General features: G+C 43.0%; 8 protein-coding genes and 2 long non-coding RNA genes across 15 annotated transcripts in view; 3 read left to right on the plus strand and 7 right to left on the minus strand.

Annotated features, from left to right (window-relative positions):
• Positions 1 to 6,339: 6,339 nt before the first annotated feature.
• On the minus strand, positions 6,340 to 8,870 carry LOC121662768. Its single transcript, XR_006015402.1, has 6 exons — positions 7,977 to 8,870; positions 7,751 to 7,872; positions 7,587 to 7,628; positions 7,182 to 7,492; positions 7,054 to 7,104; positions 6,340 to 6,468 (listed from the first exon to the last, which is right to left on the minus strand). It is a non-coding gene; the product is annotated as an uncharacterized LOC121662768 (long non-coding RNA).
• Positions 8,871 to 11,277: 2,407 nt separating this feature from the next.
• LOC121662769 lies at positions 11,278 to 11,984 on the minus strand. The gene is made up of 2 exons (XR_006015403.1): positions 11,626 to 11,984; positions 11,278 to 11,487 (listed from the first exon to the last, which is right to left on the minus strand). It is a non-coding gene; the product is annotated as an uncharacterized LOC121662769 (long non-coding RNA).
• Positions 11,985 to 12,077: 93 nt separating this feature from the next.
• On the plus strand, positions 12,078 to 25,105 carry LOC121662766 (calcium homeostasis endoplasmic reticulum protein). 3 transcript variants are annotated; one of them, XM_042024317.1, is made up of 18 exons: positions 12,078 to 12,187; positions 12,287 to 12,460; positions 13,081 to 13,262; positions 14,025 to 14,162; positions 14,389 to 14,540; positions 14,905 to 15,016; positions 15,365 to 15,454; positions 16,054 to 16,297; positions 16,649 to 16,827; positions 17,241 to 17,637; positions 19,493 to 19,731; positions 20,542 to 20,675; positions 20,946 to 21,032; positions 21,509 to 21,658; positions 21,774 to 21,890; positions 22,384 to 22,478; positions 23,014 to 23,199; positions 23,974 to 25,105. In XM_042024317.1, the coding sequence occupies exons 1-18, from the start codon at positions 12,163 to 12,165 to the stop codon at positions 24,009 to 24,011; spliced, it is 2,739 nt and encodes a 912-aa protein (XP_041880251.1). In that variant the 5' UTR covers positions 12,078 to 12,162; the 3' UTR covers positions 24,012 to 25,105. The 3 variants fall into 3 exon arrangements, with proteins under 3 accessions (XP_041880251.1, XP_041880253.1, XP_041880252.1); XM_042024319.1 differs by having other exon boundaries at positions 24,393 to 25,105; XM_042024318.1 differs by having other exon boundaries at positions 21,777 to 21,890.
• Positions 25,106 to 25,183: 78 nt separating this feature from the next.
• CUNH19orf44 (chromosome unknown C19orf44 homolog) lies at positions 25,184 to 30,370 on the minus strand. Its single transcript, XM_042024311.1, has 8 exons — positions 30,140 to 30,370; positions 29,137 to 29,721; positions 28,493 to 28,847; positions 27,861 to 27,937; positions 27,315 to 27,774; positions 26,399 to 26,494; positions 26,110 to 26,276; positions 25,184 to 25,754 (listed from the first exon to the last, which is right to left on the minus strand). The coding sequence occupies exons 1-8, from the start codon at positions 30,368 to 30,370 to the stop codon at positions 25,677 to 25,679; spliced, it is 2,049 nt and encodes a 682-aa protein (XP_041880245.1). The 3' UTR covers positions 25,184 to 25,676.
• A 3,558-nt stretch (positions 30,371 to 33,928) lies between these two features.
• EPS15L1 (epidermal growth factor receptor pathway substrate 15 like 1) lies at positions 33,929 to 82,689 on the plus strand. Of its 3 annotated transcripts, XM_042024320.1 has the most exons (25): positions 33,929 to 33,997; positions 39,065 to 39,106; positions 39,325 to 39,414; positions 39,658 to 39,705; positions 40,365 to 40,460; positions 41,084 to 41,146; positions 41,951 to 42,076; positions 43,590 to 43,649; positions 43,988 to 44,224; positions 44,791 to 44,948; positions 45,398 to 45,554; positions 46,294 to 46,356; positions 47,874 to 47,959; positions 48,328 to 48,400; positions 48,934 to 49,095; positions 50,022 to 50,219; positions 50,493 to 50,657; positions 52,581 to 52,707; positions 52,829 to 52,879; positions 53,273 to 53,409; positions 54,430 to 54,490; positions 54,863 to 54,945; positions 56,422 to 56,554; positions 72,473 to 72,678; positions 77,326 to 82,689. In XM_042024320.1, exons 1-25 carry the CDS (start codon positions 33,968 to 33,970, stop codon positions 77,470 to 77,472), a joined length of 2,799 nt encoding a protein of 932 aa, XP_041880254.1. In that variant the 5' UTR covers positions 33,929 to 33,967; the 3' UTR covers positions 77,473 to 82,689. The 3 variants fall into 3 exon arrangements, with proteins under 3 accessions (XP_041880254.1, XP_041880255.1, XP_041880256.1); XM_042024321.1 differs by lacking the exon at positions 46,294 to 46,356; XM_042024322.1 differs by lacking the exon at positions 72,473 to 72,678 and having other exon boundaries at positions 77,326 to 77,415.
• Positions 82,690 to 89,354: 6,665 nt separating this feature from the next.
• KLF2 (Kruppel like factor 2) lies at positions 89,355 to 91,803 on the minus strand. Its single transcript, XM_042024323.1, has 3 exons — positions 91,693 to 91,803; positions 90,655 to 91,546; positions 89,355 to 90,267 (listed from the first exon to the last, which is right to left on the minus strand). The coding sequence occupies exons 1-3, from the start codon at positions 91,765 to 91,767 to the stop codon at positions 90,092 to 90,094; spliced, it is 1,143 nt and encodes a 380-aa protein (XP_041880257.1). The 5' UTR covers positions 91,768 to 91,803; the 3' UTR covers positions 89,355 to 90,091.
• Positions 91,804 to 118,464: 26,661 nt separating this feature from the next.
• On the minus strand, positions 118,465 to 127,274 carry AP1M1 (adaptor related protein complex 1 subunit mu 1). The gene is made up of 12 exons (XM_042024324.1): positions 127,170 to 127,274; positions 126,484 to 126,640; positions 126,039 to 126,106; positions 125,368 to 125,498; positions 125,070 to 125,217; positions 124,609 to 124,735; positions 123,751 to 123,893; positions 122,997 to 123,068; positions 122,558 to 122,716; positions 121,816 to 121,941; positions 121,534 to 121,609; positions 118,465 to 120,577 (listed from the first exon to the last, which is right to left on the minus strand). Exons 1-12 carry the CDS (start codon positions 127,209 to 127,211, stop codon positions 120,555 to 120,557), a joined length of 1,272 nt encoding a protein of 423 aa, XP_041880258.1. The 5' UTR covers positions 127,212 to 127,274; the 3' UTR covers positions 118,465 to 120,554.
• Positions 127,275 to 127,802: 528 nt separating this feature from the next.
• Positions 127,803 to 129,213, minus strand: FAM32A (family with sequence similarity 32 member A). The gene is made up of 4 exons (XM_042024333.1): positions 129,094 to 129,213; positions 128,830 to 128,970; positions 128,683 to 128,736; positions 127,803 to 128,523 (listed from the first exon to the last, which is right to left on the minus strand). The coding sequence occupies exons 1-4, from the start codon at positions 129,166 to 129,168 to the stop codon at positions 128,455 to 128,457; spliced, it is 339 nt and encodes a 112-aa protein (XP_041880267.1). The 5' UTR covers positions 129,169 to 129,213; the 3' UTR covers positions 127,803 to 128,454.
• Positions 129,214 to 129,243: 30 nt separating this feature from the next.
• On the plus strand, positions 129,244 to 138,602 carry CIB3 (calcium and integrin binding family member 3). The gene is made up of 6 exons (XM_042024331.1): positions 129,244 to 131,363; positions 131,680 to 131,714; positions 132,573 to 132,684; positions 133,043 to 133,190; positions 133,928 to 134,123; positions 134,617 to 138,602. The coding sequence occupies exons 1-6, from the start codon at positions 131,313 to 131,315 to the stop codon at positions 134,636 to 134,638; spliced, it is 564 nt and encodes a 187-aa protein (XP_041880265.1). The 5' UTR covers positions 129,244 to 131,312; the 3' UTR covers positions 134,639 to 138,602.
• The window catches only part of RAB8A (RAB8A, member RAS oncogene family), a 7,941-nt gene continuing 3,031 nt past the window's right edge, over positions 135,258 to 140,167 (minus strand). The window contains exons 7-8 of one of the 2 annotated variants that reach the window (XM_042024329.1): positions 140,154 to 140,167; positions 135,258 to 139,237 (exon numbers count right to left, since the gene is read on the minus strand). The exon at positions 140,154 to 140,167 is cut by the window's right edge and continues 37 nt beyond it. In XM_042024329.1, coding sequence (XP_041880263.1) covers positions 139,145 to 139,237; positions 140,154 to 140,167 — 107 coding nt within the window. In that variant the 3' untranslated portion in view covers positions 135,258 to 139,144. The remainder of the gene's footprint in view (positions 139,238 to 140,153) is intronic. The other variant, XM_042024330.1, reaches the window with a different exon arrangement.

The raw sequence follows: 140,167 nt of genomic DNA on the forward strand, positions 1-140,167 counted from the left end.
GAAAATAAACCTAGAGAGAAACATAATTGGAGAGAGTGAGAAGAAGAGAAACTGAGAGACAGGTAGAAACAGTGAGAAAAAGAAAGACACAGAAGTAACGATAGACAGGGAAAAGTAAAGTGAGGAATAGACTAAAAAGTAAAGCAAAGCAAGAAATACAGTGAAAAAATGACTAAACCACACCAAAGAAAGACAGGCGCCGGGGGGGAGGGGGCTGGGTATCTTTATTAGGGTTTTAGGGTTTATTCAACTTTAGTGAATGGATTGTTGTATTTACACTCTAGCACAATATACAGAAACAACAATGTATACAACTACAATCCATATACACACTGGTAAAAGTCCAATTTGCATACAGAGCAATACATGGAAATGCAGCAGCAAACACAAATACAGACCAATATGGAGCAACACAAGCCAAATACATATCAATACAATAGAACAATTTTTCTATTTCTGGAAAACTTGCTACATTTTGTTTTATTGTTAGCGGAAACCCAAAACAACAGCACCACAGGGAGAACATAACAGTCATCCACCACACACACCTCTTTCAGGTTCTGCAGAACCCCACCATCATTCTCATCTCAACCACTGTCCTCACCCAGGCCCCTCAGGAACAGGGTTCCCAGGAGCCTCCAAATCGTCCTGCCTGACAAAACCCCGGCCCCGGCACGGTCCACACCCAAACCTTGGTGATGAACATCACCTCGCAGACTGGCTGGGACCAAGGAAAAAAAACCACTGAGCCGGGGGGGGGGCCGCGGGGGGGTGTATGTGTGTGAAACAACCCCAGCTGGGTTTTTTTATTCTAAATTTAAAAATGTGTTGAAAAACCTCAAAGGCAAAAACCAAACACACAAGGTTAGAACCATTCCACACACACACTCTCACAGGCAGACACAACCACATCGGCAGACACCACCTCTCACACACAGCTACAGACAGTCACACGCTCTTCAGCTTACACGCTGACTGCAGCCATTCATCAAAATACTCCACTGATGGAGATACTTTGGCACATCTTCCCCAGCTGCCGCTCCTCGACGTCAAACTGTAGATTCCAGGAAAAAATCGGTAGCATCAGTGACCGTGGAGATCCAAAGCTGCCTCGGGACCTGCAAGAAAATGTGAAGCGGTCAGAGAGTGGCCCGTGGCTAGGAGTTATCCCCACACCAGGCCCATAAATTTTCTGCCCAAAACCCCATAGAAAATAGATGAACCCTTAAGTTTTATGACTGTTCTACCTAACTGCGGCTCCGACCCTAAGTGGCACACAGACAGGCGGCACCCCAAATTAAGGAAAGATGATGCGAGGGCTCGAGATGAGTCTCCAGAAGATGAATTCTCGAGTGCAATACACTTAGAGGCGATGGAACCTACTGAAATACTGCGGTCACGGAGGGAGGGTTCAATACCCTCCCTAGAGAAGTCCAAGGGAATGGCATGTGAAAAGAAGCCAGTACCAAAACTGAGAAGGAAGATGGATGAGAACATCTTGCATACTTCCTCCGGTCTCAAGAAGTAAGAAGGTAAAGATGCCAGAATAAGCCCCATCCGGGCAAGTAGGCAAGTAGAGTACAGCCAATATGGCCAAGAACAATGCAAAAAAAAAAAAAATCACTGACATGCAACAAAGCCCTGTGACACAGAGGACAATGGACAGTACATAACAAAGACACAACCTACAGAACATAGACAGAAGTTGAAACTGCCCAGCAGTTTCACCTGATGGACCCAAGATTCCTACAGCAAGATGAGCCAGAGGCCGATGATACCGAAGGAAAGAAAGCTCTACAGCAATAGCACATGATGGCAAAACACAAGTCCTTACAAGAAGTTAGTACCAGAGCTGTTAAGAGGATGCTCAAGAAGCTCAGTAGGCCTAGAGAAGAAGGCAACAATGGCTAGGGGACCGGGGCGATCGCTCCGGACCCAAAGGCGAGCTCCTCAGGCGAAAAGATCCGCGATGACGTCGAGACTCGGAGAAGGCCGATGACGTGAAGCTCATGAGAACACAGAGACGGGTCGGAACCGTCCTGCCCGGCAAAGGGTCGGGCGATGTTGAGGAGAAACCCTCTCCCTTTACTTCCAAGGGGCCTATCCCACTACGGCCCTCTCCTCTAAGCTAACTTCAAATTGCCTCCTGCAATTCTAAAGGGTTTTCTCTTGTCTCCACCACTGGTCCCAACACTTAGCTTTTGGAAGACGAGCCGACAAAATCCATCCTCGATGGAAATGAACACACGGGCGCCGTGGATGTTGATACAGTCCCCAGGGTCTGTTTCGGTGGCTGCAAAAATTCAGAAAAAAAATTCAGACCGCGAGGAGACGTCCCAAAAGTGACCCCTTCTGCAAGGCCTCCCTCCCTCCTAAGGGCCGAGGCTCATCGCTTACCTGCCGCTTCCAAACTTTGGCTCCTCGGCTGCTCACGGTACCTAAGACAACAAAACAGAAAACATCACTGTGGCCCTCGAGAATATTAATCCCCGGGGGTCCTCCACACCGGTACCCCGGCTCACCTCAAATCTTCATCCGATTCCAGAGGCAGCCCAGAAAATACCTGCAAAGCAAAAAGGTACATGCTTAGCGCACCGCCACATACCGCTCACCTATTACTTGCCCCACTTAAAGGCCAACTCACCTGATTGTCTCTATTTCTTGGCATGTCCAAGGCAGCAGCAGCACCTGCAAAGAAACAAAGCAAAAAACATCCTGAAAGACTCTGAAATCACAACCTCCCCCCTCCAATTAAAGTACACTGCACCTATACCTTAAGCTTGCACCCACCTGGCTGCCAGCATCCCAGACCAGGACATCGTGCCAGTGGACCACCTAAAATGCACAAAAAATAACAGATGCTTAGAGCTGCACCAGAAATTGATAACTGAGCAAGAAAAACTAGTTCAGTCCACCAGTCACCACTTACCTCGCTCACTTCACCTTGACAGCTGAGATCCGGCTTGACCTCCTAAAAATAAAGACAAAGAACAATGCTGGAACACAACCACCATTTGCACTTGCCCCACAAACACAAATGGTGACTGACCTTCCTGTGGGAACCCCCCCACCCGGTCCAGGGTGCTCTGCCATGGATTTAATCCCTCCACATCTGAAAGAAAGTGATGACAAAAGTCAAAGGGGTGCATGAGAACTTAACAGCTCCAGCCATCTTGTGTCAATCTAGGAATACCATCTAGAGGCCAAACTACAGCCTACATCACAAATTACAAGTCCCCAGGCCTTGTCCTATTACACCCATGTGCCAGACCGTGCAGCAGGGCAGAGCAGCTCTGGGCCAAATTCATGCAAACACCTGTGACACAGGAAAGGACAAAGGAGGGGATGCGATGAAGAGAGAAAACCCTCGGCAAGAAGAACGATCGCAAGGACCGAGAGAACGAGGAATGAGACGATCTAGGCGAGACCGACGGTGAGCCGACGAGGATCGAAGAACCCTGGCAGAAGAAGGACTTATTCTGAGAACCACAAAGATAGATGCCCGAGAATCGTACAGTCAGAATCCTCTACCGCTCTTCACATTCTGACAAGTCCTAATCCGCTATAATGGATCGTTGCGGCATACAGCTGTGAATACAGCTCAGAACAAGACCGTAAAAGACATCCGACTCGACGCTTCTAAAGAGATATGCGATTCTGATGCGCCTCCAAGCTCTCGAGTCAAAGGATCGATGGTATCGGCACCGGGCCGAGGAGCACCGAGAGCAGAGATGCTAAGAATAACACCCAGCGTTTCCAACAAGAATCTCAAAGGGCTAAGGCAAAGGACCTGCAACAGAAGATGCCCAAAAGACACAGAACATACAATAGAAAAGTGACACACACCAGGACTGCTCTGCTCTGCACACCTTGGCATTGTGATCAAAAGTGAGACTTGCCCTTTATGTGGCCTAAGGGGCCCCTTCCTGGACATCCCCACCTCCAAAGCTGACTCAAAAATCCCTCCCGGCAAGCCCTGACCCAACACCTCACATTCATTCCCTCAGTGGATTGTAGCCCTCAACTTATCTCTCAGACATCTGGAGATGGGAATCCTCCTCAGGCACAACAGAAGGCTGGCTCGCCCTCTGGGAAGCTCCTGTCGTCACTGGGCTGTCGTCTCCTAGTCAGCCACAATGAAGAAAACCAAAGATCACTACAGGAACTTAGTGGCACGTCGGCCAAAGCCCCGACAATTCCACTACTCACCATCTCCTAAGAAGGCCGGGGTCCTCGGACCGCACGCTTCAGCCACGCTCCAAGGCCGATGCCGTCATCACAGGGTATGCCCGGGTTAAGAGGAGACAAGGTGTTATGGCATTGCTGAAACTTAAGCGGACCCTCCCTCCTCCTCCCTCCCTCCCCGACTCATCACAACTCCTCGGCCATGGATGTACTGGAAGGTACCTCAGAACAGAAAATGTAAAGGCTTCATTGCAGAGTCCCGTAATACTTCCAGAGCGCTCATGACAGTGGCGAAGCAGGTCCGTCGGCCGGTCGGCGAGGGGGTTTCGGCGTAATACAAGCAGACCGCTTAAAACACACAAATGACAATGGATGCTTAGAACTGCACCGGAAATTGATAACTGAGCAATTACAACTCATTCTGTCACTGCTTACCTCACTCCATCGACCTTGACTGCTGCTATCTGGCTTTAGCTCCTGAAAGCAAAGACAAAGAACAATGCTGTAACATAGCCACCATTTACAGTTGCCCCACAAACACAAATGGTGACTGACCTTCTTGTGGGAACCCCCTCACCCGGTCTGGGGCACCCTGCCACAGATTTCATCTGTCTGCATCTGAAAGAAAGCGATGACAAAAGTCAGAGTCCTGCATGATAACTTAACAGCTCCAGGCATCCTGTGTCAATCTAGGAATACCGGCTAGAGGCCAAACTACACCCTACATTACAGATTTCAAGGCCTTGGGACTTGTCCTACTACACCCATACACCAGACTACATAGCAGGGCAGAGCAGCTCCAGGCCAAACCCATGCAGGCACCTGTGACACAGGAAATGACAAACGAGGAGATGCAATGAAGAGAGAAAACTCCAGCAAGAGGAATGACGGCAAGGACCAAGAGAATGCGGAGCAAGATGATCTCAGCGAGACCGACGAGGCTCGAAGAAGATGCTAACGGAAGGGCTTATTCTGAGAACCGCAAAGACGGATGCCCGAGAATCGTACGGTCAGAATCCTCTACTGCTCCTTGCATTCTGACAAGTCCTAATCCTCTGTAATGGATCGCTGCGGTGCACAGCTGTGAATATAGCTCAGAACAAGACCATAAAAGACCTGTAACAATGCTTCTAAAGGGAGATGTGATTCCGATGTGCATCGGTGCTCATCAGTCAAAGGTCTGACGGTATCAGCACCCAGCCGAAGACGCTAAGGATGATGCCCAGCCTTTCCGATAAGCTGGCCCCTCGAAGGGTTAAGGAAAAAGACCTAAGACATGAGATGCCCAAAAGACACAGAACATACAATAGACAAGTGACACGACACACACCGGGACTGCTCTGCCCGCCTCAGCACTGTGATCAAAAGTGAGACTTGTCCTTTAGGTGGGCTAAGGGGCCCCTTCTTGGACATCCCTGTCTCCAAAGGTGACTCAAAAATCCCTCCTGGCAAGTCCTGACCCAGCACCCGGCTTTCATCCCTTCTGTGGGTCGTAACCCTCAACTTATCTCTCGGACGTCCGGGATGGGAATCTGCCTCGGGTGCAAAATAAGGCCGCCTCGCTGTCTGGGAAGTTCCTGCTGCCTCTTCATCGGCTACAATAAAGAAAATCAAACATCAAGGCATGAACTTAGTGGCACATCAGCCAAAACCCGACAACTCCGCTACTCGCCGTCTCCTAAGAAGGCCACGGTCCTCGGGCCACACGCTTTGGTTACGGTCAGAGGCCGACGCCGTCATCACAGGGCATACCTGGGTTAAGAGGAAACGAGGTGATGCAGCATCGCTGAAACTTGAGAGGACCCTCGCTCCTCCTCCCTCCCTCCCCGACTCACCACAACTCCTCGGCCACTGCCAAAGGTTACCCAGATGTCACCTTTGAAAGGCAAAAGTAAAGGGTTCGTCGCAGAGCACCGTAACGCTTCAGGAGGGCTCATGAGGGCGGCGAGCCGGGTCTGTCGGCCAGTCAGTGAGGGGGTTTGGCATAATACAAGTGGACCACCTAAAACACACAAATGACGATTTAAGCTTAAAGCTTAAGCTACCAGAACTTGGCATCCAAGCAGTAACAACTGGTTCAGTCCACCGGTCACCGCTTACCTTGCTCACTTGACCTTGCCTGCTGATATCTGGCTTTACCTCCTAGGAATAAGGACAAGGAACAATGCTGTAACATAGCCACCATTTACCCTTGCCCTGCAAACACAAATGGTGACTGACCTTCCTGCCGGAACCCCCTCACCCGGTATGGGGCGCTCTGCCACGGATTTAATCCATCTGCATCTGAAAGAAAGTGATGACAAAAGTCAAAGAGCTGCATGAGAACTTAACAGGTCCAGCTATCTTGTGTCAATCTCGGAATATTATCTAGAGGCCAAACTACACCCTACATTACAAATTTCAAGTCCCCGGGCCTTATTCTATAGGCCAGAGTGTGCAGCAGGGCAGAGCAGCTCTGGGCCAAACCCGTGCAGGCACCCATGACATGGGAGATGACAAACGAGGAGATGCAAAGGGGAGAAAAAACTCTCAGCAAGAAGAATGACCACAAGCACATCGAAGGGCTAAGACTAAAGACATGAGACACGAGATGCCCAAAACATACAGAATGCACGACAGACAGGTGATACAATGTGAACCGGGACTGCTTTGCCCCGCACACCTTGGCATTGAGATCAGACGTGAGACTTTCCCTTTATATGGGCTAAGGGGCCCCTCCCTGGACATCCCCGCCTCCAAAGCGGACTCAAAAATCCCTCCTGCTGAGCCCCAACATCCTGTTTTCATTCCCTCTGTGGATCGTATCCCTCAACTTATCTCTCAGACATCTGGGGATGCAAATCCTCCTCGGGTGCAACAGAATGCCACCTTGCCATCCGGGAAGTTCCTGCCATCGCCGGGCCATTGTCTCTCAGTCAGCTACAATAAAGAGAACTGAGCATCAGTACAGGAACTTAGTGGCACGTCGGCCAAAACCCAACAATTCTGCCACTCACTGTCTCCTAAGAAGGCTGTGGTCCTCGGGCCACACACTTCAGCCGCGCTTTGCAGGGTACACCTGGGTTAAGAGGAGACGAGGTGATGTGGCATTGCTGAAACTTGAGAGGACCCTCGCTCCTCCTCCCTCCCTCCCCAACTCGCCGCAACTCCTCTGCCGTTGCCCAAGGCTACCCGGACGGCACCTTCGAATGGAAAAGGTACAGGCTTCATCACAGAGTCCCATAATACTTCCGGAGGGCTCATGAGGGCGGTGAACCGGGTCCGTCAGCCTGTCGGTGAGGGGGCTCGGCCTAATAAAGAGAACTCCCTAAAAAGGACAAATGACAATGGATGCTTAGAGCTTTACCAGAATTTGGCACCCAAGGAATAACAAGTGGTTCAGTCCACCGGTCACTGCTCACCTCGCTCCATCCACCTTGACTGCTGATATCCAGCTTTACTTCCTAAAAATATAGACAAGGAACAATGCTATAACATGGCCACCATTTACACCTCCCCTGAAAAGCCAAGCGATGACCAACCTTCCTGGGGGAGAAGGGGCAAAACAAAAAGGAAAGGCACATACCCACGCAGGGTCCAAAAGCATCACGTTAGCGTGGCAGTTTCTGTCTGAAACCGCTTGACCGTGACCTCTTTCCGCAGGGGTCTCTGTCATATTGGAATAGTGATTTGAATGCTGCGGACCACCTGTAAAATACAAAAAAACCCAAGTATGCTTACAGTTTTATCACTAATACAACAACTCTGGTAGCATCTAGTTCTGTGCTGGAATCAATAGTTATCTCGGTCACCGGTTCTCGGCTAGCTCACGGTCTCCCCAGTGCCGACAGCCGGCCGTGCCGAGCGCTTCGTGTGTTCAAAATGAAACGAAGAGCCAAACAACGAGGTGAATGTAGAGCCAAAAGTCAGGCCGTCGCTCGGAGGTCGGGTGCCGACCCGCCTCGTCGCCGTGCTCCTCTGGCCTCCTCTGTTCGTTATCGGGTTTCCATCCTATCCCTCCGCCTCTGCAAAAAGATTATTTGTCAAAGTTACTCAGACACACAGGGAAAGCTTAACCTTTCCCAAGTTGTCATTTCTCAAAGCAAACCGCCTAGGATCCAACAACAGCATGCATTAAGACGAACGGCTAGAAAACTGCGAGACGCTGCCGTACCGCTCCCGCCGAACCCCGCACAGACCGGCCACGGTCGCTCTGTCTGAGGTGTGACTCGGGTGGTTAAGCAAAGCTAAAGCTTACCTGTAAAGTCTTCTTTCTATTCCACCTATTCTATTCCACAGGGCAGAGCAGTTCCAGGCTAAACACAAGCAACATATTATGCTACAAACAGCATGACACAAGAATGATAAAAAAAAAGCCCTTGGGGAGAAGAATGATGGCAAGGACCGAGACGATGCCAAAAGAGACGACCGATGGCGTGGCAATGCTAGATGGAGGAGGCTCTAAGGAGGGGAAGACAAGAATGTAACAGAGTGGCCTGTTACAAGAACTGTCAGTCACGATGATCAAGATGGCTGTAAGATAATGCTGCGTTCAGAACACTCCCCATAGCCTTACAAGCCCCAGGACGTTACAATTCACGGCCAGAAAGGATGGATGGCAATATGGCCGGGGGCAAGGACACAAAAGACATCTGACTCAATGCTTCCGAGACGCGGCCAAGCCCGCCAGTAGAAGAACAAACTGACTGGAACTGCTCTGCACACCGTATGGCTGCAATCCAAAGTAGAGCCACTGCCTTTAGCAGTCCTAAGAGGCCCCTTAGAGGACATCCCTTACCCCTGCACTAATTATTAAATCTTTCTCAGGAATTTCCACCCTGCTATCATCCCATCTCTGAGTCAAAGCCCCTGACTTATCTTTCGGATGACTGGCAACGTGAAACCGCTTTGGAGGCAAAATGAGTCTTCCTCAGCTATCTCGAAGGCCCTGTGATAGCCAGGTTAGCCTCTTAGTCAGCTATGATAAAGAAAACCAAAATCAGTGCACAAGTTTAGCAGCATATGGGCCAAATCCCAGCAATTCAGCTACTCACCCTAAGTGTGCCCAGGTCCTTGAGTCTCCGGCTTTGTCCCGAGTCAAAAGCCGCGGCCCTTATTTCAATGGGCACCTGGGTTAGCGAGGGACAAAGTTACACTGTGCTTCTGTGAGTGCGATGGATGCATTTGGATGCTTTAAGACACGTAAATGCATCTGCTGCGCTTGAGGAAAAGCCTTAGGGAGCCCCAAATGGACAGTGTTTCCCACTGTGAGGCTTTCCAAACCCCTCCTGGCTCTTCCTAAACCAGTTGCCCTGCTCATGCTCCCTCTCCCGGACACAATACACAACTTACCTATCAGAAGCCTCAGTTTCAGATGTCATCTTTGACATGGGGCAGGTCTATTTTGTGACACAATGAATGTGCTGAGAAAATTTAAAGCATCATACTTAATACAAGCCAGAAATTACAAGGCTCCTAAAAAAAAACAAAAAAACAAAAAAACACAAGAACAAAAACCAAAATTACACAAGCACCTTATCACCCCTGAACACCCAACCCAAAATCACGAGCTTAAATACTCTCTATGTTCTATGCCATTTTCTTCATTGTGTCTTCAAAGCCTTTATTAAAAAGAAAAGCTGAGATGAGCTGAAAGACTCCCCCCTTATCAAAGTGAGACAAGACCTCTTACCCCCCTCAATCCCAGAGCAGGCATGAGCCACTCGGGTAAAGGCTGGGGTTGATATACCCCCGGCTGGGCCCGCCTCTCGTTCCCACAATGCCAGGAAAAGGGAGGGGGCAAATACCACAAGGTATAAAAGCTCTCAAAGGCGCCATGGCTGCTTGGCTCCTCTGTCTCAAATTCAAGATGAGTAAGGAGCTGCATAGAGAAAAATACTTGCTGTGCTTTCTTTTTTTTACTACATACTTTCTTTTTTACTGCAACTACATTGAGCAAAAGGGCAGAGACTGGGTAAGGAATAAAACTTTGTGTTTTGGCAGGGTAGTATAGATAAGTGGGATAATGAGTTGCTAATTTGCATAATTGTTCCTTAGTGATTACTAAGTATTCCACATGTGACTAAGTAGAGTGGAGAAAAATAGCAATGATACAAATAGTGAAACTCTCACTAGGACCTCCAATTAGTGCTATATACATTATAAAAAAAAATAATTGACCCCCCCGGGCAGCGTTAGGGCTGCCTACCTGCTGGGCTCCCTCCCGTGTGAGATATTTGTTACCGGGGTACAGGTAGAAGTGCCTTAAAATACAGATTTAAACCCTTAAAATGCTGAAAAAGGGAGAGCTTCCTTCAATTAAACTTTTTAAAATGAGGAAACAGAGGGTGCTTGCCTCCACTTAAACCAATACAATAGCAAATAAATGGCTTCTCTCCTTTAATGTAAACCCCTAAACTATTAGGAAAAGAGGGGTTTTTCCCACTTTAAATCTCTCGAGTGATGGAAAAAGGGGGATTTTTTTCCCCTCAGTTCAAACTCTTAAAAAGGAGGGACAACTGGGCTTCTCCCTCAATTTAAACATTAGGATGATGAAAACGTGGGAGTTACCCTTAATTCCAACCCATAAAATAGCCCGGTCGAGGTTTTTCCCTTTCCATTTAAACTAGACAACAATGGAAAATGGGGATTCTCTGTCAACTGATACCCCTAACAGCATAGAAAAGGCAGGGCTTCCTTCAAATGATACCATTAAAATCGCAGGGGAAGGGGATTCCCCCTCAATTTGAACACAGACAATTATGGAAAAGGAAGTTTTTCCCCCAGTTTAAACCCCTTTTCTGGGGCCACTGTGAAGGGACTAGGGGCTCTGGGAAGGGACTGACAAGATGAAAGCAGAAAGCCGAAACTTTTCCCCTGGCACCCCACACGCTGTCCCGCCTGCTCAGGTGCCCGGGTGCATCCAGCTGCTCCCCAGCTCCTGCCGGATGCTCCATCGTTCCTGGAGGGACGTTGGGGTGCCTCCATTGGCCCCTCGGGACTAGCAGCTCCCTGTGCAGGTGTGCCCGGGTAATTGACTGAAAGCAGCTGGTCGCAACTGGCTTTTGGTGCCAAGGGAAACTCCAAGTTAAGAATAATCAAAGTATGATCTAGTTCTCGTGAAACTCAGCTTTCCAAACCTTTATTTGGGGGGGGGGAAAAAAAAAAAAGCTGGGCGTGCCCTTGGCAGAAAGGCACCTGTGAAGCAAAGCAGGCTTAAAATGCTTGTCAGCAGGAAATCTGGGAGAAATGGGGTGCTGGCTCCCGGCGTCCCCGGCTTTCCAGGCAGTTTTCCCGCTTCTGGGGGACGGCACTTGCATCCCACTGGAAAGGGAAAATGTGGAGAGAGGGGCAAGTGGGAAAACAGTTGCTGACGCGTGTGCTTGGACTCCAGTTCCTCCCGGTGGGTCTGTGCCGCCGGAAGCGCAAAGGAAATCAGCCTTGGAGTATCTGTTTGTTCACCTGTGGGGCTTGGAAGAGACTCTAGACATTAAATTCCGGGGATGTTCCCCTCGCTGGAGTGAGCAGCAGTGGAAGCTGTTTGCTGTGTGCTTCTCCTTTCCCTTCACCTCGGTCCCCTGGGGCTCCAGGTAATCCCACCTCACCTTTGCTTTTCCAAGGGTCTCTAGATGAGGGCTTGAGCTTTGCTGTAGCTCCCGTTTACAGGGAGAATCTGTTCCAGGAAATACCTCGTGGCCTCGTGGTCTGGACTAATGCCATCACAGGGAGAGCAAAAAGTCCCACAGCTCCTGCGGCTCGCTCGTCTGAATTGCCCATGGTGAATTGTTTACGCCTTGTTTCCTCGTTCGTTATTCCCGTTATTCCCTCCCGCTACCGCCGGGCCAGCCCCGCGGCGGGAGGGGAAGGTGTGCCGAGCGACCCCACGTGACCGGCGCCGCGCGCCGTCTCCATAGCGACAGGACCGTAAAGCGCGGTCGCGCGGGTGTCGCAGCTCTTCCGTCCGTGCGGCGCGGCCCAGCGGCCCCGGGACCTGCGGCCATGGAGATTCCGCTGCCGCCCGAGGGTGAGGGGCGATCGGGGGGTTCAGGGGGAACGGGGGCAACCGCGGGAACGGGAAGGGAGCGGGGAGAGAGCGGGGGCTGACGGCGCTGCCTCCCCACAGACCAGGAGCTGCGGAATGTCATCGACAAGCTGGCGCAGTTTGTGGCGCGGAACGGGCCCGAGTTCGAGAAGATGACGATGGAGAAGCAGAAGGAGAACCCCAAATTCTCCTTCCTCTTCGGAGGCGACTTCTATGGCTACTACAAGTACAAGCTTTCCCTGGAGCAGCAGCAGCGTGAGTGGGGCCTGCGGCTCGGGCGGGGCCGGCTCGGGGCTCCCTCCCTCCCCCGGCCGCGGGGTCTCGGGGTCGGCCGACGGAGACACTTTTGTCCCTCCTGGCCTCACCCTGCCCCGCCGGGACCGGTTTGCAGCCTCTTCCTGCGCTCTGGGTTCCGGGTAGTTGGCTGAGCGCTGCCCACGGCTCCTCACGGCCCCGGTTGTGGGTTTGGAGGCGGGCAGGGGGGGCCGCAGGGACGGGCAGCGTGGTGAGACGGAGCTCAGCACCCGGAGAGCCGGGACTCAGCTTGTGCTGGAGTTGTCCCTGTGGAAGTGCACGGGGAGTTGCTGACTCTCCTCTTTGGTACTGCCCACGCGCGACTTTGCATTAACCGTAGAATCATAGAGTACGGTGAGTTGGAAGGGACCCATCAGGATCATCGAGTCCAACTCCTGGTCCTGCGCAGGACGCCCCAGGAATCCCACCGTGCGTCCGAGAGCGTTGTCCGAGCAGCTCTGGAGACCCCCCTGACCCTTCAGAGTGAGGGTCTGCTTGGAACCGGTGCCATTTTCACCCGTGGGCTGGCGGTAGCAGGTTTCTCTGGGAGGTTTACTTTCAAAGTTTACTCTGTCTGATAGTGTTGTGCAAGCAGAGCCAAGATATCGAGGCTTCCGCACAGATCCAGCCTCTGCCACAGCCATCACTCCCACCGGCTGCGCCCATCCCAGCCCCTCAGGGCACCCCTTCTGTGGAGGAACTCATCCAGCAGAGTCAGTGGAACCTGCAACAGCAGGAGCAGCATCTCCTCGCTATGAGACAGGTTGGTTTAAGATGAATGCTCACCTGGTGTATCCTGGCCTGTCAGCAGCTGTAGGAATTAGGAGTGAAAGGGGAGAGGATGGTTTGCTGCTGAGCAGTGACGGGGGTGAGAAGAGGTGAGAAGTTGCTTTCCTTATTTTTGTTGCGTGGCAAATGCCATCATTCCCCTGGAATGGACGTATCCGATGCGTAGGTTGTGCTGGCACGACTGATCTGTGATTAAAACCTTTGATTTACTCTTTGAAAAACCTTGTTAGTTTTAGAGTGGAATAAATTGTGACTGCTTTAAGCCCTGTTTAATGCTGCAGATTGCTGGGAACTGCAAGATGTTCCAGTTCGTAGCATTCCAACTTAGATGTGATCGGGGGTGGAAGGGAACCATGTGCTATGGACTAGCTGACTTTTGCAGGAGATGTTTAGCTGTTAAAGCCACTGAAAACCAAACTGAAGCATTCCTTGTGCCTTGGTTACGTTCCTTATATTGACAAGCTTCTCGCAATTATTTTTTATTGAGTGATAAATTTTAGAAGTAGAAGTAAACTGGACTTCTCCTGAAAAATGTGAAGAGTCCTTTCTTTTCAAAACCAAATAATTGAAACATTTTCGTGAGGTTACAGGGCTTGCAAAATATTTTGGTCCTTGAGATAGCTACTTATATCCAAGAGGATAAGGATAGAGCAGCTTCATTCTTTAAAAGAATATTGGCTATAATGTAATTCTTTCTTCTTTTTTTTGCTTCTGTCTTTTTGGATTTTTTTATCAGGAACAAGTCACATCAGCAGTAGCCCTTGCAATCGAGCAGCAAATGCAAAAGGTTTTGGAGGAAACCCAATTAGACATGAACGAATTTGACAACTTGTTGCAGCCAATAATTGACACTTGTACGAAAGATGCCATTTCGGTGAGTGGTCTGAGCCTGCGCGGGGATTCGGGGGAGCTGTGGGTTCATTTGTGTGTTGAGATTCTCTGTACGTTAGTAGCAGCTTTACAGCCGTGTTGTGAGGCACGTAAGATGAAAGCTGTTACCTGAAAGCTCCCCTTCCTGCGGTTATTTCAGAGCTATGGGAAGCCCGTATCGTGTGAACACATTAGACTGACTTAAAATATTTAACGTTTGCTTTTCTAAGGCTGGTAAGAACTGGATGTTTAGTAATGCCAAGTCTCCGGCACACTGTGAGTTGATGGCTGGGCACCTGCGGAACCGGATCACGGCGGAAGGAGCTCACTTTGAGCTGCGGCTGCACCTCATCTACTTAATCAACGATGTTTTGCATCACTGGTAAGAATTCAGTTACGGGTTTCAGTTTGCTGTTTTGATTACTTTGATGAAGTCTCTCTCCTAGATACAGTGTTAGTTTGACTAGTTGCTTCTTATTTTTAATGTATTAATTATTTTTAGCGGCTGTCCTAAGATGTCCACAGCTTTGATCTAGTGCTTTAGTAATCAAATTTAGGTAAAACCCTTTTATCTAATTTGTGTATTTTTCCTCCAGGTGAGACTTTACAATAAAATTGTTAAGGAGAGAACTCTCTTTTTCGCGATTCCACTATTTTTGGTATAGCTGAAGTTGAGATGAATTGAATATTCCAATGCACTTAGCATTATAGTGAAAAAGATAACTCTTCCCATTCCTTTCTCAAAGCCAGCGGAAGCAAGCACGAGATCTTCTGGCTGCTTTACAGAAGGTGGTTGTTCCTATTTATTGTACCAGTTTTCTAGCAGTGGAGGAGGATAAGCAACAGAAAATCGCCAGAGTGAGTATCTGGTCTTGGTTGAACGGTGACTTTTGCTTTGTTAGGTTGGTGCTATGTAAGCTCACAAATAGGCAGGTGGAAGAAGATCACTGAGACTTTTCTGGTCCGATCATCTTTGTAAAGTCTATTACGGGATGTGCTCTAGTTCGCATTTAAAATAGAACTTTCAAGTGCCTAGGTTTTATTTAAGAGTTATCATAATGACAAATGCATCTGAATCTTTAGCGGTTCAAAAATAAATGCCAAAATCCTAGGCCTTATGAAAAGCTGAAGATGCAAAAATGCTATGCCTCAGTTCTTCTTTGATTGTTCATAATTTCTAAAATCCTTTCACTCTTATTCATGCAGCTTCTTCAGCTATGGGAGAAAAATGGGTACTTTGATGAGTCCATTATTCAGCAGTTACAAAGCCCAGCTCTTGGACTTGGCCAGTACCAGGTTAGCCACAAAAGTATCAGTTTTCTTATTTGTGTAAATATTTTGAAAATTATTTTCCTTTTCAAAGGCTAATACTAATTTCTGGCCCCCCTCCCCTCCCTTGATGTTTACAAGGGATTACGAAAAATAATGTAAAATACAACCTTGTTATTCCAAACATTCAATAATCCAGCTGCTGTTGTCCTGGATGCGGGATACAGACTGATACGGTCCTGTACATGTTTGGCAGTGTCTCGTATAGCAGGGAGTGTTTGGTCAACAGGAAACGAGCAGCTGTGGCTTTAAATTGGATACATTGACTATAAAAATTGTTGTGGCTGTGGGAGCCTTTCCTTTTTATTATTAACAATGAGCGCTGTTGATTTGAGCTGTGTTGGAAAGACAGTACTAAGGACGGTTGGTTGCAGCCTGCAGAGAATATTTTGGAAATCTCCGCAAAGCTTCGTAGCGAGACTGGGCAGTTCTGCTGGCGTTATCCTGCATCCTCGTGCGTGTTTTGGGAGAGAGGGTGAAGAGCAATGTAGGGAATTCCGAACAAGAAGATAGGCTAGGTATTATAGGTACAGCGTTCACTTGTTCTCCTTCATTTATTTTATCAGGCAAATTTGATCACTGAATATGCAACGGTTGTACAGCCTGTGCAAGTGGCTTTTCAGCAGCAGATCCAGAACCTGAAAACTCAACATGAAGAGTTTGTGAACAGTTTAACGCAGCAGCAGCAGCAGCAGCAACAACAGATCCAAATACCCTCACTAGAGAACGAGGTGAAATCAACACCCCCACCTCAAGCTCCGACAGCAGCCCCAGCCTCAGCTCCACCGTCTGCTCCGGTCACACAAGCAGGTACTGAGCTGACCTGGGACCTGTGCAAAAATCAAAGGGTGACAGTGTTAGGACTTCCTTTTTCTTTTTTTTCTTTTTTTTTTTTCTTCCCCCTCCTTTTTTTTAACAGTGAGGCGCAATACGCTGGTGGTTTGGTTCAGGCAAAAGCTCGAATCTGTTCGGAGCCTTGCAGCAGGTTCAGGCTGATGCTTGAGTATAAAATGTACCAAAGAGATGGGCGTTAAATGGATTAGAAATCCTCTCTCCCAGTAATAGATTTCTGCAGAAGAAATTCATCTGGAGCCCGGTGTGCCGATGTTTTACTAATTGCACGTGACTTTGATGCTGACAATAGTCTCTAAATTGTTCCAGATGATGCTAAATCTCAGCTGCCTCTGGCTGGTTCTACAGAGTATGACACAACCGGGTCTGGAGTGCAGGATCCTGCCTCAGGTGGACCACGTGGGCCTGGATCTCATGATCAGATTCCCCCAAATAAACCACCCTGGTTCGACCAACCTCACCCCGTTGTGCCATGGGGTCAACAACAGGTATGAAATGGTTCCGAAAGCGGATGTGGCGGTTCGGAATGACCGTCTTGGTTGTGGAGGTTGAGAATGGCCATCTCGGTAGTGGAAGTGCAGTGAAAAGCTGTGGAAGTTGAAGTTAGAAATCCAGATTTCAATGCCAAGCTTTGTCATTCTGACCACAGTTAAAGGCAAAGTATTACTCATATCTCACTTTGTTAACCATCACGCCATTCCTATGAACGAGAGCTGTTTGGTTCGGGAACAGTTTGGTCTTTTCCCATCTTTTTTTGGAAGTTGCGGTTGTTCAGACTCTGTATTTGAAATGTTCTTTTGCTTGTGCGTGTTGCCCAAGGGCTGTATTTCCTTAAGAAGGTGTGTTATTGTGTTCTTTATTTTTGTAACCTAATTACCAGGCTTCTGTACTTCCCCGCCAGGGACCACCTCATTGTCCTCCCTGGAATAACAACCACGAAGGAATGTGGAACGAACAGAGAGATCAAGGCTGGAACAATCAGCGAGAGACGCCTTGGAACAACCAGCCTGATCCTTCTTGGAACAACCAGTTTGAAGCGCCGTGGAACAACCAGCATGAACAGCCTCCATGGGGTGGGGGTCAGAGGGAACCTCCATTTCGAATGCAGCGGCCACCTCACTTCAGAGGCCCATTTCCGCCACATCAGCAACATCCCCAATTCAACCAGCCCCCGCATCCGCATAATTTCAACCGCTTTCCACCTCGCTTCATGCAGGATGATTTTCCACCTCGCCATCCCTTTGAAAGGCCTCCTTATCCTCATCGTTTTGATTACCCCCAGGGGGATTTTCCTCAAGGTAAAGTGTGTACCAGGCCAGGTTTTCTTACGTTGTGATGCTGATTGCCATTACAAAATTTAGTGGTTTGGGGTGCCGGTTTATCCTCGGTGGACTGGTGTGATTTTCCTGAGAAATGTTTCATTTGGGAGTCTGGGAAGCTACTGCTAAGAGCTGAGTAGGAAACGCATGCAGAGTTGGATGCTTCCCTGCTTTTTGAGTCTTCCCTAATGGGTAAGAAATTGTAGTCCAAATTGAAGTCAGCATCTCTACAGGCACCTCTTTTGTGACCACTTTAGAAGTAGTAAGCTCAAAGGTGAGAAGCAGCATTTTCTCGTAAATTTACGTCTCCTGTGCATCAGCCTGTAGGTGAGGGCTGTGACCTGTGTAGATGGAGGAAGTTAAGAGGAAGGCTGGAAGGATTTGTTCCTGTGCATGCACTCGTTCATTCTTCCTTTTTATTTTGACTGCCAAGCTCTCTAATTTTTTGCCTTTAATGTTGTGTGGCCTGGTAGTGTGTGATGAAATGATCCCTGCCTCCAGTTCTTCCTTCTCATTGGGTCCGTTTTCTTGTCGGAACATGGGAATGTTTGGGAGCGTAACCAGGTGCCGCTTGCCTGGCCTGCGGCTCTATCGGGAAGTCTGCTATAGTTCTGCCCCGAGGTAGTTTCCATTGCACGTGCAGGAGTTATTGTTATTCTGGAATGATCCTTATCAGTGTAAAGGCCAAAGATCACCGTGATTCTGTGTGACAGGTCATTTGAAAGATACATTACGTTTCCGTGTAGGAGTTGCTACGTTAATCGTAAAAGTTTCTCAATTTTCCAAGTCCAGAAATGTTTGGAAACCAATGGATTTGAGTTTATATACTTAGGATTGAGTTTAACCTCTGTAGTAGAGATCGTCCCTTTTTTTTTTTCCCTTGGGCTTCATCGTTTGGTTGGGTTTTTTTTCAGAATTGTGGTAGCGAGCAGGGAGAAAGGGAGAACTCCCTCTTGTCCCAGGGAGTTTAGGTTTAAGCTCAGAACGAGATGCTCGGTTTTGGATTGTAGTGGTGATTTAAAACATCTTTCTTTGTTGTTGGAGGAAGGGATCTACTAAACCAGGTGGTTAAAATTAGGGAAGCAGTGAAGCAATGGCAGTACAGGCTCCGCTTGAGTTCTGACGACAGTGAGTCAAATTAGTACCAGCTTGAGATTAGGCGGCGGCTGTAATGGCTTTTCCTGGAAAAGGCGTGGATCCTGTTGCAAATGATGTTGATTTTCAGTCTTGCGGTTTTCTCCGTAGAGTGCACCGAGTTCAGCAGGGTCTCCTGGCGTTCGTGGCGTTTGTCCATCAGTGGTTGGATGAGCGTCACTCGCTTCCCTATTTTAACGGAATATTATCTCTGCCTCTTCTCCAAATTAATTTTTCACCAAAAGTATTTTCTTGTCACCCGCTGATGTGAGTTAATTGCTGCCGTATGCATTTCTTTACATATGTTGATTTGACACAGAGACAGAACTAATTACGGATCCAAGCTAAGTCGCGATTGTGTCCTTAGCTTCAGAAATAAATCCCACTGGTAGCTGCCCTGCTGCATTTGAAACATTTTGTTCTCGAGTGTGTCTTTCTTGAGGTCCTTTTGCCCGCAGTAGGTCCCAAAGGAAGCAGTGGCTTGGGGTTGAAGTATCCTGTTGTCTTGAGAGTGGTTGCTGTGGCCAAGGAGGTATTCGTGAGTGTGGACCTGTAGCCAGCCTCTGGTCCTTCGGCTCGGGTGCTCTGCTGGATCTGCCGAGATTGGGTTTTAGGATAAATGGAGTAACTGGAAGTACCTCTCTGATTGCCTTCCTTTCTTGATAGCTAAATAAAACATTTTAACCCTCCCACTCTGCAGAAATTGGACCTCCTCATCATCATCCTGGTCACAGATTGCCTCATCCTGGAATCAGCGAGCATCCTCCCTGGGGAGGGCCACAGCACCCTGATTTTGGGCCTCCACCACATGGATTTAACGGGCAGCCCCCTCACATGCGGCGCCAAGGGCCCCCTCACATGAACCACGATGATCCCAGTCTGGTGCCAAATGTTCCCTACTTCGATCTTCCCGCTGGACTGATGGCTCCGCTTGTCAAAGTAAGTGCTTGCTATGGGACTGAGTGGTGGGGTTAAAAGATCCAAAACCTGTTGTTGTTATTAGGGGCAGTTCAACGTGGACGTGTATAATTTCGAATCCTTCCATCCCACAACTGGTTGCGTAGGGTTTAAGAGCAGGAGTAGTTGCGGGGACTAGGTAGTGAAAATGGTGATGATTTTCAAGTGTTGTGTGCCAGAAGAAAGCTGGTTGAGCTCACAGCATGAAAGACTAATTTACACTTTAAAATCTGATCCCTGTTTGTAGGAAATGGAAATCCCCAGTGATTTTCAGACGGCTAGAGAGACCTCGTAGGTCTGATGGGGCCACTGTACTAGTTCTTCGTAATTGGAATTCTTGTGAAGATGTTTTACAATGTCAATGTTATATACGCAGAGAAGGATAGAGAACAGGAAACATACCTGCATCGGCATCTTCAGGGATATTTATATTTATGTACTCCGTATTTGAGATGAACAAATAAGCCTCTTCCATCTCTTTGTGTTATTCTCGTACACCAGTTTGTGCCAGGCTTCCATCCAGCCACATTAGCACAAAGGTGGATGAGATCTGCATTTTATCTACCTGGTGGCCCACTTAATACTGCGACCTGTGCAGTGCAGGCTTTTCTCAGAGACCTCAATAGTGATAGCACAAGGAAGCATCGGGTCATCTGCAGAATCCTTATTTTCAGGTCATCTTTTATCCAGTATTGAAATTTGAGGTCCCCACACAGCTAAATCTGTATTTATCTCTTCAGATAGCAACCCTGTGACACGTGACACGAATGTAATTTGTTTTGTTTCTGGCAGCTTGAAGATCACGAGTATAAACCTTTAGATCCTAAAGATATACGTCTTCCACCCCCAATGCCCCCCAGCGAGAGACTCCTGGCAGCGGTTGAGGCATTTTATAGTCCACCATCTCATGACAGGCCTAGAAACAGGTAAGAGTAGGTGTAGCAAATAAAATGGTAAGGAAAATGCTCTATAAGAAGGTGTCTCAAACCACAAAGTGCCTCCCTCTTTTTCGCCCATGTCTCGGTTCTCCTAACGCTCTTATATTGCGACTGCGCTTGCCATTTGAGCCTATGCTGAGATTTGCAAGACAATTTTGCCCAGACCCTTCATTCCATACAAAATCTGATGAAAATCCTTAAGGTTGCCACTGAAGTGGAATTTACGCCTGCGGGTTCTGTGTGGTTGATTTGTTGCAGCGAAGGATGGGAGCAGAATGGACTGTACGAATTCTTCAGAGCTAAAATGAGAGCAAGGCGGAGGAAAGGTCAAGAGAAGAGAAACAGGTGAGAGATCCTGTGCGCTGCCTTCTGCTGTGTGCCATTCCTGTGGAAGGTGCTTGGGCTAAATGCAGAGGGAAAGTCTGTTCAGCAACATGCTGATGGAATAAGTGAGTTCCAGTGTGCTGGAATTTCTGTCTAATCTGCAGAAAATGGAACCGGCACAAGTTGCCCAGAGAAGCTTTGGCTGCCCCATCCCTGCAAGTGTCCGAGGCCAGGTTAGACGGGGCTTGAAGCCACCCAGAGGTCTAGAGGAAGGAGTCTCTGCCCATTGGCAGGGGTTGGAACTGGATGAGCTTTAAGGTCCCTTCCAACTCGAACCGCTTTGCGATTCCGTGAAACGATTTTTGTCACGCTCGAGCTTTCGCTTTCACCGCAGAAGCGGTGCTTTTGTGTGTAATTTGAATTTGATCAGGAGTAGATTTGTGTTTCTGGCACTTCTCCGCGGAACCTCACTGGAGTTTCTCTGCTCATCCGTGCAGTGGGCCGTCTCGGTCTCGCAGTCGGTCTAAAAGCCGAGGTCGTTCATCTTCCCGGTCTAATTCACGATCTTCGAAATCATCTGGCTCCTACTCGAGATCACGCTCTCGCTCTTGCTCTCGATCGCGATCCTATTCTCGCTCACAGTCCAGGTAGGGCGCGGGGGGGCCAAACCTTGGGAGCTGGGGAGTGGGAAAAACCCAACCCTCGAGGCTGATCAAGGAGCTGTGGGCGTTGCTCTGGTAACTCGTGCGCTCTCCCTTTCAGAAGCCGGAGCAGGTCCCGCTCCTCTCACAGCCGGTCACGATCACGGTCCCGGTCAAGGTCCAAGTCGTACTCCCCAGGAAGGCGGCGCCGTTCCCGCTCTCGCAGCCCCACTCCTCCGTAAGCTTTGGTTTGGTCCCGTCTCCTTTTACCTGGGCTGTTTGAATGGAGCGCCTGCAGGGGCACTGCCTTGTTACTAGGGGATAGATAATAAGCATTTCAACAAAGAGCAGAAAAGATGATGGAAAGCAGATTTAGAAACAATTTATCTGCTATATGTGCTTATAGAGAGAATATTGTTCTATTGTGGTGGCTTTTTAGTTGAATGAAACAGCGTGCAACTGTGAAGTCTGTGTACGCCTTCCTTAGGAGCAGGAGTAATTCTCTGAGTGCTCCATTGGGAAGAGCAGAGCGTTTGATTTCCCTTGTGCTGAGAAGCGGGTGATGTGTTTCTGGCACCACCTGAACAACTGCATAATCTAATGGCTTTAATAGAGGATAGCTTAGTAGAGTGGATGGAGTTGTCTTGGATGTTAATGCTTAACAGAATAGGACTGTGCTTTGTGTCAGAACAGTATCACTGGTTCCTAATTTTTTGTTCTTATTTTGTTAGTTCTTCTGCTGGTTTGGGCTCCAGTTCTGGGCCTCCTATACCAGAATCGAGACTTGGGGAAGAAAATAAAGGCCATCAGATGCTAGTGAAAATGGGTAAGATGCTGTTCTAGAATCCTACACAAGCAAGGAAACAAAATTAGACACCGAAGTCTTAGATATAATTAATTAATGCACATCCATAAGGAATTATTCCTTGGCATTCCAAGGTCAGCATAAGGATATTCAGAGATATAAGTATATGGAGCAGTGATAGTTGCCTTTCTGGGAAAGATGCAGAAGACGGGGATGTGAGTTTGGCATCAGATAGAACTGACCTACCCGAGGGCATTTCATCTCCCTGCAGTGCAGGTCAGCAGGGCTGACCAGGCAGATTGGGCTTGCGCTGCCTTTCTTCCTATCCCCCTAACAGTTTTTGGGGATAGTGCTGCTGTCAGCTCCTGGAATGTCTGCATATTAATGCTTGTGAAATAAATGGGACAATTCATGTGTTCTTTCAGGCTGTCTGTTCCCATCCTGCTTTCTCAAACTGGTGCTGTCTTTGGTTGTTTCCAAAATGTCCGTGTTTGTCTTCACAGTTCTAGTAATAAGCAAACAATGAAAGGATTGCAATGTTGTGTCCTTGCTGCAGGATGGAGTGGATCCGGTGGATTGGGAGCCAAGGAACAAGGAATTCAGGATCCAATTAAAGGAGGTGATATCCGAGACAAATGGGATCAGTACAAAGGAGTGGGAGTTGCGTTGGATGACCCTTACGAAAACTACCGAAGAAATAAAAGTTACTCATTTATCGCACGTATGAAGGCCAGGGATGAATGTAAGTGAATGTTTCTCGGCAATTTAGAAACCTGTATGGACTTGAAAGTGATTTTTGTAAACCCAAATCAAAATATCAGTAACTCTTAATTCCTTCTGATGTAACTGATACAGTAAAACAACAGGTAAGTGGACATGTACTCTGATTAACTCAGCAGGTTTTCCTTTTTAGGCATTGTGTTGCATTCTAATTTCTGAAACATTATTTAATTAGCATGTTCTGTGTAAGCCACTTCCCGGCCGCAATACCGAGCACCCGCATCTTTGAATGCTGCCCCACAAAAACTCGGAGCAGTCGCAAAGTTCGTGGATGGGGAGCTGTGCCACAGAAGGGACGGCTGCCACAGCAGGGAGGTCCTTGCAGTTGGAATTATGTCAGACCACGCTTACTGTTTACCCCACCCTATTCAGAGTTTCCTACCGTTAGTACCACATTCTGCCAAAGCCAGAACTGCTAATAAGTTCCCTGTAGTGTAGGAAGGGTTCAGAAAAAGTGGAGGTGCTTATAAGAAGGTGAAAACAATAAACCCAAATGATGGATTTTTGCAGAGAGTCTGTGATACATTGAACATCGGCTCTTGCCAACAGCTAAGAGGAAAAAAACTGGCATGCTCAATGAAATGTCACTTCTGCCTCTAGATCTGTACAATCAAATGGGTTCAAATAAAGCCCGTAAGGAGAAATTCCTGATTAACAGAACCCTCATTCCACGAAACATTTCAGACAGCTTAGGTAACTGCGGAATGTGTAAGAACTCTTTTCCCTATTGTTTCAGTGAAGCGTGAAACACAAGACCCTCCACCACCCGAATAAGACTCTCTGAAGAAAGATGTCTTGCATCTTCTACAAAACATTAAACTTGTAGAAATCCGGATTAAAGTCTGGAGGAAGTGACAAATGAATTACTTTTAAAACTATGGTGAAAAATGGAAAGCTATGACATGTACTTCAACACTTGTCAATTAGTGCTTAAAAAAGGCCAGTTGTTACTATGACATGTCTAGCAAGTTTAAAAATTTCCATTTATCTTGCAAAACTTTTTTAACTAGTTCCCCATTTTATAGTAGAATTAAACCCCGGTCAAGCTGTTCCTGGTGGAGGATTGTGCCTCATTCATTCCTGTGGAATACAGACATTATCTGATGTGGTTGTATGTTCTCTAGTTCCATAATGTATGTTTATTTCTCTCAAAAGGTTAATTCTATTTGAAGTGGAGGGGTGCTGCCTTGGGATCAAGTCAGACTGATGCTGAGCAGTGTATCCTAATGTCTAAATGGGGAATGAAGCATCTAGTTCCAGTGCAGGTGACCTCTGAGCACTGTGCGAGCTTTTAGAACCTTCCACCCATCTCCAGGCCCCACCCAGCAGCTGCTGCAGCCGCCACTCGGGGCAGGACACGAGGGTCAGTTCTCTGGTAGCTTTCCCAGCGCTCTGAGGGATGGGCGATGCTTTGTAATGGAACGCAGTCTTTGAGCTTTTTATATTTTTGTATATACCCTTTAATAAAAGCTAATTAGTTCAATAGAAGAGAATCCATTTTCTCTGCTCTACACGTTTCTATCGACAAGATGTTATTGGAAACTTGCTGTAATCTAAATGAAAAAAGAAACAAACCTTTTGTATCTGTTTCCAGAGACCACCAGCTAGAGCTGTTAGGCCCTTACACTGCACTTCCAGCCCCCAGGTCTGCGTGGCTCCCTTTTCCAGTCGTTCGTTTGTATAGCAAAAACCCTCTTAAAACCATCCAGTTAATATGGTGGAACATCAGTTTGTTCTAGATCTACTGTAGTTGTGGAACTGTACCTGTCTGTGAATCAGCATACAACACCTGTATGTTGCCAACTTATGAATGTTATTGTTTTGCCTTCCAATAAACACTTTTTTTAAAAATAAAAAGGCAGCTCAGATTTCAGAGTAAGTGGATTCCTGTACCTTGCCTTATAAGCCTTCCTTGTTTCGAGTTCATCTTAATAAATACACCCAAGTGTGTGTTTGGGTTTGTTGTAATCTGACGAGGCTGATTATATAAAAATGCCCTTTGGATAATGGCACTGAAGTCAGGATGTGGTAATTTTCTGCTGTGGTCATATTTCTCGGGGGCTGCAGTACAGACTTCCACTTCTGCCACGATCACAGATGTGCTCGCAGATCTCACAATTCACGGGCTGGATGTGATGGCTCATCGCGGTCCCAGCAGAGAGGAGCGTTCTCTCCATTTCTTTTTTGCTGACAGAGTCTGGCTGAAGGCTTCTGCCTATCCCTGTATTGTGTACATCAGTAAAAAATTCAGGTATAGAAAAGCAAATGATATGTAACAATTAGCAATTTGTACTAACTAATTTATACTAACATAGCAGTTTGTACAAATCCTTCCAATAGTTTATAACCTTTTATCTGTGCAACTTGGAAGGTTTCTTGTTTCAGCCTTAGAGCTGTAAATATAAACATCACTTTGAAGTTCAGTAACTGTCCAAGCTGTTATTTGTCCTGGGCTCTCTGAATTTCTTCAAGTGCTTGCTCAATTGTTAGAGGTGGGGATTTGTGATTCTTGATGTACTGCAAAAAAAAAACCAACTTAATATGCTAATGTCTTTATGATGTAGATGATTATTTATTAAATAGTAGAAAGTAACTAATCTTCATGTCAAGACACCTGCACTTTTCTGTGCTAGCAACAGAAAGTGACCCTTCTGTTGCAGCATCTGCATGATCCTTGTTCATTTTAGGACAGCTAAATGGTACAGCAGAAACATTAATCTTCAAAAACTATGGCCTCCAGCAAGACATTAAGTCTTTTTTTTTAACTGTGTAAACTTATTAATTAATCATATGCAAAGGAACTGGGTTTGCTGCAAATACCACAAGCGTTTGGAAAGGAATATACGCTCAGTCTCTGGTTTGTCATAAATACCTCTTTAGCCTCTTCCAGGGTATGGTAGTGGAACTTCTCTTGCTCTAATGACTCCACGAGGGATGTGTGAAGGTGGTGAATGTTCTCAACAAACTGCTGCGTCAGCATCACGTGCTGCTTGCACATGGTATGTAAAACGAGAACCGAGGGACTGTACGCGGTCAGGGCTGCGAGAAAGGGACAGGGTACACTGCGGTAAGGCGCGGTCGGCAGCGAGGGCTCAACGAACCAAGCCGGGCTTAGGTGCAGAAAAGAGAGTAAAAACGAAGAATAAATGTGGTTTCGGTACCTTCTACTGCGTCCGTGCTGATGACGTGACTGGCAATTGGCACTGGATCGATGTAGCTGGTTCCAACAGGGGGGGAGAGCACTGCAGAGGGGTTTGCTGTGCGTAGGATAACATCAGAATTACTGGGTGGGGAGAGTGGAAAGGTTTAGTGCTGCTTACTTGGTGGTTCTTCAGCAGTTTCTTGGGACAGCAGCTGCCCTAAAACCACTGTAGAGCTCAACAGGAGAATTCTGTCAGCCAAAAAAAATGTTGACATAGCTATACAACCTCCACAGTTTCTTTATTCTTAGGCTCACACCACCGTTGCAGAAGACACCTTTTCTAACCCTAGGCAGACTCAAACACTTTTGTTCTCATTGCTTCTGTTTTCAAGCACACTCGAGTTTCTACTTTCTCCTTGAGTGTGGCAAGGAATGGTGGCTCTTAGCACTTTTTCTTTTAAGTAAAGAGGCGTAGGCAGGGAGCTACCCCTCAGGATGTGAAAGTTCCTCTCTGATCCTGTCATGGGGCCATAATGCTTTCCCAAGAGAGAACTACAATGCAAAACAACTCTATGATGAGCAATCACTTTAGTAACGCTACGGTGCTGTTATTTACGATAGTGAAGATATCAGAATATTGAATTTCATTAGAGAGTACTACTCGTGCTATTGTGAGCTCTGTCGCTAACGCTGGCTCATGCAGCCACTGGTCCTGTGGGGGGTATTTTTAAGCAAAAAACATTTCTTACTATGATATTCAATCCCAATCTTTTCTGTAGAGAGCAGATTAAAGTGTTGGGCTTTAGAAAATCTCTTATTTAGCACCAGTGAGGGGAAGCTGGCACTGAAGTGAAGAACTCTATCAAAGGCTGACTGGCCTGGCATATATAAAAGTGTAAAACTTGCCTGACTAGGGCAGCCATGACTGAACTCACCCTTTGCCCAGCAGTAGGTGAACGGAGGCCCTGCTGTCTGAACTGCAGTTTCTGTGACGGTCACTCGGTGTCCCCGGCTGTGCCGCTCCTGGGTGACCAACGGGGCCGATGCTGAAGATGGGTGTGCTCCGGAACACGCGCAGCTCGCAGCGTGTCCCTCTAGGGATTCCCTGTCTGTTGTAGACAGAGACCTTTCAAAGTCTTCAGAATATTCTGAATTAAGAGTTCTCTCGTTCTTATTAAGATAATCCTGTTTGTGTGGAGGGAGATCTGAGGAAACTCCACTTAATTGTTCAGAGATTTCATCTTCGGTGACGCTTTTTTCAACATCCTCTTCAGAAGAATCACTCACACCAGTTACTGCACTGGTCATTTTAAGAGCAGCTTGGTCCTCTTCCCCCACCAATGTATCTTTTTTCACATACTTGTTTGATTCTTGAGTAAACTGAATGTCTTTTCCCTGTAAAAGTATTTTTTTTAGAACCTCCACACTCCACCAAACAAAGGCAGAGTGGGAATAGGTGCTAGTGGGGAATTTCTACTTACTTTCTGCTGTAGTTCTGCTGCCTTACTGGTAGTATCAGGTGCCAAATCATCAAGGCTCAGGATATTCAGTCTGAAGTCTACAAACAAATGACACATCGACATGAGAATTTGCATGAAAGTTACAGTACGCTGTCCCGTAAGTGAGAAAAGTGGAAAAAAAAAAAATCGGTACTACCTTCCTAGTTTAGTACCCAAAAACTAATAGCCATCAGTCACTCAGATTCTTTAACATCGTAGAAACTCCTACAATTTCCTCCTTTGGTCTGCTGACTGAAGTTCAAGAGGTTTTTGCTGCCCCTCATTTACAGCTGTTCTCACTCTGACCCATTGGTACATTGTGCCATTGATACATGAAAACTATTTTAAATGTTCTAATTGTTTTGACATCATAACATCACCCAGGGCAGCATCATTAATCTGAACCTGTTAAGTAAAAAACCTAAGAAAAATACAAACCTATTACACTAGAAAAAAGAAACAGACCAAGATAATTACTTTGATAAGGCCTTGGTTTATGTGAAATTTTAGCAGTGAATCCTTTTGAAGTGACTATGTTTGATACGAGAATTTATCAGGAGATTATCAGTACAATTCATACCGAGTCTACTGAGACAGTATTTTAAAAAACTTACATTTTGAGCTGCTGCTGGTCAGATCTTCTGCATCAGTTCCTTTTGAAAACAATTCATCTAATGACTTTATTTCACTTCTGTCACTTTCAAGGGATTCTTGGCTTTGCTTGGTGTAGCCTGCTTTAGGCAGAGCAATCTTTACAGTGGCGTCTTTCACGGAAGACGACGGGAATCGAGATCTCATGGTACGTCCTGACAGGTTTCTGCTGGTGGGTGAAGGTGCTGGTGAATTAACTTTACCAAATGCACTTTTCTCCGAGTCTTTGTTGTGAAAAGCAGATGCTTTGGGTAACTCTAATGGTGAAACTTCCTTACGAGGTGGAGGAGGCCTTCCTGATGGAACCGGAGTCTTGCTCTTTTTGAAGAACATGAAAAAGAGATTTATGTGTTACTTCATTGTTATGTGCAGATTGCTAAAGGGAGAACAAATTGTTGTGGGTCAAACAGAGTAATTTTAAGATGTTAAGAAGTGAAAGTGAATCCTATCATGAGCAAGACACAAATGCACAGTTAAAATTTAGGTGTTGGTGTTACCTAAATAAAAAGCGACCAACCAATTAAAACAATTATATAAAAGCATTAATAAAAATACATAATCCAGCAAAGTTCATATTTACCTTTCTACTCCACTGAGCATCACTTACCAGAACCTTCTGATTCCCATTTCCACTGGAAAACCCCAAAGAGCTCTCCATCAATTCTCTCATTTCCTCTTCATCGCTATCCAAATCAAGCTGTTGTTTAACCGTAACATTCTTTTTAGGGCTTTGGATGCTTTCTTCTTCCTCAGAACAGGCATCCCTGCAGGTCCCATTCCCACTGGTAATACCATAATTCTTCCGGTACTTCGTGCCCCTGGCACCACGTCCATGCCCAGAGGCAGACGAGGGGCACTCCTCAGCCAAAGGCTTCAGGCCCGAGTCAGTGTTCTGCAATTCCAGGTGCTTTTTTTGACTCATGATCTTGCTTTCTAGTTGTGCCACTTTACTCAGAACTGAGCTTAACCGCGCGTGGGAGGCGCTGCCCAGAGTGCTCTGGGCTACGTGGCTGTTCCCTGCCCACACGGTGCTTCCTGGCATCTGGCACCGCTGGGCCCCGCGGGCGTTTCCATCGCACGCCTTCACGAACCTGCCACGGTGGGACCGAGTTCTCCCAGCGTTCTCCAGCTCTGTGTCCACCACGGTGAGTTCACCACGAGTGCTGGTCCTGTGGGGTACATGGCCGTGGCCCTGCCAAGAATCAGAGTCAATGACGTTGGAAAAGACCTCTGACATCATCGAGTCCAACCTGTGACTGATCCCCACCTTGTCAACCAGACCAAAGCACTGAGTGCCACGTCCAGTCTTCCCTTAAACATGTCCAGGGATGGTGGCTCCACGGGCAACCCCTTCCAATGTCTGACCACCCCTTCTGTGAAGAAATTCTTTCTGATGTCCAACCTAAACCTTCCCTGGCACAGCTTAAGACTGTCCTCTCGCCCTGTCGCTGGTTCCCTGGAAGCAGAGCTGGGTACTACATGGCTGCACCCTTCTGTCAGGGAGCTGTAGGAAGGGAAGGTTGCACACATTCCTCCCCACGCAGGACGCAAACGCCGGCCCGGGCCGCGGCTGCCCAGATACAGACTGACTTAGGGCGCCGATGCCTCACCTGCCCTCGGCCCGCGGGTGCCCGAGAGATCGCGGCCATCCGGGACAGGTCGAGACGGAGATGAACGGGGCAGGACGGACGGGACTGGCACGGGATGGGGCGGGACAGGGTGGGGGAGCACGGCGTCCGGTCCGCCCGGCCCGAGGCGGCGAAGGCTTCTCTGGGGCCGGGCCAGAGCAGGCGGTGCGCGGCCGTATCCGGGAATCCGCGATTCCCCAATATCCCGCCCATTCATTGGCTCCGCGCAGAGCGCTTCCGCGCCGCCAGCCAATCCCAAGCAGGCTTACAGCCGCCGGCACCGGGCGCCCCGACTACAAACCCCAGCATGCACCGGGGTCAAGAAATGCGGATTTGTACAAACCCACCGATTTGGAAATTATCGGACCGAGTTGGGAATTAATCCAGTTGTTCAGCAGGATTTGTGTTAAGACCCCCTCACTGAAACAACATGTTGTAGGCTATTACCTGCCTTTTGTACTTGTGCGTCATTTCCAGTGACTTGGTGAACCTTGTGCTTTGTGTGTCACAGTGAAATTCAGCATTAGCTATCTAACATCATTATATAGTTGTAATGCAATTATATAGTTATTGAGCTTATGCCATGGATCATTTTTATTTTGCCTAGTTTTTTGTTTTTCTGTGTTAGTTTTCTAGTACTTTCTAGTGTTATCATTCTGCTGCAAGGCAGTTCCTAAGACTTAGGTTTAAGGTTCTTAAAAACTTTCCCTTGCTTTCTTTAAAACCTCGGCTGACAGATATACACAGCTATATACTCTGATTATATATATTTTATTATAATGCCAGATCAAACATACAAAATAAAAATTGATGACAAAATGCATCTGGCAACACACAAGATTATTTAGATTGTTTACGACTGAGAAAAATTTATGACCAAAGAGGCCCACGGACTGGGATGATTAAATCCAAATTTATGACCCAAATGACACCAAACTGAGGTAATTTGATCTCCTTATTCTGTGTTAGTGGACTATTTCACTTCTATTTAGTATAGTTGAACTGTACACTGGTTTTGCTTTCTTAATTTTCCTGTGTCTTTTAAAGGATTGGGATGAACCTGAATCCATGGTGGACGCTAGTGCTGAGGACCTGAATTTTGGATGAAGAATAATAATACTGCAGAATGGTATTGTACTGCGGTCAAGACTCCTCTACACAGTTTATAAATAATCTCATAATCCCAGCTAGGGGAACACCTTGAGCCACTTTCTCTGCCTGACTGTATTCAGAACATGTAGTTCATCCTAGGGGGAACGGAAACCAAATCCGATGGGTAATCTGAGGATTCTTAAGAAAACAGACTTCCTGGGGTTTTTTTCTGTATTCCTTCCAAAGTGAAAGCTGGCACAATTTTTAAAAATTTCTTGATAACAGATGCTGAGGTTTATGCAAAAGACTTTGGAGATGGAACATGGGGAGAAATGAAGTGAACATGAAATTCCCATGTCTGTTTTCGTTCTTTATTTCCACATTTTAAAAATTCCTTTTTTAATCTGATTGAGAAGCTATTGGTGCATAAAAAAGAAATTGGAATTCCATGGTCCTGAGAAGGAAATTAATTTCAAGCAGGATGAGGAAGAGCAGGAGAGAGAAAGGACTACAAAGGAAAAATACTTTGAGCAACAGTTGAAGAAAAAAATTAGGGAGCAAAGAAGACCCTGGAAAGGACGGAGCAGTGGGGAATGATATTGAGACGGAAGAGCTTTAATTGTCATTTGAAAGAAAATAAGTTCACATTTTTTTTCACTTAAATCACTTAAGGATTGTGGTATTTTGTTAACAGCTTGTGGAAATCTGCTCCAATGGAGTTGTAGTAAAACAGGTGCTTTTTTTTGGGTTTTTTTGGTTTTTTAAATGCAACATTAGATTTCGTGACTAGTTGCAGTTATTTTTATGAAAAATACTGTGTCATAGTTAAATTCTCTATAGAAAAAGTTCGAGATTATTTATTAACTGTATCTTAACACTGATATAATGTATTGAAACCACCTGTAATAAAGTACGAGGTTTTGGAACCGTTCTACACTTTAATGTTTTAATATTAAATGTAAAATTAATGCTCATTTTTATTGAGGGAATATTGCGCAAGCTTTTTATGTTCCAATAAAGGGTTCGGTGTGTCAAATGGGCAAAGAATGCTTCACAGCGTACTTGGAACCAAGGAGGAGATGAGCTTTGCTAAACTCCTGTAGCCGCTGTGCACCTGTCAGAGTTTCAGAGCTTACTGAGTCAAGGCACCTTATCTCCAGCTCTGTCGTGGTGCGGGACCGACAGCGCTCTGTCCATCCACAAATCTGACCGTATCAGTTTAAATTCAGTTTAAAATTTTTAATTCAGACTGATTTTTTTCCCTTTCACAGTTCTGAAATAGACATACAGAGTGCCTGGACGCCGTCTTATTTTTTTTTTTTTTTCTAATGCGACGAGGGAAGTGAATTGGAAACAAGGAATGATGTGCCTGTTTTTCTGTCTGACCTGTTTTGTACCTCAATCTTGTAACTTTTTCGGTCATTTCCTTCAAACCCTTCTCAAGTCCTTCTGCTCTTCTGCATTTCCTTCCTTCCCCAAGAACTAATGCTATGAATTTATAAAAAACTGAAGGCAGACTTCAGAGCCCAGGGCTCTGCATTTGCCTCTGGACACTGGCTGAGAGGATTTTGTGTGGTGAGGAGAAAGGGAGTGAGAGAATCCCTGGAAGCCCCGACTTCAGCTGTGCCACTTTGTAGTCTGTGGACGGACTGAGGTAAAATTTTTCTGCTTCTGCTTGTCCAAGAGCTGTAAAACAATTCCAGTGATGCTCTGGGGTGAAGAACTTTTAAAGCTCTGAAGTACGACAGTTGCCCTGCACTTTTTTTTTTCCTAAACGGATTCCTGTTGATTCAGCTTTTATGTGGTCACAGTGATCGAGCCTCGGTCGGGCTGCTGCTCAGGATTTATACTCGGCAGTCAGGGGTGTATTAACTTTGGTGTATTTGATGCCGAAAATTTGATAATGGACCACAAGAAGCTTCATTGGGGTTGAAGGACCGACCTTCACTGGATGAAGGCTGCTTTGACAGGGTTTAGAGCTACAAAGCTGATCGAGGACCGGAGCGTCTCGCTGCCGAGGAAAGACTGAGGCAGCTGGGTCTGTTCGGCCTTGAGAGGAGACCTCACCCGTCTCTCAGTGTCTGCGGGGAGGGGTCAGAGCATGGCCCGGGGGCTGCTCCGTGGGGCCCAGCAATGGGACAAGAGGCAGCAGGCAGAAACTGGTGCCCACCAAGTTCCACCTGAATATGAGGAAGAACTTCTTTACTGTGCAGTGACCGAGCGCTGGAACAGATTGCAATCCCTCACCGGAGATATTCCAGAACTGTGTGGACACAATCCTGTGCCATGTGCTCTGGGATGGCCCTGCTGGAGCAGGGACGTGGGACCGGGTGGCACTGTGGTCCATTCAAACCTCTCTCTTTTTGGGATTATGTGACTGCCCAGGGAGGTGGTGGTGAGGTCCCCATCCCTGGAGGTGTTTAAGGAACACGTAGCACTCAGTGCTCTGGTTGACAAGGTGGTGATCGGTCAAAGGTTCGACTCAACGATCTAAGAGGTCTTTTCCGTTCTAAATGATTCAGCGACTCTGTGGAGCGCTGCGGGCAGCGGGCACTGTCGTCGAGGAGCGCCTGCCACGTCCTGACAGAGCCGCCGCCACTTGCCGGCGGATCCCGGGCACCTCCTCAGCCGCGCCGCGGCCGCCTCGGGCCCGCCCGGCCCGGCCGTGCCACCGCCCCTCGCCCCGCCCCGGCCGCGGCCCGACCCAGCGGGAGGAAGATGGCGGCGCTCATCCCCCTCAGCCAGCAGGTACCGGGCTGCGTGGGGACGCCCGACCCTCAGCATCGGCGACCGGGCGGGCGCGGGGAGCGGCAGCGGGGCTGCAACGTAGGCGGGTGCAGCCGGGCCGGGATTGGTGCTGAGTACAGGCCCTGTGCCGGGAGCGGCTCGGCCCGCGGGGAATGAGGGTCGGGGCGCGGCGGGGAGCAGGACCCGGGCGGGGCAAGGGCGGCGAGTGGCCCCCGCCGTGCCCCGGGGCCGGGGCGGCCGCTGCTGGGGGACCCCAAGCTGCGCCGGCGCCCTCCCCTCCTGGAGGCCCTGGAGCTGCGTCCTTGGGGAGGGGCTGAGGGTCTCCTGGCGCTTCCCCACCCCGAGCCGCCGGGATTACCGCGGGCCGGGGGTTTCAAGGCAAGGGCTGGGGCTCCGCACGTCACCCCGTTTTCCTGTTCTTACCGGGGGGGGTTGATGCCGCCTGGGGCTGCTGCACTGTTGTGACCGGGTGTCGTGACTGTGTGTGGTGTTTAGGACGTGCGTGAGGAGCGCGGCCGTAGCGCGGGGACACCGGGAAGGGGCTGAGGGATGAGCGGGAGGTGGTCGCCTGTCAGGAGGAGGATGGGCTTCTCTGCAGGGCAGGGGACACGGCACATATCCCTGACCCTTGGGAGAGGCTGTTTCCAGCTCTGGTTGAATGCTTGGGATCCCTGGGTTGATTTCTGTTGTTACAAGTTTTTTGATTGATTTCTCACCCGAATAATTCAAGCCTAAGCAGTGTGACCGCGGTTTATTTTTTTCCATAGCCCTGTGAAGAGAATCGGTTTACTTGTTTGCTTTAAAGCAAAAGAAAAGTAACACCACCCCACTACCCTCAATGCCTTGAAATTAAAACTATTTTCTACGCTGTGCCTAGGCCAGTCAAGAATTCAGAATGACTCCTATTATTATTTAAATATATCGATTTACTTTTGGTAATGATCTTTGAGATGCGATACTGTAAAAATTTCTCTCTCAGTGGAGTTACGTGGTGCTTGGATAACATAACTTGCTGTGTGTCTTACTAAGAACATGTATTGCTGTTTAGCTTCTGAATAGCAGGAGTCCTGATTAACATTGGTTTGATTAAGTGGACATATTCGGAAACATCTGAAAACATCCGTGTGCACACAAACTGTTATCAAAATTTTTCAAGTGACTAATGTGGTGCAAAATATGTAAGTCAAATAAACTCTGGATGTGAAATAGTTGTGAAACCTCTATAGTGCATTGGTAAAAATCAAATAATTATCAAATATTTACTCTAGAAATGCAGTTTCTCTGTTGTTTAAATTCCCGTTGCTATTTGAGAGACTGGAATCAATGGTATTCCTTTTGATAAAAAATGTTGTGTTTAGGGGATAAAGGACCACATTCTGTAAACATACCAGTTATTTTTATAGTATTTTCCAAGTAATTCAGTGGAAGCATTGTAGTTTGAAAGCTTGTTTTCCTATATTGAACTGTCAAGAGTAATCTAGCTGTAATCAGGGCAGTAAACAGAATTTCTCTTAAAGTAATAAACTTCCTCTTTTAATAGCCTCCGTTTTGTGATTACTAAGGAGATGTGTACTTAGAGTAAATGCCAGGAATGGAATTAGAATAGGAGAGGGTACACGTGCTATAATGTTGAGGCATGTCCATTCAGAAAGATATAAAATAAGAACATTGATACCAACATATTAAGAGCTGCAAACAGCATGGGTAATTCGAGCAGCTTAAAATGTTTGATCATATTTGATCATTAATCATTTATTATAATAATCATTTTAGGAAGAAATTCTTTCCTTTGAGGGTGATGAGGCCCTGGCACAGGTTGCCCAGAGCAGCTGTGGCTGCCCCATCCCTGGCAGTGTCCAAGGCCAGGTTGGATGGTGCTGGGAGCCACTTGGTCTAGTGGAAGGTGTCCCTGCCCATGGCAGGGGGTGGAGCAAAAGGATCTTTAAGGTCCCTTCCAACACAGACCCTTCTGGGATTCTGTGATTCTATGATTCTGTATTATTCGTATTTAACATTCGGCTGTCTTTGTTTCACCTGGCTATGTATAAACCTAGTTGAAGAGCAAGCCTGTGAAATCAGTTCTTGGAGTTCAATTTGGTTTCAGTTGTTTACCTTCAATAAGTTTATTTTCTTACATTTTATGTGGTCTTTCCGCTGTGCAAAGCCTGTTCATCCTACAGCTTCAACAGGTTCTGGAGAGTTATGTTAGAGGTATTGGGACAGTGCAGATCCTTTTGTAGCTCAATCTTCTAAGACAACTCAGGATACTTGTCAGGTAACGTAAGGGCAAAGGCACTCATTTTGGGGCAGCAGCAACCTTCTTTTGGCTCTTGTCTTTGTGAACATCTTTTTTTTTTCGTCTTTTACACTCCCTGTTTTCAGCTCTCCTATGGTATGGCTAGCACGGCTGAAAGAAAATTTTTAAAGAGAAGGGACACCAAGGAAAATAATGAATGTGATCCAGAGCTCTTTGTGACCCTGAGATGACCTCAGGAAAGAGAACTGGATGTATGAATTGTTCTGGCGGCAGGAGCTTACTCCTGCCTTTTTCCCAGGCCTGCAGTAAGGGACTCGGAGCGGTATCCGTGCGTGCGCACTGCGTACCACAAACGCAGAGTACGGATCTGCTGTCACTGTGCAGGCTCAAGACTTGAACTTCTGAACAGGAAATCAACTTGGGGATTAAACAGCAAGGCACTACGGCTCCAAAGGGTCTGTTTGGCAGGTGGTCTAAAATAATAGTCAGAGGTGATGTTTTGGGGAGTATAGAGCAGGCATAGGAACCATGAGGTGGGTAAACTGTTAATCAAACTGAACCTCTCTAACAGGTTATGCTTTGACATCATCAGCTGTGGGCTCTTCAAAATTTTTGTCTCTGCCAGTGTTGACAGTCTTGGGTAGGTCTTTCATCAGCAGGTGTCACCAAATTACAGAATCCTCTTGAATGATAGTGATGTCATGGCATGTGGTGACAGGTAGATAGAGAGCTGTGCTGTTTTTATCACTTGAACCCATTTTGTCTGGTCTGCTTCATCACAGAGGTGTAGTCATTTAGGTAAATCGGTCGGAGAGACTGAATCTTTGTAAAATTCCGCAAGTAAAGAATTGATCCTGAAGTGCTTTCCAGCAGCACTTGGGTGAATAATTTGCTGTAGAAGAAACTTCACAGCATTGAAGCACATCACCCTGGCTTCCTGCCGTGTCTGCCAGGTAAGTCAGCTCCACGTCATGGCTGACGATATCAAACGAGGGTGACAGGAATGTCTGGTGATGGGATGAGATCGTTCAGTCCTGCTGCTGGAGTGGTTTGCTCTGTATCTTGGTACGAATCCAGTCTCTACATGCTCTAGGTCGCTCACCGCGTCGGGAGAGCATTAGAGGAGCTCGTAGTTGGTGGTTGACTCTCTTGTCAGAGCTTTCTGATTAAACAAGGGGTGCATAGTTTGGTGATAGTTGGCTGAAAACATGCTGGGTTTTATTCAGAGTGGAACAGACTATTTCCTACTTCCACCTTTTCTCTGAATGATGTTTCCTGCTTGGACAGGAACGCAATGCTTATATGTGCTGATCATTTACATGCCAGCAAAAAGAATAGTCAGATTAATGAGTTACGGTTGCAGCATTCTTTGGAAATCCTGTCCGCCATCAGGAAGAGCGAGAGCTTCCAGAGGGGGCTGATGTTGGAAAATGCAGCAGCTTGTTTTGTTGATGGATATAAGTGAAGTACATTTAAGATGCTTAGGAAACTGTTCTGAAAATGCCGGATTTTTCTATTCAAATAGAGCTACAATCCTCAGAGAGTCAGTGTTTGCTTGTGCTTGGTTCAGAGAACTTAGTTATTATGGATCGCTCCTTAAATGAAGATTTGGCATGTTTATTGTAAACTCACGGGAAGGTTTTCTTGGCATAAACTAAAATTTTCATGTTCTTGATTGGTCTTTTCTTTCATCTTGTTCCTGCCTTCCTTCCTCTCAGAGTAGGCAGAACATCTGGAGATCCATGACGATGACAAGGAAGAAGATGACATTTGGGAGGGGACACAGTAGTGATGGAACTTAGTGTGAAATACTCCTTTTCGGGTGTCTGACTGCTGTCCTGGAGGTGGGGAGTGGTTATCCCAGGCAGGTTTTGTGACATCTCTGCATCTCGCTCTTAAACTGTTTATTGGGTTGTTTTGTTGCTTTCTGTTTAAGGCCTCTGAGTGGTCTAAGGACTGACCTGTTTTTGACTGGATTGGTTTTGCTGTTGGCATTGAGGCTGAGGAGAACAGTGTGGAGGATAACCTGCACAGGGCTAGAGCTCACGTGGCAATTGGAGGAGGCGAGTGAGAAGATGGGTTTTGGGGCTTCTGCATCTTTTGGCATTCCAGTTCCCATCTGCTTGGAATGTCAGCAGGAGGGACCAGGATCTGCTTGTTTAGTACACTGAAAAGTCAGGGCTTCCCTTGGGTCTGCAGCTTTCGTGCAATGCAGTGATTACACCAAGTTGAAATCCTCCAACGGTGCCATGAGGAAATTGTGAGAGTTGTTAATTTGCCGTTCATTCTTCTTTTTTTTTTTTTCTTTTTTTTCTTTTTAAAGTCTATTTCAGTTTAAGTTCCTAGTCCTGAAAATGTGTTAACACAGGCACAGGGCTCGGGGGGTGTGTGTGTGTATAATTGTCTGCTGAAAATACTCTGTAAGGATGTATACAGTGCAGGAGGTAGTCAGGTCAGCATTGTGTTGAAAGCTGGGCCTTTGTTATCAGTAGTTCTCATACTGATAACCTGAAATACTTGGGCAAATAATTTGAAGCTGTTCTTCAAAACCTTATTACTTTGTAGTGTCATTAAGTAAAAGTGTGAGGAGAGGTAGGAATCCTGATGAATGAGAAGTTCTAAGAGGTGACAATAGCCTGTGGTCTTGGTGGATCACTGTTATCCACACTTAAATTTCAAGTGTCCAGTTTGTAACACAGCAAATTAACACACTGTTTTAGGTGTTTGATAGAAGTAACACACAAAGTGCTACGTTTCTTTTCCTGTCAGTTCTGATTGTTGTTTATTCCGTTTTCTTACTTGTGTTTCAGTTTTCTACCGGGAATCCAATATATGAAACTTACTACAAACAGGTACGTTCTTAAAAAAAAGTAAAAATAAAGTGCAGTTTCTTCTTCCCCAAGATTCCCTTCTCTTTCTTTTCCCCATTGCAGTGCTAAACCTGTGTGAATTCTGAGTGGTGATGCAGTTTGTGTAACTCCTTTTGACCTAGGGGCGAGAGACATTGCATTTCTTAAATTTGCTTTCACAGCAGTTGTGTTTCAATTAAATGTTAATTTTTCTCCTTCAGGTAGATCCAGCATACACAGGGAGAGTTGGGGCAAGTGAAGCTGCGCTGTTTCTTAAAAAATCAGGTCTCTCTGATATTGTCCTTGGAAAAGTAAGTTGAAGGATTTGGATAATGCAGTAATTGTCTGTACACTTTTTTAAGTGAAAGGAAAAATTTAAAAAGAAAAATTGTCTTTTGTGTAACATTTTTGTTTTTAACTTGACAATTCAATAGCATTGTATGTCATAATTTGAAAGCTGAATGAACACTTTAAGAAGACATACAGTAGGAACTGTTGAGCCGAGTTAAATTTTATTTGAAATTCACAATGGCTTTTATTTTGTGTCTGCACAGATATGGGATTTGGCTGACCCAGAGGGTAAAGGATACTTAGATAAACAGGTAAATGAAATGTTCATGTAGACTTCCTATATTACCTTTCCTAGATTAGCCTTGTTTCAATCAAACCCTGGTACCACAAGTAGTTATTGTTAACTTTTTCTGGGTTGAGTTTTTGTTTACAAGATGAGTTTTTTTTCCCCAGCACTGCTCATATCCAAGTGTACTACTCAGTGAGGCTGCAGGAGAAGTTTGGTTCTAATTTTCTGTATCTCTTTTGTTTTGTAAATAATCAGTGTGTGTGCTATGCAGATACACAGTCATCGAGTCACAAATGCAAAGTATGATTGTGTTTTAGAAGACTCTCTTGGGTAAAAAACTCTAGCATTTTTATTAAAACTAGCTTGGAATATCAAATAGCAAGTTACTTGTAGATACAGATAAACTCTTTCAAAACATTACTAATTTTTAAGAAAAATTGTTAAATTGTTGAGGAGAGTCCTTCATAAAAACTAACTTCCAATTTTCTGCTCTTTGTTTCTTGTTACTGTAAAAATTTTCCTGACTCATCTTTAAAAGCAAAGGGGTAGTTGTCATTATGGGGCTGTACATCTTGGGGTTTTTTTTACTGAGCTGCACATGTACGGTGTTAGTAAAAATCGTAAGCAGGTTATTTTTTGTGATTTGAACTGGTTTTTAACAGCCAACGCAATTGTTTGTAGGGTTTCTATGTTGCGTTGCGCCTCGTAGCATGTGCACAGAATGGCCACGATGTCAACCTGAGCAGTCTGAATTTGACTGTGCCACCTCCTAAATTTGTAAGTAATATCCACTTAAATGCGGGTATGTGTTATATGAGAGCTAAGGCTTCAGTTGGAACATTGGAATTCCATTTCATAAATGTCATGGTTCTGGGGCTTCAGGCTGCTGTCAAACAGTTCCTTAGGACACAGCAGCCAGGGCTGCCACAGTCTTGTCATCCCGAGTGACAGGAAACTGGCCCCTTCCTGGACTGCAAAACCAGTGCAAGTTTAAGTCTGGTCAACTTGGTCAGGAAGCTGATGTGGCTAAACTCTGAATTTATGAAAAAAAAGGAAAGAAAAAAAGATTATTTTGGGGCTGGGTCAACAGGAGTGGGTAGTAAAAGTCGCAGCTGTGGCTTTGCCCTGCAGTAGCTGCTGCAGAACCTCTTTGGCTTGTGTTGGTTCTGTGTTTGGGTACAAACAGAATGTGCCTACTGAATGTCCTTACCCAAGTGCTGTAATGCTATAAAATGAGTGTGACTTCTATTTGGGTACACGTGCAGCCTGTTTTCCTCAGTGTAGTTAAGCTTCATGTCTATAACCATCTCTAAATTAATGCAGTTAGTAAGTATTAGAGACAGAAGTGTGTGTATTTATATATTTATATATATAAAAATAAAAAATTTTCTAATTTTTAGCATGACACTAGCAGTCCTTTGCTGATCACACCACCCTCAACAGAGACTCACTGGGCTGTTAGGGTAAGTGTAAAAGAGAACACATTCCATCCATATTTTAGAAGTAAATATTCTTCTTGTGTGTAATTTTCCCAGTGAGAGAATTTTGTATCAGATGTATTTCCCATTTCAGAAGTCATCCCTTTCTGTGCAAACTTGTGCACAACAGAGAACACAGAGGTGTAGTTTTACATGTGCAATGAGTATTAAACAACTGTTTGACAAGCACTGGTGTGATGTTTTTAAGACAGTGAATTTTAATCTTCTGCCTGGATTTCTTCCAGAGTTCTACAATTAGGCACTTTGTTTGTATAAAGGAACCCCACTGGGAACAGCAAAGTATTTCACCACATCCAGTCTAAAGTATTAATTTAAAGCTTGAGTTCCTATGTTCTAATTAGTATTCAATGATACAAGCAATATATATCGTTTGGAAAAAATAACTTTTGGTGCATATATGGGGATATTTATATTTAAGTAATTTTCAAATGCTAACATTTCCAAAATGTAGAAATTTAATAAAAATACTTGTAGTTACATGTACTTTAAAGTGGGAAGAATACATTTTAGTTCTGCAGAGTTTATCAAAATGCAGAAGCACACCTTGTCTGCTGCATGGTCAGCTGTCATAACCTTAGATTTAGGAGTTTAATTTCAAAGCTTTCTCTATGGGTTTGCATTTAAATACAGCACAGTGGCACTTGCAAGAAAGCTTGGAAATTTCGGATGAGTACGTTATGGACCAGTCTTAATTTCTTGCAAGATCTCATTTTCAGTACTCACACAGATACACTTTTTTACTTATTCAGACTATTTCTTACCAACTAGGTGGAAGAAAAAGCAAAGTTTGATGGTATTTTTGAAAGCCTTTTGCCAGTAAATGGTTTACTTTCAGGAGACAAAGTAAAACCAGTACTGATGAATTCAAAGCTACCTCTTGATATCCTAGGAAGGGTAAGTAAGCTGTTAAGATTTAGCTAGTCTCTGTTTAGCTTCTCATAGTTGCAATGTTAAAAATGTAATTTATCAACATACATCAGGTTTTGGCTGAGATTTTGCATTGTGTGCATGCTATAAAGCAGGAACATTAAGACTCTGAAGTTTTCCACTTAGAAATAAGAATAAATGTAGTAATTTCGGCCCTAGAGTAGATTGGCTTTATTTTCTCTATTCATTTAAGAGCTGGAAATTTGATTTTGGTTGTTTAAAACCAAGGAAAGGCTTTCCTAAACTGTAATAGCTGTTATAACATTAGATTCCTCTGTTTTGTCATTTTTACAAATATCAGTTATTAGACATACCATTAAATCCATCCCCTGTTTGTACAGGAGAATACCTTAAAACATCCGCCTTTTATTGTAGCTGCCAAATTGTCACGTTGGTTTTTTTCTTTCATTTCATAAATACTTCCAAGGTCTGAGTTTAGTGCATCCATTGCTTATTTGCAAGGGAAGCAGACCTTAAATATTTTTCTGCCTCCATTAAAAACACATTCTTTAATGCTTTGCATATTGATATTTCTGAGAATGAGTATACTCTGTGTAAGAGCTGTATCTGCGTTACCTACTTTTATCTCTTCAGGAAGAACTGCCTCTTGCTCTGTATTATCTAAAAAAAAATCTAAGTAAGATTTGTTTTAAATCTGTACTTGAGTATTGCGAAGTCTTTGAAAGACTTTGGATTTTATATTGTTCTTGCCACAATGGAAATTCAGGAGGCTTTTACCTCTTCCAAAAAAATTTGTGGACAAGGTAAGGGACTGAGGAAATGGGCAAAGGACTAATCGAGGAGCTTAAATTTGCCAAGGGTGCAGTGATAAAGCGGAGTTCTCACAACTGAGCCTCGAGTCTTGGCTTTTTGTGCACTCCATTATCTCCAAGTCATATTGATGGTTAAACAGTGCTGTGTTGGAGTTCACAAAGTTTTGTATCTCTCTAAATCTTCTGCAAGTTGCATTGGCTGTGCCTGGCCTAATAATGAACTAAAGTTGATAAATGCTTAAATTCTCTCCCACAGGAAATTCAGGGGGCCAGAGGAAGCTGCGCATAGTTTTAGTTGTTAGTAGAAAACACTCATCATATAGGAATGGAATAGGAGTTAGAAATGTATTGACTCTTTCTATTGAACTTTCTTATGAAGAATTTGAATGATCTGCTAGCCCACACCCTTGGGGCAGTTCTGAAAGCCACCTCTGAATGCTTTTAGTCAGCTTGATGACTCCATAATTGCATCATAGAAAGATGAAAAACCTGCCTGTGTTGCAGCCAGAATTTGTTAGAGCCAGTGTTGATTCATGTGGCCGGAAAACTCTAATCCAATCTCTTTCATCAGAGAATGTTTAGATAGGTAATATAACTAATATGATCTTCACCAAAATCTATTAGGAGTCTTCAGGGGGCATGTTAATATGATGAATACATAAAATGTAGCTTGCTCTGCAAATCATTTTTAATCTTGATTGCTGTAGGTCTGGGATCTCAGTGATATTGATAAAGATGGTCACCTGGACAAGGATGAATTTGCTGTGGTAGGTTGCTTTAAATTCTCAATTCACAGCCTAGTCTGTCTGCCAAAGCAAATAGCTCATTTTTTTCTCAAGAGCTTTGCAGCTTTCTGTGCTCCAGTCAACTATTCTAATCTAACCTGTTCACATGGAGCTGTTAAATGACCTTCCTCAAATCCATCCACTGACTCTTCTCCTTGTCAAGATTAAACTTGTTGGAATTACATTCAAAATTATTTGCTCTGGTTTACATCTCTAATCTAACTGTCTTTGTTTTACTAATATGTAAATGACTTACACGGGAAGATCTTGTTGCTTTTTCTAATAATTTTGAATGTTATCTGACCTTCTTGCCTTTGCAGGCAATGCATTTGGTTTATAGAGCTCTTGAGAAAGAGTCAGTTCCTTCACAATTGCCCCCTTCTCTCATACCACCTTCTAAAAGAAAGAAGACACCGGTCTTTCCTGGTGCAGTTCCTGTTCTCCCTGCAAGTCCTCCACCAAAAGACAGCCTCCGTTCCACCCCATCCCACGGCAGTGTCAACAGTCTGAACAGTACAGGGAGCTTGTCTCCCAAGCACAGCATCAAACAAGCGCAGGTACACGTCTTTCTTTCTTATTTTTGTAATTTTGTGTATTTGTAAGCTGTAGGAAAAATAAATCTGCTTTTTAATTTCTGCCTCATGAGCACTTGAATTTGGGTGATTTGAGTGGAGCGGGCGAAATGAGAGTGGTAAGACTTGGAAGAACGGAAGAACATCAAGTGAATTTTAATTGGTGACCACGAGGTAGCAAATCTTAAGGGGGAATTTTCACTTTATGTAGAAAGTGAAACCATAGGTTTTGTTTGTGTATCTGCTTTAAAACCGAAGAAATCATTAATCTACTTCTAAATCTCCTGTTATTAGTGTGAGGACTTTATATGCCTAGTTGGGTTTGTATTTCCAAAGAATTAATGCTTTTCAACTGATGAATAGCTGTTTATCAGTGTTTTTATTCAGATAAAAAGTGTGAAGTTAAAACATGCAGTGAAAATACTTATTTACCAGTCAGACTGGAGTATGCAAGATGTTCAGCACCTCCGGCTCCGGATAGTGTCGTATACACTCAGTGTGTTCATAAAGACTGTTTCTCTTCCTTTGAAATACTGAATTTTGTTTTGCAGCCAGCTGTGAATTGGGTGGTACCAATGTCTGAAAAAGTGCGGTACGATGAAATTTTCTTAAAAACAGACACAGACATGGATGGGTTTGTGAGTGGCCAAGAAGTAAAGGACATTTTTATGCATTCAGGTCTGTCTCAGAATCTCCTAGCACATATATGGTAAGAAATCCCTACTAGCTGTGTTTTTGTAACTTGCTGATCTGGGAACTCAGATTCAGAATGTGATCCTAACATGAAAAAAACCCAGAAACAAACAAAAAACCCCACCCTGTTTTACTTGTCCGCATACTGCAACATATGGGCTATGTAGAAAATTAAAGGAGACATAAATACTCCCTTTGCTTTTCTGGGAGGGAGGGCAATAGGTCAGTCTGTTAATTGTGATTGTGTTTTGAAGTTCTAGTGCTGTAAATATTTTCTCAGAGTAACACTATTCAATTAAATATGCGTAATAAAATACTGCACTGTTTAATAGAACCCCAACTAGAATAAGTAAACTCTGATGAGGATGAACCGAAAGGAAATGACCTGTATATGCGTATTTCAGGCTTTTTGGTAGAGCAGAAATAAGATTTTCTTGTTCGCAAGTATCATCTGTTTTTTATCAGGGCTTTGGCAGACACGAGACAGATTGGAAAGCTCAGCAAAGACCAGTTTGCACTCGCCATGTATCTCATTCAGCAGAAGGTCAGCAAAGGGATTGATCCTCCACAAGTGTTATCTCCAGATATGATCCCTCCCACAGAGAGGAACACGCCCATCCAGGTAAGTCAGTGATTTGTCGTAGATAACACTGAACTTATGTGCTTTAAAAGTGATGGGCTTTGAGGGTGAATTTTGTATGGGTTTTTTTTTAAGTGTTATGATAAAGAATTGCCAGTACTTTTTCTTATCTCCTCTTACAAAATTCTACTAACATTTGAAAATATAGCTAAATTTCTAACAACCAAGACAGTAAGTAAAGAAAAAAGCAGCAAAATATTCCATAAACCACGGAGTAATAATGCTGAAAAAAATCTAGCGTAAAAAATAATCCTTTGTCGTAGAGAAGGTTGAGTCAGGGAACTTGTAACAGCAAATATTAAAAGCTGGTCGAGCAGCCTATCCCTGACTGTGATCAGCACCAAATTCCTCCCATGAAAACAAAATCTTTTAATGGCTAAATGAGGAGTGATGACTTCCTAGTTTCTGGGACTCATCTTTTGTAGCATGCCTGTCCACACTCCTGTATCCATCACTGCTAATACCACTTTACTGTAGTATCTGATCTTTTGCTGACCCTGCTTTGTTCCTTTCCTTGATAGCATGTCAGTGCATTTCTGAAACTGAAAAAAGAAATACTTCTGTCTTGTCAATACATTCGCCTTTTTTATAAATTATATTGTATTTTTCTTTACTTTTTTTTTGCTTTCCCTAACCAGAAACCTTTGGAACTCTAAATATATTTTAATTATTGCTGTTGCTATGGTCCTCCTAAGGTTTTTCCTATATCCTTTTCCTATAGACTCTATCAGGTTACTTGACCCCTGTAGGAACTGAGATCTCAGCACTAACAGAAATGCGGCGTGTGAGTAATTGCGGTGTCCAAAGGAATGCACATTTCTGATGTATGCTTTTTGTAACTTCAAAAAAAGTGTTTCTTTCTACACCTTTGCCTGTCTCTGCTCTCGGGTTCTGTGCATGGTGATAATGTCACAGCAATGTGAAGTGCCCAGCACCAGCTGCCAACCTGGTGATGTTCCTTCCTTCAGCAACTGGAGATGTATTGATCTGGCAGGGAATTCCTGGGACAGGCAGCTCTGTGCTGTCAGAATTATTCCTGGACTAGTTCTCTGCATCTGTGAGCAGTAAATACATCTTGGTGTGAGAGCTTTAAGCTTCCCACTGTTTTCAGTTAATTGCAACTTTTTTTCCATGTGGTATGTATTCAGCTGAGCTAAGATAAAATAAACTATATGCTACTGTGAGCTTAGTTAAGTGACTCTTACCCTAACTGCTGCAGCAGCTCCTTTGATCTTATTTCGTAGTCATGTTGGGTGACACCTGGCTGTGATCCTGTCCTGCATTCAGTACAGGTCTCCCAGCAAATCTGTATCTGGCCTGAGAGTATAAACGTGATTTTTGATTTGCTACCTTGAAGAATTAGTCTGTATTGTTGTTGTTATTTGTGATTATTTAATGGCGTATTACCAAAAAAATGATCCCCCAAAAGTGAGGACTTAATTAAATTATTTAAATTGTGTATTCACCTATTGTTTCTACAAAAATGTCACATCTTACTCTGCTGGTCTTGGCTTGTTCGTTGGGTTCTTGTTTGTTTTTTAATATTTAATAAAGCCAAGCTTTCTGTGGTTATCACAGTGGTCTCAAAGTGAGCGACGCAAGCAAACTCTGCATTCTTCTTTTTAAAATGCTATATAAAAGTTTTAGGTTTCTTGGTTTGTCATACTAGCAGTGAGTTCAGTGCTGCAGTTTTTGCTCAGTTGCAGTGGTTTTATTTTTTTCGAAGAGCAATCCTTTTTGTAATAACAACCAATTTTGTACCTAATGCTACATCCTTTCTTAACTTCTGATAGTGATGGTCTTATCTAGAAGGCAAGGGATGCCCTCTGCATCTTCCCTGATCTACACCTGAATGAATGTAGGAACAACCTACAGGAAATGGGGTATAATTGCAGAAATTGCCATTAATTTGTGGCAGGGCTCAAGAAGACTGAAATTACAATCTGATTTTGTTAAGTCCCCTGGAAAATTTACTCTTGACTATAGCAGAACTGAGTGTTACGTTTTGAATTCTAATTCTGATGTAGTCTGCAATTTCCTTGTTGGCATTGTGCCTGTCCTTTCATTGCTGTGTGTTCAACTGTCCTGTCTATTAAACAGGCATGTTAAAAATTCTCCTGTCTCACAGGTAGAATTGTGTGGCATGTTCCCTGCTTGTTGCAGAATAATTTGATGCCTCTCATAGAATTTTGAAAACGCGAATAATGAGGATTTTGTATCCCACCTCTGTCCTCAGCCTTTGTTAAAGGAAGAGCTTCTGTTACAACTTGACATTTTAATAGATTGTTTCATTCTTAACAGGATAGTGCAAGTTCTGTTGGATCAGGAGAATTTACAGGAGTGAAGGAACTGGACGATATTAGTCAAGAAATTGCACAGCTGCAGAGGTAATAGTTGTGGACTTTAACAAAATCTTGGTGTAGAGTGACAAAATAAGTCTATAGTACAGATGTGTCAGTTACTTCTATTTTCTTCTAGCAATTTTGTCATTATTTGTTGCTGTAATCGGTCATGAATTTCCGAGTGATACCCTACAGGTCTGTCAGGTGACTTCAGAAGATTGATGATGGGCACAAGATGGTATTTTTCAAAGCGTAATTGATAAATATGCACCTTTTCTCCTTTACAGAATACATGAGAATACAGGCTGGCGTTTTTGGCTGCGTGGTGTTTCCGGAATAATATTTAATTGATTGTTGCACATGTGTTATATTATTTAACTAATCACAGATACATTTTCTTTTTTGTCTGACAGAGAAAAATATTCTCTGGAGCAGGACATTAGGGAAAAGGAAGAATCAATCAGACAGAAAACCAATGAAGTTCAGGTAAAAACTCTGTTTATCATTAGTGGTTTTCATTTTCATCTAGGTAATATATGGCAATTTAGCATTTTTTCTGTCTTTCTGTTGTTCTATCATTCTTTCTGTTGTTCTTTCTTTCTTGAGATTTTCCTCTAACTTACAGAAAGAATTTTATTTTAGTGTTCTCCATCAGAAATGTTTTCATCTGATGCTGGCTAATACGAGCCTAGTATATGTGAACAGTTTGAAATGTCTTTTTTGTTAGTGTTTAACTAACACCGTAATTTAGGAAATCATTGTTTGGAGAGTACTGGTTTTGATAATGAGGATAACTCGATGCCGTGTGCTCTGTGTCACAGTCCCTTTTCCTTCTTGTGAGCAGTGATTTATTTCCTGATGTCTTGCACAAGTTCCTGCAGAAACAAAACAGGCCAGTGCAGGGTGTAGCATATATGATGTAGAAAATCTTCTGAATTTTGCTACGTTCTTTGTCTGTGGCTGATCCTTCCTTAAGACAACAGCTAAATGTGACTTCCAAACTGTGGAATTTTCTTCAGGAACTGCAAAATGATTTAGATAGGGAAACAAGTAACTTGCAAGAGCTGGAGGCTCAAAAACAAGATGCTCAAGACCGCCTGGACGAGATGGACCAGCAGAAAGCCAAACTGAAGGATATGCTGAATGACGTAAGGCAGAAATGCCAGGAAGAAACACAGGTGGTGAGTGTGTGTTAATTCTGGACGTGCTCAGGAGTGTTACTTCTTCTGTTCAGGGAAAGTCTATTTATGTAATGAATAAGCTTGCTTGCTTTCCTTCTTTCTTTCCTTCTTTCTTTCCTTCTTTCTTTCCTTCTTTCTTTCCTTCTTTCTTTCCTTCTTTCTTTCCTTCTTTCTTTCCTTCTTTCTTTCCTTCTTTCTTTTCATTTCCACACAAATACAGAGGTCCAAGAAAGGATTCTGCTGTCCTAAATACCTTTCATAATGGTCATAAATGAAAGGTTGAACCCGATGATCTCCAAGGGTCCCTTTCTACAGGAATTGTTGCTGTTCTGAGAATATATGAAGCATTTATTCAGCCTAATACAGCAGTTGAAAATCAGTAGTCCTAACCCATGAGACAGTCCATGGCAGTGGTTCTGGTTTTGATCACTCTGAATGTCATCAGTATTGAGTTTTCAGGTTGATACAATTGCTAATGGAAATAGGATGTTACCTTGAGGTAGAAACTTACTGTGTAAGGAAGTCACCTAAGAAAGTGTATAAGGAAGGTTATCTGCAACTCTGTAATTTTAACTCTTACTGGAGTTAAAAATGCACTTTAAACTATTTAATAAATGTTTGAATGGAACCAAGTTCTGAATGGAACCGAGGTGTGAAGGTGAACATCCAGGAAACAGCTTTTGATTACCTTTTTAATTAGTGGGGTACTTCTCTGATTTAAAATAGTATTTCTTGGTTTTATTGAGTGTGCTTTTATCAAGGATTGTAGCAGAAGCAGCATGCATTTCTTCATATTAAGTTCTAAATATTTTCCTTAGTAGTTGATAGGTTGGTTTACCACTTTCTATTACTTATTATAAATTCACACTTTAACAAGTCCCATTTATTCCAAATTTCACTCTGATTTTTCTACTGTGTTGTTTCAGATTTCATCACTAAAAATGCAGATTCAGTCTCAGGAATCAGATTTAAAGTTACAGGAAGATGACCTTAATAGAGCAAAAGCAGAGCTGAATCGCCTCCAGCAAGAAGAGACTCAGCTAGAGCAGAGCATCCAGGCTGGAAAAGTGCAGCTTGAAACAATAATCAAATCTTTAAAATCAACCCAGGAAGAAATAAACCAGGTATTCACTGTACTTCATACAATTTTTCGCTTCTTGAAATGCTGAGTTGAACATTGCCTAGAAGAATTATTTTTCAGAGGAGAAAAGAAGTCCTGGTTCATGAAATAAGCCTTTTTGACTGGTGTTTGGTTCGGTTAATTCCCAGTTTGAGTCAGGAAGCATTCAGTTCTGGTGGGGATGAAATGCAGCTGGCTGGCACCACTGTTTTAAGGAGACTGTGAGAATGATAGTGTTGTCGAGTGCGTAACATGCTAAAACATTTTTCCTTCTCAGGCGAGAAGTAAACTCTCTCAGCTGCAAGAGAACCATCAGGAAGTGAATAAGAGTATTGAAGAGTACAATGAAGCTCTCAATGGGATTCATGGTGGGAGTCTGACAAATTTAGCAGACATGAGTGAAGGCCTTGGGCAGACAGAAAGAAGCAATTACGGAGCTATGGTAAAAACAAAATACTGTTGTTCAGTATATTTTACACTAATTAAGCTTCTGACTTGCACCTAATCTGAAATAGTTGTTTAGTTGGTAGTTGGCTCGTTGGTCTTGTGGATTTGTAACCTGTCACACGTTCAGTCTCAGGACAGAGATGGGGCTTTATTTCCAGGTCAAGTGTTTTGTGTTTTCTTGCATGCTGTCCAGTTTACTAAGGCAAAACCTTCTCTTGCTGTAAACTTCCCTTGATCATGTATTTCCTTCTTATTTCCAAAAGAAGCTCTACAAATTTCTGCTTTACACTGAGCTATATTTATTACATATCTCAGTAAAAAACATGTTCCCTTTCCAAAAGGATGTTTCTCTTTTGCTTAAATAATTCCAGCATCATCTTTCTCATTTATTAAGTTTTTATTTAATCAGCATTTTTTCCCAAATCATAAAATCTTTCAAGTTCTTAAACATTTTTTGAGTCAATTTCTTTTGGGTATCTATTGCTGATTTGGGTATTAAATAATCCTCTAAATCACAAGAATTTTCTTTTTTTTTTAAGCCTATTTCTTGTCTTAAGGCAAGATAAAAGTTGCATACTTGCTTGATTCTGCTTGCATGTCTGTGGCCCTTCATCATTATGGAAACATGCTTACCCTTGTAAGCACAGTATTTGCTATGGGTTTAGTATGAGGTTAAATATATAATGTGTTAGTAAATATTCACCAGGCATTGCTGCCTTTAATGCCATACTTTACACTTGCTCTGTAAAAACAAACTGCTCGAAGGAAGAAAAGTGTAGATAAAAAAGAGCAGTACATTGAGAAACATGGACTTAAAGGTCTTAAAACACTTTAGTGCTTAGTTTCTGTGCTTGCATGGCTTGCATAAATATATTTAATTTCCAGTGAAATCTTCCAGATGTTTTGCTTACTTGCAAAACCTAGGAGCCACTTACTGGCAGAAAACAGCAGTCTATGTTCATAGCAATTTTTTTAAACCATTGTGCCACTTTCCTGTTTCTCAATTCTTCCTTCCTCTTCCTTCTCTCCCCACCTCCCTCCCCCTGTTCTGAGAAGTATTAATTAAGATGTTTGCATTTGCATCTTGTGAAGGGATGAAAGAAATCCTGTCTCTTTCTGGTGTTGGGGGCAGTGTGAGTGGGTAGCTGTTTCTGGATATTCCTTACATTGGTGTGGCACGGCTCTCATTGCCCCTGGAATTCTGCTGTGCAGGTGCTGTCTGCGCCTGGGCCTTCATCAGAGACCTCCAAATCAGACCCAAGCCAGGGGTATCATGCAAATGAATGTCATGAAGAGGTTTCATAACTTCAGTTTGCTGCTTGTTCATGCAGGGTATTTTCTGCAACTTGACAAACTTAGATTTGGCCTCTGCTGAGAAACCTTGTCATCAAAATGTTGGGGTGACTCTTCCTGCATGAAGTGCTTTATCATGGGAAATCAGTATTTGGAGTTTTAAACTCAAAGATGAGTTAAAAAGAAGCAATCTAGTATTTGACTACTCAGTAGTAATTTGTTGTATTTCTAGTCCACGGATTATTTATGTATCCTTTCCTTTTAAGTAAGTGTCTTACCTGAAGCTGAGCTGTTAATGGGGGGGAAGAATTTTTTGATAGTGTGATGTTTGAGGTTGGCTTGCTTTTGTTATTTGAGATTTGAATATATTAATACAGGCAACAGTTTAACATTTAATTGCTATATGTACTGTTATCTTTTGATGTTCTGTGTAGCCTTGGGGTACACATTCCCATCTGCTCTGTAATTACTTCTACTTAGAAGTCACATATTGAGAAAGTTCTTTAGAAAGCAATTTTTAAGATTGTTAAACAGGAACCAAGATAGCATTCAATTTCTGCTAAATATGTAACTGAGCATTTTTATCATGACCAGCTGCTGTGATGTTTCTCCTCTTAATTTTTAGGATGATCCATTTAAGAATAAAGCCTTGATGTTTACCAATAATACACAAGAATTGCATACAGACCCATTCCAGTCAGAAGATCCTTTCAAATCTGATCCATTTAAGGGAGCAGACCCCTTCAAAGGCAGTAAGTGACAAGTGCTTACCTAAGACCTTGAAGACCAATTCTTGAGTAAATTATGTTTTCACAAGCTTTTATCATCCTGCTAAATAGTAGATAAAACAAATTACTTTTCTCTTCTGCATAGGTGACCCATTCCAGCATGATCCTTTTGCAGAGCAACCACCTGCTCCAGCAGGTAATAGCCCTTTTTAATGGCAGGACAGGTGTGGTATAAACGATTTGTAGCCAAACACAAAGATTTACAAACACAGAGAAAGCATAAAGGTTTCCCTAGCTTCGGATTTTTGGTTTGCGTGTGGGAACATAGAAACCTGACAAGGTGTGCATTCAGAATCAATATGTTTAATGAGAAGTGTGTAACTATTAAGTCTGAAAGCTTCATATAAACATGTACTTGCTCAAACTTAGGAAATACCCTCTGTAGAGAGGTCTCTGGAAGTTTATCGGATTTACCAAAACACTGTGTACTTGTGTAGGAAAAATTACCTCAGTGAGTGTGAGGTCAAATGTAGCATGTTTATAGACACACTAGTGCTACATTCTATTTACCTTTTCATGCTCCTTCTAGATCCCTTTGGAGGAGATCCGTTTAAGGAAAGTGACCCATTTCGTAGTTCTGCCCCTGAGGATTTCTTCAAGAAACAGGTGAAGAGTGACCCGTTTACCTCAGATCCATTCACAAAAACCCCCACTTTACCCTCAAAGGTCAGTAATTTTTAAATCTACACTTAATAGATTTCTTTACTGTTGACAGGCTTATTGTCTGAAAGCTAAAAGGAGTGAAATAACACAAAATACTTTTTTCCTAACTGATGAAATATAATTAATTGTATTCTTAAAATGTAAGTATGGATTGTTAAGGCAATCTGCAGTGTTCTCTCTGGTTCCATGATAATGAGGTACATCCACCATGAAGGTACTGTTAGGTGGATATTTTTCTCTCTGTTGGGAATTTCAAACCAGCAACACCCACTCATTCCCACCATTCCCTCCATCCCATAGATTTGTGCAGTCACACAGTGAGTGAGAAGGAGGAACTGCTCTGGCTAAAGGATTCCTGAGCCCTGAGCACACACTGGAGCCAGCACAGTGGGGGGACCGTGCAGAAAGTGCTTGTTAGATCCCTAGTCACAGTTCTGAGCTTTTCTGATGTACATGTGTGTGCTTCTTTGGGGGGGAGTATGAATTTTTTGGTTTTGTTTTTGTTAGTGTTTTCCTCACTCTTATGCAATTCATTGAGAGTTTGCCACCCAAGACCAGTTTCAGTCGGTGGGAGCTTAGTTTGTCTTGCAGTATAGGATTGTACTTAAATAAAAGCAGACTTGTCAAACTGAAGAGCAACTGTAAATACCATCTGTATTTACATATACAGATTCTCTGAATTAATAATAATATAAATGCATGACCCAAATATTCAGTCTCTGTTGCTTAAAGACTAAACACTTCTGGGTGTATTTTCATATGTTGCCCTGGTAACTAATGTTGCTTGTATTTCAGTGGGATCTCACTTGTAGGTACCTGGTGTTGTGTTCAAGGCTATCCATAGCTAAATGCACTAATAATGTAAATTTCATACAATCAGTTGATTTTATCCTACTCTGTCCGCTGAATAGAGTGGTCTGAAATCGGAAATAATTTGTCTTAAAGCAAGAGATTTTGATAGGCATAAAAAGCTAAGTGCACAGTCCAGCAGCAAAATAATTATGCCTATCTGTTCTTATTTAGCCTGACCCTTTTGAAAGCACTGATCCTTTTACGTCTTCCAGTATCTCTTCGAAAGGTCCAGGTAAGAAGTAAACATTTTCACATGAAGATATATAAGGAGGTATCTTTTTATGAAAGAAGAATCAAATATAAGAGTTAAGAATAAAGAGTCTTGTGAACTGTTGGCAAAAAGCATCACGGTCTTGTTCCAGTTCATGAAGACCATCTGTGGCACTATATATGCCTTTTTTTTTCTTCCTGTATTTTCCCTCCAAACAAGTGGTAGAAAACCTATTGTTTTGTGGAGTTCTCTTGTAACATCTCATGGCAGGTCAAAATGCAGGTGTCTTTTAATCACCTGCCTAGTTTTGTGCTTCATTGGCACCACCAAGCATTCTTTGTAATTCTTAAGTATTACTCAAAATAACTTTTTTTCCCCCCGTGTCTGTTCCAGATCCATTTGGAACACTGGATCCATTTGGAAGTGGTGCTTTCAGTGGTGGTGAGGGATTTGCAGACTTCAGTCAGATGTCAAAGGTAAAGGTTAAAAGGAAAGCAACTGTCCTTTTAAAAATGTATGTACAGACACTTTTTTAAAGGGTGTGATACGATTGTAACTTTTCAGCTGACAAACTGGTTTTGGTCATTTTTTTCCTATCAGCCTCACCAATTACGTAGCAAAGTCTTATTAAGACTGTTAGATTCAGTAGGGATAAATAAACTTCTCACAAATATTTTCAAATACCAGATCAGGAAAAGAAACTAACTTGTAGTGTTAACTCGTGAGAAGAGGTAGTTGTTGTGGATATTAATGTATTTCAGTGTCCAGCCTTCCTGTAAGTTCTGGAATTTGCTTCTTTGTTACTTCATAGTAAGTATTCTGACTTGTTTCTAAGCTTACCATAAAATCATTCAGGTTGGATAAGGCCTTTGAGAGCGAGTCCAACCATTAACGAAACACCACACTACTAAATTTACGTAAACTAACCTTCCTGTAAACCCACTCCACTCTTAACAGTCAATCAGTCTCTCCCACGTTTTAGATGTGCAATTTCTGTTCATTTTAAATAGCAGATGAAGAAAAAGGTTCAGGACACACATGAAAAAAATGGATAATTGTAAAGGTCTTGGTCTGCTGTTACTTTCCTGAGGTGGAGTTTGGAATTTACAGTTAACATCAGTGCCCAACTCCTTACATTAGTTCTACAGTAATGCTTGAACACTGTAGAGTAAATGTTAAAAATAAGATAGGTTATCTTTTCACTTTGATAATTACATTTCTTGATGGTTTTTTTATTCTCCCATAACTTTTCTTACTATTTTGGGGAGGGTTTTAGCTCTCCACTAGATGGCAACAGCCTTTACCAATAGACATGGCTGGCTTGAGGTAGAAATTTTAGCAAAGGTTTGACTGCAATTTTTACCTTTGCTCACAGAATTCCTCCTTCTTCATTTCACAGTGATAAATTTCCTTGCATGGCAGAATACTTGTGGGCTTCTTGAATCAATAGGAGAGCCCTTTAGAAAAGCCATCTGAATACAGGAAGCATTAAACCCATGCTTTTGGATATTCCCTAAGGTTTTGCTAAAAAGTCAAATACCCGTGTGTGACTTCAGAACAGCTTAGAATAAAGTTCTCTGTTCTGCAGTGTGCCGTGTTTTTCCAGGTTCTGTCATGGTTCTGTTTATCAGAGTGAAGGTCAGGCTGTGGTATGACTGTTCATTGCCAAACAGTAAAAAGTAGAGTTTTGCTTCCTTTTATTTTCTCATCAGCTTTTTGCTAGGACTAACAGTTCTAGAAGTACTTAAATGATTAAGAGCGTAAGTTCTTTTGAATGTGAATGGAATCTTAGCACTGCTGCCATTGGGCATTAGCCTCTTACACCAACTCTCTACATCTGCCCTCAGGTTTTGAAGTTAATGGTTTTACTTGAGTTAACCTGTAGCTTCATGAAACCACAGGTATTCTACAGTGTGCTTACATCCCTTCTCTTTTCTTTTTTTCTCGTGTAGTCAGTAGCTTCAGACCCCTTTGCCCCCTCTTTTGGAGGGGTGGGATTCGCAGATGACCCTTTCAAAAGCAAATCAGACACACCAGCATTACCTCCGAAGAAAAATGTCCCTCCACGACCCAAGCCACCCAGTGGTAAGGAGGTTTTCTTCTTTTAAAATCTACTTCTTCCGATTTACAGTGTATTACTGGATATAAGAACAAGTTGACAGTCTACTATTTATCTTGGTTTTACTATTTCAACCATGGAGGAAGATATGAAGTTACCAGTAAATTGACAAAATTATCAGTAAACCAGACTGGAACTCTTCAGACTGGAAAACAGATGATGACAGAGTGCTATGACAGATCTGTAAAATCACACGTGGCAGGAAAAAACGGGAAAAACCCCTATATTTTCTAAGTAGACAACACGTAGGATTAGTAAATGGCACCTTTAAAATAAAGAGGTTTGTTTTTATATGGTAATCTAAATTTAGGATTTATTTCTATGTTTACCAGACAATATGGTGAATGCAAGAAAGTTTGAATGGTCTTAAAAAAACCTCTAGATAGTTCTCAGAAGAAACAGGGGCAACAGGGTGTCCCAAAAGCCAAAATACTGGCTCTAACTGCTTTGTAGCTGAGTAGCAAGGCAGTCTGACTATGGCTGCATCTTTATCTTGTTTGTATGTTCTTCCTGAGGCATCTGCCACGAGATACTGACAAGAACAGGGTACAGGGTTAGACAGACCTGTCCTGATCTGCCTGTCCAGGTAGGATCATTCTTGCATTTGCACATTACTGCGTGAATTAAACAGAAAACACTTCCTGAATATATATGTATATGGCTTTGCTCCTGCTTCGAGTCCCTTATTTATGAAAATCTGGGAGATACATAAATCTCATGAACTGAAAATAAGATCTCTCTTAGTGGAGCTTCAACTTCTGCCCTCCCTGGAGTTGTTTTCAAGATACTCAGCTACCAGTGAAACTGTTTAAAGAACTGAAGGCACGTAGTTTCAAGTCTCCTTTTAACAACTGTGGTAGAGTTCAGTTGATATTAAGAGGGAACTTTCAGTTGGCCTCAAAAACCAACAAAAGCTGGATTCTGCTTATGGATAGGCACAGACTTTTGCACTAAACACATGGATCAACATCTAGTATGTTTACAGTATCTAGTATCTATAAAGATACATGGAATATCTTATACTATATACATCCACAGACAGTATTAGGAAGCATCGTACAGAGAGAACAGATCCATGATTAATGTCTCCCTCAGTGTGTGGATTCTCTGCCTTTCTGTTGGTGCATTTTGGAGCAGAGCATGCAGCCTGTTTGTGATGGGTATTGTTGATCTGGCTGGTTTTGCAAACCAGTTATTCTAGAATGAACTCCTTGGATAATGTGAAAAGTGCTTTCTGTTACCAAGGTGTCCTTAATGTCATTATATGCCATCAATTGATCCAAGGTATGAAAGATACCATTTCACACAGTAGACTTACCAGCAGACCATTGCAGCAGCATTAGTTTGTTCCTGTTGCTGTGATTTCATTGCTTAAGAGACGATGGTGCACCCTAAAACCCTGAAAGCAACAGATGAGGTTTTTTGTAGGTGGGTATTGATGCAAACTTGTCAGGAAATGCTCTAGGATTGTGGAACAGCCCTTGAAGCAGTTCATTCCATGCTTGCTTTGTGTATTTTCTACTACTGAGGTACTAAGGACTTGCAGTAATTAAAAAAAACCCCCACATAATACGTCATGTTGACAAATATCAAACACTAGGGCAGACATGAATAAAAGGAGAAATAGAAAAGCTGAAGGGAATCTCATCTGACATTGTGAATTATGTTATTTTTCTTTATTTGGTTTTCAAGGAAAAGAGTGCAAGTGGCCATCTTTCAAAAAAATGTCTACATGAAATATTTTAGTGTTAACAGGGCCTGTGTGAAGTTGGATGATTCAAACAAATACTAAATATACCCATGTTATCTCTTGTATGTGGTTTCTCTCCATTCCTTGTTAGAAACATGATTACTCTTAGCAAATGCAGCGTAACAGTAGCAGCAAAGGTGAGTACTGACTTACCTACATGAGGGATTTGGGATTTCTGTGTCCTCATTCCCTCTTTTGTACATATTGAGGAATTTGGTGAATATTCAGCTTTATTAATATATTTTTATTTTAGCCATGTGCACTCAACCTTTAATCAGTTGGTTAAAAATGGTTTAAGTGTGTCTCTTCCCCCTTTCTAGGGAGATACAATATTTGTGAGGTTCCGCTGCTCTACCAAAAGCAAATCTTGTTATGATAAAATAGACTAAGGAGGAAACAACAGGGTTTTTTTTAAAGCAAATGAGCCTCGTGTGCTTACGCAGTTCTACTCCTCCCTTCCTTCCACAACTAAGGCAATCTTCAGTGGTTACTTTAAGCATGAGAAATTATATAGTAATATAGTGTGATTGTAGCAAGAGATACAGCCATAAAATGTGTGTTAGAATGGGCTCAGCAAACAAACAACAGACAAGAAACTTCCGTTGTTTCTTACCTTTCTTATTGGTCTGTTTAATTAAAAAACAAGTAGGTGATAAAGATCTTGCTGATGGATGAATAAATGCCAGTTATTACCAGACAAACCTGTAATTTGCCTTTCTGTTCCATCCTCATACTCTTTTTAGTAAAACTGTTCTTGGGGGGGGATGGTGCAATTTTTAATATTGAAAAGCACTTTTGTGGTTTGTTTGCATTTTGGTAGGCAGGTGCAAAAAGCTATAAAAGAAAACTTTACTTGTCCTCAAACCTCTGCTGTCAAGTAGAAAATAGAAATACTTCTGCAGAGCACTGGAAACTGTCTGATTTCCCAGGAAGTTGATAGTGGAAACTAAACAGGATCCACCAGGGATTATTCCTGGTTATTCCTGATTTGATGCTTTTGTGTACGCGAAGCTTTTGTGTGTGACGTGCAAACATTGTCTGATAATCCACTGAGGGATTGCACGATGTCCTGGACCAAAGTGTGCCACAGTTCTCACCTTGCCCATGGGTCTCTGTTTTGTCCAGATGAATGAGGAGTTTGGCATCAAGTCTCATTCCTTCATGAAAACAAAGGCAGAGCAAACCCTTGGAGCTGAGCACAGGATCAGGGAAACACTTAAAATCATGGCATGTCCTGAGTTGGAAGGGACCCACAAGGATCATGGAGGCAAACTCCTGGCCCTGCACAGGACACCCCAGCCATCTCACCCTCTGTCTGAAAGCATTGCCCAAGCACTTCTTGAGCTCTGGCAGCCTTTGGGCTGTGACCCCTGCCCTGGGGAGCCTGTTCAGTGCCCCACCACCCTCTGGGGAAAGAACCTTTTCCTGGCAACCATCCCAGCCCCCTGACACAGCTCCAGCCGTTCCCTGGGTCCTGTCCCTGTCCCAGAGCAGAGCTCAGCTCCTGCCCCTCTGCAGACCCTCGGGAGGAGCTGCAGCCCCTTGAGGAGTCTCCCTTCAGTCTCCTCTGCTCCAGCTGAACGAGCCAAGTGCCCTCAGCCGCTCCTCAGACCCTTCCCCATCCCTGTGTCTGTCCTTTGGACACTCTCCAACAGCTTTGGATCCTTCTGATCTTGTGGTGCCCAAAGTGCCCCCAGCACTCAAGGTGTGGCCACCACAGTGCAGAGCAGAGCAGGAGAATCCCCTCCCTTGCCTGGCTGGTGATGCTGGGCCTGGTGCCCTCCAGGACGTGGTGACACTGAGGGCTGCAAGGGCACACTGGTGGCTCATATCCAGCTTGCTGCCAGCCAAGGAACCCCTGCTCCCTTTCCACGTGGCTGGTCCGCAGCCTCTCGTTCCCCAGTCTGTCCATGCATCCGGGGCTGCCCTGGCACAGGATCCGGTGCCTGACGTGTTAAGCTGGGGATTGGCCAGCCCTTTCCTTTGTCAAGATCTCTCTGCAGCACATCTCTGCCTTCAAGGGAGTCAACAGCTCCTCCCAGCTGTGTGTCATCACCGAACTTACTTAGTCTGCCTTCCAGTCCCACATCCAGGTCCTTCAGGAGGAAGTTGTAGAGCACTGGGTCCTGAAACGGAGCTTTTTGGACACAACCTCTGTTTACCGTCTAGTGATGGTCAGAGCAAAAGGCCTTCAGATGTACCTGGAAAGACCTTTAAAAGGAGTTTGTGGTTCAGGGGAGCTGCTCTCATGTCCAGGCTCTGGACACAGTCTTCACCCAGCATTTAGAGAAACTCATCTGCGTCTGCCAGGGTTGTCAGCAGCAGGATTGCAGTGGGTCATCAGGTCTGGTCCTACACATCCTGACCTGTTTGCTGGCTGCTTGTAAAGTGAAAATGGGTTGGTTGTTTTGGTTGGTTGGTTTGTTTTTAGTTAGTGTTTGGGTTTTTTCACAGCTGGAACATTGAGGAGCAGCTGTGATCTGAGTGTATTAGCAGATAGTTCAGTTCACAACTCTCTCTGGTTGGTAATATCAGGCAGGGATAGGCAAACCCTTTTTGTGTGGCGTGGATTAGGCACCTTTCAGATCCATATCTTTCCCTTCTTGAATACTGAGATTAAGAGAGGGTATGACAACCATGAGATTATTTAATTAGGGTTGTATCTTGGGTAGAATCTCAACCTTATACTTGTTTTGTTCATCATAGATAATTTCCTTCTTCCTTACTCTATTTTTGACCAGTCTGTCAAGATCTTTTAGACATTTCAAAGTCCTAATCTGATCCTTGCTTGGTTCAAGAGAAATCTCGTGTTTGTTTCTATGGTGAAATGCTCTATTGAGCCTTTTTTCAGTATAACTATTCAGAGGTTAAGTGCAGAATCTTTAAAGAGAATTGGAGGAAGGTTAATAACTCAGTGAATCCCAACAGAGAATAGCAAGGAGAAGGTGCTCCAGAAGCAGCAAACCTAGATACCAGTGTCCCTCAAAGCTCCACCATGCTGTTTGTCGTGGTTTGAATGCAGCTGAGCGTCAAGCACATGAAATCTGTTATTTTCGTAAGGGGAAAATAAGAAAATATTGAGGAAAACTAGAAAGCTGCGAGGCAAAACAGGTTCAAACTTAAACAGTTGCTGTACAAAGAAAAAGTTTATTACCAACAGAATTAAAAGTAAAAAGAAATAACAAGAAAATTAAAGCAAACCTCCCCTCTCTTCCAGCACCTCCCTCCTTTTAGTCAATTCACACAAAGGATAACAGAACATGGGATTTTAGTCAGTGTTGCAGTTCTTGAAAAGTCTCTTTTTTTTGCTTAAGGAAAAAAAGGGTTTCTTCTGCTTCACGTGGTTCCCAAACTGCCACCAACAGCAGACCCGCCCGGAAAGAAACAATCTGCTGTGGTGTAAAACATCTCTTCCATGAAAAATCTCACAGTTCCTTCACACTGCCAGACATGGGCCATTGCATGGGGTTATTAATCTTTTTAAGGATGAGTTATTTTGGCCTGAACACAAAGGCTTTTCTTCACCACAGGTCTCTAAAAGCCTCTCACTGCTTCTCTATAGCCTGGCATAGGCACTCTTTGCAATCTTCACGGGCCACATGTGAATTCTCCATCCCCCCATGTACTTGAAATGGATTAAAGAGACAAACAGTTTGTGATATTACAGTTTCTTACAGTTCAACCCACTCCACTGTTTCATGAAAAGATTCGGAAAATCACCATCTCTGTTCCATACATGGTTTAAGGTTCTCTTTAGGTTGAGGAAGATCAGCCAAGAAAAAGTTCTTTAGCTCTTCTGACAAGACTCTTCTAATGAAAATCCCCAAGAGAGTGCGTGCATGTTATTTTTCTTCAGGAAGGTATTCATATCCATGAAGTTCCTAATGGACATTAGGTTTCGTAGGGCTTCCCTAGGACTTGGCTGGAGTAATTTGATGTTCACCAGGTGCTACTGGAGAACTTGCAGGTTTCTTTGGAGAGGAGTGGAATGTTTTGTGTATTTATTGGTTATATCTTGAATGATGCTCAAAAAGCACCAAAGAAATTCCAGTGCTTTGTGTAATGAGCTGTGATAAACAGAAAGCAAATAATAGTGAAGTATCTCAACATTCTTAAACAAAGGTGCCCTGTGGCAAGGGTCTACATTCCACTGCACATTATTTTCTCAAACTCCCCTAAAGTATAGCTGAGTTTTGCAGATCTATAAGTACATTTTATTTTCTGGCAGAAGACTGCCTGTGGTGTTCAGCACTACCAGACTTCTGGTCACTTTATATTTCTTACGCAGCTTCTCGGGGTTTATGGGACTTGTGTGTAATTAACGATAAAAAGTCTGAAAGAACTGGTAGACTGAAACCTGTCAGTTAAAATGGCTCTTGTGAGTTCTCACAGATTAAAAATTATGTTTTCTGCTGTGAGCTGCAGATTGAAATCAGTCAGAGTTCGCTGCTAACTAGTTTCTAGGTAAAAGTTGTTGATTACAGAACGAGAGAAAGAGATTTTTTTTTTTCTTTTTTTTTTAAAGTACAGGAAGTTGCTGTGTGGGTGTCAGTGATTGGGTTATAAGTAAAATGCTCTAGTGCTTTGATCGTGGGACCTAGTGCTTATGCCCCACCCTTACCACTTCCTTTCAGTGCAGCCCCATGCATTCCACATTGCGGTTATAGCAGCGCTGTTAACCAGTGAGATTAACCACTACTGACAAGCATCTGACACATTACTCTCTATGCTCTGGACTCCTAGTCAGGCCCTTGAGTTCCTGAAGGAAGCAACTCTATATCCTAGGTAGGACGAGCAACACTTGACCCCTCCTAGTACAGAAGGTAGTGCCCTGCCTTACTGATGCTGTGCATTAAGGATGTGAGGAGAAGACACAGGCATTGAACTGTGTGATGCTGTTCCTGCCTTTTGTGGGCCCTTTCAGACACAAGAGTTCCTTCCCCATAAAGTTAGCACCACAACAGGAGTGTGTGACCTGGCTTCCAATGGGACAAGGCACACCAAGTTGTAGGATACAATCAGTTCCCAATGATGCTTTGCATTGTCTTGGGTTTTACCACTGAGTGTTCCTGTAGGCCTCCTTAGGAATGGGAGAGTTAACTCACACAGCCAAATGCCAGAGAGATGGTTTAATGCCTTTAAGGCTGCTGGTGCATTCAGTGACCCGTGCTCCTTATCCACCACTCAGTATTCCTGCATGGTACTAAAATGATGGGATATAGTTGGTGTCACCAGGTACTAATTGGCATCCTCCAAACAAATGTTACTGGCCCTGCTCAACTAATGATGGTCCAGGTGCGCATGGTTGCCAGAGAAGCTCAGAGACTTTTTGCCACCAACAAGTTCTTGGATGAATGTGATTCTGCCTTAATCCTGATTCCAGGAGTGATGGATGAAGTACCCAAATTTCCGGATGCATGGAGAACCCTAGAACTGGCAGTAGGTTCAAAATGGCTTCTCGTGCAAAAGTCACCTTAAAGCGTCCAAACTGGCACCCTCTGTGACCCATGACTTGCATTGGCAGCACTCTTACCTTGCTGCAGAAACATGATTCCAAGTTAAGAGAAGTATGTAGAAAGAAACTTGAGCATAGTGGGCAGGCAGTGTTTACTGAGGAGCAGTGGAGGACGCTTGAATCATTCAGAATCACCCAAGACGCAGAGGTCGAGACTCTCAGGAAGAAGAGCTTTTGTGATGAGTCCTCAAGCTCAAGGACCAAAAAAGTATCCACCTCTTGGGTGCCCAGCAGAGGTGGGACATGAACCTGTTGGAGTGAGTCTGCACAAAGCACAAAGATGATCAGAGGGATGGAGCAGCTCTGCTATGAGGAAAGGCTGAGAGAATTGGGATTGTTCAACCTGAAAAGGAAAATCTTTGGGGTGACCTAACTGTGGCACTCCAGTACCTGAAGGGAGCCCACAGGAAAGATGGAAAGAGACTATTTACAAGAGCCTGGAGTGACAGGACAAGGGGGAATGGCGTCACACTGACAGAGAGTAGGGTTAGATGGGATGTTGGAAAGAAATTCTTCCCTGTGGGGGTGGTCAGGCCCTGGCACAGGCTGCCCAGAGAAGCTGTGGCTGCCCCATCCCTGGCAGTGTCCCAGGCCAGGCTGGACAGGGCTTGGAGCACCCTGGTCTAGTGGAAGGTGTCCCTGCCCGTGGCAGGGGCTGTTACTGGATGAGCTTTAAGGTCCTTCCCACCCAAACCATTCTGGGATTTTGTGATATTAGTGGAAGAACCTTCACCACAGAGCAGTGTGAAACCTTTGACCTCTTCTAAATTTTTATTGCTTGCATATAGTGGTTTTCACCCTTTTAACCTTGAAAGAATGGAAGTCCTAAAAACACAGGAAGAAAATACGCTTTTCAATTTCAGTGTGCTGCTTTCTTGCAATGATTCTTTAACAAACTCAATTACTTTAACACTCTACCTTTTTTTAGCTTGTGTAAATGCTATAATTTATATTATGTTATTGTATATTAGTGATTAATAGAGGTAGTGAATATTATATTAATAGTGAACTTCTTAAATGCTTAATGCACTTAAAAAATTCCATTTTTCATTGGGGTGCTAATATATAAATAGCAGAAAAATACAATGTAACTTGGAATGTATAGAATCATAGAATCTCAGACTCATTCGTGTTGGAAGGGGCATTAAAGACCATCCAGTTCTAACCACCCCTGCCTTGGGCAGGAACACCTTCCACTAGACCAGGTTGTTTCAAACCGCATCCAAACTGGCCTTGAACAGTTCCAGGGATGAGCACTCCACAACCACTCTGAGTAAATTTAAAGGAATAACATATTGAATTCATCCTATATAAGAAATAAATTAGTGGAGTTATTTAGCTGCTATTTGAAATACAGGTATTAAAATAATTTACATTGGTAAATTACTATTCCAGACTGCACATGGGGAGTTTGTCAAAAAACTTCAGCTTTGTTTTGTGATCCATTTATTTTTTGTAGCTCTGGTCTGTGATGGCAACTGAATATTGGCATTTCAGAGGTTAGTGGTTAACACCTCTGTGTTAACTTTTTTGAGTTAAGGGCTTCAGTTCTGTTCTCACGGTGTTTTTATTACTTTTTATGGTTTTGAAATGTTAAAGTATTGGAAAAATATAGGTGACAGTAGCCTGCTGTGGGTTAGGAAGCATGACTCTGGTCCCTCAGAGAGGCCTGGTCCTGTGGAGCTCCAGACCTCAGTGCAAGCACAAAGGTCTGCACAGTGTTTAATATGAGTGACTAGAAATTATTACAAAATAATAGTAATGGTGTTACTGATAATGAATTTAATCAGTCAAGGTATTAGGGTTCAGTATTTCACCAAATCACTAATTGCAAGACTGCTAGGTGTATTTTGTTGTTCTACCAACAAAGACAGAAAAGGCTGATTTAAGCAAAATCTGACTGATCAACTCCTGTTTTTTCATCTTGCCAATTGGTTGATAAACGATATCTGAACCTGTTGGTGGCTTAAAAAAATAAAAAGGGGCAGGGGTTTAAGAGCTTAACAGGTCTTCAGGATCTTAATATTGTGTTTATTGAACCAATTGAAAACTTACAGCTGCGCTGGATGCTGTAATCCATCATCTACAGAAACACTAATTCCCTAATTTGGGGTGGCCATGCTTTGCCTATTCTTAGAAGTGTGGTTGCAGAAGGTTGTTGTCAGCCCCAGGGAAGCTAGAAGTGCAAGAAAAATTACCAGCCAAGTCCCAGAACATCTTTTTGTTCTGTTCCTGTGGTGCAGGGAGCTTGCAAGGAAAATTGCAGATAGATTGGCCCACTCAAGTGCTCACGGTTATGGAGGGATCCTGAAAGAGCGTCTTCTGCTGGCACTTTGACCTCAATGCTGTAGTGAGTAGATACCCAGATAATCACCCATATGCAGACATATTCCAGGTTTCCCTGGACCAGGATTGTCCAACTGAAAGTTTTAGATTCACTCTTTGGAGGTGTCTTTTGTACCCCTGGGACCATTTCAGAAGCCTCTTGCTCCTTCTGTGTGTAACAGCTGCTGGCCCAGCTCAGGGCAGTGCAGGCAGTGTTTGTGCAGCTTCTGCTGCTCCCTTCCTTTGTGTTTGATGCTTCCTCCTCCTTCATGTCAACGATAAATATAGTTCTTTTTTGTATGTGTCACTTCTCTAAATTTAAGGCATTTTATGGTTTGACTGTTTTTGCAATTTTAGACTTATTTTTCATCTTTAAGGCAGCCCCAGAGCACCGTCAGTGCACATTGACCTCATGCTGACACTTTCCAGTGAGGTAAAGAAGGCTTAGATCTTTCTTTGCTGCTTTTTGAGTCGGACATATAAATGGGTTTTAGTAGTTCGTTTGCCTAAGATGTGTCTTCAGTGTCTCACTAGACCAAAATTAAGATTTTACAATTTGTTCGGTATCTTGCTTAAAAATGCAGCCAAAGTCTGAATGCTTAGTCTTGTACATTTACTGAATTCAGTTCTTGAAAGAAAGTGATGCCTTGTGAATACTTAGTGTTTAAACACATTACGTTTTTGTGGACCTTTGTTTTTTGATTTGCACCATGTACAGTGTCCCCATGTAGAAATTTGCTCTATGTATTTAGTTAGATAAATTTTAAAAGAAAGAAGCCATGTTAGGTATAATGGATGTCATCAGGAGTTAGCAACAAAAGAAAGGATTGTGTTAATCAGCAAAAAATAATGTAAAATAATTCCCTTGATTTAATTTAGATTTAACTCTAAATTATGTAGATTCATTGAAGTTGTGGGGATCAATCATTTGGTCTAGAGCAGGGTGTACAGAGTTCTGTTCTTTACTCATTGTGAGATCACAGGAGTGTTGGGATGTTTACTTCTGCGTGATACCACACACCTGTTTCCTTAGAACTTTTTAAGCACCCAGAGTTATTAACAAGTACCATGGTGCCTGTTTACCTTTATTTTTTTCCCCTCATCTGCAGCCAAGAGTGAGAAAATCAGCCTCAAAGTTGTGACTGACAGGAAAAGTGTTTTTATTTTCATGCCTTCTAGAAGACCTGACAGTTGCAGTAGAACACAGGCATCCCTTGTTGTGTAGGATAAGTGACTCATGGGTGGAGCACCTGCCTGGCCACAAGCTAAAAATTCCATTCACGCTTTGATTCTCTTGTTTATGCTGACCTCTCACAGTAAAGATATCTCAGTACTGATGGTTGAAAGAGGTTGTTCAGAAGCCGTTTCAGAGCAGATTGTTGGGCTGAACATGTAACGATTTCTCACCTTTCAAGAAGTTTGTAGATTGTCAGAATATTTCTCTTAAGCAAAAGTTTTCAGTGAACTCAAGGTGCAAACTTTGCAAATATTAAGCAAAAACAGTTCTGAGGGGATTTTGCATGGGAAAACTTCTCCCTTCTGTTACTAAAAACATGTTGTGATTTTTTGCAAAGAACATTATCATCAAATAGTTGAGTTTGAAATACAGCGCAGAAATAGCCCCTGTTGAAGACAAAGACCTCTGGGTATTCTATAGAAAATTTGGTTTAATGTAACTAACCTTCAGGCACAGTTTGAAAACTAGTAATCATTTTTCTGTGAGTTTGTAAAGTTCAGTTTATGAAGGTTTTACGCTGCATCGCTGGAGGAGCTGAATAATCCTAACGGGATGGTGGAAAACATGCTGAGTAAGTTGGGAATTCGGTGTGAATTTGGTAAACTGCCAAGAGAAGGATGTGCTGGGAGGCACCTGACACTTCTTCTGCCACGTGAAAGACAGGAGAGGTGGAAACCCTGGGATTGTATGTTCAGGTATAATCACAGGTATGGACTTAACTCACCCTATCACTCCTTACCCTCTGCAGCACAACTCTGACTTCTTAAAGGATATTTTTCAGTTTAGAAAGTTTCCTGGAAAGGAGCCCTTGTTTAGTGAAAGTTTAAAGTTGTGTCATTTCCACTCTGTCCTGTTTGCCCATGAGCCTGATCCATCCAGGCTTCAAAGGCAGGAAAAATGCTGCTTCTCATCATTCAGCAAGATCCTCCTCTGTGCAGAAAGTTGGGCCCAGCATTGAAGCATAGAATATTGAGACAACTCTAAATGGTTCACTTCGTTGTCAATATCTTGTAATTCAGTAAGACAAATTTTGTGCTTGCATTCTACCAGTGAGGTTGTATTAGCTTTGAAATATAGATCTCAGCCCTCCAAACTCAGGTTTGCTGTGGGGTATGAAATTAGATAAGCCCTTTGTATGGGTGGAGCTCACTCTAAGTAACAGCACTTGCTGTGGTAAACCATTTTGTTCATCATCTCTTTTTGCTGAAGTGAGTCCTCGGTGTGGTTTGGGTGCACCACTTGGGTAACTGCTGAAACTGCTGTGGTTTCAGAATAGGACCTGTTTTGCTTTTTTCTGAACTTTTTTCCCCTGCAACTATTAGCAGAAAAATCGAATAAGGGTTAAAACTGTTTGCCTGCCATACCTCAGAATGATGAGCGGAGTCATGTAAAAATACAACATTTTCCAGCAAATGGAAGATTAACGCAATCTCAGTTATGACTACATTTTGCAGTATTACAATTTTGCCAATGTCCTTCAGTACAGCTGGTAACCTTTTAATGTGGTTTGGGTACTTTTGCTTTACATCGTAGAAATCCTGTACCCACGTTTTTGACCCACTAAACACGGGACTACAAAAAGCCCTGTGTACTTAAGTGGGAGACTTGCTGTAAGTCAGCAAAGACATCAGAAAGATAATTCTGGTGTTTTTGTTACTAATTTATGGCTAGTAAATGTGTAAACTCGAACATCTGACTGAACCAAACAAACTCTGCCAAGACCATGTTTGGTCTTCTCAAGACCACGTTTGCAGAGTGTGGCAGAATAAAGCAAACCATAAGCTATGTACAAAGGGCACTAAAAGACTGATTTGGACTTGGATGGTCCTCGTGGATCTCTTCCAGCTCGGGAGGTTCTGTGATTCTAGGGGCTCATTGAGGACTCTTTTGAGTGCTGAGGTTGGTGTATTTAGAGTAGGTGCTGCCCTTAAAATGGCTCTGCAAAAGATAAACTTGATTGCATAAGGGTTTCCTTCTCACTTTTTAAAAATTTTTTCAAAATAGAAAAATTATCACCCTATTCTATTCTTTAACATCAAAAAATCTGAAGAAAATGGCACTCAGGGTGTAAAATGAAAGCTTTCAGTATCATTAGCAATAACTCTCATTACAGGGTGGCATTTCCTCTACAGCAAAGTGATTCGTTGTGATCTTTTGTGAAGATGAAGCACAAGAAACCTCGATGCTCTGTGCAGGTTCAAAACCACCTGGGGCTTTGTGCAAAACCTTAAGCAGGCCACCCAGAAAAACCAGGCTTGCTGAACAAATACGTTGCAAACCCAGCATTTGTGTTAACAGTCACCAATTCCACAAAGTGGTTTCGCTAGCAGAAGATTTAACCTAAGAAAAGGGCAGCTTTAAAATGGGTCAGTTTTGCCTCCATCAATCCAAATTGGTTTTGGGTGATACAGGGTGAGGTATGAGGGGGAATTTCCTTGCTGGTAACTGGCAATAGAGGAAGGAGAAATAATGGAGAGGGCTCTTGTTTTGCCTTGACCAGAAATAGGAAATGCAGATACTTTAATTCTCAGTTTGGATGGAGCTTGGAGCAACCTGGTCTAGTGGAAGATGTCGCTGCCCAAGGCAGGGGCTTAGAACTGGATGAGCCTTAAGGTACCTTCCAACCCAAACCATTTTGGGATTCTATGACTCTGATTTAAAACAAGTTAAAATAAGTTGCTCTTTCATGTGGAGAATTACATACAAAATGCTGAGTTGCTCATCCCTTGCCAGGTTTGTATGTCCCCTGGCATGGGATGGCTGTGGCAGTGTTGAGATCTGAAGGCCACGGGGATGGGCAGGATGGGAGTGCAACACTCCGTTCCAGAGAGCAGAACGTGGCCTCTGGAAAGGCAAGTGGGGGTGAGGGAGGGTCCATGCTTGGGAGGAGAAGAATTTCCTGTATGTTGTGTCACTTCCTTCCATGAAGGACAAAGCACTGGCCTGATCTGCTTCTTTAGGAGTCACACAGGTGGTTTCCACCATGGGGATCTGTGTACCTGTGTCACATACATTATCCAGGATGCAGCATGTACTGAACCATGGAAAAGAGTACTGGGATGAGCTTTAAGAGATCTCCTTCATCTTCCAGCTTCAAGGCAGCTGAACCTGTGTTGTTTCTAGGAACTTTCTTAAACCTCATGGATGTGTTGATGAAATGGCTCTCCAGAGCAATGGTTGTGGCCCCAAGGCTACCAGAGCTCAAGGAGCATGTGGACAACGCTCTCAGGTGCAGGGCAGGACTGTTGTGGTGCCTGTGCAGGGCCAGGGGTTGGACTGGATGATCCGCGTGGGTCACTTCCAACTCAGGATGTTCTGTGATTCTATGAATGTGATAAGTTCCCTGGGCAGTCTGGAGTATCCTTAAGTTTTAAAAATGCTGTGGATTGTCTGATGTGAATCTCTTTTGGTCAGGTCTAAATCCATTCACCTTTTTCCTGATGGAAGACTTGCAGGACTATGATCAGGTTCCCCTCAAAACTCAGGTTCCCCTCAGGACTAAACAAATCCAGTTCTGTCTCTTACTGCATGTGCCTTGTTTTCCATGTCTCTGCTTGCTTGTGCAGCTGGGGGCTTCCTTGCTTCCCACTTTCTCTGCAGCTCGATGCCTGCCAGTGGTGCCTGTATTGCATCAGAGTCTGATGTTGACACTGCACTAATGAGAGTCTGCGGGATTTCCTCAGCTCCCTGTAAACCTGATGCCCTCAGTTCCCTGTGTACCCAACTCCTTCAGCTCCCTGTCCATGTGTGCCTCTGACTTTGGGGAATAGAGGCCAGCTGAGTACAAGGGAGGATGGCCTTTTGGCTGGCCCTGGGGTAGGAGAGGCTGAGCTGGGATTTACTGGAAGTTGCTGGATAGGTCATTTACTTAGTGCAAGTTTGCTAATCTTTATTTCCCTTTGATGAAAGTATTTCCACAGATCTGAGCATATTTTATGACATTCATGAGCATGTATCAAAGTACTTTCTGAAAAGCTCCCAGGCTATGACTTAGATGTGCCAAGTACACTCTGAAATTTGGGGGTTGATCCCATTTCTCTGTGCTTTCCTAGTATGTGTATCATAATGGGAATAAATTATAAGATTCCTATTAAATTAAAGAATTGGACGTTTCGAAACAGATAGCTCTATTACTGCAAATAATGTATGGAATTCAGGTTATTATGCAGGAAGTTGTAAGTATTTGTTTATTTTAAGAAGGTTTCTAGATTTTCCTTTATCAAGTACGCATTGCAATCAACAATGTTCATCCAAGGAGTATTTTCCCTGGAAGCTGGATGAGTATTTGTCAGCAATCTTTTTTTTGGGGGGGAGGGGAGAAATACATTTATCTGTTTAATTATTCGACCTCACAAAAATAGTCTTTTGGCAAGGGGAATTAAAAACTAACCATTGAGGCTTTAATTGCAATGTATGAAGTATACACATATTATTTATGAGCATACACAATAATTCCTGTGATTTCATTTGTTGTTGGGGTGGAATATAAGAGCAGTCACCTACAAAAGGTGGGTTGTGGAGCAAACACCCCAGAGCAAAGTGATTTCTAATCAGCCTCTTTTTCTTTGCATATGTGGTGGTAGAAGGATAAACGGTTCCAGGAAAAAACGTAGAATGCAGGCATTCTGTAAAGTGATGGCTAAGTTACTCTTTAATCCTATTTAACATGACTTATCTTTAGTGATACATGTTTTTACGTATTTTGTCTTCTGTATAATACCAAACTTGAAATATCTCTAATCCTGGAAAATCAAAGTCATACTTGTCAAATTTTTCTGACCAAATGTCTTTAAAATGGGTTTCATCATTTAAAATCTTGATGGTATTAATATTTTGGTATGTATGAGATAAATAAATCCATTTAAATAAAACAACTGTTTTAGATTATTTGCATTGGGAAATGAATACCATTATATTTGGTTAAATTTTCACCCACCCCAGGAAGGATGGATGATGCTAAAGTGTATCAGCACAGTTTCCGATTTCAGGGCTTTGCATTGTCCATGGTAAGTAACTTCTCTTTTTCTCCTTTTGTTTTTTTTTCCTAAACTTTCCAGGTAAAAGTACTCCTGTAAGCCACCTTGGGTCTGCAGATTTTTCCAAGCCCCATGATCCATTCCAGCCATTTGGGGCTGGCAGCAGTGACCTGTTTCAAAGTAAAAAGGGGTTTGGGGACCCATTTAGTGGAAAAGATCCATTTGCTCCCTCCTCTTCAAGTAAAACTTCTAAAGACTCTTCCTTGGGGTTTGCAGACTTCAGCTCTGTAAGTTAAGTTCCTTGTCTCTGAGCAAACCACTTTCTGCTCTGCTTGCAGCAATCTCTGTTGGGTTTTTGTCTTACCTGCAAACCTACTGTTCCCTGGCTTCTGTCTCTCAGTACCTTCATGCTGTCCTCATTGTTTTTGTATTAATATTTCTGTAATAAAAAGGCGTTATTTCAATAAAAAAGAAGTTTCCTACTAAATTTTCAAGGGTTTACTTGCATTTAAGTTATTTTAGTACAGTGTGCCTTTACTCTCAAATTCTTTGTAGCAGAATCTGTGTATTGTTTTTGTTGCATGGAGGCTATTTTGTAAACGGATTTTTGGGAGCCAATGATGTAAAGACTCAAAAACAATTGATGAAAACGTTTCTATAGCAATTTCACCATATCCTGAGAAGCAAATCCTTAAAGGGAAAGTTTCTAAAAAGTACTTGTAACTGTTTGTGGAGAAAGTTCTGACAAATTTGTTGCGATGTTTGCTGTATATGATGGAATGTGGTCATAGAGAGACACAGATGAGAGAGAGATTGAAAATTTAGCTGTTGAATTTTGTTCCTGTTACTGATGTTGTAGAAAAGACAAAGAAAACAAAATGGTTTTGTAGAACCAAGATAGAAGGGTCCACACTGCACTCCAAAAGACAGTCCCAGAAAGTTTGAAAACAAAGCCAGGTCCCCATTCATTGAAAATGTCGGGGTTTCCAAAGCCTTTGGTTTTAGTGCTGAAATTGGGAACCGTGGTAAATGCAGTGGTGGTGTGGTTCTTATTGCTTCCATAAGTGGATAGAATCTGTTCCATCCCCAGCCTCAGGCTTCTTCCTCCTTTCACATGTTTTTGTTCTCTCATGTTGCCACGCAGTGAAGTTGCGAACTTAATCTGTTCCTTAACTCTGCTGGACACAGGTCAGCGTTCAACAAGGGGAGATATTTAAGCTGAATCTTTCAGGTTGTTTCTTTTAAATGTTTTCAGGGTTTTTTTCCTGGTTATTATTTAATATTAAATGTGTATCACTTTCCTATTTGATATTGTTAGCTGAGGTCATCTGTGCAGACTTTAGTTGGCCTCAGGGCTTTAATTTATCACTTTCGAAACGTCCAAGTTCAAGATTTGATGTATGTTTGACCACAGCTAGTTGGATTTGCACAGTTAAATTCTGATTGTATACAAACTGGTGACATTCTTAATAAAAATAAGACACGAAACCTGCTTTATCTGAAGTTTCTTCAACAACATCTAATTTCTTCCTGCAGTGAAAGACAAATGATGGAATGGAGTGACCGTTACCCAGTTATTGTCATCTTACTTTCCAGACTGTATTTCTTAAGTTAAAATGTGGTTTACTCTGAGTGATTGTATCAAATGATTAACCAAAATCTATGATCCCAATCCTGGTGGGTGCTCCAGGGTCACATTTGCTGTGCCATCAGGTTTTCACCTCAGATTGACTTTAGAAGATAAGGAAAAGTAGGAAAAATGAGATAATGAGCAGTAGTCACTTAACGATTCCTGTTAAATGGCATTTCATCAAATGAAATAAATTTTAAAATCAGTTTTCTGAATTAATTTCTCCTCCTGTAAGAAAAAAAGAAGTGTTGACTGAATTTGGCTGAAAAGACAGAGATTTCATCCCTTTTCTCCTCAATTTATGGGGGTTTTTCCTTTCCTATAATGCAATTTTGCTGCTACACTTGACAATTCTTAATCCTTCTGTGTGATGTTTTAAATGTACCAGTTACCTTGAAGTCATTGAGAATACTGTGCTTCTCTTTGCCTCTTGGCTGGGAAACTTTGTTCATAATGGAAATGAAAATCAGTTTTACTTACAGAAGGTTTTTGACATCTACTTCGAATCCATGGAATCTGAGAACAGAGTCATGTAGGACTGAATAATCAGATAACCTGATTTAACTGAAATCCTTGACTGTTGCAAGAAAGAACATGAGAACCTTCATTATATTTTAGTAGGAAAATCTGGTGCTTTTTTGACACACTGTTCCATTCATGCACCCAGAGTTTACGTATGTTTTCATTGCATTCTTAACTTTGTTGCTGTCATTAAATACGATTCATTGGAACAAAACAAAGTCTTTTGGTAGCTCAGATTTCAGGTATCTCTGGGTTCCAGCTGCAGTTTACGGAACAACAAGAAAAATCACTTTTTTGCCAACAGAAAGTGTTTAAGTTTCCAAGAAACAGAACACTTAGAACTAAGCTTTTTGTCTCCATACAAGCTGGTAATTCAGTACACACAAGTCAGTGGAGCTTTTTGAGATTTGATTCATCTTGCTGCAGTCCGCTGGTTTCCTCATCTATGCCTTGGGTCTGTACTTCTGAAAAAGAAAAGAAAAAGAGGGGTTTAATGCAGTTACACATGTGACACATTTATAGACTTGGTGAAACCTGGACATATGCAAAAAAAATGTTATTGTATTAAATTACCTGTAAATTGCCTTTTTATAGACAATCTGTGCAAGAATCTGTGGCATTAATTAACTGTTCTATATTTATTTCACTACTCAATGGTGAGAGTTATCGCCTGAAAATTGTACTTTGTGCCAATGACTTGTAATAAGGCACATCCAGATTTGTTTCCAATGAATCACTGGCCTATTTTTCCTTTTTTTTTCCTCACTCAGCACTTTTAACCACAAAAATATAACTTGTGTCCCATAAACAAGTTATAATTGGGGCTCTCATAAACTTTGGAAGCCTTATCCTAGAATGGAAGCTATAGAAGTAAAACTGGTTTATCAACATTAAAAAAACATCCCAGATGGTTTGACCAAAGCTTCTTGTATTTCTGAAGATAGTAACTGTTAATTCTCCATCCCAGCTGTAGGATCTACCTGAATTCCTGGACTAAGTGGAGAATTCCTGCTTCTGTTTGAATCTGTCTTTACCTTGAAAAAAATAATCTATTTAAAATTTAGTGAGCTTTTCAATCTTGCCTATCAGCTGACATTATTTAAATGAGGAATTGTAATAGGGTCTCTCCATTTTAAAAGGAAAATACCAAAAGGTGTTACACTTCTGTTGTATTCTAGTAATATCCAAATGCAAAGATTCTCATCTAAATTTTTATAGCAAGGAAAGCAGAGAAAAGTAATTTTTTTTTTTTGCGTCAAAAATCTCAAAAGTCATGTGGAGAGAAATAAAATGAGGAATGATGGGCATCCAGGGGCATAATTAAATTATGAGTAAATGAAAGTTGGGCTTGAGTTGAAAGAAATTCAAATAGGCATATTTATTTAAAAATACATAAAAAAATAAAAATTACAGTGCAGGGTGGAGGAGGAGGCTGGGGTGGGGCCATTACATAGTGTATATGCAGCTAGGCAGGGTTTAGCACTGAAACTTGCATTTTAACACAGTTCAATATTTCAGGTTGGTCTGGGCAGGTGTAGCTGCATCAGTTTGTGCCATGGCACAGCAGGCTGTGCTCAGAGTCACTGTGTCCTGGGCCACAGGGAATTTGTGCAGTATACATCCAGCTGAAATTTTTCTCCTCAAAAAAACCCTCAAATAATATGTTTTCCTGCATACAAAAAAAAAACCCAAAACAAACAAACAAACAAAAAAAAGGAAACAAAACCCCCCCAAAACAAATGAACAAACAAAACCCCAACAACAACAACAACAAAAAACCCCAAACCAGCAGAAGCAGATTTTAGAAGTGGGCTTTAATGCAAACATTTGCGTGCAGCTTTTCCCATCCTCCTCCTCCTCAGCAAATGCTGAAATTAAGTGGGAACAGATAATATTTGAATTTAAAATTGCTATGATTTCAATAAAATAATTTAAGATTCTGTGCAAAAAGTTCAAACAAGCAAACTTCTGCATCTTTCAGTGGTAAACACTAGAATATAATTTCAGACAAGTTTTGCTGCACTGTACTTTTGTTTTGGGAAACCCAAACAGGTTTAGGAGCTGAATGTTATAGAGTGTGGTACTTTCTTAGTGTTCTCTGCTGAAGTAAGCTGGATTCGCTGACATTATTTCTTACTGGAGAAACTCTGTGTGTATTTTATGAACAGCAGCAGAAGCACTTTCGGTAACTTTTGATTTGGTGATGAAACTTCCCACATGTCAGCAGTGTCCAAAATCACTTAACAAACCCCTCACCCTTAGCAGGTACTACCACAATAAAACTTTCTGCTGTGCAGTTGCACAAGTATAAATAACTATTGGCTTTACCAGCTATTTACCAGCTTTTACCAGCTATTTCTTCTTAAAAATGTCTGTAGTTGCTGTGCTTCCAAACCATTAACTTCCTTTTTTTTGTGTTTGTGGAGTTCTTGTTTGGCCGTTTTCATACCCAACTGAGCCACAGATGCAGGGACTTGCATCCCATGTGGGTTAATTTCCAGGTGGGAGGAGGAAGAAACTAAGGAAATAAACTAAGGAAGTAAAGGAAGGAGGAATTAAGGAAATAAATCAAGGGAGGAAGTGAAGGAGGAAGAAATTAAGGAAATAAAGGATGAAGTGAGGAAACCAGTGAGTGAATTTCTATCTCAATCTAGAACTGCCCTAAGACAGCCTGATGTACTTGACCTGTATATTTAATAAGTCTGATTCTTTGTATTTTTTGCATAATTTTTTTGAGCTGGTTGGTAACTTTAGTAATTCATTTTCCGTTTTCGTTTTTTAGTTTGGAAATGAGGAGCAGCAGCTGGCCTGGGCAAAGCGGGAGAGTGAAAAAGCAGAGCAGGAAAGACTGGCTCGGTTGCGGAGACAAGAACAAGAAGACCTCGAGTTGGCCATTGCACTCAGTAAGGCTGACATGCCAGACTCTTAAAGGGGGTCTTGGGCTCCACCCTGTCTAAGAGAAACCTTGGAACAAGGCTTTTATAAAAATACTAAATCCTTGGTTTATATTGTGAAAATAATTTTAGTCACCTTCAGATGGAAACAGGACTGGCTGGTTGTGTCCAACCAGGCCCTGTGTGGCTTCTCAAGTGCATAATCTGCAGGAAACACTGTATAAGCTGTATTATATGTTCTAGATAAAATTTATTGCTTATAAGGAATTTAATGTATAATCCTAAGGTACTGAAAGTTTCTTTATCTGAAACACAAATGTTGCATAGAGTAAACTGCAGCTTGTGAATCTGGTTTTTTATAACCTGAATTCCACTGGGCCTTTGAGGCTGCAGTATGAATTTCAAAGAAAATGTCATAAAAAGAGAATATTTATAGAATTAGCTTTCACTTGTTACATTTATTTAATAATTCATGGTAGGCTAATCAGTACATCTTCTGTATCATCTATGTCAAAGCATAAACTCATTATTAGATGGTCCCTTTTTATCCAGAAGTCGTGGCTTTTACAAAAGAATCTGACAATTTATGTATGGTGGATACAAACTCTGAACTCCATAAAACAGTACAAATTTGAAGACTCCAGAAATTAGTAGTACTTGTAATTAAAACCTTTGTTTGCATTGAGTTTTAGTAATTGTATGCGACTAAAAGAGGGAGTGAATTCAGTTGTAGTAAATGGAATAAATAACTTAGCAGTTACATTATGAAGTAAAATTTTGCTTTATTGTAAGCGAACAGATTGCAGGATGGTGATACACATTTGGGTGCTGCTTTAATGTGACATCAAGAAATCAAGTGGTGGAAAAGTTGCCAAGGTTGAGGAGTGCTCACCCTTAGAACTCATTGTACCCTCATTTACTCCAACTCTGAGCACACAGACTAGGTTGTGTTACCCAAGTGACTGGTACAGTCCCTACCTCTGCTTCTTTAATTCCACCTCTTTGGGGTTACAGATCAAGCAGATTTAGCTGAAATCAAGCCAAGTTGAATCAGATTTTAGTTGCCAAATACACATTCACACATCAGTTCTGGCAGCACTGTCCGGGTTGGCTCTAAAATACCGTTTGCAGTACTCAGACCAGGTAGGAACAGGTTTTATACGCACTGAATGCTTCCACCTGGAAAAGACAACACAGAATGTGTTTGACATTAGAAAAATGAGTCTGTGAATTTAATTTGCTTACTAGAAATGCCTTTTCTGATTACAGGAATTCTAAAACTTCAGTTGTGTTTGCCTTGGAATTTTCTGTCTCATGGAGTAGGGATCTAGCACAACATTTTTAAATGTCCTCAGTCTTCTTTCCTGCCCTTTGTTCTCTGGGTATGCAAAGCTTTCCATTCTGGGTTTTTACTGATGCAGCGCTTATCTTACAACATCTTCTCTATTTTTTTTTAATGTGATATTCCTTCATCATCTTTAATGTGTTTCTATTTTTTACGTCCTTGCTTCCTTACTTTTATTTTCATACTGCAACGATAGTGCCTGCTCAGTGAATGAAAACAATCTTTCCCTGTTCCGTTGGGATTGCCTTACCCTGAATGCTTTCCTTACACAGAGGAGTCAGATTGGATCGTTTTAAGCATCTTGGTAGTTCTCAGCTCTGGAATTCAGCCAAGATGTGGCATTTGTACTCTCAGGCTTTTGTGGGGAGGTAGGTGGGTGGGTGGGTGTGCAGACACACACATCCATCCATGTTTAGGATGTTATTTTTAGGAGTCACAACTCCCCTTTTGCTGTGTGTCTGCTGTGCTAATGGTACCATGTGAAATGATGTGAACCTTTTATTCTCAGAAGGGAAGAAGATTTATTTCTTATACCAAAACCAACCGTATAATGATCTTTAATACTGTCCTTTAATGAGCCCTTTGGGATGCAATAGAAGCTATTTCTAATTGTGCAGAACCTGAATTGAAATCCCTTCCTGTTGCGATGATTTTTCTCTAATAGATGTTTGATTACATGATCAAGCATACTAAAACATCAAAAAATTCTCTCTTCTGTTGGTGTATAGGACTTGAAGTCTCTGAGAGCTAACTTAGGTCTGTCTTTAGGTAACATGATAAAACTTTTGCTGTGAAAGAGCAATTTTCAAAAGCAAGTGGCTGCAGGATTCTCAGTGAAGTTAAACACACTGTATCCATGTGTAAGATCCTCCTGCTCACTTGGACACAAGTCCTTGTGGTGTGTCTTCTGCTACAGTAAAATTTAGAAAGGAATACCAGTTCTGGACTGGTTAATGTCACTCCAGAGGGACAGGTGGATGACTAAGTAGCTTGATGCAGTTTTGAAGTTCTGTACAAGACTTTCTGCTGCTTTGTCAGGGCCCTAAAATACTGAATTTATAATGCTTCTAAGCCAATGAGATGGTGTTTTCAAGATGTCCAGCAGGGAGGCAGAAATGTGAATTAATATTCACATTCATTCTATACAGAGATAGGGCTTGTTTTTGTATTTCCTTATTGACTCTCCCTCATATTTGCTTGGACAGTAACTGCAGATCAACAAATGAACAAGGATGGAACACAACATGTTGTCTATGCACAGTATTAGATTTAGGAACCTTAAGTTTTCTGAAACACTCTTGATTCAAAATGTTGTCACTGCAGTAGAAGAAAACCTAGCTGTGATTTCTCACTTTGTATTTAATCTAGTTTTCCATATAGAAAGGAAGATTCCCCACATTCTTTCCCTATGCTGTAACTCAGTATTTGTACAATACCTGCACTTGCTCTTTGAGGCAAAACTTTATCGCAAGACATCGATCTTCTTCCTCCAGAACAGTGAAATTTAAAGCACAAGCAGACCTTTTGCTATTTGGGCAGAGAAAATACATACAGTGTAAGATATGGCAAATGTGAATACCCCCAGTGCATATACAGTGTACAGTGAGATCCATATTATTTGTGTCTATGTGTGTATATATATATATACATATATATATATAGTATTGTATAATGTAATCATAGTGTGTGTATATACTCTACATGTCCACATGCCACGTCCAGTATATAGCTCCTTGTGCTGTACATAAAATGTGTATATACAATGAATATGTAGAATATGCAGATATATTCTATATATTAAAGCTTGTGTGTATGTATGAATTCTGTAACCAGAGATGGATACAGAATTGGAATCTTTACAGAAATTTAGATTAGCTCATGGCTCTGAGAATTTCAAAGTCCTGGTTAAAGAAAAGAGGAGAAATGACTTCTAATCAATTTGTATCAAGATTTCTTTCATTGACATGAAAAACTGTGTTCATTAGCTGTGCCAGGTGTAAGAGAACCCTGGCAGAAAGTAGTAATCATCTGCGCTGGATGTAATTTCACATTCTTCGGAGTTTTTAAAGTATCTGTTTGGAATGTAGGCTCAACTGCTGATCTTGCATGTCATCTTTCTTCTCTGGGCTGAGGCAATGAGTTTTTCTCCTATGTTTGCTTGTAGTTTCACTTCCCTCTTTCCTTTTTTTGCCTTTATAAAAAATGATTTGTGAGGAGTTCTTCTCATACACACACTCCAAACAGTCACAGGCAAAGGTGGAAAGCGTGTTTTTCTTGCTTCATTCCAGTTAGATTGGTTGTGCATAATTGTCATTTGGATTCCAGTTCTGGTTTTCCTCCATTTCCACCTGAGCTTTTACTTCAGGAGGAACGACTCTCCATTGCATATTTGGCTTAGACGGAAGAGTGGGGGTGATTCTGCTTTCTACTTAGATAAATTATTAGACTCTGCGGTACCTTGAGCAATCACTAAGAGTTTAGGAGGGTTTTATGGTGGCATATGGTTTTATGTATGTTTTATACAGAATATACACTACTGGAATGACTCATGGAAAGCCCTGGATTGCACATTGCACTGAGGCACAACAGTTAAACAGGACAGACAGACAATTACTCATGTTGAACCTGCACGTGCAGACAGTGCACGTAGGACACAGGTACTGAATTACTGCATTACCCTTCACAGAACTGTGTTCACATTTGCCTTGAGTGGTTTCCCTCAGTTACCTTCAAACTGTGTCGCTGTAAAACCTCCCAGTCACCTTGCAATAAAACCAGATGCTCATAAAAATCATACTTCCACAATAATGCTGTATGAAATATTTTTATATAGGCCAATTTTTCCTTATGGAACCTCTGCCCTGTGAGGGTCATCAGTCCTTCCTATATCTTATTCCATGTACTGTGCTCTCGAAGTGTAAGAAATTCCAAGCTGTGTCTGTGTAAGCCGTTTTTTTTTTTTTTTAATTCCCATCTGTGAAATCCGTTAGCAGTATTGTAGAGATTATTTTGTCATCTTATGCTCAAAGATAATGCACTTTTCTTGGATTCTTCTTATAATCCTTCTGGGGTTACTATTTCTTCTTCAGTGTTTCTCCATTGAGAAGAACATTTGTTCTGTAGAGCCGTGGCCCAAGGAGTTTTGGTCCAAGTAGAATTGTTGCTTTCCCTTGTGTAAGAGTTTGATTTCTCCTTTCTTCTGCATTTTATTCCTCCCTCTCAGGAGTTTCATTTCTGTTTAATCCTCATTTAGAGCTGGAACTCTTTTGAAGGCAATTGATCTCTGCTATTAATGATCTAATTCAATTATCTTCCTTACTAGTGGAACAGCCAAGTTTTTTGTTATATATTTGGTTATATATTTCATCTATGTACACTTCACAACAACCATCTTTTCCTAGAAAGGAATTTTGCTTGCAGTATGATGGAATCATAGAAGATTTTATTTTTAGAGTAAATATGTTAACTATAATTCATTGACACACCTGTTTGATCAGTTGATATACTGCTCTTTTTACTTGAAAGTTTTATAAATAAAGGCTAATTTGTTATAAAATGGAATTTTCATTTTTCCAACTTCTGCCTCTCCCTTTAAGTTTCAAAGGAAAACTCCTAGTGACTGTGGTTCCTTCTGCTGTTGCAAGTATGGAGTGCTCTTCTGGTGTCCCTTTTAATATACCATTATTCAGTCTGATTTGAAAAAGGTGGAAACACAAAGCAGAAACTGCAATGGTGACCTAAATCTGACTAATATCTCCAAATATGTACATTATTGTGGTTATATTTATCTTTCAAATGTTATAACAAATTGTGAGGTATTTTAATTTTAACCCATCTCATGTGTTTATTGTTTAATATAAGAGAAATGTTACTGTTTAATATAATAAATGAAAAGTTACTTTTTGGAGCTCTGAGATTTCAGCACTCTTTCTTTACTTTTTTTTTTGTCCACAATTTCCCGAGTTTTTATGTTAAATTTGTGAATCTTGCTTTGACCAACCACTCTATTCTCTGCACTGAAATCTTTTCCTTGTTGGCTGGTTTCCTTGTTGCCCTCTGCACTGTTTTTCCTCCTGTCCTTCCCTTTCTTCCTTGTCCCAGCCACACTTGGGCTGAGCAAACCAGTCCCAAATCCAACACCACACCCTTTCCAAGCAATTTGTGTGCAGCAATGCTGGATGTCCTGGCAATTTACACCAGGAGTGGTTGGGGAGATCACCAGAGACAACCTTTGGCTGGCTGGAAAAACACACCTTACTAGTGGGCTGTTCCATTTACTCACTTTGACTCATTCTTCTCCCAGCTGTTCACTGGCTGTTCCTGCTCACCTGGACAAAGTGAGTAGCTGGTTGCCAAGGCAGGTTTCTCTCCAATATTTTTAGTACGTTGACATTTTGGAGCAGGATTTGACTGCAGCATGTCACAGATGGGCACAACTCCCTGCCCAATTCCTCTCATCGTGTCGTGCTTCTCATCTCTTACAGAAGCACGGCTCAGTGCTCCGTGTGTTGCTCCCACTCACATTTTTGGGGTCTGACACACACAGCATTCTCATCCCCATGCTTTCCCAAATGCTTTCCTAATCCACGTTGTCCGGGCTTAATCTCAAAGGACTCCCCTGTACCCAGCATGAGCTGAGAGCCCCTTCACTGGGAAGGGAAGAAAAGCAACACCATCCTGTTCAGGATGTGGAAATTTGACCCTAAAGGCTGCCCAAGTCTGAGCCCAACTCTTAACCTCTAACACAACCGTAGCATTTATTGACTGTACTTAAATATGTCCCAAGCCCAGCTCTCCTCTTGGAATTCTGAGCTCCCGGAGTTGTCAGTGCCGCCCCTGTGCTGGAAGTGCCATCAGGTTTATCTCTGCAATTGCTGATCTCCCATCTGCTGGACGTGACTATCAGTGTAGTCACTCTTGAGTACCTTTTCCCTCCTGTCTGGTTGGCATTTTTTTTAATGTAACGACCACAATCAAAGCTTTTTATTGGTGCTGATGCAGCGTATCTTAAAATTGCTGTAGCCTTCCTTATTGATGAAATATCACAGGACTCTGCCAGAGGCAAACATAATATATTTCTGCTTTAACTTCCCATAAAGGTCCTTGATCACAGTTTTCAGAATGACAAAGCCCTGTGCTCTCTGCCTATCCCTTGCATCCACAGAGAGGACATCCAGGCATTCTGTATCCCTTATTTTGCAGTATAATATGAAATCATTAAGATAAAAAAAACCACTTAAGGCTGTCATTACACACAGGCTGTAAAAAAGTGGATGTTGGGATCTGAGGATATTTTTGTGTGTGTTTTGTTTTGTGTTCAAGCCTCAGGCTCAGTAGCTAGTCACCTAATGAATGACACAGGAGATCATATCCAATATGATATTCCAGATATTTCCTGATGACATAATAAGTCAGAACTACAGGTATGCTCTGAGCTGTAAGAAGTGCAAGAAACCAAAGTAAAAGTGAGTTGAAGTGATACCCCATTTAGTTATAAACCTGTACCAGGTAAGTTCACCTGCAGTTTCTGTGTTGCTGAATTTATGCTCACAACAACAGGCAGAAAACTTCTGATTTGCTAAAAGGACTTACAGTGGGAGCAGGTAAATAAGCAGGTAACTAATGCTAACAATGGTTACAGAGTAAATGAAAACTTGGTTGCTTCTGCTCTCCTTGTGCTTAGAAAGGAGGTTTTGGTAAAGTTAACCCCTCTTCATTCTATAAAGCAGTCCTTATCGTTCCTCTTTAGTGTCTGCACTAAATATTATAAGATCAAATAATGGTGGCTGAAAAATCAGACCTCAAAAGAGTAAATCAAATATATTTTCTACCAAACAAGTTCAGGATAAATCCCTGCATCCTTTGCATGCTGCAAGTGGAAGGTGCTGGTTTGTGGCAGGGGCTGTTCCCAATCCCAGCTGAAGTGATGGGCAATGGGTTGTTTAGGATCAAATCATACAGAGCTTTAAGGAGTCTCTGGGAATCAATATGTTGAACTAGTTACCTCCAGCGCCTATGAATTGGGCATGGCTATGTGCTTCAGGTTACCAGTGTTTGGCTTGTAAACCAATTACTTCTCCAAATCAGTGGGAAGCACATTTCTGCCACAGCCTGGGCCACGGCAGAGGAGCTGCTGCAGTGCCAGAGTTTGGAGCTCTGACTGCTTCACTCACAGCACACAAGACATGTCTTGGGCAGGTGGCATCTGGGACAGACCCAGCTGCTTCAAGGACACCCAGGAATTTTCAGGTTTGGAGATGCCACCAAGTAGGTTTTGGATGCTAGCAATGGGGATGGATTTCTCCCTGTTAAATTACATGGGGTTTGGGTTGAATTTTTTGCTAGCTACCATAGTGATGGCTACATGACTTTGTTGTAGTTGTTCTATCTAAATATAGCAGAAGAAATTGCTAGAGCTTGGGGTTCTGGCTTCGAAAATTCAATTTAAGCGAAGCCTAACAGCTACTCTGTGTTAGAGGCGCACAAAATAGCTTGAGAAACCACAGAGCTTCTACCACAGAAAACCACAGAACCATACAATCCTATAATTTGAAAAGTGGACAAACTTATTTTGGCGTTCTTGTGGATGGAAGACCAAAGTTTAGAGCCAGTCAATGTTTTCAGGCAGTTTGTAAATGGCTGTGAGTAACCAAGGGCTCGCACAGGTTGAAATGCCCCATCCTGCACGAGGTGAGCCATGGCCAGTACTAAAGCTTCAACTCTCCCAGATGTGATCAGCTGCTAAACTGAATCTAAAATAAACTTCCAGAAAAGCCACTGGGTTTCTAGTCCAGTTTTCCACTTCAGGGTTGAAAAAAAGAGAGTTGAAAGTGCCCTGCCTGCTGGCTTGCCAGGTGCTGGTTGTGCAAAGGGTGCTGGTGCAGTGCTGGTTGTGTGCAGGGTGCTGGTGGGGTGCTGGGCTGTTTCACAGGGCACTGCTGTGGTGCTACCATGGTGCTGGTTGTGTGCAGGGTGGTGTTGGTTGTGCACAGGGTGCTGGTGTGGTGCTGGAATGGTGTTGGGATGGTGCTGGGTGAGCACAGGGCACTGGGGCACCTTCGAGAGCCAAAAGGCGACCGAGCCAAACGGCCCTGTGGCGGCTGGCCCTGGTTCTGCTCTGGGCCATCTCAGGATTACGGTGTGTTCTGACAGCGAGGTCCCATCGCGGGGGAGTTTAACTGACTCTTCTCAAGTCAGTGGGTGAGGAAAAACCATTTTCAGCAGAGTGAAACACAATGCTCTGAAACTCCATGTGGAATGAACAGACTTAGAGCAGTGACTGCTCTGGATGGTACCTGAGTTTGGCAATATTTACTAAAAATTTCACTAGGATCGATGTGCAGGATCTGCCTGTTTCTGCACTTAACCTGCTCTATCTTATCTCACAATCTATCTTACAACAATAGTGAGCCCATGGCTGTGGTATCTTACATTAATATGTGTGAAAATCTTGTTTTCAACGGACTCTACATTTCCTCCCCTCAGGTTTAACTACAGCTTCTGTAGTTTTTTCCTTTCCCTGGTATGTCAAAATCAAATCTGGGATAGCTGCAGGTTGTGGTCGCTGGATGCTTCCTGGGAGGCAGATGGTTAATTAGAACAAAATTACTTAAGAGATAACCTGATGGTCAGTTAGTAGAAGATGTGGAGCATTAGTGGTTTCCTGCTAACTAGGGGAGGCTTGGTAGATTACTGGAATTACAGCGACACATCTTTGGATGTATTCATTTAAAACAATTAAAGAGAGAGGAAAAAAAAAAGAGAGTTGACAATTAATCATAATGGAATGTGAGAAGAATAAGATCAGCATCTCTTTTTTTTCTGCTACAAGATGATCTCAAGATTCAAGAGCATGCAGTTTCCTGTAAAGACCACGTAGCAATTATCACAGATGCCCTCCCTTAAACAATGACAAGAAAGTTTCTTGTGAACTTTTATTAGTGCTTTGTCCCCCATCCCATTCAGAGGCCTGTCTTTATATATTTTTATATAAAGTCTTTTACATTTATGCATGGGGATTCCTCTGCTCTCTTTTCAGTTGAGTCACAAATCTAAAAGCTCAGACACCAACACCTGCTCCTCTTTCCTTGTCTCCACTGCCCATTAGGCTCTGAAAGCTATTTGGTACCACGCTATCAGGCAGATACCAACTGTCTTGTCTGAAGACTTTCTAGTGAGCAGCAGCAGAGGCAGCAGAGGTGATAACCCTCACAGCCAGACTCTTACCTGGAGCAAAGGCAGGTTTGAATGCTCTCATGCTGAGGCGCTGGAGGAGAAGCTGGAGGAGGAGGAGGAGGACGAGGAGGATGAGGAGGAGGAGAAGCACCCAGTGTGGTGGTGGGTGCTGCAGAGTAGCCACATGAGGGTTTTTTAGGGGTTAGTGACTGTGTTGACATTTATTTCTGCACAAAGGCCCTGAGCAGCACACAATACCTTTGTACCATTCACTGGCTGCAGCTGACTTGGAATCACAGAATCGCAGAATGGTTTTGGTTGGAAGGGAGCTTAAAGTCCATCCTGGTCAATTCAAGCCCTTGCCATGGCCAGGGACACCTTCCACTAGATCAGGTTGCTCCAAGCCCCGTTCAAGCTGACCTTGAATATTTCCAGGGATGAAGCAACCACAATTTCTCTGGGAATTCTGTTCCAGTCCCTCACCACCCTCACAGGGAAGAATTTCTTCCCAACATCCCATCTAACCCTGCCCTCTGGTAGTGTGAAAACATTCCCTCTTGTCCTGTTGCTCCAGCCCTTGTAGAGTCCCTCTCCCGCTCTCTTGGAGCCCCTTTAGGCACTGGAAGGGACTCTGAGGTCTCCTTGGAGCCCTCTTCTCCAGGCTGAGGATTTGGAAGGAAAGAAAACTGGTCAGACCTATACCCAGCCTCTACTAGAGGTCAGGAGAGGACTGGGGACAAGTCGAGCCAGATAAGTGCATTGTGATGTTGTGATGCTTCCAAGATCTTCCCCACCACTGGAGAGCTCTTGGGCCCTTCCCAACGCAGATATGGGGCTGAGCACTGAGATGTCACACCTCTTTGTCTTTTAAATTGCATTACAAAAAGCAATTGTTTAAGCTTGCACTGTATTACTGAAACCTGGGTTATAACAAAAACTGGGAACACTGAAAACTGGGAATGACTAAAACCATTTCCAGTTCTTCAGAAAGAGCAAGGGAAAGCCAGGTGAGTGTGAAGAGATGAGAGTAAGAATTTTAAAAGTTGTTTTCTTAAAGTTATAAACACCAAAGGACATGCTGAAATATGAAAATATTTGGCTATGGGGAAAGAGAAGGAAATACCTAGAACTGTTGCAACAATGAATGTGCCAAGTTTAGAACATCTTTAAGTCATCCTCACTTTCTGGAATTAGATTGTGCAATTTATTTTTTTTCTAGCAAATAAATGGGTTTTGTTTTTGATGAAGAAACGTTAAAGCTCCCTTATATTTCACTTTGAAAGAGCTATAAAAGTGAAATGTGGAACTCATTCTTCCATGCCAATGATTAGAAGCCCAAAATACATCTGTTCCACATGAACAACTTCAGCCTTTGCTTTCACAGAAGAACAGCTATATTTGTAGTTGCTCTAAATGCATTCCTGTTGATTTCATTCTTGTGTATTCTAACATGTAAAGTCAGAAAGAAGGTCACTATCTTGACTAAAACCAAGTTCCAAGTATCCAGATGTTAAGGAAACAAAATGCTGCAATATTAAGCTGAATCTGCAGATTTGATTAGCAGTGATGTACAGGTATCCAGACTCACCACAAGATCAGAGTTGTAAAGACAGAGGATGCCCATCAGACTGTCAAAACAACTGCTTGGATTTACTGCTTGGAATTCTGAGCTCATTTACAGCTGAGAATTTTTTGGGGGCTCAATTTGACTTTTGCAGCTCTCTTTACCCCTATAGCTGTTGCAGTATCCAGTTTATTTACAATTAGTTTTCACAGTCTCAATTCCTGGCTGATTTTCCCCCCAGAAAGTTACTAACTTTCTTAACTCCTGAAATCTAGGTGACACTGCAAATTATTAGGTGAATTTAAGTTCTGGGGAATGAATTATGGAAGGTATTTTAACCTGTATTGTGAATTCATGCTTGAATTCCACTACTGTTCTATTGGAATTCTGCACTGAGCTCTTGAGAGCACTGATAATTTATGTACAAGAATGCCTTAAAATAAGCCTCCATAATTACAAAAATGCAGTGTTTAAATTTATAGTAAAAACCCACACACTGCTGGCAAAACTATAACTGCATCTGGAAAACATTAAGAATGCTATTAAAATAGTCTAGCATAAACTAGAAATGAGACTGAAATTACAGTGTTGCTTACTTAACCATTTTAAGGAAGTATATTTTGAATATGATCTACTTTCCTATTTGATTTTTTGATAAAGCACTGTACTGTGTCTTATTTACCACTGAGAATAACTTACTTACTCTGTTATCTGTTTCAGAAAAATCCATGGCTCAGATTTAAGTGTCTTCCTACAGTTGTTGATAATTTAAAACACAACCAGGTGGTTGCTGGTCCAGCCATCAGGGAAAAAGTAACAGGGAGATCTCAGAGGAGAATGAAAATCATAGCAATTAAAAACTTATTTTATTAAAAAGATGAAATGTTTTCAAACATTGAAAAATTATGTTTTTATAAAAACAGAAATAGGCAAAATACCCATTTGTCTTCTATTTACATATACAATATTTCTCATTGTATAAAATTATTTACAATATATAAAAAAATTACAGTAAATAGGTTATTTTCTTACAAGACATCAAGCCCTGTACTTCTAGTGTAGATCATGGCAAACAAGAATATTATTGCACCTGTGAACCAAACAGTCTAACAAGAGGAGTGTTCTCTTAGCCATGCCTTCAACTGAGATCTAAACTAACATTGTTAGCTACAGTAACATTCATTTTTTTATGCCTTCTAGGGTCAACTTCAGGCAGTTTCCATACAAACATTGTCTTGTAAAGCTTAGGAATGGGCAGTTAAAATCGGGGGGAAAAACCATATTTACAGCTTCTTCTATACAATCTGTATGGAGTCTTACGGAGTTTACCCTTCACAGAAGCTTCATAAATAACCCCTGTTCTCCTGACCGGGACGGGCAGGTCACTGATTCAGTCACGGCAGATTCTCTGCAGGAGATGCCTGGCTAAGGCTCCTTGTGTCAGATCCTCAGTGTCCGTCCTGGAGCGTCGGTCGGTGCCTCCCTATGTAGTACCAGCTACAGGTTTTTAACGCTTCTGCACCTGAGCAGTTAAATAAGGTCCACTGTTGGCAGGGCAGAGTCCCTGGGGCTACATGTGCCGCTTCATGTGCAAAGCCAGGTGGTCCGACCTGGAGAACGCCCTGTCGCAGAGGTGGCACTGGAAGGGCCGGTGGCCCGTGTGCTTGCGATAGTGACGGGTCAGCTCATCAGAGCGTGCGAACTTCCAGCCGCAGCCTTCCCAGTTGCAGTGGTAGGGCTTTTCACCTGTTTGGGGAAATCGGAGAGCATGACTCAGCATGGCACCATATACCAGGCAACCTGCTGAGGTTTATCGTAGCTATCCCTTTATTTGCTACCAAGCCCTTTCACAGCAGGATCCAAGTGCTTTTAAGCTAAACTACAAGAAATTCCTTTACTCACCCATACCTGCAGTGAAAATCTTTGGAGAAAGGGCTTTAGAAGCCCTTAGAAAAACTTTGACTACATAGGTGAACACTTAGGTCACAGACCTGACCACCTGCCATAGCTCAGCTGTGAATTTAACAGACTACAGGGTAAAAGCCCAGGCTGCAAACTGTTTTACACAGGGCTATCCCCTATCCCAACCGGCACACAGCACATCTCCGTATGAAGGCCATCAGCAACATTTACCTGTGTGTGTCCTGAGGTGGGCCTTCAGGTGTGAGCTCTTGGTGTAGGTCTTCCCACAGCCGGCATAGGTGCACGTGTGAGTGGCCGTCCTCTTCCTTGGCCAGGACCGGCGTCCTCGCTTTGGTTTGGAGTCCAGCAGCTCCAGAGGGGAGGAAGGAGGGGTGAGCATGCCCCTAGGAGCCGAGGGCTGTAAGGGCAGGCTGTCCTCGAAAAGGCCAAACTGGGAGGTGTTCTGGTACTGGAGGTGGGTCTGCGGGTGGTGGAAGCCGGAGGCCGGGTGGTAACTTTGCTGGAATGACACGGACGAGGGACACATCATCTGTGTGTGGCAGTCGTTCACCATGAGATCGTCGGGGCTAAGCGGGGGCGTCTCTGCCCCAGGGATCTGGGGGGAACTGGCCACCCGGGGCTGCTCGTAGGCCATCATGCAGGTCGCGTTCCCCTCCTGCTTGATCTTTGGGCAAGCCTGGGGCACCAGACCCAGGACCGGTCCATAATTGTCCATGTCGGGTTCGGGCTTAATGTTCTCAACGAACTGCGGGCTCCCGAAGGTGGGTGTCACAAAGAACCGCCCGTGGACGCTGCCAGAAGGGCAGTAGTTGGAGTCCATATCGGAACGCATCATCTCCGGCACGATGCCGGCGTTGTAGGGCGGGGGGCTGCCCTGCTCCAGGGCACTGTAGCATCCCGGGGACGGGTTTGTCTGGTAAAAGCCACCGCTTTCGCCTTGGGCAGGGGGATAGTCCCCGCCGGCAGTGCCCTGGCCGTAGCCATCGCTGCCCATGGAAAGGATAAAATCCAGCACGTTGTTGAGATCCTCGTCCTCTTTGCGTGGGGAGAGGCCGCCCCAGGTGCCGGCGGGGGTCTTGGCCTCCTGCTCGCACTTCCACCTCTGGGGAGAGAGAAAAGGGAGAGGGTTAGAGGTGCCGTTCGCCTCGGGGAACGGGGCTGGGGGGACGGACTGGAGTCGCAGCGGGGCGGCGGCTCCGCGGTCACTCGTGCGATGAGCCGTCGGTGCTGAGCGCGGGGGACACTCACTTCGTGCAGAGCTTTCTCGCGGCAGGGGCTGGCGAAGGTGGCGAAGGAGGGTAGGGCGGTGTCGCTCAGCGCCATGGTGCGGGACGAGCGCGGCCGGCCGCTCTCCGCACCTTATAACGCGGGCGCGGGCGGCCTCAGGCCAATTGCAGGAGCGGAGGAAACGCGTCCCGGACGGGGCGGGCGGGAGGCAGCGGCTCGGGCGCAGCCTAAATTTAGCCCCGGTATAAAAGGACGCGGCGGCGGCGGTTCCAGCCCGAGCGGGGCGGAGCGGAGCGGGGACGGGCCCCCTTCGCCGCCCTCCCCTCGCGGGCGGCCGAGGAGCCGCGACCCCCGTCTCGGACAGTGGCCGTGGAGCTGTGACCTCCACATCGGGCAGTGGCCGTAGAGCCGCGACCCCCACCTCGGACAGAGGCCCGAGACGGGACGCTGAGGGGTCCCTGTCCCGAGTGAGCTGGGGGGACGCCGAGGGGTCTCTATACCCCTGCTCCAGGGACACTGAGGGGATCCTGTCCTGTGCTAAGAGAGGCTTGGAGGGACTTCGGTGGGATGAGGGTCCACAGGGCTTTCCTTGCCCTGGGAACACCTACAGGACCCTTCCTGACGTGAGGGGACCCTGTGCTGAGACATACTGTGAGCGACCTGCTGTGGGGTGGAGGGCATTGAGGGCTCCCTGACCTGGAAACACCAAGGGACCACCTGTGACACGAGGAGACACTGGTAACTACAAGCTTCAACGGAGACTTTGAGGGACTCGCTGTGGGACGGGGAACACTGAGGGGTGCTTGCCTTGGGGCCACTAAGAAAGACACCATGAATTAGGGGTTTGATCCCCCCACACCTCAGAGCAGCTGCCCCATAACCCGGCCTCATCCCTGGGGCACGTGGTGCGATCAGACTCAGAAAAAGAGGGTGGCAGTGGAAGGTGTCCGGAGCACAGTGAGGGAGACATGCCCTGCTCCCATGGGTAAACTGCTGAGCTGATGATGAGGCCCTCTGGCACTGGTCACCCTAAAGGTCCCAGATGCATCTTGGTGCTGACAGAAAGGTGTTCGATGCCACTCTTGTACAGTCTTCACTGAAGTTTTACATTTAATGGAAGTCCAGATCTGTAGCAGAATTTCCATTCCGGCACAAAGATTGCCAAAATCAATGTTGCAATGTGACATTATGAGAGAAAAAATGCACGTAGCTTCTGTGATTTCCTCTGGATGTAGGCAATTTATGGTCTTGGGCTTGATTTTTCAGAAGGGAAGATTGTTCTTCTCCCTTACCTTGGCCTCTAGCTCAGATGCCAAGTCTGAAGGAGCAATTCTCCAATAATTGCTGATAACATGCCCCAGACTCCTGTTTTTGAGGATCGTGGCTGCTTGGCCATCATCCAGGAGCAAAACTGGTGGTTCTGAAAGGAGGAAAAACTGTGATGTATCAAGGGACAGACTGATTCTTTGAGAGCCTGTTCAAAGAAAGAGCTATGTTTTCTCCTTTCCTCGTCCATATTTCCTTTGTAATCACTTCTAAAAGGGTTTCTAAGTGAGCTGGAAATCAGGAGAGTGCAAGAGAGAACATCTCTCACTTTTATGCACGGTGTGCCCCAGGAGGGGAAGGAGCAATGCCCTCGATGGGCTCTGGTTCTCTGAAGCATTTTGAGCCTGTTCACCAGAGCCCATCCCAGGCTTGTGGCTGTGTTTAGCTGCCTCGGGAAAGCTCAGTTGCTAGGGTGAGTAAATGATCTTTTCAATAGCTACACATGTTTTAAAATCAGGAATATCTCTTTTGTTTAACTTTCTATAGTTTTCATTCTAAAAGTTCACAGGTTGGCCAGAAGGAGCAGCCAAACTTCTGTGACTGGAGCAGAATCAATACACTGAATGCATGGTAACGCTGTACACAAAGATGTGTGACTCATGGCTCTGTAATGTCACACTTGTGTAATCTTTCAATGTAAACTCTTTTCCTCTAATAAAACGTCTGTAAGTGAATGATACATATATATGGGGCTGTGAGTCAGCCAAGAAAATATACTCTGATGAATTCAGAATGAATGTGAATGTTCCCTTGATAACACACCCCAAATGTCTGTGTCAGTTTATGTGCTTGTGATTTCAGCAACAGCTATAACAAAATATTTTGTTTCTAGGATGTGCAACTGGACGTGTAGGTTTCGCTGAGAAGCTCCAATCGGATGCTGCCTTCCAGTAGGCACTGGAAGGACTTTGTTTATAGCCCTGCAATGGCTGTCACCAAACTCTGCATTTTCTTCGTGTAAAGGAAGCGTTTAGCAGGCAGAGAGGATGAAACCAGGCACACTAAATAATAAATTCACTGCCTTTAGTTTCTCTTTGTTTTCAAGCAAAGTGGAGAGGCTAAAAATTGAGAGCTGCACTAAACCTGGGGAGACAAATGTGAGAATTTATTTACCTTATGAGTCACTGCTTCTGCGCAAATTGAGAACAACTTTGCCGTGACCTTCCACTCGGTTGCGGACAGTTGTGCTGACATTTTCTGGCTTTGTGCTGCTCACAACTCTTATTTTAAATACCTAAATGCAAGATCCTGGCAGTGATCTCACTTAGCATAGATCAGGAGTGATGCCACTGGTGTACAAATGTGAAGAATGTGAGATTAGAAAGTATTTGTTAATCTGCTGTGGGTAGAGGAGAACTAAATGATGTGTGATTTGTCTTCCAGCCAAAGTAAACACGGACTCAGCCATTTTTATATGGCAAAGTTGATTTTTCTAGGTGTTGCTGCTGCTCTCTCTTGTTGCTTTTAGATCAAGGAGAAACTTTTAAAGGGATTGCAATCAAGATTTTGCATGTTAATAGAAGAATCCGAGCTAGGGCTGTGCTAGGCTGTGCCCACTGAAGCTCGCAGCTGAATGGATTAGTGCAGTACCCACATCACCTGGCTGCCCCAGTTCTGAGTCATTGCAGAACTCAAGCAAACTAACAAAAAGCTCCTTTCTCGGGGATTGTTCTCAGAAAGTCCTGATTACACCTAGAGTAATAATAGTAATAGCAGGGTAAACGAGCCGAACACGACACCTCTTAGCACCCAGAGTACACAGTACAAGTAACACCGTGACCAACCCCTTCATATTGAAACGAGACAGAGGATTTCCTTGCCTGCATCTCAAATTGTCACAGTTCTGTTGACTATATAATTTTTTATTTTTTTCTGTTTTAAACTGCAGGTTCTGAGTTAACACTTTTTAGAATCTGCTGTCAAGGAAGTTGATAAAATGATGTAAACAACCACATAAAATGAAATATATGAAATGTATTGGAGACACACATCTTAATTTGGGGAGAGTGGTTTAATCCTGTAGGTCTTCTGTCTGACTAAAGTAACATCATAAATTAATTGGAGAAAGGAGCCTTTTTGACCAGACCTTTCATGACTGGAGCCGATTCCCACTCAGGGACTGACACACAAAGGTGAACCATCTCTTTGATGACCTGAAGGGGCTCATTAAGTTTTTAGGAAAACATATTTTCCTTAATACTTTTTTTCTTAGTGAGTCTCCTTTGAGCTATCTGCATATTTCCAAAGTCTTTCTTGAGGTCTGAGCACTGGAAAAGTGGAGTAGCAGACAAATATGAGTCACTTCTCTTTAATGATTTGACTTGTGCCCTTTGTCATGGTCTTGTGCTGAGTAGCTGCTTGGCAAAGGCATCCTCTCCCCCAGCTCTTTCATGTCATGGAGTGCCAGGACAAGGGGGAATGGCTTCCCACTGCCAGAGAGCAGGGTTAGGTGGGATATTGGGAAGAAATTTTTCGCTATGAGGTTGGGGAGGACATGGCACAGGTTGCCCAGAGGCTGCCCCCTACCTGGAAGTGTCCAAGGCCAGGTTGGACAGGGCTTGGAGCACCCTGGGGTGGTGGAAGGTGTCCCTGCCTGTGGCAGGGGCTGTGACTGGATGAGCTTTAAGGTCCCTCCCAATCCAAACCATCCTGTGATCCCATGGTACTGTCTCAGCTCCCCGGTCCAGGGCAGCACCACCATGTACACCCTCTGCACTCAGTGTTGGCTCCCAGGCTTTTTGAGAAGATTGAATTTATGACAATGTTGAAAGCAGGGCACATGGGATATGGGGGAAGACTGGAAGGTAGAACAGGACCCTGGGAGACCTGATGGAAATGATGGTGGCAGGGCTAGGAAGCATCAAGAGAGAATTGGAACCACTGGGAGAAATCCGGCTTATTTAGGGTTGCACAGATGGAAGGTGGAGGCTGCAAAAAGACACCATGAAATGAATTGTCTGAGAGCAGAGCAATTTTGGTGTCCCAGTTTTTCTGATGAATTCCCTGTTGGCCTATGTAGGAACCTATTTTTGCCCATGCCAAAAAGCAGGGCTGCTTGCATTTTCCATTCCTAGAAGTGTGGCCTTTAGCTTCTCTGTATTGCCGTGAGTGGGGTTTGTGTCTGCCTGGATAGTTAAAATAATTCTTTAACAATGACATGTTCTTCAAATTATGTTGCACTTCCATGATCCTTGTCATCTAGGACTTTATCAGAAACAATTTCTGTTTTCTTCCAGGTCATTGTTAACAACATTGAATGGTAAGTAATGATAAAAAAGATCAAGAGCCAATAAACCTGCTTGATTAAAATCTAAATTCCATTTCCAGATGTATTGGCCTGTGGTTGGACCAATTTGCATGTGCACATCGTGTTAATTTGTCATGTGCTTATTTCTTACTGTGAAAATCACACTGCACTGAGGCACATCCTTATTTAAAACACCATCACAAACGTCATTAACCAAACCATCTTTATTTAGAATTCTTTTTATGTCTCTAGTCCTCCCTGTCTCTGCCCAGGTTTATGTAACACTGACAGGCATATCTGGGTCATTCTGTTTACCCTGTTGCAATATTGACATAATATTAACATTCTCCAAGTCACCTGGGGCTTCCCCACTGCTCCGAAATGAATTGATGATAAACATTAACCATCTGGATATGTCCTTAGTTGGTTCTTTTGAAACATTCACTTCTAAATTACCCAGACCTGGCAACTTAATACTGTTTGAGATGAGTAGCAGTTGTTTTAACATCCTCCTTAGTTACTGTAATGGAAAGTATTTCAACATCATTATTGTCTGATCTCAATACAGCATCTGGCTTTTTCCCAAAGACAGAACAGAAGTATTTTTTAGCACTTCTGCTTTTTTGACACAGTTATTGACAGTTCTATCCCTTCCATTCCTTGTGATGGCAATCTTAACTGGTTTTAGTGAAGGCCTTATTAACTCCCAAAGATGAGCAAAAGTCAAGCTCTGATGCTTCCAACCTGCTTTAGCAAGGCAGACTCCCATCAATGCAGAGGGAAAGCAGCTTAAAATCCATTTAAATAAGTAAGTCAAACTATATAAAGAAAACTTTCCTCAGAAATATGCAAGAAAATATGTTCATGGCTGAATAAATCATGCAAAAAAATCAGCTATTTAGTGAATATAATTGAGGTAATTATGTATTGTTGCTTGAATTTGCTGTGTGAAGAATGATAGCATTCAGCTGTAAAGGATTTTTTATAATTTTTGATTTGGGGGCTCTTCAAACCTAAGCAACGTATGCCACTTTTTTAATGATCAGCTTTGATCAGGGATGTAACTGTGTTTCTGCCAGCTTTTACTGACGTGTGTGCTGAATGCCCAAATGTTGTATTGCAGATGTCCCTTTCAACTGTCAATTAAAAACACGCTTGAAAAATATATATATTTTTTTTTTTCAGAACTGTGAAATGATACCACAGTTTCCAAAACTTGGCAAGCATGTTAAATCATATCAGCAAAACTGCTTGAAATGTCAGTCACGGATCATGACAAGTAGTTTTCAGTTGCTGCCATACACTTTAGATTACAGAACCAAATATTTAGTGAAGAAATGGGCAATAAGGGCATGGAATAACAGGAGCACAGGGCAGAAGTACCTATGTGATTCCATTCAGAAAAATTACTCTTAACAAATTATTAACAAATATTTAATGGGCTCTACAACATCAGAAACCCAAGAAGATGAAACTCAGTTCTGGAATACAGGAGTGTTACACTTCGAGTGTTCATACTGCTCGCATCGTTCCTGGCCTGCATTTTTAATAGACAATTTGTGTAATTGGTTGGAGACGACAGGAGAAAAAAGGAAATGATGTCTGATCTGTCACGTCCACTTGGGACAGTAAGTGTTGTCAGACGGGCAAAGCTGACTGGGTTTAGAAGTAAGAACCGTGTTTGGGGTTTAATAAATGCAAGGGGAAAATTCTATTTGAGGGAACTTCAAAGCCCTAATCAGCTGCTTTTTTTTCTCTTTTTATTTTGTGAGATCTGTAGCAGTCTGAGTCAGCACAGATGCAGATGCCCTTCCTAGCAGAGCTTTTCGTCACTTTGAAGTTCACGTTTCAACTGGGGGAGGGGGAGAGAAGACTGGACAAAGCTTAAAACCAATCACAGGAAGGGAATTACTTAGAAGTGAGGAAGGCTTTGGGTTTTTTTCCCTTGCTGGCATGTAGAACATGGTTATAGGTTATGGTTGGATCTGATAAGTGGAGCTTTATTCACCAAATATACAAAGTAGGAGTTCATGTAGGGTGTAGGTTGCAAAGCCTTGTTTAACGTGATGAACATGTGGGTTTTAGTTCTCCTTTATAAAATACCTTCTTTGTACTGCACCTGTATGATTTATTAGTCATATGTCCTGCAGTTAAGTAATGGGAAATATTGGAGCAAGCATTTCATTAACCATGACGCTGTTAATTGGTATTGCTGGCTGCCTGGAATTACTTTCCCTGTTTGAATACATGGAAGTGTGAATCAGAGGTATGAATTGGCCAGTGAGAGGAAGACAGGCACCTCTGCAGGACAGGCTGCATGTATAGAGCAGCTGATTTCATTTGTCTTCCTGGCCTCTCAAGTCCCTGCAGACTTAGATCACTGAAATATTCAGTATGGTATATAATTTTTTTCCATGATCACAATTAGTTATATAATTATGATTAAGCTTTGAAACTTCAGTGGGATATTTTGGGATAGACTTTTTTCCAGACACATATGTCCATTGTTGTGATAATTTTTTTTTCTTGAGCTATTAATGCCTACATTTTAGGGTATTTATATATTTAAATTCCTGGCTATGTCTGAGCCTAGGAACACTGCTTTGTGTTTCGTAGAAAATGCTTTCTATTCAGAAACAAAACTTCAGCTCATTTTTTTCCATGCACCTGAACTATTACTCCAGATTGCTCAGCTGATGCCTGCAAGGAATGTCACACTTACTGCTGAGGGTGGAATCAAGTGCCAGTTGTCAGGGTTAATACTGATCAAAATTATTACTATTTGGTGCTGTAGTATATATAGCAATTGTAGCTGAAGAGAACAACACTGTTGAAATCCCTCGAACGGTTACAGCTATTCTTGAGCAATAAAATGCTTTTTCAAGGGACAGCCTGATACAATGCAACTTTGTAGAATGAGTTGTGAAATTTTCTTTTCATTTGCCACATCAAGCGCCAAATAAATGTTTGTAATAAAAACACAAGCCTGGGAAGAATGTGTTTTGCCAATTACGGCATAATGTGAGCTACAAAGAAGTGTTCAGCATGGAGAGCATGGGGCTGTTAGTGTCAGGTTACAGCAGGGAAAAAGGTGCTTTAATTTGCCAAATAACCAGCGTGGGTTTTATCCCACATTTGCAAGGAAAATCGCTGCTTTGAGAGAAAAGAGATGGGCCTAATCCCAAGCAAAATGAATTTGGTGAGTAGAAGCAGGGTGAGAAACCAATGCACATGGACTGCAGAGCTCTGATTGATGATGGGTGGCCAATCCTCCAGCTTGTGGTTGCCACATCCATCTCTTCCAGTTGGACAAGGGGGGCACAGGGTGGGACTAAACCTTCTGTAGCAGAAGTGCTACAAGCCGCACTGGGCCTGATGGTAACAATTTAGGGGGCCCTTTCACCTATTGCTCAAGACCTTGCATGATTTGCCCTGTTCCCCTTTTCAGGTTTCATATCACAGAAAACCAAGTTATTTTTTTCAACATAACTTTTACTTCAGCCTGAAGTTAGACACTGAAATGTTCCACGTCCGTGGCTGCAGCTCAGCTCAGCCTGACAACGCTCTTGAAATAAAGCCTGGATCCTGCTTGCTGGAAACTCAGTAAGAGCTGCCTTGTGCTCAGCTTCTCTGCGAGCTGTTTTCTGTCTTCTTCTGCTTGAAAACCACCTGCTCCGAGGGGATGGCAAAGCATCTCATTCACATGCAGTCAGCGGGAAGCAGCAGCCAAGAAGCAGCGGCGAGTGTGAGCGAGAGGGGATCCTTTGCAGCCTTTATATACCAGAGTTATTTTTAACCACAGCCTCCATGCTTATTACAGTGTTTCCTCTCTCAGACGCTCAGGAAGCCCACTTGGCTCTGTTTCCTGCTAACATTCAGCCCTGGCTCACAAAATCTTTGAGAACAACAGGCCTGAGACTGCTCGGCTCCATTAAAAAAACTGGCAACTTTTCAAGCCCTGACAGAAAACCTTTGAAAACTCTGGATTTCCTCCAGCTAACATATGAGGCTCCTACATCAGTGACAAATTAGACTGAAACAGCACAAAACACCTCTATGTAAATAGCCTTTTTCTGCGTTCACTCTTTTAATAGTTCAAAAATTATTTATAGGTATTTCTCTGGGTGGAAAAATATTTTTATATTTTTCCAAAGATGGGTTCTAGTGAAATGTTTTCTTTGCTTGTTTGGATTTTTATGTTTTCTTTTTCTTTCGAGATTTTTGTGACAGTTTTCTTAGGCTCCAGGAGCAATCTTTTCTTCCTGGAAACCAGGACAAAATGGCTGTTGTGAGTTCTTCACTGAAAGACCTCTGTCCAACACTGAGCACAAGTCTCTAAATGCTGCCATTCCCCAACCATTAAATAATAGTTATAACAGGCACGACTGAGTTCTGATTTCCCGAGAGACAACAGGAGAGGTCAGCTGCACTTTATCGCTGACTTCACACACGCGTTTTACATGTAACGTAAATTGTATTGAATTTTTTCTTGCAGGGTTTCCACTTCAATTCCAAAGGGACTCCTACTTCCAAACTTGCTTTCAAGTATCAAAATAGATGTGACCTTCATTGCTGAGAATGCTATTTTGTTCCTGCGTTGCCGTTGTAGAGCATCCTAAGAAATCTTAATGTGAAGTGACTTATATCTGTCAGTAAAAATGACCTCGAATCATAGATGATAAATCCAGATTATTAGACTGATGGGATTTTCTGATTTTCTAGGAGTATTTCCAGTATTTCACATCCTTGTCTGCATCCAGCATCATCTTAAAGGTTATTTATTGCCCTGGGCATGAACAGGAACCATCAGTAACTTCTCCATGTCCTTTCTAGTCCCAGTTTTTGTCTCGGAGTGGTTGGTGGTAGCAGGTTCACTGGAGCAGGAGGATTTCCCTGACTTGCCCATTTTCTGGGCAGTAAGGTGATTTTATTCTCTCCTCCTAATTTTAATCATCCCCAGCTTGAGTGTGTAGGCTCAGGAATGGTAAGGCTCTGTACTGGAAGGAGAAAGTGATGGAGAATTCATCCCTCCCTAGGATGATAAGGCCGGTTCTTACCCAGCTAAAGGCAATTGCAGCTCTACAAATCCGATGAATTCTCTTCTATTCTCTCCTTAAAGGATTACCTTCACTCCCTTAGTTGTGCCCTGAACCACTAGATTATTCTGGTTTTGAGGTTGACCATCTCTGTGGGGTTTGTATGGCAGTAGCATTTTTGCCCTCTGCCTTTCCTTTGGAGCTTGGCCATTGTGTGAGAGCATCTCCAATGGGAAAGCTCATCTATATCATGAGGAAGAGTGTAAAATTAATGCCTTTTACTGGTCTCAATAACACTGTTCATACAGCTGTGCTTTGCTATTCCAGAGACAAGGAAATACTGAACTGGGAGCTGAGTGTGTCGAGCACGATCTTGAATAAGTAACTACCACCATCTCTCAGCCACCATCTCTATGATGACCCTTATTCTGATTGAAATCACTTTACTCCCTGATTTATCTACATTTCACACAGATGTGGTTAACTTGTGCAGTTGAAAATAACTCTTATGAGGATGGAAAAGTGTAAACAGTTCCTGCACGTGAAAGAACTGAATTCCACATTTTTTAGCTTTTAGTAACTCGTTCTGCAGTTCAGTTGTTGTTTTTTGGGGCTTTTATCTCATATCGTACCCAACAATGGGGTTTTGACTGTGCCAAGGCTGCTCTCCTTTGAAAGGATCTTGGCAAGTGAGGCTTTTAAATCCAGCATATCATTTTGGCAAGTGATCCTTATTTTGCAAATGCAAAATGGTTCCAGTCATAGCTCCCAGTGTTTGCCCTTGTAGTTTATGGGACAAGTGGTATGGAATAGCAGATTCACGTTTATTTTCAGGCAGGAAACCAGTAGTGCAAAAATGCCTCATGAATTGAAGGGTCAGGGTGAAGTCTTTTTAAAAAAGAATCAAGGTGGTTGGGCTGCATTTATCACACGCAGCCCAGAGGTCTAAAAATTACTTGTTTTGATGCTATTTAGAGCTCACTGTAATGAAAAACTGACTTTGTGCAGTTTGACTTTCTGCGTCACAACCCGTCTTGGGACAGTAATACCAACAAGGACAATTAGTTTAACTGTCATTCACCGTTGCTGTTTGTTTGTACTCAGTGGTTTCTGGTAGAAGCTGCAGGACGACCCTTCCATTCCCACTCTTGCCAGCGGCCTCAGTAATTGCCTACTAGTCACTGAAGGACAGACTCACCAAGGACTTTCAAAGCTCACTTACCCTCCTTCACATATAACTGAAATTTATAGCTAGCAGCTTCTAAAATAACATCACTGCCACCTCCAAAAACAGCTCTGGGACCATGTGGCCTTGTGGTTATGGCTCTGGGGTTGTGGTGGTGAAGTCAGAGATTCAAATCCAGCTGTAGGGAGATAAAAAGCTTCAAAGAAAGTGAAACTGGTTTTGCCTTGATTAGGTGGAAATAATAACACCTCATTTTGCTTACACCTGAAAACCAAAATTCGTAGCCAAAAATCAGATACAATGCAGAATTCCATGTCACAGCGAGAGATGCACTGGGTGTGAAAGCATGTAGCTGCTATGAAGACAGCTCATGCTGATTGTCATGTTAGAGGGGGTTTGCTTCTCTTAGTACGTAGTACTGAGGTGTGGCGTGATAAAAGTCAGGGTCTGAAGCCTCCACAGGCAACACAGACAGAGACTAGCAAGGTCCACTCTATTTTTCAATGTATCGTTTGCCCGAGTGGTTGTTCCAGATAGGAAAGGATTTTGTTTCCTTACTACCTTAGAGCTGCCCAGAGGTCTCTCTCTAGGCATTTAGGCAACATTTGCAGTTGTGCAAGAATCCCATGGATGCTACACTGGAAATCATTATTATTGTACAATGATTAGTAAATACAAACACAATAATAGCCCTATGATTTTATATTGTACAGGTATTACAATTAGAAGGAGACAAATAAAAACCAGACAGCAGATGGCCTTAGCTCTCAATACCAAAATTATCTAAACCTGGACTAAATGTAAATAGATTTCTGAGTTATTTGGCACAAGAAACATCTGGAAAGCTCTGATTTCCCCCTCAATATGCAGAATTATCACAAAGCCATTGCTGTCCTGCTGAGTTATTCCTATAGCCAGTCGATGTTTTGGAGGCCTTGCTAAAAAATCCTTGAGGGACTTTCCTTCAAAAACTGGGCCAACTCCTACACTGGCTTTAGGAGGGACCTCCCTACCTGCCCAAAAGAAAACCCACCCCAAGCCCCACTAAAACTCCAGCCTTGTGGTGTTAACTTCCAGATTTTGTATCTCTCACTGACACTGGAATTAATTCCCACTGTTTACACAGGGTATGAGAGGAATTTTAACTTGAGAGTGAAGGTCAGGTGTAAGTCTCACTTCATTGTACACAGGATATTAATGTGAAGGGATATTTCAAGCATAAGTGTCTACAAACGCTCTGCTACAGATGATAACAAGAAGAGTCCACGGAGCTATTTGTCCTAAGAACAGCTGTTACTGGATTACAAGGACATCTAGAAGTGAGCGTGTCGTGTTTTTCTGATTTATTTAGTAGCATTCTGATGGGAAAACACAGAGATGATAACGTGCATCAATGGTACATACCGTCTCTGCAAGAAAATCCAAACCTGATTCCTTGGTGACAAGCTTGGCAGATTATTCCTTGAACCTGCATCAAGATTTAGTCTGCAGCAGAGACTATCTGAAGCATTTACAGAAAGAGAACCGATGTTTCCGTTGTTGGAATCCAGTGGGTATCAAAGATGTCTTTGAATTTCTACAATTAGAAGGAGCCAAATAAAAACCAAATAATTTTCCAAGCAGATGGCCTTAGCTCTCGATACCATAATTATCAAGTTCTCTAGGTAGTGGTTTTAAGATAGATGTTAATGGATCTTTGAGCAAGAAGCATTAGTGATCTGGACTACAGCAACATTTTAATTAAAAAGTTGTACAATAACAGACTCAAAATGTAAACTTCAAAACATTTAAAGCCTAAATTACCGTGGCTTCAGAACTGGCATTGAGTATGCAATTTTTAACATTCCAGACTGCCTTCATTATAGTTCAAGAAGCCACAGAAATACACCGTTACGAGCCAGGAATAGTTTGTCCTTTTATTTGGAAAGAGAATTACAGAGAGAGCTATTGGGAACTGAAGTTTAGTTCCTAAGGCAGGAGCAGGGTACAGTATTTTTATACACAACTGCAACCACAGGCTCGCACTCATTCAAACATGCCGGACTAAACGGTGCCGGCTGTATAAATACTCAACGCTAAGTTAAAACACAGGTTCTTTTTTACTTCAGCTTTGAAGGTTTATCATGCTATTTCTACTTTTTCAGTATCATTTGAAGTCTCGATGATACACATATATATGTAAAAGGGTGCCAGTAACTTAAACCTACAAATCAAGACCATGGTTCTTCAGTAGGTTTGGAGAAAGGCTGATTCCCTTCTGGACATTGTTGATGGACACAAAGCTTGCTTTCATTTGTGAACGTCCGCTTAAAATTACAAAGTAAATCCTTCTGGGTTTGTTGTATTATTATTTCTTTCCAGTGGGTTACTCCACAACTGCATCATAATGCCCATATAATCTTTTTTTCAGAAATTGGACTCACATAACTCGTTGGTATGCAAAATATGTAAGGCCCCAGTCTGCTCCGAATTACACCCATGCAAACCATTGAAACTTAAAAGGGAATTTAAAATATGCATGAATAAGGAAAACAAATGGAGTCTCACTTTGCAAAGTGCCTTGAGATCTTTAGAAGATTTTCTGGAGATCATTCAAAGATCACTGTACACTTTGTTACCTGTGCTTTCAAGACAGGAAGGGGATCTGATACTTACTTAAACTGCTGTTGTCCAAAACAGGTTTTATCAATGCTTTTGACAAATGAAAATGGTAGGAGCAGCAGATGCCCCACACTAATGTTCTAAACTCACTATAATTAATTAAAAAGCTCTAATGGAAAAATATCCTAAATCTCATGGCTGGTCAGAAATCAACTCTGGTTTTGTTTTACCGAGAGCAGTAAATAAACCCAACATGAATAGACATGAAAGGACTTTCTAGAAGTGGTTGCTTGCGATAATTCCGCTCAGGAAGCTGATGAAGAGCAGCACAGACTGGCTGCCCTCTCCTTTGTTGTCTCTTTTCCCCCTGTGTTGTTTTAAAATCAGGGGAATTGATTTTGCTTTGTGCCGTTGGTGGACTTGGACGATGGAGTTGCACTTCTAAAGCCTGAATTCTGGGAGAGAACACTTTTAGCATGCTTTACAAACTGTTTTGGCTGTTTTCAGGTTGACTATTGAACCACAGTGGAAGTCTATGTATTCAAGATATTTCGGGTGATTGTGTAACTGGAAAAAACTGTCCTGATTTTAAAGTAGTTTTGGCCTACAACTGGAAGTAAATAAGCATTTTTAGAGACTCACTGGAAAGTAATTGCTCCTGCAGGACGCTGGCTGTGCCAGGAACTCTGGCAGATGCACTGAGCCCTCACTATTAAGCTTCAAGAAACCCTATTTTCTGATGCAAAGGATCAAAACCAAGCATATATAATCTAAAATGTAAGGCGCATGGAAAGAACAGATGTCTGTGAAGGGAAATGTCTAAACATATGCACTGCATTAGAAGGGAACACAAGGGAAAAAATGCCTGGTAAAGTCCAGAGGCTTCTTGGTTTGTCGCGGTGGGAAGCAGGAGCTGCGGTGGCAGTGAGGGTGTTGAGAGCCCCAAGTCTGGTCTGGGGATGGAGCTGCTTGTGACACACAGAACTCCAGGGTTATCAGATGTGATCTTGGGCTGACCAAGAGCTGGGGCAGGATGAATTGCTGATGACAATGACACGAGAGAGAGCAGAAGCAAGAGAAGCACCTTGTTTTGGGTGACACTGAACCACCGGATTGCAACCCTTCAATAAGAACAGTCTGTCCCTGCGCTTCCATCCAGTGATTCATCGGTGACTAGGAAAGAGTCATAAAAGCACCACTGTCAGCTAATGTGTCATTAAAGGAAGCGTTCTGCTTCTTTTTTTCCTAAACAAGAAGTTAACAAAGTATTATTTTTCCCTGCTCACACTGTAAACTGGCATTTCAAAGGCTGGAGTGACTTCCCTTTGCTGTTGCTTTACTTGCATCTCAAGGCTGTAATTGAATTCACCCAGGCTGGTTTGCAGGTCTCTGTACTACCAGTTCTCCCCGTGGCTTCTCAATAGAAATCCCTGCTCTTACCTCCAGCAGCCTGAGTTGATCAGAAAACCTCAAGGGGCTGTGGACAGCCACATGCTCTGTAGTAAAGGACATGAGTAGCTTTGAAACTGAAGCCAGCTGCAGAAAAACTTCAAGATAAGTGTAGGATCAACTCCCTCCCTTCCCCTGAGTTTGCTTTTCTTTTCCCTTTTATTTTTCCTTTCTCCTTTTTTTTTTTTTTTTTTTTAAATCCAACATTTGCTTGAGCTGCCCTTTCTCTGTATTCCCAGACTGGGGGCTATAGCACAACAATGGTTTTTGGTCGGGTAGATTTATCTTTGTAGATGCTTCTTTCCCAATCCAGCCCAAATGAGCATGTCCAAAGAACTTTAGACTTCCTGAGGCACCCAGAATAGTTCAATACAGGATGACAACTGAAATAAAGGATTTTTAATGCTTCAGGATGTATGACTTTGTCTTTAGGATTTGTATCTGGGTTCAATCAATGCAGTAGCAGAGTAGTAAATCAACCATATGAGCATTAGCTCTCCGCTTACTCTGATGGGACACTCAATTCCCTTCTGAGACACACTGAGAGGAGAGAGGAAAGCCTCCAGAGAGAAAAAATCTTCCCAGTTACAATAAAATGACATCCAGCCAGTGCCATGGTGAAATGTGCATGTGTCTGTTTTTCTGTAGTGTCATGGATAGTAAGTATGAGGTGCTGAATTCATTAATATTAGCAAAGATCCAGTTTTCTGCCTGATAGAAATTTATAGCATCATAAGTCATTTTTTTGCTGCGTTTCAGAGTAAGCATAGTGAAGTCATTGCATTCTGATTAAATTATCTATATTTTTTATATATTTGTAAGATATAAACCATCTCTGTATAAGCTATATTTGCATGTACACACACACACACACACACATATATATGTATATAATTCCAAAGATTTTTTCTGAAAGGGACACTGAAGGACAGCTACAAGAGGAGAAGGGCCAGTGTCATCTGTGCAAAAAGGAGCTATTTAGCCATAATGCAGGTTTTTGAAATTGTTTCCATATATTTTTAGGAAAAACAAACACCCTTATTGTATAATAAATCCATGTCGCGTGTGTACAAATACATCAGAAACCATCACTAGCTCAGCATCAAATGGCACAAAACAAGCATGCCCCAGTTAAACCTCCCCAGAGAGCCTGCCCAAAGCTCCGGCCTTAAAAAGGTGGAAGAAAAGAGTGCAAGATTCATGGAGTTACCCCACGCATATAAATCTTGTAAACTCTCCTGTCATGAGCTCATCTGGGTGGTTGTGTTTGACTGGGGATTTTGCTTGCAAGCATCACCCCTCCAATGATGCGTTAGCTCAGCTGTGTTGTGATGGGATGTGATGCCAATGTTGTGCTTTTTCCATCTTGTCACTGCCTCTGGCTGTGTGGCAGCACCTCCTGAGTAAATGGGCTTGTGGCAGCAGAGGAGAAGCTCAATTTTTCATCCCAGAAAATTCTGCAAAGGGGTGATCCTGCAGGACATGAGTGCACACCTTCCAGGAGTCACCGGCACTGGGGTTTCACTGGTGGCAGGAGGGAAACTGGCGGCTTTGGGCGTGTGATGAGTTGCTTCAGGGGCAAAGTGCAGGCCTTGTACTGGCTTTTCATTCATCTGTTTGGCCTAGGGCACAGCTGAGTTTTTAACTCCTCCACAATTTCATATCAACTGAATAAGTCGTTGGAAACCACTGAAACTCAACCCTCTACGAAAGCAATGGTTCCACAACCCTGAGCTGCTGAGAAGCACCTGATGTAGGGTTTGAACTGACATGGTATAAATTACAGAGACTATTAGCAATGCTCCTTTTTTCCTTTGGAACTGGTTTGGAGCGTGCTGCTATGGCCAGGGAAGATGCTCCTGGAGAAGGACAGGACAGCTCTGCGTGCCAGGCAGTGAGACTTGTAGTGGTTCCCTCCTCCTGTTGGTTTTCTGAGAGCTCAAACAGCCTTTTTGGCAGAAAAGCAATTTTTCAAACTTACTGTCATCTTTGAAAATGCAGCTTGAGCCTGAACAAAACTCATTGCATCTCATCAGTGGCACTGCCTGTCTCCTTGAGCTCTCAGCCTATGCTACCACTGACAGTGCTGTGCAAGGTGACGAGTGGACACCTGGCCCTACAGGACAGAGACAAACCCAACTAGATTTAAATGTGAGAGACAAGCGAGCTCTTTGATTTTCTCTTTGGTGCTTGTTCACTCTGTGGTGCAGGGGAGGTTTTTGTGGGCTTGGGACTTCTCGATACCACAGCACAAGTCGGTGCCAATAAAATAACATGAATCAGGGCAGGTCAGTGCTAGGACCAGCAGGTGATGCAACATTGCTGAAAGCAGCCGTGCATCACTGAGAGTTGCAGCACTCCCAGCAGATATGATGGATTCACCGCAGGAAACGCTGGAGAAATTCTCTGGCCCCTCTGGTGTGGGTCAGATGGGGAATCACAGTCCTCTTCCAATTCTCTCTCCCCCTCCGAGTTACTCTTGGCTCCTGCACTGGTGCAGCTGGTAAGGACATGCTGTGAGGCAACCCCTATAGGCGCTCTGGATTCTGAAATGTGCTGCTCAGTGAAGCAAGTTAGTAGTTGTCATTCCCGCAAAAAAGTCCAGAAATAATATCTTAGAGCCAAAGTGAAACCTGCCAAGGAATGAATGCCCTTGGGTGGAGATTACTGATATTGTATTTATTATATTAGGCAGGAGAGATCAGACCATTCTTTAAAATAAGCTACAGTAAACAAGTTAGGTAGCTGAGCCCTTCAAATGTTTCATTACTGATGAGTTTTAACGTTAAGAGCTTGTATCGTATGAATCTTGATCGAGGGAAAGATAAATGTGCTGTTTTTTAGCATTTCACTACAAACATGGTGTTTGTGCCAACTGACACAATGATTAAATATGATGTCTCTTCTGAGAAGTGAGAAGAACTGTAACCGCACTGAGCTCTCCGCCGCCGATATGAGATAAAAAGAGTCAAATCGAGTGTGGTTTCCTTCAGACCAAACTTGCGGTGTAGCGTTTCGTGAATGATGTTGCCAAAGTCAAAATAATCTGTTTTGCCCAAAGGTATTTTTACAGAAGACTGCAAGAGTATCTTTTTCAACAGAATAATATAAAAAGTTAATTTATCCTTTGCACCATGATCAGTGATGGGTCTTTGTTAGTGCAGAGGTTCAGTGCTACAGTGTGGGATGGGAGCTATTATGTGCCCAATTGCTTTCATTCTAACAAGGGCTAAAAAGGCAATAGCCTCAAAACAAGCTGAATTTATGTTTGTTTTTTTTTTAATAAAATCTAAAATTCAGGCCATTTCCCCACCAATGTGCCCTAACCCCTGTGCCTGCTCTTGCTGAGTGGTGCCCCTAATACCCCTGAGACGGGCTCAGCCCAGCTTCACGCAGTATTGTGGGGCTGGGACAGCATCCCTGGCACTGACAGGTGCTGGTTTACACAGAAAATGAAAAGCAGCTGTTTCTTTCTTTTCAAGAGTATCAGAAAAACAAGAAGACGGTTCCCTCCCTATGTGGGCCAAAGGCTCCTTCAGCCCTTTCACTTTCAGCCACACTGGTAGCAATAGTTCTGTGCCTTTCTCTGAGGAGCTTTTCCAATGTATTTCACTGTTGCTCTTTCAGGCCCGTGGGAATTAGCTACAACTCTCCTTCCCCTGTTACAGACCAAGATAAAAGCAGTGGCGGAGCCACCCAAAAAACCCAGAGAGGCAAAGAATTGCAGCCCTAGACACCTCAGCACCCTAAGGGTGCTACACACGCTGTGCTTTGCAGCCTCTCGAAGCCCTGCAGAAGGCTTGGTTTGCTCACTCTGGGGAGGATGCCTCACCCTCCTCAAGAGCCAAGTGCAGCTGTACTCACGCCTCCTTCACCACCAGCTCTGACACCTCACTGGTGCCTCCAGTTACCAGCAGCCTCTTTTGCCAGGCTCCACAAAGGCATGAATCTTTGCTTGGCAGAGCTCAGTTGTGGCCCATTCCCCAAGCTCCAGCAGGTTTATCCCAAGTCCTTTAAGCTCTGCTTTATAGGACATGGGCTCAGGACAGTGTCCTGCTGTCCAAATACCCTTCTTGAGTACATGGACACTGCCAGGAATAGGATCTTAGAGGAGATTCATTCTGACTGACATTTGTGATTCATCATGACTGACCTGCTAATTCCTTCTGTGCCCTGAGATGGTCCTGAACCCACAATGTGGTATTGAAACCTTTCCTCTGCTGATGGAGCTGTTTAACGGCTCTGAACCAAGGGTTACTGATGATGGGGTCTGGTATGGGGCACCATTAAATGCTGGGCCACAAAACAGTGGGCTGAGAGCCTCCCTTCAGAACTGTGCTATGCATGCAGGGAAAAGCGCCTGTAACATTTATTTTCTCTCTCACTCTGTGGGTATGGGGAGAGGAGATGGTCAGAAGCCAGGAGATATAGGGCCAACATCCCCCACACAAGCACCAAGCCAGCAGCTTCTAACCCATATGGCAAAGGACAGGAGAACCAATGGCCTGGAGGGGAAAGGGAAAAATACCTGGTGCTCAGTCCAAAAAATGAGGCAGCATTTGCAGCTGTGGATGTGGATGGAGGGCAAGGAGCAGAACACTTTTGGTACCAACTGCCCAACAAGGCAGGATGGGACACACCATGTGCCACTGCACCTTCCCACACCACTGGCTTTCCCCATGCCCTCACACAGCCAGCACTCTCACCCAGGATTCATGCAGGAAACGTGGGTGAGAGGTTCTCCGAGAGCAGAAATAATCCTGCACCCGGCCCAGCCTCCCTCTGTGCTGTGCCTTGACTCAGCGTGTGGGGAGTTGCAGCTGGGGACGTCCCACGGCACCTGCAGGAAACTTGAAGTGAGTGTGGAGGTGGTGTTACTGTGAGGGCAAGAGCTTTGATGAGCTCAGCAGGGGGAAAAGCCTCTAGGAAGGCTGATGTTGAAGGCATCAGCATCATTATGCTGATGTTTTGGAGGTGAGGGACTTCTACAGTCCTTGAGAGCATCACCTGCAGAGCCCACGCCAGCATCTCTGGGGCTACAATTTTTGGAAGAGGTGCATTTTTTGGTGGAGGTTCCCTCCCGTCTTCACACAGGACACTGAGCTCTCCCCTGCATCAATTCTATCAGCAAACACATGCTCTGCTGGAAGCAAACTCTTCTTTTCTAACTTGACTTTGCTTCAACTTCCAGGTATTGCAGCTGCTGTTCCTTTTCTATGCTGAATTCACATTCTCACCTCAATAAAAAAGTAATCTTGTGTTTGCTACAAAAAAAAATTCACTTCATTAATCTGAACGCCCCTGGCTTTACTGTCACAAAATACTGCTTGGAAAAGAGAAAGCTGCTTCAGTGCTGCTGCCTCAGACAGCTTGGTCACTCCAACACTTCAGTGAGGAAGACCAAAATGTTCCCTCTTTCCCAGCATGTTGCAAGAGTGAGCAAGAGGGAGGAAAAGAGCTCTCAGTGCCCCATCTGTGACTGTGTCACCCCTCCAGAATAACCTGTCATCATCAGTCCCTGATATTTTGGATGTTTGACACAATACAAGGGAGGTAAGTTTGGGGACATAATTTTGCACAACAATCCTGAGCCATTCAAGCGCTGCAGCTCCTGGCTCTGGCCTTGCTTGGAGGTATAAGGATGTTTTGAGACAGGGATCAGTGAGGACCAAATGAAGCTTCTGTGACCAACTAAGTGCTCAAATGAGCCTGCAAACTTCTAGTTTGGTGGGGTTTTTTGGTTTTTTTTTTTTAGTGTGTACTATATAAAATAAAATTGAAAGAAAACCCCTGACTTTTCTCAGTGTAGAAGCTAGTTTTATTGGTAACAAAATGATCCTTTTGTCCATATTTACCAAAAGAATTGCTATATAAAATATATCCTTGATCTCTGATGTCAAGACACATTTGAGAAAAATTGTAATAAGAGTGGAAGTTAGAAAATCTGGCTGTGTGAGCTCTCCAAGAGCTCACACAATAGTGCAGTAAGGGTTGTGTAGCACTGATTATTCTGAAGGATCAAAATGACCCTTGAGCTATTAGAATTTTTCATTATGCACTTTTTAGGAAAAATTTGGGCAATCCTCACGCTGGGGGTTTGGATGTAAACAGTGATGACAGCTGTGGAAAAATCCACTCCAGCTTTATCAAATGGGCCGAGTGAGGCTTGCTATAATCAGCGAGTGGTGTAATCCTATACAGAATATTAATTGCAATATTGGCCCCCTTCCAACAGAGCTCTTTACAGATCCATTGAAACACTATTTGCTCTGGTCTAACACTAGTTATAGATGTTCCTGCACTTTTTTTGCCATTGACTGTGTGAGGCAGAAGGGCTGTTCCATTCAGCGCATGGATCATGCAGAATGCTGCTCATTTCAGAGCCCAAATATAACATTTTATCATCGAGTGAATCTGAAATTTGCTTGGATAGAGCTCAATCTTGCACCATAGAAGTCTATGGGTATTTAATGAAATCTAAACATGGCCTGTTCCATATGATTCATGGATTTGTTGTTTATATGCTAAAGGCTTCTTTACAAGGCTTATATCACCATGTTAATTCCTTTAAGCATGTCCATCTGCACTCAAATAATAAAAACACACATATGGACTGTAATGAAATACCATCCTGAACCATGCAGGGCAAGAAAATTCATGCTGCAACTATAGCAACTACTAAAATAGCAAAGCACACTGATTTCTGACATGAACCTGTTCCTAATGTCCAAGAGACACTGTGTGCTGCGAGCTTTATATACCAGTTCCCAAAATATCCGAGTCCTGATAGGATGAGAAAATACCGTCATGTTCTTGCACCAGGCCAATTACAAAGCTGTAGTTCCTGTGCTGGTAAAGATGTTTCCTGTTGATAACACAACAGGACAACATAGCACTTAGCTGCTAATGTTATCTGGGACCCTTGTGACCTCTCGGAAACTTTAACAATTGTAGAGTCCACAACACGTAGAAGCCTCTCTTCTTGTGCTTTTGTTTGAATAAATAAGCAAGAAAGAAAATAAACACTCGTTCTGCAGCCATGTGCTCATTATTGCTTGGGGAGTAATTAGAGGTGGCTGAAACATAGAGGAGAGCTCAGCTCAAGAAGCAACAGGTTCCTACCTCTGATGCAGGGCAGTGCTTGACTGATAAGTCCTTTTCTAAACAAATACAGTGCAAAGGTGGAATTCTACACTGGAATATTTTTTGTCCATTTTAAACATACTCCTTTTCAACTTTATAGACTGCCTTTTTGTGTTTGAAGATGAAAAAGCAGATTTCATTTGTTTATAATGTCAGCATTTCTGAACAGTCCTCGTTCATTATCCTTTCCCCCAAGCTTTTCCCTCAATTTTTATACAGAAATTTCTTCAAACCCTTCCTGTCTGTGCAGTTTTGTCCCTTTTCCTTGGCCAGACAGCAGCAGTGACAGGTACAGCTTGGAGCAGCATTCCAGGAGTTGTAAGAAAGGACTTCTTGGAAATATAAAACTGCAGCTGAATTTGGGTGTTATATTACCTCTCAATAACTGGCTGTTTCTAACACACCTTTGAGATCTCCCACACCCACCACCCAATGGATATCTGCCAGCTCACAAAGCCCTTATGTAAAACCCCCCTACTACAGGAAACCCAGCGCCGCTGCTCACTCCTGGACCTTGTGGGATACTTGAATTCTTCATTCTCTGCTGGGGAGGAACCAGCAGCTTCTATGACCTCTTTAACTACTTAAAGCAGAAAAACCCAGAGCAAGATTTGCCCTCTTTCATATTTGGAGTAACAGCAGTGCAATCCAGAGTCTGTCCATAAAGAATCACTCTGCAAAGCTTTCCCTGAAATCCAACAGGTACATCAGTGACCTGTAACCCAGCGGCTTGAAGATCCATAAATAACACAGGGATGGATTTACCCTATGTGCCTGATTTCCCTCAATATTCTTCTATCCCTCAAAATCTGTGGTGCAACCACCATGCTGCCTCAGATGGTCTAAGAAATTCTCAGATGAGGTATAGGACATTCCTTGAGAAGGACAGAAAAGTGCTTTTCCTAACTTACTGGAAAAAAAAAAAAATAAAGCCTTATAATTGAATGTTTGGGCTTCAGTTCAGTGCTAAGAGTGAGTCCTTTCAATGGTCTTTTGAACACCCCATCGCTCTTCACCTACACCTGCCCAACTGGAATAGCAGAGGTAAACCTAGTCAGCATTCTTCCTTGCTCCATTGTTATTCCTGCTGGAAAGAGGCACAACTTCTTGCACTGGTTGCCTTTGAGTGGTGCTTATTCTCAGCAAGTCACAGTGGGAGTGGGTGGGAGGCAGAGTTCATTCATTTTTGTAGCATAACATAGAACAGATTGTGTTTGGATTTCACTAGATATTTGTTGTTCTATGTTTCTTTGCTTTATATTGGACAAGGGCCTGCAACAAAACTTTGATCCAAGGTACAAATCCACGGCCAAGATTTGAACTAAGCCTACAAAACTTTCTCCAGAACAGGCTGTAGCCCAGCATGCTGACTCTGAGAGCCTCCTGTTCTTCACGTTGCTGGTCATTTGATTCAGGCCTGCTTCTGCTTATTTATTTGACCATTAGCCTGCAAATGAACTTGGAGGCTCCACGATCTAGTCCACAACTTTTTGAGAATAACCCAGAGTAATTCCACCTACAGCAAAATGAAGTTTCATTGATGCAATGCTGCAACTGCCAGGGCGGGACATAAGATCAGATGGAGATGAGAAGAGAGGTTATAAACTGGGCATAATTTCTGATGTTAAACTCCAAATTAGCCAAATCCTCTGGTTCAATGAGTTTGTCAACAACCACAGAGCAGCAGAACAGCTGAAGTGGGAAAAGTGGCTTTAATCGTCCAGTGTAATGCCATGAATTTTGGAGGGCTATGGAAGGTCTCAGTTTCAGGTGGCTGTTTGCACCTAGTTCTTGGGAACTTAGCCCAGAACAGATCCTGATAAAACAAGTATCCTTCATTTTCAGGAGAAAAAATACAGATCTGAGTTCAGCTATAACTCCTATCTCTTAAAAAAAAAAAAAAAAAAAATTACATTTTTCCTCTTTAAGACCTGGTGTGAAGGAACAGGACCAGATGTGCTGCTGCCCAGAGCAGTGACGACTGTGAAGAGCCCACACCATGGTCCCCATGCCACCCCTGCACTGACAAAGCCCAGGAGGTCACAGTTACAACCCAGGACATGTACAAGGACCTACCAGACCAGGTTGCTCCAAGCCCCATCAAACCTGGTCTTGAATATTCCCAGGGATGGGGCAGCCACAGATTCTCTGGGTAACCTGTGCCCAGGGCCTCACCACCCTCAAAGCCAAATTTTTTTTCCTAATATCCAATCTAAACCTTCTCTCTGTCAGTGTGATGCCATTCCTTCCTGTCCTCTCACTCCAGTCTCTTTAACATCTTTCTTGAGTGCTCTCCTCAGGTACTGGAAGGTCACAGTTAGGTCACCCGAAGATTTTCTTTCCCAGCCTGAACAATCCCAATTCTCTCAGCCTTCCCTCATAGAAAAGCTGCTCCAGCCCTCTGCTCATCTTCATGGCCTCCTCTGGCCTTGCCTGAACAGGTCCATGTCCTTCCTGTGCTGCAGCCCCCAAAGACCCAACGTTTTTCACCAATTCCCTGATGTACAACAGCGCCAAAAGAGAACCTCCTGCATCTGCCTGCAGCGAGCTGTGAGTAACTGTGCTTTCAGAAACGCTGAGTCAAGACAACGTGCTGGAACTACAGGAGAAACAAGTTTTATCTGTGCGTGGGGAGGGCATGACTTAGAGAACACTTTGAATTGCACAAAATTCCATGGAAAAAAGGTTTACAAGTGTTTGTTTACATTTTGACTTCTCCTGTAGCATAAATAGCATTGTTGCATAGTTACCATTGCAAATAAGATTATTCATATTGTCCCTTAACTTTGCTCTCTCATGCTGTTTTCTGCAAGGCCATCAACCCTCGCCATGCCAGGGCTGCTGAAATTACAAACAGCAGTGGGTGTCAACCACAGAGTGGAAAAAAAAAAATACTGAGCATATTGCAACACTGGAATTGGCACAAGATAAGGACAAAGGTGCCAAGGTTTAGCCTTTTTATTTTCACAGAATAAAGTCAGAAATGAACAGGTGCAATCTCCTAACCAGAGGCAAATCCACTCCAGATAAAGTCTCATAATCTCTCTTTATGTGTAAGGATGTTTTATAGACAAAACCAGCTCAGACTAGAATTTGGAAGCAAATAGAAGCAGTCCAAACAGTATTCAAGCACAAAAAGATGCCAATAAAGAAGAAAGAGTAGGAAAACCCTAAAAGACACACAATGAAAGACTCTCTTCAGGTGGAAGACCAAGGTGAAATGAAGCTTTTCTAAGGTACCCATTTTACTTGATTGGGAAGTAGGTTCTGGCTTGATTTAGCGAGACAAAACCAATTTTCTCTAGAGGTAATCAAGTGTGTGTGAGTGAAAAGGTCCTCCTTCTTCTACATTATATCACACAGGAGCTTTCCGACCACCAGCTGATGTTTAATTTGTGACCTGGCAATGGTCCAGCACCAATGTCCAACCCCGAGCAGCTGCTCCTGTGGTGATGCAGCTTCCCTTGGCGCTGATCCCTCCACTGCACTTTGCAGGAGTAGCAGTATCAGCCACATGAGAGAAAAAGAAAGAAATAATAACGTTAAAACTATCAAGCTAAATTAAGAAGTGGTTCAACTCCAAAAATCACACTGCATAAGGCTAAAAAAAATTTTTAATTACATGTTTTGGATGGTTTTTAATGCACTCGGACTCAGTAAAATAGCTGTGCCTTCCAAATCAAGGCACGTCGGGTACACACCGTTCGCGCGACTCTTACTGGTCCCTGCTGGGGAGCCGCGTGCTCCCAGTGCCATCTGCTGGCAGAGCCGCCCAGGGACGGCCGGGCCACACACGCGGCGCTTTGTGGCTCTCTCTCGTTCTAAGCCAAGAGCAGTTACGCACAGGACTACTCCAGGAAGTAAAACTACTCGGACGGGAGCGCCGCTGACGCACCTGGAGAGACAGTTATCAATCAGGGAGCAATTAAGTCGTGCGTAACGAAGTGACAGGTCTGCGTGCCTGGGGAGAGAGAGGGAATGTTTCCTGCTGCGAGGATCTCAAGCCAGGAGTCTGCCAACACAACTATGAAACCACAGCTAGGTGAAAGCACAGATTAGACACTTGACTTGAAACATGCAAATTGTCTCTTAAAAGTCTTTTGTATTAGGCACTTACCTATAACATGGTGGCAAACCAAGACATTTACATTTTACCACATTAAGCAGAGAATGAAGTTCAATGAGATGAAGATTTAGCAGTTGGTCTAAGAACAAAACTTGTGGGAAAAAAATTACTCATAGGATCACAGACTAGTTTGTGTTGGAAGAGATATGACAGCCCATCTCATTCTAAACAAGAGACCTTCCACTGTCCCAGACTGCTTCAAGCCCTGTCTGACCTGGCCTTGGACCCTTCCAGGGATGGGGCAGCCACAGCTCCTCAGGGCAGCCTGTGCCAGGGCCTCAGCACTCTCACAGGGAAGAGTTTCTTCTCAGCATCCCACCCAAACGTGCCCTCCTTGTATAAGATCAAGTGCTGGAATAACATCCCTTGTTTCTGCCTTTCTGCCCGTGCAGGTGCACAGGCACCCACACTGTAACAATGAATGGATGAAAATGAGGGGGGTCACTTTGCCTTCTGAGCACCAATTTTATGGTGTCTGGGTGGCTTTTGCAGAGAATAGAAAAGCAAAAATTTTTTCAGAATTTGGTAAACAAATCAGGCATATCAACACTTCCAGCATTTATAAAGTTCTGTTCCACTTATCCAGGCCTCACATTAGAAGAGCTGAGCACACTCTGAGATTAGAGGCTACTACCTGGTGTAGATCAAACTGAAAAAGGAGCAGGCAAAGTACAACTGATTCAAAGAGGACTTTCTACCCTTTATTACCTTCTGGACAAGCACGGTGGATGCCCCATCATCCAAACAGTCAAACGGCAATAAAATATGAGAAAACATGGTTCTGGTTCGCAAGATCCAAACTTCAAGAGGAAAACAAAGCTATGGAGAGTCACATTTTACAGGCATAATTAAAGCAAACACTTGGAAAAATAAAGTCAGCAGAAAGTGATTCATCAACCAGTTACAGTTTTAATATAAAAAGTTTTAGTCCAGTCATAAGCTTAATTGTTCAAATGAAAATGAGTAGTGGAACTGAAATCTTGAACAAGATGATTTTGTTTCAACATCAAGCTTGTTGGGTGACAAATACAGTCAGAATACACCTGTCCACACCTGTGGTTGCCTAAAACTGGGTGCCTGGTTGTTTCAAACACCACCAGACATTAGACTTCCTGAGGCATACCTTCTGCGATGCCACAGCAGCTGCAGCCTGGGGGAGTTCAGCTGATTTTTGGCTAATTGTACACACAGGTGTATCTACATACAGTCTACAAGGATTCAGTGAGGACAGTGACTGAAATACCTTCTCACTCTTTGTGGACACTCCTGGACTCTCCCACCAGTGGAGAATCTTGCACTCAGTGTATTATCACATCACATCTGCGGACACAGATATTTAGATTTTGATGGTTTAAGTTTAGCGCCTGTCAGGAGTACGAAATTCAAACCAAAACATCCTAAAAGTTGTATAAAGAAAATACTGATAACCGTCACAATTTTCCTGAAAAAAAACATCACCAAACCCCAAAATACCTATATACACCCATGCCAATCATAGCTTCTCAGAAAAAAAAGGAAATGGCATGTAAGAAAAATAATACCTTTAAGAATAACATTGTGAACTGTTATTCATTCTACCAGGAAGGTACAGTAATAGCTGTTTACAAACAGAAAACACTGAGAAAGAAAACATCTCTCCTTAGGGCAAATGAAGTTAAACAATTCTAGCACACTACAGCAGAAAGGGGAAGTATTTGCCCTAAATTAACACAAAAGGCAAGCTGGAAGAAAGATGGCAACTGTATTTTTGTCGGCCTCTTCCTATACAGTAACTTCCAGGAAGAGGCTGCAGTATATTACTGTTATCTGGAAAAATATTAATAAACTCCCAGTCTTCCTACCAAATTACATCACCTCTAGAAGTGTTTTGGTCTTTTAATACCTAATCTAAGGCTTTATGCCTACATATTACAGTTGGGAACTTGTTTGATGAACATAAATTTAAAAAAGCAAATACTGGTCAGTTGGCAGAGGGTTTCCAGGCCCTGGGGTGTCACAAGGTTGAAACTCTTCCATCTGTATTTTGACTGACTGGAGCCAGCAATCCTTCTTCCAGAGACCCTCCCACAGACATTTACTCCTATCATCTCTCGTTCTCAGTTAACTTAAGTATTTAACAAACCCCTATTTTTGTTTCCAAACCTTTCACTTGAAGCTGTTCTCTCAGATTAATTCCTCTAAAACCATGCAAAAAAAGCTAACAGTATTTTCTGACTTCAGATAATTTCAACTCATATTCTGCAATTTTTTATAAGTTAACAGAGCTATGAATGAGTTAAGGCACCCAAATGCCCATCAAAAAAACAAATAAATACCTTGGGCTAAATACAATGAAGTGTTCAGCAGTCATTTAATTGCACAATCATCTCCCTAATTTGTAGAACAATGCTGCCAATGTCTCTAGGGATCCTAAAATACAAATATTAGAAACTCTGCAACTGTGACGGACAAGGCATCAACAAGACATTCCCAAGGTTCATTCTGGATTCCTGGCTCCTCAATGTAACTGCTACTCCTAATGTAATTAGCATTTAGCAGCAAGATCAGCATGTTCTAAGAACGAAATAAATATTCACACAATCAATACTAATGGTTTAAAAGCTCAAACACATTATTGAAATCAATACGTTTCCAATCTTTCTCCTGTCAATACAAGATTGCAGAAACGAGACCCTTGGCAACAACATTCACAGCTCTCAGGACCACAGAAGCTTCTGCAAATGAATTCTAGGCCTGAAGTTTTGTTGTCTGTGGTGCCTGTGAGGTGTTTTACTGTGTTCGGAGCTGGTAGTCTGTAAAGGGGAAAAAAACAACAAAAACCCAATTTTAGTAATTTGTCTCATTAAAAGGAGTAAAGCAGAGCAGCAAGTTGGGATAAAGTGATAAAATGCATTCTTATATTAATATATATTAATACAAGAATATGCAAATATCAATAAAACACTGAGAGGGGGAATAGCCTTAAACTGAAGGAAGGAAGGGTTAGACTAGATATTAGGAAGAGATTCTTTCCTGTGTGGGTGGTGAAGTCCTGGCACAGCTGCCCAGGGAAGCTGTGGCTGCCCCATCCCTGGAAGTGTCCCAGGCCAGGCTGGATGGGGCTGGGAGCAGCCTGGGACAGTGGAACATGTCACTGCCCACAGCAGGGGGTGGAACTGGATGAGCTTTGAGGTCCCTTCCCACCCAAACCAATCTGGGATTCAACAATTCTATAAAATAAACTCCTATATTTGCTTAGAGTGGCCATGAGAATGAGCTCTAAAGAGATAAAGGCAATTGTGGGCAGTCATGCTTAAATGCCAGAAAAAAAACTAATTAGAAAAACATAAACAAAAAAAAAAGTGAAAAACTAACTAAACAAAAAACCCCAAATGACAACAACAATACCACCACCACAACAAAAACACCCAACAAAATCAAACACCCCATTTTTGCTTGCTAAAATCTAGTATCTTTTACTAGACAGTGTCTTACACATTTTAAAGCTGGCAGAACAATATGTGTGAGCATACTGTTAATGATGTGTTTGTTTTTAAATTTACCAAATTCCAGATCAATTAGGAAATACTTAAACAGCATTAGCACTCTACCCCACTGGGTCTTTAATTAAGAGACCAAAAAAGGGGACTAGAAAACAAGCAGCATAGCTTAATCTACTGTGTATCTAAACCAGATAGTTCCATCTCAAAAACAGGAGTTTCAATTTGTAGGTGTATTCTGGAGAAACAAAATATTCCCCTCCTCTCACCTCCATTCTGGGTGATGTACCGGACCCAGGGCAAAGCCTGGTAGCCACTCTTCTCAATTATCTTTAAGTAACGAACCTGGAAAGAAAGGTCTGTAAAATATAAAGTCTCCCACGTTGGCTAAGCAGCATTTAGCAAAAAAGGAAAGCAAAAAACCCAACCCTTTTATGTGTAAAAATCTGTTTTATGGATAAAACTAAACAGGAATCATCGAGATGAGAAACACCTCGTGTGTTAGAGCCCAGCATGTGAATTTATCAGTATTTCTGTTTTCAGTCACTAACCTGGATTCCTGAAGTGGTGAAATATGGAATCTCAAACTTTACACTAATGGGAGGTTTTCCTTCCTTGTCTTCAGCTTCAACACTTGGAAGTCCGAAGTGAGCTCTCATCAGGTATTCTTTTCCACCCTACCCAAAAGGGACAATTTTTTTTTTCTTGAAACAAAAAAATTATAAAAAACTTGCAATGATACAAATAGTTTTCTTAATGTCAGACTGCTGAAATCCACTATTTATTCCAGCTCTTCTCCAGGGCTTCAAAGTGACGTGTGTTTTTATTTTAAAAATACTTTTTTTTTTTTAAAAGATGCAGGTTCAGTCTGAGGCATAATTCATTTTCTTCCAGCCTCATACTCAAAAATTCAGATAAAACAGTGACACACAGCTACACTACCACACTATTAGCAGTGGACAGAGCTCATGCTCATGGAACCACCCAAGAAGTAGAGCCTGACGAAACTTAAATGGCTGCTGCTAAAGCCAGGCCAAGGATTACACCATCCAGAGCCATGACTTAAAAATCTGCTCTCTTCCTGCGTTCTGAAAAAATATTCAAATGAAACAAATATAAACAACATCTTATTAGCAAGTTCCAATCTTTCATCCATGGAAAAAGAGGAAACGTCCACTACTACCTGTCTGATACTGAGAGAGTTTGCTTTAGGCAGAGCCTAAATGTCACTGAAATGTTAGTGTTAACTAATTATTACACTCTTGGGTAGTAAGAGTAAAAAATAACACTTACTGGAAAAGATTTAATGGACCAGACAATTTCACTGTTCTCTGGAACCCATTTGACACTTCCAACAGTGGTTTTAAACTTTGGCGAGTCTGCATCGTTTGGAACTGGGATGTGAATCTCCACATTGTTGGCAGTTGATCTACGCTTAAATTGACTCTTCGCCTAAAGAAGAAAAAAAACAGAGCAGAAAAGCAGGGTCTAAGTATTTCCACGATGCTGGCGAGCTCAGAGAGCTGTGAGACACAGCTCCCCTCCACCCCAACTTGTATCCTGAGAACTAGAACTGACACTGAGATCATAACTTACAAATGAAGTCTTCAAAGGTATCTAAATCCCACAGAAATACTGAATACTTGTACAAAAATGCATATACTGCTCATCAAGCTTTGAAAACAAATGAAAGAAGACTAAAAATAGCCATGATTGTTTAAGGATGTCTGACCTTGATCATGTACTCGATGCGGCTGTGGGAATGTTTCTCAATCACAGACTCGATCCAGATCAGGGGTTTTACCTGGTGGTGAAAAATCACATCACAGTCTGACAGAGTCACCAAAATGTTGCTTTCCCATAAAACTACACTCAGTATGTGAACCACACAGAAAATGCAGCCTGTGGTGTTCAAAATGACAGAATTGTGGTTTTAGAAGAAATAATTATACAAATGAGCAAGCACTGATATACCAATGAGCAAATGTTACAAGAATTATAGGCTTAAAAATGTACATCTCAGATTAATCCCTAATAACAAACACTTGCACCGGAAAATATTTGATGTTTTAACATACTAGGGACTGAACTATGTCCTCCTTCCTATAGACCTTCTCCAGATTGATTTTTTTTACTTTTCTGAAACGAAGGCCATCTTTATCACCATACTCCAATAAAACTAAGTGACATAAATACTGCTGCTAATAAGCACAATGAATTGTTACACTGACATTATGCAGTTAAAAACATAGCCACAGTATTTCAAAAACATTTTCAATAGTAGTTGAAAATACAGAGACTTATTGCCAAGTTACGTCTAAACTTTATTCTTTCTGCAAAAGGAGCAAGCACCAAGTTTTGCTATTAACAGTTGACTTAAAAACCCATGTGCTGCCTATGTTTTAAGAAAAAAAAAATGAAGGGAAAGCCATTGTGGCTACAATCTAAACCACTCCTATTTAAAAAAGGCAGACATCCAGACTCACGTGGGTATTGAGGCGATATGACATGAGCTCAAACTCTCCGTCAGGTGGAATGAAGGAGATTGTCCTGTCGTTTTCAAAGCGAGAGAGACGAACACACTGGTGAAACTTCACATCTTCCAGTTCTACTGATTTACTTTTCCCACCTAGCAGAAAACACACAGGTCATACAAACTGTGGCCCAAGTCTCACCACAGCACAGCTGCTGCCTGCTAACATTCCTTCCTTTTAGCCGACTTTCTAGGATCAGGACAGCGACCGTCCCCCTGTGCTGGGCACTGCTGAGGTGCCTCAAATCCTGGGATCAGTTTTCGGCCTCTCACAACAAGGGAAACACTGAGGGGGTGGAGTGTGCCCAGAAAAGGAAATGGAGCTGGGGAAGGGACTGGAGCACCAGGAGCAGCTGAGGGAGCTGGGGGGACACACCTGGGGAAAAGGAGGTTCAGGGGGAGCCTTCTTGCTCGCCACAACTCCCTGACAGGAGGGTGAAGCAAGATGTGGGTCAGGCTTTGCTCCCAGGGAACAAGGGAAAGGACAAGAGGAAACAACCAAAAGATGTGCCAGTGGAGATTTAGGTTAGATTTTGGCAAAATTTTTTCACTGAAAGGATGGTCAAGCATTGGCACAGGCTGCCCAGGGCACTGGTGGGGTCACCACCCCTGGGAGTGTTCAAAAGGCCTGTGGATGTGGCACTTGGGGACACGGCTTAGTGGGGAACACAGCAGTGTTGGTTTGGACTTGATCGTTTTAGAGGGCTTTTCCAACCTTAGTGATTCTGTCATTACGGTGCTACCCAAGCACCCCAAAATTCAAGATTCTAGATAGCACCTGTCATGATTATTGTGCTACTGCAACACTCACGGCCTGTATTATCAAAGAGAACTTTGTCATTCAATCCAAGGCGCAGCTCTGGCATTCCCGAGAGGAAGACTCTCATTTTAATGGATCCAACTATCTCACTCCGTAACACGTTTCCGTTGGCACTGACCTGAACAAAGATGAAGGGAAAGGTCTGATGTGGTATGTTGTGACATCAAGCAACACTCCCACCCTGTGCCCATGCCCTGGGTTTTCTTGGATGTGTTTCTTATGAGAAATTAATCCAGTAGAGTGAATTACATCAGGGACATGAAGGGGCACAGACAGAGGAGCAAAGGACATATCCAAAAATCAGCAACACACACAATTAAAGCATTACTTGTACTGGATTTCCTTGGGGGTACTTAATGATTTACATTGCTTTGGGAGTCACAGCACACTATCCACAGTCAGACTTTTTATTGCAGGTTTTCATATAAAAAGTTAGAGTACAAGGTACCCACCAGAAGGTTAACAGACTCTATGACATCCAGGAAAACCTCATTTTTCCTGTATTTTATCCCCTCTGATCTCCATGAAACAGCATTTGTAACAGTGGCAGGTGGGCGTGGGGCTCCAGTTTCAAGTTTGTGACCTTCCTGAGTGATGTACCTTCACAACCACAGAATTGGCATTAAAAAAAAAAAGAAAATTAATATTTTTGATAATTGGAACACACCAAAACATTTGTCTGCCTATGGAAAAAGGCTCAAGACATTCCAAGGGCTTTGTCGCTGTTAAGTGATGCAGAGTGATACTTACTCTTGTAAAATTTTACTATCAGTTGTTTGTGGATAACCAAAATCCATAAGCTCATCTAACAACTCATAAATAATAACAAAATTATCTCTAATGCTCTCTTCTTCCAACTCCTTGAAATATTCAGAAAAAACCTGAAATGAAATGACAGGAGGGAGGGGGAAAAGAAGGACGTTAACTGAGGAAGCACAGCACATGCAGAAGGTATGCCTGCATCTAAAATAATAATCTTCTAAAGTTCCAACCCAAACCCCATACTTCACAAACAGCATTCTGCTCGGATCAGCCCCAGGAAACCCACCACAATTAAAACAGACACAGAGAATCCTAGAAGAAACTATTATGAAAAATATTTATTCTGGAGAAAATATTTTTCACACCAGGTACAGAAGAACCAAACACAGGATCTGTGTGAGGTGCCACGACACATGCACCAATTCACAGTTCTCCTCCAGGTGCTCAGGTCTTGTGTAACTCCTTACAGCACTGTGCCCCATCCTCTGCCTACTCAGCTACAAAATACCAGTGCCCTTATTAGTGGTTTAAGAAGATAGTTCTACAAAATAACCAAATATAAAGTAAAAACGCTACTATCAAAGTTCTTAGAAAATATGAAAGATCTACGCACTTCTATTTAAACTGAAAAGGACGCAAAGGTTCTGAAATATACTCACCTGAACTACTTTATATAAAAATGAAAACACCAGTGATACACAAGCATTTTTCTTAGAAGTTGCAACAACTGATAAAGAATGTTCAGGAATGTGCATTTTAAGAAGTTTACTAAGTGCATTTAAAAAAACTTTAAGGCAATTAAGAGTTGGCTAGAAAAATTAAGCATTAACGACTTAACAGCACCTCTGATCTAAGGAAATATGAAGATAAGCATTGATTAAATCATCCATTAGAGCAAAATCAATAAAAACACTTTTCTGAACCTTATGCTGCTGGTGCATATTACACTACATAAAGCATAAAAAAAGCTTATTTAATATAACCAACTTTACTGAATACAGCCTCCTTACATCACTTCCCCCATTCTCCAACTTGCATTTTGACATTAAAAAAAAAATAACAGCAGCCCTTGGCACGTCAACACGTGTGTAGTACAAAGGATACGATACAGGTTGTTATGTTTAATCCACATGAAACGAACTCCTCCATGTGCTAGGATAGGAGAAAGCGTCCCCTCTTCTTCCTTTTCCATAAGGATCGGCATAAAATGTTCCACCTCTGACATGTCCACATCTCCACGGTAATTCCGACAGATCAGAACCTATAGAGAAAGCAACCAAATCCTTGTTTTTTCTCTTTCATAAGGACGTTATCGTGCAAGACACACAAATGCTTGAAAGGCCCTTTTAAAATCACCCAGCTTCCCTCAAGCCTCTCTGCATTTTTAAGTGCAAATCACAATGCCAAAACACTTTGCCGATTAGAACACAGATACCAAGATTTAATTGCAAAGTCACGTATTAGTATTTTCCAGACCTATCCTTCCCCTATTACTGCTCACGGCCTAACAATGATTTTAGGATAGGAAAACACGCAACTCCTCTGAGGCAAAGCAGCTGCAATAACGGCAGAGATTATTCCCCGGGGGATGCCGCGGGCCCTGCCGCCTCATTCAACACCTCCGCCTGCGAGGGGATCCGGGCCACAACTGCCCTGTCCCCGTTCGGCTGATCCCGGGCTGGCAGCGAGGCGGTGCCGGCAAAGGAAACGCGGCCCCCGCAGCCCTAAGAGCGGCGGGGGAAGCCCCAGCTCGGCGCCGGCCCCGCTGAGCCGCCGCGGTCGGGCCTCACCTTCCCCTTCAGGTCCAGCACATAGACGGCGCTGGCCGACATCGCCCCGGCCGCGGCCCGCGCGCCTTCCGCTTCCGCGGGAAGTGACGCCACGAGCCGGAACCGGCGGCTGCGCGCAGCGACGCGCGCGGTGCAGCGGAAGGACACATCGAGCAGGCACCGAGATGTTAAATAGTCCCCGTAGCGCTGGCACAGCCCCCGGGGCGGGGCGGGGCGAGAGTCCCAAGCCCGCCCTGCTTGAGGTGGGAGCCCCGGACACATACCGAGCACCCAGGACTCAACCGAGGCCCGCAGCGGGACCTAATTCGGGTTAAGAACAAGATTGCGATTTAAGCGGCGCATTAGGGGTTTCGAACATCAAGATACACGTCGTCCCTCAGAGGGGGTAAGAATCGTAAAGGCAGGTTCGGCGCTACCAAAACTCCACACACAGACTTTGCTCAGCGCACTGCCCCGATTTTATACGTAAAGCAGCACCAAAAAAGGGATCAAAGAAGCGTTTTAATAAGTTACATCGAAGTTACGAGTTGCAGGAGACCCCTCATCTCTGAAAGAGCTCAGGATAGAAATGATACTCTTTTCCACAAAAATCGGATTCAGTAACCGATGTGCAGCAAGCCAGTAATTACACACTCGAGAGACACACTGATTATTTATTTCAGAGTTGCACAAGCCTGGGTGCTCGGTGGGATGCCAGAAATCCAGCACACCAGCTATCAAAACTTGGACATCACTCAGAGCTTGTTGGCTGCTCTCTATTTCATGCATTAAGCCTCCCTTCTTGCTGATTAGGCTTGAAAGTAATACAAAGATCAAATATCAAAGAACATCCTTTCTTAAGACAATTTTACATATTTCACATTTTGCAACGTGGCCTCTGACAGATCTTGATAGAAAGCAATCATACAATTCACATAACTTAGAAGAGAAACTTGAATGTGAGACTGTCAGACTCTTCACTTCAAAAAGGGAGAACTGTTAGAACCAAACAAATAAAGAAGTATTTTCCATCTGGAAAGCAGAAAATTAGTTTTGGCCTTAATCTCACTATAAACACTAAAAAAACCAGCCCTCTCCATCGACATAAACCAGAGCTCCTCAGCCCAGAGGAGTCACTGTTGGATGTTTGGTTTTAAAAAACAAGACTATAAAATAAAACAGTATAAAGTCATAAAAACTTAGAAGATCTATTAGACAATATGGAGAAAAGACAGATTTACACGGCAACCCTGCTTGATACAAACAAAACACAACTCCAGCTCCAGAGCCGTGAAAAGCAGCCCGGTCATTTGGTCCAGCTGACTTTGGGAATGTCGTAATGCTCAGTCAGAGTATCCAAGTGCCTGTTGAAGTCCTGGGGGAGGGAAAGAGAAAGAAAACGGCTGCTGACATGACCAAGTTGAACCACAAGACCCCCCGCGTCCCTGCTTGTGTTTCACAAGGTGAAACAGGTTCCTTCAACCCAACAATAATAAACACGCTGGCCTGAGGAACTCAGGATGGTTTTGCTCACCTCCACTCGCTGCTTGTGGGTTTTCGACGCTTTCTTTAGGATCCGCTCCATTTGCTGCAGGAGACACACAAGGGCCGCTTACTGCCGGCCCTCGCAGCCCCCTCAGCGGCCACACCCGAGGGCTGCCGGGGGTTTTTAAAGCCTTACCCGCTTCTCCTGCATCTTCTCGTAGGCCACCTGCGCCGGGGTCCGCTTGTCCAGCCCGCGCTTCTTCTCCTCCTCCTGCTTCTTGCTGCTCACGATCTGATCCACGATCTGGGCCTTGTCTTTCGCCTTCTTCTTCTTCCTGCGGGGAGGGCCCGGTCAGCGCCCAGCCCCGGGCTGTGTGTCTCCTCCTCGCTCACCGTTCTCCCGGTCCCTCCTCACCATCCCCCCTTCTCCCCCGCTGCCCCCCGCCCCCCCCCCCCCCCCCAGGCCGGCCCCCCGGGCCCCCCCGCTGCCCTTCAGCCGCAGGGCACCGCGCTGCACCGCCTCGTACTCCGCCATGGCGGAACGGCCGCGCCGCGCCCCCTGCCGGCAGCGCTGCAACGGCGCGGCCGCGCCGCCCCCGGGCCGGGAACCGCGCTCGAGCCCCGTCCGCCCGCGCCGTCAGGGGAACCGAGCTGAGAATGAGCCCCGTCTGCCCGCTCCGTGAGGGGAACCGAGCTGAGAATGAGCCCCGTCCGCCCGCGCCGTGAGGGAAACCGAGCTGAGAATGAGCGGCCTTGCACCGCCGTGAGGGGAACCGAGCTGAGAATGAGCCGCCTTGCACCTCCGTGAGGGGAACCGAGCTGAGAATGAGCCGCCTTGCACCGCCGTGAAGGGAACCGAGCTGAGAATGAGCGGCCTTGCACCGCCGTGAGCAGGACCGGGAACGAGCCCCGTCCGCCCGCTCCGTGAGGGGAAGCGACACTGAGCCCAGTCCGGGGCTATCTCCGTGAGGGGAACCGAAGTGGGACTTGCAAAATGTGGACTACGTCAAGATCATCTTAAATGAGAATGTTTTTTGATGTAAACGCTTTGTACACTTTCAAACCTAGTCAGCAAGAAAGGAGACCTAATGAGTGGAAAGACAGCAGCTAGCAGCCCTTAGTCAAAGACATATGGTAACTAACAAGATTTAGGGGTGCAGTAAATAAAAATGTGTATGTATACATTGATAATTTGGCAAAAGATTCAAGATCTTTATATCCAACAGCTGAACTATCTTCATTATAATACTTAAAATCATGTCTATGGGTCAAAAAGACCCTGACCAGATGCAGACCCTTCCCTGAGCATGTGGAGAAGTTAGCTAGGCATTGGCTAACTTGTATGGAAATTACTAAATAATCGAGGGGCTGACCTTGGAAAAAGACTAACTCTGAGCTTCTGTAAATAATGGCATGGAAAGTCCAGTGGGGTGTGTTGGATTTGTGCAAACCCACCAAGCATCCAGACTTGTGCAAATAATCAGTGTCTCTCTCAAGGGTGTAATTATTGGTGTGTTGCACCAATAAATCTGATTTTGTGGACAACAGGACAGAGTCACCCTGGGGAGAACACCTGGAGATCCAGGCTATACCCAGAGAAACCAGCCCTATCCTTCCCCACACTTCTTGTTCCACCCCGAACAGAACCATTCCAGATAGTTTTTTCTATGTGAAGGTGCCCTGATGAGCAAGCCTGCCCTGGGAACAGATCTTCCACCAGCCAGAGGGAACCAGTGACCCAGAAACAGAGACTTTATAGATCCATGAAAAAGCAGCCTGCCACATGCTGTGCAGCCAGTTCCTCCTTTTTTTGCCTGTTATTTCGTCTTTCATACAGCCTGTAGCATCACATTTCTGTTTACATGTATGAACTATACACTCATCTTTTCAGTGTAAAGACCATATCTGTATCAGTATGGATGGATGGCATGCTAACAACCATTAATTAGAAGTAACATACATCAGCAGATGATGCAGAAGAAAAGGAGTGAGCGGACTTTATGGGTACTACCTCCAGTACAAACTACCATTAGCATTAGTGTATTACAACAATGTGCATTAAGGGAAAATACTGGCACAGGCTGCCCAGGACAGTGGTGGTCACCATCCCTGTGAGTGTTCAAAAAATGTGTGGATGTGGCACTTGGGGACATGGTATAATGGTGACCTCGGTAGTGCTGCATTAATGGTTGTACTCCATGATCTAAAAGTGCTCTTCCAACCTTTACAATTCTATGACTCTATAAAAAGTGAGAAGGAGGAGGGGTTACCAAATTTCCATCATTTGCTGTTAAATTTTAAAGATGGAAAATGCTACTAACACTTTTCAGTTAATTCACTGTATCTGAAGGCATGAAAAACCAGGATCCACTGAATCTACCTGCAGCTGAAGGGCACTAATGAGCAGCTATTACTTATTTGGCTAAATCTTGTAACCTGAGTCTTCGTGGTGCACACAGGAGACGGGTGAATGCTGCTGGATAAGAGCCTCAAGCAGCCAGACTAAAGATTTGATGAAATGCTCCTATTATGATACTTTGCAGCCTGTAGCAATTGGTTACCTGATCCTCTGCTGTACCTGAACCTCATTGTTGCAGCTTTTAATAACTGAATATCCAGACGACCTATAAAGGTGCCTTTGAGGAAAGAACTGACAGGAGTCAGTATTCCCAGCTCAACATGGGCAACAAGCAAACCATTTTCACTCAAGAGCAACTGGATGCATATCAGGTATAAAGCAAACTAAAGGGCTGTTTGGACATAACATTGAATAATGGCAAAGGTGTTGTTGGGTTTTTTAAAACAACATCTTTTAAAAATTAATAAGTAGAAGTACTGAATTGCAGCAAAGATTTTAGTAACATAGCTTGATTTCTACATCAAGAGGAAGGGTTATAAAATACTCCTAATTGTATGCCAAAAAGAAATCTTTAATACTTACAGATACACTACAATATAACTCCATTTAAGTCACTGCATGGGAAAAGTTTGGGCCAATGCGTGCTAAAAACTGTCATTACATGTTATACCTTTTCTTACTTCATAGGACTGCACATTCTTCACAAGGAAAGAAATTTTGAGGTGAGTCTTCTGTATGCATGTTGTGAGTAAAGGGCAGAGATCACTGTAAAGTCAGATTACATACGGGGTAAGGTATTTAAAAAATAATTTTCAAATGGATTTACTCAAATTTAGAGTGATACCTTGGGGCAATCTGAGCATTTTTGTTGGCTTTTTTCATTCCCAAACCCTGTCCTAAACTGAGTCAGAATTCTAAATTTTGTATTAATGTACTAGTCCTCTTTATTTATTAGAAATAAATGTAACAAATTACATCTTAGTGGCAGCAACATCCACGTTTCTCTCACATTGTTTTCAGACAGATGCTTCAAAGTATACTGGAGTATATATTTGAATATATATATATTCAAAGTATATATATTCTCTGGAACACTTCACTGGTTTATGAAAACATTAATGATTTTGTCACGTTTTCTTCATGTGTTTTTGTGAATGATTACACTGCTGCTCCAAGATGCATTTTTCCTGAAGCTTTCATACGCCTCATTGAACTCCCTGTTTAATCTCTGGCCAGAGGGTCTGATAAAGGCAGGATCAGATTCTGCTCAGGTGGGACTGAGAGTCCTCACTGAAAACATGAACTTGTTCTCCTCTCATAAGGGCTTGGCTGCATGTCCCGTGTAAGCCTTTTCACCTGACAGTTCTGTAGTGAAACTTTGTATTTTTCACCAGTTACAGTTATGTTGCTTGTTTTAATAATGGTTCTTCCAACAAAAACATACTAACTGTTACTTAGTGACTGATCTCCATCTAGTAATGGACGCAAAGTGTGAAAAATGAGATGGAAAAGCAAAAAACACATTGTTCTCAGAAGTCTAAAGAGCTCGTTCAGCCAACAAGCCTTTCTTTCTGTCTCAGGCTGTTTTACAGGTACCGAGATCTGGCCCCGCAGCTCGTTCCCCTTGACTACACTGACAAACCAGCCGTGACACTTCCCTACGAGCTCATTGGCAGCATGCCAGAGCTCAAGGTACTGAGCACACGACTCCAGTGACACATTTCAGTTTCATCTACCCTTTTTAAATAATTCATCCAGGACTAATTGCTGGGAGGCTGACATAGAAATAAATTTGGGCTATCGAAGTCAAAACTCTTTCTGGAAGCTTCTAGTAATTCCCAGAAAACACCCTGAAACAGCACAAAGGCTAAACAGGGTGTGGTTGGGTCTGCCTCTGACACAGCATTAGACAAGAACTTAAAAGGCAGAAAGGGGAGAATTTGCCAAAAAGGTGATTCAACAAAAATAATCTTCCTCCACTTGCCTTACCTGCACTGAAATCAGTGCTAGTAAGGATGACCTTCCCTTGCTCCTGTGCTCTGTTTCCCAGGACAACCCATTTCGCCAGCGGATAGCAGAAGTGTTCTCAGAGCACGGAGATGGCAACATGACTTTAGATGACTTTTTGGACATGTTTTCTGTGCTAAGTGAAATGGCTCCCAGAGACTTGAAAGCTTATTATGCTTTTAAAATTTATGGTGAGTGAGACATGCATAAGAAGTAAATGGGGAAATCCTGCAGCTTCATGTAGAGCTGCAAAATCCTCACTGTCACCATAATGATATCTAGTTACCATTTATTTTAATTGCATTTGAATGTTTGTTCTCCCTCTTCTAAAAACTTCTGGTTTTCTTTATCCTTTTGTCTCTGATTTATTTGGGATTAAGATTTACTACAAAATTTACAACTTGAAATTATCGGCAGTTTTCAAGAGCTGATAACATTTAAGAAGTATTTCTGTCTGAGGGGCTGCTTGGAAAAGTACAGCACAGGGGATTTGGCTGCCCATGAATCTGTAGGGTGGATTTGGGAGGGGGGAGGGAGGGAAGCACACTGCAGGCTTTTTTCTCCAAGGACAAATGTAAAGATTTTTTTTTTAAGTACCATTTACAGTTACTTTCTTTATGATCAGCTAAAGAAAAACAATATATCAAACCAACATAATATTGCTGGAATGATTTAATGATGGCTAGGCTATGTTTAGCCATTAAACTACTTACAATTGTTACCCTTCTGTATGAAAAGGAGAAATTAAGATATTTTTATTTTGGAACTTATTTCTTTTACAAGTAGATAGAAGTAACTTCATTTCCAATTTGAGAGTTCTACTGATAAAAATCCATCACAGCCTTGGAACCAAACCCTTCTATTGGGTCTTGGCAAACAACCATGTAAAATGCTGACCTTTGTCACTTTAAATTGTCACCTTTGTCAGATTTCAACAATGATGATTACATATGCAAATCAGATCTAGAGAAAACTGTTAACAAATTAACCCGAAATGAACTGACCCCGGAAGAAGTCAGCCTTGTGTGTGAAAAGGTGATTTACGAGGCCGATGTGGATAATGATGGCAAACTGTCCTTGGAAGACTTTCAGCATATGATCGTACGAGCTCCAGATTTCCTCAGGTAATATTTGTTTTTAATTTCTAACACAAAATTCTCTTAGTTTCTTTGTCAGAAGCCTCTGAAATCTGTGTTTACATCTCTTCAGCCTTTGCAGATCACCACTCTTCCCTGGCAGCTTCTAGTAGTTGCCCACTGCAAACACTGCAAAAATTGTTGCTTGAAAAAGCCTGGAGGCTTCTTGACTTGCTTTTGAACCTCCAAAGTACTTTTTAGATGACAGAAGGTCCTTGTAACTTAAAGAGTTAGTATTAGCACTTAGGCTGCATTGATAAGTGCATGAGATTTGCTCACTCAATGCTTAACATAGTGTCAAGGTGGTTTCTGATGCACATCTGACACAAAACTGCATTTGAATCTTGCATTTACTTAATGTACCCAGTCTTTGCAAATGCTTTGAAAAATAAAGTTTCCAATTTATAATAGTCCTAGAATTAACTGTAGTAAACCCTTTGAAGAGAATGATACATAAGTGATCATGACCTTTTTTTAACAGCACCTTTCATATTCGAATCTGAATCTAGTCAAACATGGGGACGGGAGCACTTCTGGGACTTTCAACAACTATTACTTCACCTGAGATTACTAACCATGAGAGCACAAGATGAGAGGGGCAAAGAGGACAGCTTCTGGTAACTGAACCAGTCAGAGAACTGTCTTTCGTTTCTCTCTTTAAAAGGAACAATTCATTAAACTCTTCATCAGGATTGTAATTTAGAAAAATGTCTACTCCCCACCCTCAGCTAGAGCAAACCTGGCCTGGACAGTCAAAAGAGAAGTATTTTGTTTTAAAGTTCAGATACCACCAGGTAGTGAAGGAACTTGTACCAAGCTACAACCTCTAAAAATTCACCCCAAAAATGCCTGAACAAGTAAAAAAATCCCTTTAGTTTCAAAACCGTAAGTAACTCCTCTGATTATTTATGGTCTTAATAAATGGTCCAGTGAATCAATTCCTGAAGTGTTCTCCCACAATGCAGATTTACAATTAAAAAGTCAGCATAGTTTAGAGACAAAAGAGTCCAGCCCAGGTCCTGTCCCTCTCCTCCATTTTTGGAAATCCCTTATTTTCCACACCCACCAGGCTCCCTATACACAAATGATGAATAGGACTGACAAACTTTTAAGTTTGTAAAATTCTCTTTTCAAAAGAAGTTTATTTATGCAGTGCTCAGGGTCCTGTACAAGAGAGTAAAAACAGACACTGTAATAAACAACAGTTTTGTTTTAATACAAACAAGAAAATCAATGAGAAGTGTTTAAGAAAGCAGTTGTAATGTGGGAAGGGTGGCAGCCAAAAGTGACCATTCAAAAAATACAATTTACAGTTATTTTTACAAATTTTGGGATGCATTAAATTCCCTTCGAAACGAAGTTGTAAGTCCCAACTCACACTGTGTAGAGCAGACGATTCCTGCAGAAAGGCTGGAGAGACTAGTTAACCAGCCAGTTACCTTTATTAACCACAGAAACTCCTGGGATCAGTGAAGGATGGGTCAGGGAATAAGGCAGCCTTGAACACTCAGACTGCAGTTACCAATCACATTCCTTTGAACAGATCTTTAGTTAAGCTAGATACGAAGACACAAGTCAACCATCATTCTTCCCCAAGCCCTACAACTTCTACAAGTACAAAGGAGTCCATCCTCACACAGCTGTTTGTGCATTCTCCCAGCAAGTCCAAGAGAACAAGAAATCATGGCAGTTTTGAGCATAATCGTCGGCCAAACACACCACCACAATAACCCCTTAGCAACCATCAGGGAGATGATCAGCATCTCACATGAAAGGAGAGACCAAATAATTTTCAGCAGCAGTAAAGAGACTTACAATAATCCATAGGATTTATAAATCTGAGTCTGGAAGTCTGATGTTGGCATAAGGTTCTGATGTCAGGAAACATGAGCTGTGCCTGTCAGCACAGGACACAGACAACACGAGTGTTAAGCAAGTGTTAGAACAGCAGTTCCACCATTTACTGACAGATTGACAGATCTCCACCCCAAGGGGTGACAACTATGCAAAGTACTGCAACCAGCCTCAAAAATAAGGTCAACCACAGAATTCCATGATACTCGCTAAAATAAGGAAATTTGAGGACACGCTCAAAAATGGGTTTGTTTCTCTACAAAACAAATGGTAATCAATTACCTGACATTTTAGTGGTATTTAAACACTGAGAATATGTAGTAGGCACAGTCAGTTTTGCAGACCTACTTAAATTCCTCAGTTTTACAGATTTTGGACCCAATTTCAGATTTTTTCCTCCTTAGTTAAAGGAAGCTCAGACACAAGTAGATTGCTGTATGTATTTACGCAGTACCTCTCTGATAATTGCATTTTCCGCTACATTCATACTTAATAAACACAATAATTGAATGATGTGATGGAAACATACTGTACTTCTCCTAGATTTGGTGCCTGTGTTTAGTGACACATAGCTAAAGCCCATGTGCAATGCAGTGTCTTTAACCTTTTCCTCTCTTACACTTGCATTTTAGGTTTCATGTTGCTTACACAGATTTAATGTCTGTGTAGAGCCTTCACACCCAGAAGTACAGTGATGACTGTAGTCACAGTAACTGTACGAGACTTCCTGAAATCAAGCAATAATGTTGTTCGTAAACCCAACCATTTCAAAGGAAATAATGTTATAATTAGGTACATAAACATATGAAACAACCAGCGTAAGTTTAAACAGAAGGTATTCACATACAAAGAATTCTGAATGCAAGAGGAACTTCAGATTTAGAAAATGAGTGAAAAATCACAATACCATCCTTCAAGTTTTACCCACTTGTAAATGAATATTGTTTGCTTTCCTGTCTTGAGATGAGTTATTGATACAGTCCACAGGCAAGAACCAGCATCATGGCAGACCCATGGTTATCATGTTAGATAAACCACCAATTTTTCCAGTCACTCTGAAAAATAAATCTGGCTCAACATCTGGCTGTATAAAGCACAAGACAGATGCAAGACAATCCACAGTTATTACTAAGCCAGAAGCAAACTGTTACACAGATTAGTTATGTAAGAAATTCAGTCTGTCTTACCACCTCCCCAGCTGTGCCTCAATAATTTCTTGAAGCACACACAAACTCTTTAAAAACATCCTTAGCTCAAGACAGAGGTGCTGCTTGTCCAATCTACAGGTCTGTGTTAACTATACTCTGAAGCACATGCTGTCTAGAAGCCTCCTCAGTAACTTAACATGGTTTTATCCTACAAATACATCTGTGTGTAAATCCACTACAGTGCACGTTCATCAAGTCCTCATGCTAAAAAGCCACAAGTAAACAAAAAAACAAACCATCATAAGGTTCTGTTTACAGGAAAGCTTTAATCAGGACACAGATCATCTGAATGCATCTAAAATGCATTTTTATAAACCAGTAACTTACACAGTGAAATCTTTTTCCATTTTAGAACAGGCAGTATTCCTGTTGGGCCCAACTGTGTGCTGCAGATTTACGAAGCTTAATTGTGAATCCAACAGATCTCTTAACTACAGCAACACTTATTAGCACAACTCTGAGGCCCAGAGTTCAATACCACAAACTTGAAGAAAACAAACCAGTGAGTAAATTCAACAACTTCAAAATCAACTTTAATTTTACCCTTAAGTGCAGTTGTCAATGTAAACAAAGCATGTTTCAGTTCCAGCAAGCTGCAGGACACAGCTGGTGTCTTCACTGGAGTCAGATACAGCATCACTGCAATCCCCTGACAGCAGCCTCGGAAGATGATGCTCTTAGTGGCTCCTTTTGTCAGTCTAATCCAGACTCAGGCTTGCAGCCCCTGACCTGTGAGCAACCACCCACTGAGGAGCTGTACTTGGCTCTTGCATTTCACACATCGGAATGTACTGGACTGGGTTTGTGGGAATGAGTAACACAGACTGTTCTCGTGAGGACTGGATGTGCACTGGCACATGCTGTGAACAGGCTGTTGCTGCCTGACAGCTGTGGGGATCAATATCCAGCAGCAAGGCCAGTCTCAGTCTAAAAGAGTCTCTTTTCAGAAAGTGTTCTGATGTGCAATATTTATTTGCATATGTGAGCAAGTGTGCTTGGGAACACACGACCAGGAGCAGTGCAATACATTTCCTTGTCACGATTTAAAACAACATACCATGTCTTGATAGATCTGGAGTCATTCCCAGCTGGAGAGTCGTAAAGCCACCCGTTGCAAGGTGACAGATTTTGTGTAAGTGTCCCTGCCTGACCCTGGTTCTCCAAGAACAGATGACAGATCATCTGTACAAGACTCACTGTAGCCATCGGCTCTTGTTAAACACATCTAAATGTCTGGAGTACTTAATTAAGCACAGTCAAGTCTAACATGGATAAATTCCCAATGGTAAGGACCCATTCTATTTACAGCACACATTATTAAAAAAAAAAAATAGAGATTCCTTTGAGGAGATTTTTTTTAAAACTTCAATTGTACTTGTGGATTGTCTAGAGTAACACAACTGAGTAAAAGACAGGCAGATAAAGGAGTTTCTCTGTAGTAGCAAAGAAGTGGAGCTGCAGAAAGCTCCCTCGTACCTCCCAGGAAGGCATCAGCCTGCACTGCTCACCTCGGTGCATTTCTGGGATGGTCTCATGCCACTGTTCTGTGTGCAGCTACACACTGGGTATGCACGTGTACCATGGATGCACACCTGTACTTCATTAACAGTGGCATTTAAGTTTCCTATTTTGATCATAACTTCATCTTTCTAAACTGGATACGTGACAGATACGAATGAAGACTGAAGTCTGTCAGCAAAGGTGCTGCATCCCAGGTCACATGTGATCTGTTCTCCCTCTGCTAGACAATACACATGCCCAGTGGCAATCTGACAAAAATAAACTTGTTTCATCTCCAAAACTGAAGAGTCAGACAACTACCAAAATAAACCATTTCTTATTCAGATGGTCACAAAGTGACAAGGTATGTCGGGAGCACTAAGTCCACAGACAGAGGAAACCTCACTTAGCACAGGCACAATCCAGCTCAGATTAAGGCCATGTCCCTCACAGAAGAACACATCGGAAAAAGCTGCTTTTCTTTTGCTGGTCTTGTGTGATTTTGACTCCCTGGTTGCTGCCTTGTGGGCTATTGCCTTCCTGAAGATGTAAAGAATATCCAGTTACTTGCTTATACTTAACAGATTCTTCCACCCATACTTCATCTGGTCATTCTGTTGAACCAAGCCTGACATACACAAAACCCTTTCTTAAAATCAGCAAGAAGCTTCACTCATTTACCCGAGTCTTACATCAGCCACAACAAAAGAGTGGAGAAGTGCATCTGCAGCTTCTGGCTTCAACCAGCTTACACTGTGCCTATGCCTCAGCTTCCAGCAACTCAAAGACAGCCGAGATTAAAAAATAATAAATTACAGGGCACGTCTGGCTCTTGCTGAAAGGCCTAAGAATTGTCAGCAAGACCCAAAATATTCCACTGTATCAGCTCGTGTCTGGTCACATGAAAGTGGAAAGATCAGGAAAAGTAGAAGGAACCTTCATTAGCTTCATTTCACATTCCTTAAGGAATAATCCAACATCACTATGCATTTATTTGTTTTAAGAAGACAACCCAATTGTTGCTCAGGATATTCATGCAAAGGTTATCCAAAACCATTAATTCTTTACCTATTCTTAAACAGTTTGAAGTTTCTACCCTGAAGTATGATGTGTGCCTCCTCTCTAATTTATATGATTTTCAGACTGCAAGAGTGAGAAGTATCATTAAACTGCTCTACCCCCCACCTGACTTTTGGTAAAACAAATAATAGGTAATTTGATTTAGAAAACTTCAACCATTGCAGCTAATTCCTGAAATGCAGAGACAGCCAACGTCAGAGCACAGCTTGATGAACTAAAAATACATTTCTAGAACTTTCAGTGATCCTTCATGCAAGAGACCACGATAAATTTTTTATATACTGTGAAACACTTCTTGCAATGTGGCTTTTGGTTTGCTTTTTTCTTTTTCTTTCTCCTATTTAAATTCAGCATGGATGAAATCAAAGTTACTCACCAACTTCTTGTCCA

Source organism: Corvus kubaryi, unplaced genomic scaffold (genome assembly GCF_017639235.1).
Source record: "Corvus kubaryi isolate FWS band 111438036 unplaced genomic scaffold, C.kubaryi_AGA036_p1.0 37262, whole genome shotgun sequence".
In the NCBI taxonomy this organism is placed as follows: domain Eukaryota; kingdom Metazoa; phylum Chordata; class Aves; order Passeriformes; family Corvidae; genus Corvus; species Corvus kubaryi.

Coding starts and splice junctions, on each gene's coding strand:
- EPS15L1 (XM_042024320.1), top strand. CDS start 33,968: ATGGCGGCGCTCATCCCCCTCAGCCAGCAG. Junction 42,077..43,589: donor CTCTTGATATCCTAGGAAGG/GTAAGTAAGCTG, acceptor TGATTGCTGTAG/GTCTGGGATCTCAGTGATAT. Junction 72,679..77,325: donor GGTTTGCAGACTTCAGCTCT/GTAAGTTAAGTT, acceptor TTCGTTTTTTAG/TTTGGAAATGAGGAGCAGCA.
- KLF2 (XM_042024323.1), bottom strand. CDS start 91,767: ATGGCGCTGAGCGACACCGCCCTACCCTCCTTCGCCACCTTCGCCAGC. Junction 91,547..91,692: donor GCGAGAAAGCTCTGCACGAA/GTGAGTGTCCCC, acceptor CTCTCTCCCCAG/AGGTGGAAGTGCGAGCAGGA. Junction 90,268..90,654: donor CCACCTCAGGACACACACAG/GTAAATGTTGCT, acceptor TTCCCCAAACAG/GTGAAAAGCCCTACCACTGC.
- LOC121662766 (XM_042024317.1), top strand. CDS start 12,163: ATGGAGATTCCGCTGCCGCCCGAGG. Junction 21,659..21,773: donor TATTCTCGCTCACAGTCCAG/GTAGGGCGCGGG, acceptor TCTCCCTTTCAG/AAGCCGGAGCAGGTCCCGCT. Junction 22,479..23,013: donor TCAGATGCTAGTGAAAATGG/GTAAGATGCTGT, acceptor TCCTTGCTGCAG/GATGGAGTGGATCCGGTGGA.
- FAM32A (XM_042024333.1), bottom strand. CDS start 129,168: ATGGCGGAGTACGAGGCGGTGCAGCGCGGTGCCCTGCGGCTGAAGGGC. Junction 128,971..129,093: donor GGGCCCGGGGGGCCGGCCTG/GGGGGGGGGGGG, acceptor GGCCCTCCCCGC/AGGAAGAAGAAGAAGGCGAA. Junction 128,737..128,829: donor AGAAGATGCAGGAGAAGCGG/GTAAGGCTTTAA, acceptor TGTCTCCTGCAG/CAAATGGAGCGGATCCTAAA.
- CIB3 (XM_042024331.1), top strand. CDS start 131,313: ATGGGCAACAAGCAAACCATTTTCACTCAAGAGCAACTGGATGCATAT. Junction 131,364..131,679: donor AGCAACTGGATGCATATCAG/GTATAAAGCAAA, acceptor CTTACTTCATAG/GACTGCACATTCTTCACAAG. Junction 131,715..132,572: donor ACAAGGAAAGAAATTTTGAG/GTGAGTCTTCTG, acceptor TTTCTGTCTCAG/GCTGTTTTACAGGTACCGAG.
- AP1M1 (XM_042024324.1), bottom strand. CDS start 127,211: ATGTCGGCCAGCGCCGTCTATGTGCTGGACCTGAAGGGGAAG. Junction 125,499..126,038: donor TTTTATATAAAGTAGTTCAG/GTGAGTATATTT, acceptor ATTTCATTTCAG/GTTTTTTCTGAATATTTCAA. Junction 122,717..122,996: donor GCATCGAGTACATGATCAAG/GTCAGACATCCT, acceptor TTTCTTCTTTAG/GCGAAGAGTCAATTTAAGCG.
- CUNH19orf44 (XM_042024311.1), bottom strand. CDS start 30,370: ATGGGCGGGATATTGGGGAATCGCGGATTCCCGGATACGGCCGCGCAC. Junction 28,848..29,136: donor ATGGGAATCAGAAGGTTCTG/GTAAGTGATGCT, acceptor TTCTTCAAAAAG/AGCAAGACTCCGGTTCCATC. Junction 27,775..27,860: donor CAGCAGAACTACAGCAGAAA/GTAAGTAGAAAT, acceptor ATACTTTTACAG/GGAAAAGACATTCAGTTTAC.